The 144,179-nt window shown below is 43.6% G+C and overlaps 1 protein-coding gene, 2 long non-coding RNA genes and 2 pseudogenes across 3 annotated transcripts; 3 read left to right on the top strand and 2 right to left on the bottom strand.

Moving 5' to 3' along the window:
- Positions 1 to 24,882: 24,882 nt before the first annotated feature.
- Positions 24,883 to 36,329, top strand: GOLGA6L4 (golgin A6 family-like 4). Its single transcript, XM_025392619.1, is given in 19 exon segments — positions 24,883 to 24,960; positions 26,622 to 26,741; positions 28,570 to 28,650; positions 29,510 to 29,548; positions 29,813 to 29,863; positions 29,964 to 30,045; positions 30,142 to 30,248; positions 31,181 to 31,255; positions 31,362 to 31,469; positions 31,663 to 31,747; positions 32,146 to 32,332; positions 32,375 to 32,696; positions 32,973 to 33,041; positions 34,336 to 34,411; positions 34,840 to 34,931; positions 35,495 to 35,597; positions 35,679 to 35,782; positions 35,875 to 36,028; positions 36,115 to 36,329. Coding segments are annotated over 19 exon segments (2,148 nt in total).
- Positions 36,330 to 37,382: 1,053 nt separating this feature from the next.
- On the top strand, positions 37,383 to 38,739 carry LOC112629098. Its single transcript, XR_003120531.1, has 2 exons — positions 37,383 to 37,848; positions 38,322 to 38,739. It is a non-coding gene; the product is annotated as an uncharacterized LOC112629098 (long non-coding RNA).
- A 12,464-nt stretch (positions 38,740 to 51,203) lies between these two features.
- Positions 51,204 to 79,019, bottom strand: LOC112629126 (annotated as a pseudogene).
- Positions 79,020 to 82,778: 3,759 nt separating this feature from the next.
- On the bottom strand, positions 82,779 to 105,934 carry LOC112629078 (annotated as a pseudogene).
- Positions 105,935 to 105,997: 63 nt separating this feature from the next.
- Positions 105,998 to 117,603, top strand: LOC112629459. Its single transcript, XR_003120599.1, has 4 exons — positions 105,998 to 106,109; positions 106,918 to 107,027; positions 107,570 to 107,637; positions 117,546 to 117,603. It is a non-coding gene; the product is annotated as an uncharacterized LOC112629459 (long non-coding RNA).
- Positions 117,604 to 144,179: the final 26,576 nt, after the last annotated feature.

Raw genomic sequence — 144,179 nt, 5'->3', positions numbered from 1 at the left:
ATAGAAACTGTTGTGGTTGTCAACTGGATTGTCTTCCTAAAGTATGAATCCGGTATATATTGATTGAAGTTGTTAATGGCTACTTCTTTACGGATTCATATGGGGGAACGAATGAAGCACACAGGCCTACAACAAAAAACAAAACACGAAACAAACAGGAAGGTATCTTTTTTTTTCTTAATCGTTAAATTATATGTCCATATACCCAACTTAAGAAATAGAAACTTTGGCTGGGTGTTGTGGCTCACACCTGTAATCCTAACACTTTGGGAGGCCGAGGCGGGCAGATCACTTGAGGTCAGGAATTTGAGATCAGCCTGGCCAAGATGGCAAAACCCCATCTCTACCAAAATACAAAAACTTAGGCAGATGTAGTGGCATGTACCAGTAATCCCAGCTTCTCGGGAGGCTGAGGCAGGAGAATCTCTTGAACTCAGGAGGCAGAGGTTGCAGTGAGCCGAGATCACGCCACTGTGCTCCAGCCTGGGTGACAAAGATAAACTCCATCTAAAAAAAAAAAAAGAAAAAAAGAAAGAAAAAGAAAAGCTAAGTATGGACTTAATTTCTCTGAGGTTTAAAGCTGCAAAGGTTGCTCTTCATGAAGTAGGTGGGATCTCAGGTGGGCAGTGAAATGTGAGTGGAGTTTGGTCAGCTGGTGGAGGTTGAAGGAAAATTATTTACGTAGGTGAACAGGAAACACAATCAGGTATCTAGGAAAGAGAATGAGAGATTCAGAGTATACGAGCCCAGTTTGAGCTATAACACAAGGAGGGTAGGATTCATGTAGAAGAGTTGTAGGAAATAGTGCTGATGTAATAATCTTGTACTCAAACAGTTCTGTGAATTGGTGACAGATTTTATTTCTAGTAAGTAAACTATTACTCCGGATATTCATCTTTCTATGTAAGTGGTTGAGAAACAGGGGAGTAACAGTAGAGAAACTGTTTTAGAATAAATCTGGTGACAGCGGAAGAGAATATAAGACACACTGTGCTCACAGAGCCTAGAAGAGTGTGACAGTAGTTGAGGGCCACGCCGTCATCTTAGAGTGAAGTGAGGAGAACCTACATTGGTTTGGTAGTCCTGGGAGTGGAAGGAGGAATGAAATGTGAAAGCTCATTGGAGGCAGAATCAAAATGGCTTGGTCTTCATAGTCAACTATTAAGTGAGGAGGAGGAATTATTGGCTGACTTAGGAAGAAGTAAATAATGTGAAATGCCAATAAAACACAAAACTTGCCATTTTAATCAGGGTAAAACTTAAGCATTGTGTGATTCTAGATAGACTATTGAGCAGTTTTCTTCCATTTATTTTATATCCCATATCTTTGAGCTATAATCCTATGTCTTTTTTTTTTTTCTTTTTTCTTAGATTGAGTCTCGCTCTGTCGCCCAGGCTGGAGTGCAGTGGCCAGATCTCAGCTCACTGCAAGCTCACCTCCCGGGTTTACACCATCCTCCTGCCTCAGCCTCCCGAGTAGCTGGGACTACAGGCGCCCGCCACCTCGCCTGGCTAGGTTTTTTTTTTGTATTTTTTAGTAGAGACAGGGTTTCACCGTGTTAGCCAGGATGGTCTCGATCTCCTGACCTCATGATCCGCCCGTCTCAGCCTCCCAAAGTGCTGGGGTTACAGGCTTGAGCCACCGCGCCTGGCCTAATCCTATTTCTTTATTTCATAGCCAAACATTTTCTAAATGAACAGCTCTATTGTGATACAGTTTTCATATGATAAGCCTCACCCTTCAAAGTGTACAGTTCAGTAGTTTTTAGTATATTCAGAGTTATGCAGCCATTAGCACTACCTAATTTCAGAAACTTTTCATCTCCCCAAAAAGAAACCCTGTACCCATTAGCAGTCACTCCCTATACCCATATCCCCCACCATTGATCCTGGCAACCTGTGATCTAATTTCTATCTCTGTAGATTTGCCTATCCTGGACATTTCATACAAATAGAGTCATACAAAATGTGGCATTTTGTGACTGACTTTTCTTTACAGTGATTAAAAATCAAATGCCTGAAGAGGCTAAGCTTACCATAGTGTTTGCTGTACAACTTTGACAACTGAGCTTTTTTAAACTTGAAAATATTACTGTGTCTGTATATGTGGCATATTATACTTAGATGACCCTTACTTTGATTATTAAATTTTTTTTCCCTAGTATTCTTGAACTGTCTCAATATTTAGCAGGAACCCTTTGGAGACAAAGAGCAGTAAGAATTTGGAACACATATTGACAAAATGAACGTAATTTAATACAGTAGTAGAGTCAACCACTTTTAGGTGTTGATGCTGCTGATAGTGTATATTAAGGAAAAGTTTACTTATCTTAGTTTTTGTAGAAGTACTAGAACTACTTCTGTCTTGTGTTTAGATTTCAACAAACATTTGCATAGGTATTATGTGGTTGTACAAATGTACTTTCTTTTGACCTGAAAATGCAAAAACTTCCTTTCTTCCCACTTTCTGAGACTCTGCAACTTTAAAGGAAGAGTGGGGTTCTTTAAAGGAAAGGTGGTGATGGTTGGATAATGGGTAACAATGTCTACCGTATGCTTTCTTTTCTCAAAACAAGTTCCCGTCTACCATCAGCATTTCCAAAATTTGAAGATCAAGTGTGGTATTAACTCATTAACTAATGACTAGACTTTGAGCAGTTGTGGAACCAGAATCTCAGTGAGTGCCTGGATGTTCCAATTCTGTTAAATCAATGAGCGCACATTATATACAATACTCTCTTAGCCCAGTGGCAGATTTAAGGAGTGAGAGATAGATTTCTGTGTTTCAGAAATCAAATATACAAAGAATAAACATTTTTAATCCCGTGATTCTTTGCTCGAGTTTAATTTTTTGGAGTGTTTTTCTTTCAGATTTTCTTTCCTGTCCATTAAACTTTCACTTTGAAAGCTCCCAGGGTTTGGGCAAAGCAAATGGGAAAGACACTTGCTTGGATTCTCCAGGGTAATGGAGTTAAAGAGGACTTCTTTCCCTCATTTTGTTATTGAATAATGTCATGATAACAATTATTAAGGTGAATGGTCTACAGTAGAAGTTTTTAGATGCCTTTTCTGCAAAATAATTTGGGTTAGTCAGTGCAAGGATGACTTTGGTTATCTGGAATGGAAGATGTGCAGGCTACAGGGTCTTGGCAAGTCTTCTGGGGGGAAATAACAGTATTTGGAAGGGTAGGAAGCAGAAGGAATCTCAGGCAAGGGAAAGGTGTGGGCAGAGACCTGGAGGATAGAACAGTTCGTGGTGGACTTAGTGTCCACATAGACCTAATCAGTGGTCTTAGCTTTCGTGTTTTCAAAATTACCACAGTTTTTGTTCTAAAACTATCATTCCCTTGATTTTATTTTAGGCATGCTATTTGTGTATTTTGAAATTTAAAATAACATTAAAGGAGAATTGAAATTGTTTTGTTTGAGAAAGAGTTAAAAGGTTAAAACATATTGATCTAAATAATTTTCTAATGGGAGATTTGGTACATCCCTAGAAGTTGTCTTTGGTTCAGAGAACAGTCTTCAGACCTAGAAAGGACTTGAGAAGTCCCAGAGAGGAACTTCATGGTCTGAACCGTTTGATTCTCACAACAGAATGCATAAAAACAATTTGAACCATGAAACCATGCAGATGTTCATATTTTGGATAGGGTAAGGTCAGTGCCATTGTCAGAGGAAAAACTCTTGGCCATCACAGGATGGGAGAGAAAGTTTCCGTTGTAAAGAATACTCAAATGCCATTTAAGGAAATGGGTTCTTCTGCCCTTATTCTTTGGAATATTTAGGGCCAAGTTCTTAGTTTTTGACATCATCAAAATTTCAAAGTATTCTGTTCTAAGCCATTTCAAACAATTGACTAGAATTTCAGAGCAATTACATGAGAGTGATAACATGAGAATTTTTAAATTAGCCATAGTCCTATATCCCTAACAAGTATGTTCATGCCTGCATGTTCTCTTCTGATCTTTACTGTGTGCATACTTTCTTAGTAATGGCAGTAGAACTTGTTTAAGCAGGAATAATTCTCGAGATAATTTTGTATGTTTCCTTTTTTCTTTTTAAGTTATGTATTGGGTGGAGGAGCATTATATATGGAACTTCTCACAAAACAGGTGATTATTTTCTTATAATACTCAATTTTCACCCTCAATAGAGTGTTTTGATTATGTAAGTTAGATCATAAGTAGAAGGTTCTCTTAAAGACATTTTAGTGTTTTTGTTTGTTTGTTTGTTTGTTTTGTAGCTCCTACTTTCAAGAATGAAAAAGGTAAACCAGTAAAATGACATCGTACTTGGTGCTGAATCTATGCTTGGATAGGCATTAAGAGTGACCTTTATTTAAGGTTCTAATTTGTTCATGTTGAGCACTTAGAACATTGGTTTATTGTTTTTTGTGAGATTCTGGAAATGTTCCAATTTTACTTTTTCTCCTTGACTCCAGACTTTTTAACACTGATCTGCTGCTGTTAAGTTATATGCCATTTTATTAGGGCTTCTCAAGTGGGAATCAGGAATGCTGCTGTGTTCTAGAGATGTTTTGTTCTTCCTGTAGGGCTGAAGCAGTGCCTACTCCATAGAATCAGTCATCATGCAAATAAATGCCACCTGAGTTAAAGGCAAAGCCAGTGTGCAGCTTGGAGCAAAGAAGTTACTTTTATTAAGAATTTTATATAAATTATAAGATATATTTTATATTACTTTGTGAACCTTCTTCCTGCCTTAATTCTTTTTGAGGTAATTCATTTCATTTTCATTTGGCTTGTTTTCTTTTTGTTACAAAGATGATCTATAGAAAATATAGAAGTATAAGAAAATTAAAGATACTAACTGATAATCGCTTAATGATATAGTATCTGATTGTTTCGTCTTTATTATATTTACTGTAGACAAACATGTCTACAGTAGTTAATTTATTATTGGTATGTATATTCTAGTAAAAGTTATATGTACTTTGAAGTTTTACAAAATTGAGTTCATGTTATAGAATTAATTCATGATGAACTTTTATGTGCTAGGCACTAGTCTTTTTATTTATTTATTTTTACTTCTTTTCCCCCTCTGTGCCTATGCTTACCAAGTCTTTTTATTTTTTACTTTTTATTAACTATTTCAATCCTCTTAATAACTTAAAAATAGGGTATTATTAGTATCAGCATTTTATGGATGAGGCAACTGAAGGTAGGTAACTTGTCCAAGGTCACAGGTGGCAGATCAAGGATTGGAGCCAGACAGCCTGACTGCCCTAGGCCCAACCAAGAGGAGCTGAGAGCAAGCCATGGGGCAGAAGGATGTTGGTCAGGCTGGTTTTCTGTTCAGTTAACATGAAACGCAGGCTGTAACATTAATTCTAGGACATTACTGAGAAAGCTTTCCAAAGCCAGAGGTGTTTTTTTTTGTTTTTTGTTTTGTTTTGTTTTGTTTTTACCATGACCAAGACTTTTTAGCAAAAGTTTGATTTTGTTTAAAGGCAACATGGTGCTCTAAGAAGCTTCCATTCACACTCTTATGGAGGGATGGTAGTTGAGCTAAATAGTGAAATGCTGTAGCACACAGCCTTTAGGGCAGCTTCTGACCTATTTCTATGGTCAGGAAAGACACCTATCTTTCCCTGCTGCCCACAGCCTCCAGCTATTCACCTTCAGAATTTCCTAGTCTGTGATCACATTCCAATGAGAGATCTGCTTTGTTTTTTCCAGGGTAGCAGGAAGTGGGTCACCACCTGTACTAAAACAGTCTAGTCTTCTGTGTATAAATGAGTAAGGTTGGGGAGCCAAATTTGAGAACCTTGTGTAATCCTGAGATTCTCCAGGAGAATCCAAGAGCATGTCAGGATTATGCATGGTGGTAAAGTGGTCTCATGTTAGTTGTATCCACAGCTCTCGTCAGAAGCAGACACAGATATTTTTTGCAGGAAGGCATCTCTAACTTAAGCCTGTAGGATTCCCAAAGATTAAAAGCAGGCAATTATGAATTCAGTCAAATCATAGTATTGAAGTAGTCAACCCAATGTATTTGAGAATTGTCAGAAACAATGAATAATATGTTTCCCAAAGACTGTAGGTTTGGAATTATCAGATACAGAACACAGACTTCAAATATTAGAATTGTGAGAAAATAGTTACATGTGAAATCTAATATAAAAAAAAGATGAAGTCATAAAATTGAGCAAGCAGTAAGACCACCAAAAACGATGAGGGGTACCTGAAAAGGAAATGGATGAAATAGAACTTACAGAAATAAAATATATAGCTGGGTATGGTGACTCATACCTTTAATCCCAGCACTCTTTGTGAGGCTGAGGTGGGAGGACGGTATTAGCCCAGGAGTTGGAGATGAGCCTGGGAAACGTGGTGAGAACCCATTTCTACAAAAAAATACCCCACCACCACCAAAAAAAAAAAAAAAATAGCTGGGTATGGGGCACATGCCTATAGTCCCAGCTAGCCAGGAGGCTGAGGTGGGAGGATAGACCAAGCCCAGAAAGCCAAGGCTGCAAGTTTGTGCCACTGCAGTCCAGCCTGGGTGACAGAGTGAGACTCTGTTTCAGAATACAATGAAATGAAGAAATAAAAAATGTGATTGTTGAAATAAGACACTCAGTGGATGGATTAGACATCAGAAGAAAGAATTAATTGGTTAGACAATTATCTCCCAAAAGTAAGTCAGTATGTTACACAGAGAGGCATGAGGATAGATGATAGGGCAGAAGTTGGTGGGTTGAGAGGGGAGGGAAATCAGAATGAGGTCTAGAATATGTCTTAGTGGAATCCCAGGAGGAGATACTAAAATTATATTGGAAAGTGAGAGAAATAGAAGTTCTAAAGGTGATAGAAGGAAGTCCACATCAATCAGTCACAACAAATGTAAATGGACTAAAGTTACCAGTTAGACAGATGGAACTAATAAAACAATATCCAACTGTTTTAATCGGTCATATTTAAAATATGAGGATATGAGAAGATTGAAAGTTTTTATAAAGGAGAGAGAGTGATAAAGATATGCCAGTATACATTAACCAAAAACAAGTGATGGAGCTTTGGTATCAAACAAAATAGGATTTTGGAACAGAAAGCATTAGTAAGAACTTGATGCTAAATGACTGTTAATTAGGAGGACGTGGCAAGTTTCATATTTTATGTACCTGTCAAAGTAGCCTCAAAATACAGAGGAAAAACTGATAAAACCAGAGGGAGAAATTGACAAGTCTGCCATCGTATTTGGAGATTTCAGCATACCCTGCTTACCATAAGTAAGTTACACAGAATGCCTATATGTATATTTGAATAACCAGTGAACGGATGTGGTATAATGGACAAATACTGACCTTTGTACACAATAATTAGATTTTTCTATATTCTTCTCAAGCACATGTGGACTATGGGAGAAAGATTAATTATATATTAATCCATAAAGCAAGTCAGAAGATTTAAAAACAATTGGTACGATTCACGCCATGTAATTTATAATTTAAATATAAAGCAATTAAGATTAGAAGGCAATAATGAAGAGATTAACAACAAGCTCCATTAATTTGGAAAGTAACCACCCTCGTAATGCATGGTTTTAAAAAATCCAATGAAATTTTAGAATGCTTAGAATTGAACCATAGTTAAAATACAAAACTTCTGTCTATTCCTGTCTCTCGCCCTCTCCCTCCCTCTTCCTATCTGGAGCATTCAAGAAGCTAATCTTTTTCAGTGAAGGACACCCCAAATACTGAAAAATAGAAAAAGAACAGATGTCATTCTCTGATCTTAGTTAAATCTATAAGTTAGTAACAAAACCAGAAAACACATGTTGACTTGTGGAATTTTAAAATTTATGCAAACAGCCCTTAGGTCAAACAGGGATATGAAATTAAAACTGCAGAATATCTAGGGAATAGCAATAATGCAATCATTACTGATTAGAGACTGGAGGAGAACTCAGAAGAATGTTCATTGCCTTAAAATCCTTATGTCATGAAGAAAAGAATGAAAATGAATTAAGCCTCTAACTCATTCTTAGAAAGGACAGTCAACCTGAAGGAAAGCAGAATGGGGAAATTATTAAAGATATACAAGTAGAAAGCAGTGAGTTCAAAGAATAGAAAGGGCTAAATCCCCAGTACAGTAAATCCTCTGCAGAAACATTTCTTTAAACTGGGCTTTGAGTACCTTGCTACTGATAATTGAGAAGGGGAAAGGCCAACATTCTTATTTTCTCCTCGTGTTTTGGGTGGTGAGCAGTATGGTTTGGAAGTGACTGCTTTACAATCATTTGGGAGCTTCAGGGTATATGTACTTTCCATATACAGTTTGTTTCTGAATCTTTTATTTTTATCCTTTTTGTGAAAATATGGACTGATTAAAGAACACTTTTTCATTAATGTTAAGAAAAGCATGTTACTACACGTTTTATATCTTAGGTTTTTAACAACATTATGGCAGGGCTTTACTATTTTAAAGAGCTCTTAGAAGTTGAAAAAGACTACCCTGTAAAAAATGGCAGAAGTGGCTAGGCATGGTGGCTCACGCCTATAATCCCAGCACTTTGGGAGGCCGAGTTGGGTGGATCACCTGAGGTCAGGAGTTTGAGATCAGCCTAGGCAACATGGTGAAACTCCATCTCTACTAAAAATATAAAAAATTAGCTGGGTGTTGTAGGGGCCTTTGAAAACAGTATGCTGAGAATAGATAGGGCTCAAGGACAGTATTTCCAACTGAACTTTTAATGAACTTCCGTAGGCGCCAAGAAGGCGGGTAAATAAGAAAGAATATAGAAACAAGGTACTGAGTAGAAGGTCACATGTGGGAAAAGAAAGTTTGTTTTGCATTGCATTCTTTCTGCTGACGTGAGGTTTATGGAGTATAAATAAAGTGAGGCGGAGGCTCTGAGGGCGGCCGCCATGTTCTCTGTGTGTCTTTGTCTTTGTGTGTGTTCTTTCATTCTCCACCACCCCCGGTGCGGCCCCCAACAAGTGGCGCAGCGAGCAGGGTCAGCACGGGTGAGTAGGGGAGAACAAGAAGGGGAACCCCCTAGGAGCGGGTAAGGCTCAGATATTGTTAAGGGGAACCTTCTTAAGCTTTCATTATGGGAATTCCATCTCTCTGGTCTCAGAATATTTATGGCTGTTTCAAGGACTGTTGCTGTCTATGGGAGTAGAAGTGAAAGAAAAAGACTTTGAAGCGATTGTTTGCCCATGTTGAATAACATTGTTACTGGTTTCAGTATCAGACTAAAGTGCAGCTGAATCGGAAAAAATGGTTACAGGTAGTAAAAGCTTTGCTTAGAGCTCTCCAGTTAGGGGATATTATGCCTCTAAAATTGTGGACCTTGTGTAACTCTATCACTCAGACATTAGAGTTACTTGAGACTGATTCGGAGTGTGGTAATGTAGCCACAGGAGGAAAGGTATCTGAGGATTTGGAAAAATAAAATAAAATAAAATAAATCTGAAATGGAGCCCATTTGTGCCAGGGTAGCAAAAGGGGGAGAAGAGAAAAAGCCAGCTCTTCCTTCTTCTAAGGGAAATTCTGACATGCAGTGTATTATGGAAATGCTTCAACAAATATTACAGATACATTCTTCTAATTCACCTTTGTGAGCTTTCCCTGCTTCTTTTCCTTCTGCCCTGTTAAAAGACGATTTTCCAGTGCCTCCAACCCCCCGGCTTCCTTATCTCTACCTTTGTTTGGCAACGTTTTCTCAGTACCCACCATTGGGGGAGGGAGAAAAGGAAAAGATTAAAAAAAAAAAAAAAAAAAAAAATTTAAGGAGCTGGATCTGTTTCCAATTGTTTGTGCTTCTTTTGCTCCTAATGCTTAGTTTTCAAATGGTGGCAATAATGTCCAATTTAATGCCTTACAAATTAAATGTTTAAAAGAAATAAAAGCTGCCATTTCTAACTATGAACCCCTATCCTTGGTCTTCTTGATATTTTTTAATCAGAAAATTTGATAATTTTTATAGACTGGAAGATTTTGGGGAAGGCTTTTCTTGATCGTTCTCAGTGGTTACAATTGCACAGCTGGTAAATAAACAAGGCACATGTACAGACTAGAAAAAATGTTATGTGTAATCCCCCAGGAGCCACTGAGGAACAACTCACAGGCACGGGCCAATATGCTACTCTTAGTGCTCAGGCTGGTCTAGATGATGTTGCCCTTACTCAAATCAAGACTTTGTTTTTAAGGGCCTAAAATAAGGTAGAGATAACAGGAAAATCTTCCCTTTCCTCTGTGAAGATTTTACTGGGCACAAATAAACAATATTCAGATTTTGTAGCCCGTCTTCAGGATACTGTCTTGAAAATTGGGGGTACTGACCTTGCTTCAAAAATTTTGTTACAAACGTTGTCTTTTAAAAATGCTTATGCTGACTGTCAAAAATTGTTAAAATCGTTAAAGGCCAATGGGGCCAATTTAGATAAATATATTAAAACTTGTGTTAGTGTTGGAGGGGCTATTTATAATACTCAATTATTTGCTGGAGCTTTGTCTAAAGCCTTAAAAGGAAATAACAAACAAGGTGTTTGCTTTCAGTGTGGTAAACCTAGACATTTCAAAAAAAAATGTCATAAAAATTGAACACTTTTATCCCTCAAGGCAGAAAGCTGCCTTCAGAGGTGTACAAATGTTGTGGTAAAAGTCGACATTGGACAAATAAATGTCATTTCAAAACTGATAAAAGTGAAAATTTACTGTCTCCTCTCTTGGAAAATGGAAGCTGGGGCCCACAGGCTTGGGGCCCCAACAATTTATGTCACCAGGTCTGAAAGTGTAGTTGGTTTATCAGTCTTTACAAATGAGAAATATAAGAAAGAAAAAAAATGCACAAACTAACTAGGTTTCTTGTAATAAATCACTAAACTAGTCAAAGGACCAAAAAATCCAAGATCAGCATGACTCTGAAAGATGTAAGATTATGGTTCTACACTTGTTACATTAAAAAGCTAAAATTAATAGACGTAATATTAACAATAATAACAGTAATAATAGCCATAGTATACTGAGTACTTACTATGTGTCTACTACTGTGAAAAAATCTTCACTTACATTTAGTTCTTCCAACATCCCTTTAAGACTGACAAATTTTATAATTATTACCATTTTGTAGACAGGAAAACAGAGTTATAACAGTTTTATAAATGTATCCAAGGTCATATAACTATTATATTTTAAAAATATGACTTTCTGTCCCCAGAGCTTACATACTTAACCCTTTCCTCTAGACTGCTCTATAAAATACAAAAATGGTAGTCACCCTCCTTGGTATAATCAGAGGAAAAAAAAATCAATAACTAAGTAAAAGTTATATCTCAGCACCAGATCCAATCCCAATTTCAAGTATCCATTTAGCCTTGGATAGCATCACTGTGTTTTAAAAACCAAAATCCGTTGAGTATTTTGTGGTCCACCATTTTTTACAAAGCAGATACTCTATTAAATAGTAAGCTACGAACTAAATTTCTGTACCTGTAATCACCTTATTTGTTTACAAATATTTGTTATTGACTAAATCTACATACAATACCCAGTAAACAATGGCCTACAACATCAAGAAATAAATTCAAGTCCTCCTTAAGGATCCCACACCTTACCCCAGTTTCTCACCTTTATGTGGCAACTAAGCAGAGCGCTGCTGCTGACTTAGTTATTACTCAGCCTTATACTTTGTCTCCTAATAGAGAAGTATATAAATTAGCTATTAGAGAGTGTGGCCCTTTGCCAAAAGGACATGATGTTACTAATAAAATTCTTATTATGGTTCAAGTCTCACAATTTATATGCCTAGAGGCAGGGAAACGTCTTCTCAATAAAGAGGGTTTGGTAACACAAAAAAAACTGATTTTTAGAAAACTTTAGTTTCTAATCAAAAGCCTTATGTTCATTACACATTAATAAAATAGTTTTTAAAGGGTTAATTGATACAGTGGTAAATATGTCTATTATTTGTTTAAATTAGAGGTCTATACAATTAAAAAAAAAAAAAGACAAGTTTCAGTTATACTCACTGGCTTGGGTACTGCTTCTGTGGTTTATCAAAATGTAGAACCTTTAACCTGTGTCGGTCCTAAAGGTTAACAAGGTCAAGTGTTTTTTTTTATTTTTATATTGTTCCTATCAATATTAATTTTTAGAAACAAGATCTTTCACAACAATTTGCTGCTTTTTTAAACATTCCTCATATTTCCTCAGCTGCCAAAAATATGATGTTCAAAATGGGCTACAATCCTTTAAACTCATAGCCACCACTCCTATTTATGTAAAACAGTAACCATTATTTAAAAAAATACTTAGAACTCTAAAAGAGTAAGTCAAAAAACAAATGGCCAAAAAAAATATAAAGCCACGTATTTCTACATGAAATTCCCGTCTTTGTCTTGTCTTAAAACTATAAATATTTACATTAAACCTAAAAAAAGTTTACAGCCTGGTCTTCCTAATCCTGCCCTTATCCCACAAAGTTAAAAATTAATGGTCATAGATCTCAAAAATTGTTTTTTCTCTATTCAGTTACAACATCTTTTTTCTATTCTAAAAAAAGACAGTCACTTGGATAGCTCACGTCATTTAACTCCTTTGACTTTACAGGAACTCCAACTTGTGGAAAAACAACTTCAAAAGGCTCATTTACATTATATCCTTCCCAATGTTCCCCTTTCCCTTTGTTTATTTCATACTTTACATTCTCCTACAGGAATGATTCATCGGACCAATCGGCCGCTAAAATGGATCTTTTTGTCCAATAAAACATCTAAACGCTTGGCTACTTATATCGATCGTTTAGCTAAACTAATCATCAAAAGACGGCATCACTGTCGACAACTTTGGGGAGGAGATCCTTCCTTAATTATCTCTCAATTCACTCATAGTCAGATCATTTATCTTCTTACAACTTCTGATTCTTAGCAAGAAGCTTCATCAATCTTGAGTTACAGTCTATCCTTATCCCTCGGTACAACAGGGAAAATTGTTTGCTATTCTCATGGTCTTACTTAATTTCCCTACTACTGGTTGTAATATTATTAGTGATTCTCAATATGCCGTTTATGTTACTTCTTATATTTCTCAGGCCACTTTACCTCTTTGTACTACTTCTTCTCTTCAAAAACTCTTTTCCTTGTTATTTTCTACTTTGAGCCAACGTCGAGCTCCTTTGTTCATCACTCATCTTCGTTCTCATTCTCAACTGCCTGGACCATTAGTTCATAAAAATACTCAGATTGATTCACTTCTAATTGGCCACTTACAGGCTACAGAACAAGAACATGCTCTACATCACACTAATAGTTCTGGCCTTCAACGACAGTTTCATTTAACTCGTAAATAAGCTTGTTCTCTTATTTGAGCTTGTCCTTTCTGTACTCCTTTGAGCATTCCATCCTTCCATCCTGGAGTTAACCCAAAAAGTACTCAAGTTAATCAAATTTGGCAAATGGATGTTATACATATTCCTTCTTTTGGACGATTAAAGTATGTTCATCATACCATTGATACTTTTTCTCATTTTCAATGGGCCACTCCGTTGCCATCTAAAAAAGCTGATTCTGTTATTACACATCTCTTAGCTTGTTTTGCCATTATGGGCATTCCTTTTATACTTAAAACTGATAATGCCCCTGCCTATGTCTCTCATAAATTACAAGTTTTCTTACAGCAATACAATATTCAACATGTCACCGGGATCCCGGGCAACAGTCAAGGTCAAGCCATCATTGAGCGCACAAATTTAACTTTAAAAACTCAACTATTAAAACAAAAAGGGGGAAATGAGCCCCCCCAAAAAACCAGATTTTTTTGAAGGTTAACCTTTCTACCTTAATTTTTTTTATTTTGAAGGTTCTTTTTACCTTAATTATTTTTTGAATCAATGGAGACAATTGCAAGACTCCGCTGTCGTAACCCATCTTTCCTCACCTCCCTTGGTGATAGTCCCCGCTAACAATTTAAAGATTTGGTATCCTAATGAAGAAGGTAAGTATGTTCAAGGGCAAGTTCTAAAACAGGAACGGGGCTATGCTCTTGTCCTTACAGGGAGCGGACCTAAGTGGTTTCCTACAAGATGATTGAAACCCTGTTGAAAAAAAAACTGGATTCAACATGCATTTCTTCCTTTGTTGGATGTGCCTCGGCGGGGGACTTATTTCCCTTAGTGAGGCTTTGTATGAATATTGCACTTATATTCCCTTTCCACCCTTGTATCAGGGAGTCGCCTGGGGAGAGGCGGAAATTAAGGTTTTCACCAATGACACTACTTAAATGCCGTCCCCCTATATAGACAAGGACAATATAGAACGAGAAACGGAAATTATAAACAACACATACCAATTTGGAGTGGAAGAACTTCCAATATGCATGGGAAATAGTTCTCATTGTCTCCGAAAATCGTATGAAGCCTGGGTTGTTCGCTATAATCATAGTTATGTGGCTGCTAATACTGTTATTATAATCATACTGTATATAGTAATGAAACTATTCCTAGTTCTTTACCTTTTTGTCCTATTCCAGAGGTTTCTCCTAATATTGAGGTGCTGGAGTGGCAACTATGTCGGGGAAATAAAACCCAGATTTTATTAGAATACAATGGGATACAAATAACTGATTGAAGTGTGCATGGTGATTTTCAAATAAAATTTAGTCACATATCTTTGAAATGGCACCGGGTAAATAAAAGTATTGCTGCTAACAATAATGAAACCTTGGTATGGTGTGAAGGAGGCCTAAGTACAGCGTCATCTTTGGAAGTTGTTAGCTGCAGGCGATGCCATCAGCACTTTTGTGGGGAATATGTCTCTTAATCTTTCTAACCCAACTAATTCCTTTCATATTCAGTTATATCGGAATACCTCTCAATATATTATTGCTTGTGTCCGTGAGCCCTACCTATTATTAGCAGGGAATTTGATATGGGATAATAATACGGGAATTGTTAATTGTACAAATACGTGTACATTTTTGTCTTGCCTCAATCATTCTTGGTGGCACAACTTTACTGGGGATATTTATATCCTCAGGGCTCATAAGAAAATTTGGCTACCTGTTAATCTTACACGACCGTGGGGGGTATCATCTCTTGAAACTTATATTTGGACTTCTCTTCAGCGAACCCGCCGTGCCCTTGGACTTATAATTGCCTCGGTGATGAGTCTTGTTGCCATTGCCTCCACTGCGGCTGTAGCAGGGCTTGCTCTTCATCAAAGCATACAAAATGCTGAATTTGTGCAGCAATGGCATGAACAATCTCACCGGTTATGGCTTCAACAACGAAACATTGATTCTCAACTTGCTGAAAGATTGGACAACATGGAGCAAGCGTTGACATGGCTTGGAGATCAGCTCACTGTACTCAGTACTCGGGTAACATTACAATGTGATTGGAATTCCACTCAATTTTGTGTAACGCCTGTGCCTTTTAACATCTCTCAAAATTGGACTGTAATCCAAAAATTATTAATTGGCCATAAAAATATTAGTTTGGACATTCAAGAGCTCACTCAGAACATTTCCGAAGCATTTCGACAACAATTACATGTGCTGTCTGGAACTGTAACCTTGCAGGAGCTGGGGCAACGTCTTGCTGCCTTTAACCCATGGACTCAGATAAAAACATGGATTTCTACAATCTCTGGAAGTATATTGCTTTGGGCACTTGGTTTGGGTCTACTTCTTTTGGTGATTCGATGCTCCCTCCATCGCCACCAAAAACAAAAGAAAACACAGGAACAAATATGGGCTACCTTTTTAGGATTGAGGCAAAACAAAATTAAAAGGGGGGAAATGCAGGGGCCTTTGAAAACAGTATGCTGAGAATAGATAGGGCTCAAGGACAGTATCTCCAACTGAACTTTTAATGAACTCCCGTAGGCGCCAAGAAGGCGGGTAAATAAGAAAGAATATAGAAACAAGGTACTGAGTAGAAGGTCACATGTGGGAAAAGAAAGTTTGTTTTGCATTGCATTCTTTCTGCTGACGTGAGGTTTATGGAGTATAAATAAAGTGAGGCGGAGGCTCTGAGGGCGGCCGCCATGTTCTCTGTGTGTCTGTCTTTGTGTGTGTTCTTTCATTCTCCACCACCCCCGGTACGGCCACCAACAGGGTGTGGTGGCAGACGCCTGTAATCCCAGCTGCTGGGGAGACTGAGGCATGAGAATTGCTTGAACCTGGGAGGCAGAGGTCGCAGTGAGCCAAGATCATGCCATCCCACTCCAGCCTGGGCGACAGAGTGAGGCTCTGTCTCAAAATAAATAAATAAATAAATAAACAAACAAACAAAACCCTCAATGAGCTTGATAAACAAACGGAAAATGAAACTTACTTGTAATTAGAAGTTAACCAGGAGCTTTCAAAAACTTATTAGTTGACAACAAAGTCAAGAAAAAGGGAAAATCATGCACGTGATCCATAATAGTAAAATATATCAAAACCAAGGTAAAATTAGAAATAGAGGCATTTTCTAAATTAAATTCAAGGCTGCCAGATTAGAAGGACAATATCAATATAATACAACCTCTTTTCCATTAATGTTTAAAACTTGTCCTCTATTGACCTATAAATTTGCCCCACTGATGAAATGGAATCTGAAAGTCAGGATACAGATACTGTGGGAAGAAAGATAAAATTGAACTTAATTATAGTAACAGTGTAGTCCCTGGACCAGGCCCAAGGAAACAAAACAGAAGCATACTCAACTAGGATTAACAATTCATTTAGCAAGGGGTGGAAGGCCTATTGTAATCAAGTGGTTTTCAGTCACTGGAGTACATGGAATCACCTAGAAGCTTTTCCACACCCATACTTTTCAGGTATTCTGATTTGTTAGGCCTGATCCAAGGCCCAATTCTTATATTTCTACTTGTTAATTTGCTATAGGTAATTCTGACATATGCAAAGACTAAATACTAAGAACAATTCCTTGAACATGGTGACAACCTCTACCTGGAATAGTCCAAATCCTAATAACCCTGATTCCTACACCAACAATTCCCAGACTGGTGTACTACAAAGTCTTGTGAGTGCTCTTTAAAAAAAAAATAAAATCATGGCCATATAAATTCATTGTTCTGAGAAGTCTTATTGAATTTACCAAGCATTTCCCAAATGTATTAATTTGTTACCTCTGTATTTATGACATTTTTAACCTAGTAACTATTAACAACCCCAAACTTATGGAAACAATGCCCCAAGGATGTTTGTGATGTTGCTATTATTCTAGTGGAAATGTACAGAACAGTCATAACATGTACTCCATTTATTTATTTATTTATTTATTTGAGACAGAGTCTTGTTCTACCACCCAGGCTGGAGTGCGGTGGCACAATCTCAGCTCACTGCAGCCTCCAACTTCCAGGTTCAGGCAATTCTCCTGTCTCAGCCTCCTGAGTAGCTGGGACTACAGGTATATGCCACCACGCCCGGCTCATTTTTTGTGTTTTTACTGGAAACAAAGTTTTACCATGTTGGCCAGGCTGGTCTCAAACTCTTGACCTCAAATGATCCAGCCACCTCGGCCCCCTCAAAGTGCTGGGATTACAGGCATGAGCCATCATGCCCGGCCTTCCATAAGGCACTTAAAGACACTTCCAAAGGCACAATCAACAGATTTGCCAAAGGTCAGTGGCAGGATCTCTAGACTCAGACCCGCCTTCAAATTCCAACTCCCCACAACCCAAAGCCAATCAATTGTCCTACCAGAATAACATCAAATAGCAATTAGCACGTGGTCCTCAACTTCTCCAGATCAGCTCCTAAAAGATATCTACTGTTAACAGGGGAAATATTGCGAACTGAAGTCTTTAACAGATAACATTAATCAAAAACATTCTCATGGGTAAATGATTATATATAAAATATGTTTCTCACCAACAAAAGCCTCTATAAATTTCAGACTGATCTGATGACAATTTAACTTATTTTTTAAATGCATAATTATGTCAAATAAATGCCATTACAAAGGCCTGAATACAATCTCTGAGTCTGAGGTCCTCCCCGCTTTCTCCTCCATTTCACATTTGATTATACATATATTTGAGAGAACGTCACTCATTATTTGTTTTAGGAGTATTACTGGATATCTGATATTTTGGATATTATTGAAAGTAATTGATTAGAAGTCAATGGTACTGTTTATACTAAAAGAGTAGGATCCTCATCAGTAGATAGAGGCATATAAGTATAGTCCATACTACATCTATGAAGTGTCAGTATCAGGCAGCGGCTTTAAAGCCAAAGTGGTGGTTGGATGTAAAGTGGAATTTTAATTGGCGAAGGAGGCAGATAGAAGATATTGGTTCAATAATAACATGAAGTCCATGAAATCCTGTGGCCATAAAGAATGTTGAGCCATAGAGTCCATCAGAGATAGTAAAGGGGGTCTGGAAATGTTCAGAGACTTGTAGAAGAGTAAAATAAATACTTAAGGTAGTTGTGGTGGATAGTGCTTGAAATATTTGCTTTTGACTATCTTCTGTCAGGCTGTCTACAACCTTGAAAGTTTCTTGAGGACGAGAATCAAGTCTACAGCTTGATTTTACAGCTTCTAGCATGCCTCTATGTACCCAACAGGTCCTCAATAAATAATTTGTTACCCTACTTCATCATAAACTATAGGACATACTTAGCTGTACAGGACGATGTGATTTTATCACACCCAACCTATGAGTGGAGAATAACAGCACTGAATCTGTTTAAAAACAACACTCCCTATTCCCTTTTCACGTTCATAGTATATTTGTTTGGTTTCTAGTAATGTTGGTTCTATCCATATGTTTTTAGATAATAGTACAAACTGTGTTGTGCCTAAGTAAAATTATACCAAGAATTTTATAGAGGAAAAGCTAATGCACTGTTCTTAGTTTTGATTAAGATTTTAGATGTTTGAAAATATAAACTCAGATATTGGACAGTGAAGGGTTTTATTTTGGAGGCTGGAGGAGATTGAAGTGTTGGGGTAAGACTGATAGGCTCCTTTGGCTACTTGTGCATGGGGGTGGGGAGAATATGCAAGTTTACCAAATCTTGTAAATTTTCACAGAGTTTAGTTTTGTGACTGTACAATAACTGGAATTGTTTTTCCTAGGTCTCAGTGGAGAAATGTAAGCTTTGAGTTTAGCATCCTGTTTACTGTGTTTTGGCCAGGGTTTTGCAAGATTTTGTGGAGAAAATTATATTGCTTTCCTTATCCTGTTTGTAACATATATGTATATCAATATGCTTCCTTGTGTTTTACTATGGTAAAATTGCATCTTACATATACAGAAATAAGACTTTTAGAGTGAATTTAAAGAAATCTTTACTCTGAGGTGGCAGCCTTTTCTAATGGACTGTATGTTTAAGCCTTGTTAATACATCACACTAGAGCCCAGCATGGTGGCATGTGCCTGTAATTCCAGTCACTTAGAAGGCTGAGGCCGGAGGATTTCATGAACCTAGGAGTTTCAGACCAGCCTGAGCTGTGTAATGAGACCCCATCTCAGTCAATCAACCAATCATTTACACTAAAAAGATCAAGATGTTTCTTGCTCTTTTAGAATGTCTTTCCCAGACATTTGTTAGAATGTCTTTCCCAGACATTTGTTAGAATGTCTGGGTATCTAAAACATTGAAAAGGGTTTATGACAGAGTTACAACAGTTCAAGGTGCTGAAATCAGACTCTTCTCAAGAAGCTCATGAGCAGTCAAGGGAGATGGATGGGTGAGCAATGTGACATGTGACAAGTGAGGTAATAGAGATATGACTAAGATGCTATCTAAACAAGAAGAAAGGAATTATTCGTAATATGTGGAGGGAGTGCTAGGGAAAGATTTCTCAAATGAAGCTGGCCGGGCCTGATGGCTCACTCTTGTAATACTGGCACTTTGGGAGGTGGAAGTGGGAGGACCCAGGAGGATCTAGAATCTGTCGACCTGCCTGTCTCTATATTTGAAAAAAATCAATAAATAAAATGCTTAAATGAAGTGATATTTGAGCACTCTAGAGCACCATATAAATATAGGACAGACCAAAAGAATGTATCCTGCTCGATTTGAATTAACATTTTTTGAAATTTTATACTTCAAAAATAGTACATATTCACTGTTGTGAAATTAGAAAGAATTGATACACAAGGAGGGCGGTCTACAAAATACTCCATAGATCCACCATACTGAGACAATGCTTAATGCTTTGATGGATCTATTATATACTTTCTATGCATATGCATGTATTATATACATACATGTACATAGTTAAATAGAAATGTTTCTCCTTGGTGTTCTGTTTATCCATTTATTGTTATGAAGTAAATCCCCAAAGAGTACATTTGCTTTGCCCAAGGGAGTCTTTTGCTACATACTGCTGTATATAGTGAAAACTAAAAAAGGGGCTAACTTTTCAGCCTTGTGACCTTACAGTGATTCAAACAGAGGCTTCATCAAAGGCAGATTCAGAAATGAACTTGGTGTGTGTGGGTGGTTATGCTTGGCATTGTTGTTTGTAATAGTATGATAGGGATGACTTCAGTGTCCACCAACAGAGAACTGGTTAAGTAAACTGTGGTATATCCAAACGATGAATACTGTGCAGTTGTAAAGAAGAATGAGAAAGACCTATGTACTCATGTGGAAGAACTCGGATATATTGTGTGTGTGTGTTTTTTTAAAGGAACAAGGAATGGTATAGTATGTATTGTATGCCACTTTTTATGTTGAGGGAGAAGAGTAGAATAAAGACATGTATGTATTTGCAAGGATAAATTCTGAAATGATATATAAGAAACCAATGAAAAGTTTTTGGCTATGGAAGGAGAGTAAGACTGTGAATGGGATTTTGCCACATACTTTTATAAATAGCTGCATGTAAAAATTTTCTGAACTATGTATTTGTACATATGACCTTTTTAAAAATAAACGAATGAAGGAATGAAGTAGGATTATGAGAAAGAGATAAGAAAAAAGGATCTAAGGGGCTGCCCATGTTTTTAGTACCCAGTAAATATTAATACATAACAATAGCAGCAAAAATTTGAAGAGTAGCCCCAGGAGGGTAGGGAGTCAGCCTTTCCTTTGTCTTTTCCTCAATTTCATATATTTAAAAAAGTACTCTGAGAACAATAAAACAATTTGAAACAAAAATGTCTCCAGATCTCTTAAAGTAAAGGAGGATGGGGCAGCTTTATGTAGTGCACTTCCCAACAACGGGCTGATTTACCTCAAGAGGCAGGGATTCCAGCCTACATGGGATACAAACAGGAAAAAAAATAAGAAAAAGAAAAGAGATTTAAATATAAATAAATGAAAATAACACTTCTCCCTGATTATAAAGGAAATCATATTATTTTCATGATAATTTGGATGACAAATATTAAGAAAAATCTTTAATTTGCCACTCAAAGCATTCTGGTTTGTTGCTTTACATACTTTTTTATGCATATAAACCTTTTAAAAAGCAGAATCGTAATATATAGTCTTTTGTCACTTACTACATTTTGGGCATATTTCTGTGGCAGTAAATATATCCTGGCATCATCATTTTTAATAGCTGGATGTATATTGTTAATCATTGCGACTCCAGAGGTGAATTTTCTTCTATACACGTTTTAATGGACTCGAGCAAGCATTTTTGGACTAAATTCATAGAAGTAGAATTTCTGGAGGAAAATAATTTTTAGGGTTTTTAATAGAAATTTTCCAATTATCCTCCAGGAAAAGTGACTCAGGTTATACTCCCACCAACAAGGACAGAGCTCCAGGTTCCCCTTTCCATTTGTCATCTTTGTTGCCTTTATACAGAAAATCTCATTGTTTTCATCACATTTCTTTGATTTCTAGTGCTTTTGAATCTTTTCTATATGCCTATTGGCCATTTTTATTCTTGAGAGAAGTGCCTGTTTCTCCCTTGCCAATTGTCTGTTGAAAATCACTTGGTTTTTTTTTTTTCTGAGTAATTTTAAAAATTTCTTTACAGACTGAGGATACAAACCTTTTATCTGTCATTGAGGTTACAAAAACTTTCTCCCAGTAAGTAGTTTGTCATTTCACTTTTTTCTTCCTCCTTGCCTTGCCTTGCCTTTCCCTCCCTCCCTTCCTTCCTTCCATCTTTCTTTCTCTCTCTTTCTTTCTTTTGTTCTTTCGTTTTTTCTTTCTTTCATTCTTTATTTTGTTTCTCTTTTCTTTTCTTTCTCTCTTTTCTTTCTTTTCCTTCTTTTCTTCCCTCCCTCCCTCCTTTCCTTCCTTCCTTCCTGCTTTCCTTCCTTCCTTCCTTCTTCCTTTCCTTTCTTTTCCTTTCCTTTCCTTTCACTAGCCAAGCTCCAGAGTCACATTTCACTTAATTTTTATCTGCCAAATTTGAAAACATTTTAACTTAGTGATTTTAGTGTAAACAGGAGCAGGAGAGAATGTATTTAAGTCTCGCTCTGCCACCCAGGCTGGAGTGCGGTGCCATAATCATAGCTACTGCAGCCTCGAACTCCTGGGCTCAAGCAATTTTCCCACCTCAGCCTGCCAAGTAGCTAGGACTACAGGTGTGTGCCACCACGCCCAGCTAATTTTTAAAATTTTTTGTGGAGATGTGAATTCGCTATGCTGCCCAGGCTAGTCTTGAACTCCTGACTTCAAGTAATTCTCCCACCTTGGCTTGCCAAAGTGCTGGGATTACAGCTATGAACTACTGCTCCTGGCCGAGGGTTTAGTTTTGTTTGCTAGTGGTGTTCTTGGTATCTTTTCATATCTGAGGCTTTGGTGCTAGTGTTGAAGTATTTCACTCACCATCTGAGGTTTACAGGACTTTTGTTTTAAAATTGAACAGATGGAACTGTTTAGTTCTGCATCTTCGCAGGTACACAAAATGTGCCTACTGGGAATCTGCTTCATATCCAAATAAATAATACAGAAATAATACACCAAAACTTTGCCTGGCTTTGAAAGAATGGTGTATTCTGGTTTAATTCTATGAACTTGGTGAAAAAATTTTCAAAACTTAAACTTCCTGTTGAATGCAATTTGAAAATATTGCCAGTGATTCCACTTTTCTTCTCTAGTAAGTTTGGACATTCTGATCTACTTGGTGTTTTATTATAGAACTGCTAGTGTGCCTGAGACTTACATTGTGAAGACACTTTTTAAAAACTTGAGATGTAAGAGGCTGTAAATGGTTTTGTATGAGATCAGGTTGGATGAGAACTGATAATTGTAAATATACATTTTAGACTTAATCTCTGCTTGCCACTTGTTTTCTTACTGAACTCATAAAAATAAAACACACTGGATGGAGTGTGGGAGTAGGAAGGAGATTTATGGGTTTTAATTGCATGTCATTGTTTCATATCAAGACAGAACATATGGTATCCCTGGCTTTGGATCTACAGAAGGAAACACATTTTTCTACCTGCTGTATGCCAGAGGTTCTTGAACACCTGGAGGGATTACTGCAGACAGATTGCTGAGCCCTACGCCAGAGTTTCTGATTCACCAGGTCCAGGGTGGGACCTGAGAATTTGTACTTTTAAGGTCTCAGGTGCTACTGGTGCTGCTAGTCCAGAGACTACATTACTGAGAACCACTCTTGTCTATTAACTGTAAATCATAGAACTCTAGAAAAAAGCTTAGTTTGGTGTGGGATGAGAAGCACACGGGTTATGGAGAAAATCATGAAAGATTCAACCCTTGATCCCAGCCTATTATGGAATTCAGGTAACAAGCAATACACAGTGACATAACACAGTTCTTAGTTTTCATGGTTGCAAGTCACAGCCAAGTATCAAGTGAGAAATTCAGTTTCATTTGCAAGGCTTAGAGAGGCCAGGTGAGTCTAGAAAAATGGGCCTTGTGTTCATTTTAAATTGGTAAAGAGCTTTAAGTGCTCATTAAGTTGAAAGCTTTCTGTTCTTACTTATTTTGTATTTTATTTTATTTTATTTTATTTTATTTCTTTTGAGATGGAGTCTTGCTCTGTCGCCCAGGCTGGAGTGCAGTGGCGTGAGCTTGGCTCACTGCAAACTCCATCTTCTGGGTTCAAGTGATTCTCCTGCCTCAACCTCCCAAAAAGCTGGAATTACAGGCACCCACTACCACACCTGGCTAATTTTTGTATTTTTAGTAGAAGTGGGGTTTCTTCATGTTGGCTAGGCTGGTCTTGAACTCCTGACCTGAGACAATCCACCCACCTCGGCCTCCCAAAGTGATGGGATTACAGGTGTGAGCCACTGCACTGGGCCCAAAAGCTTTGTGTTTTTAAAGATATTAGACATGTTTCTTATTTTTAAAAAAATCTTAATAATGTAGGAGAATAAGAGAAACGTTTTTCCAAAAAAGAGAAATCATTGTGATTATTTTATCTTATTGGAATGTTGGATATTATAGTCTGCTTCATTAATCATCAAGCATGCTATGGATTTTCCATTTTTATAGGGTCGGTATCTCAGTTAAGGTAATACTGGTAATTGTTGTATTCCATTTGAAGATGAAAAATATAGGCCAAAATCATAGACCTTGCATAGAAGCTGGATAATGAAGACAGCTCTGGAAGAACACATAGATACACACACACAGACACACATGTATAAAGTGTACCCACATATATTTTTTAAAGTTTATTTTTTACAGTTTTAAAGTTTTTAAAGCAAAAGCCAGCGCGTCCCCTCTCCCAGAGTGGGTGGCCCTGTCCCTCTCTCCGAGTGGGTGGGGACAGTGGTTGCATGGGCAGCTTTAGCATTGTGATGCCACAGGTCCCTCTGGACACACTGCTGCTTGACCATGCCTCCTTTCCCTCTCATCTTTCTCACTGACCAATGGGCTTGGAACATTAAGGCCACGCCCCTATTCTGCATTCTCCTGGGGCCCTGGTTACACCTCTCTGGCTCAGTCGCATAGCTGCCAGGTAGGTAACTGGAGGCATTCAGCAGTGCTCACTGGGATTTTGCTGATGTGGCCCCAATCCCCTCCCCACCCTGCGATGTCAGAAAAAACACGACAGGACAAATTGGCTGCAGCCAAGAAAAAGGTAAAGCGCACCAGGTCATGGCCCCCAACCCAACCACAGATCCCCTCCGACAACAAGACCGTTGCCAGAGTCCATACCACTCCTGAGGCACACCAGACTGTGCCCCCCAACCCCTGCGCCTCTGGGCTCCCCCAACCAAAGTGTTGTCAGTCAGCCCCACACCTTCAGCAAGCAGCCCAGTCCCTGCCCTTGCCAATCACCCCAGCATGACTTTGGGTGGGTGACTCCTGGGGCTTCCTGCTCCATACTCAGCCCTAACCTCCTGCCGCCCCAAGCCCGACCTCCCTGGGCTCTTTGGGCTTGTGTCTCCCAAGACCTGGGTCCCCCAGCCCAAGGCCCCACTCTTCACCAGTCGTCCCTGGGTGACTTTGGGCTGGTGACTTCCGGGGCTCCCTACTGCAGACTCTGCCCTCCCCTCCTGCTGCCCCAAGCTTGACCTCCCTGGGCTTCTTGGGCTGGTGTCTCCAAGGACCTGGGTCCCAACCCTGTGTTTTCCTCCCCCATCCTGGAGTAGCAACTCGGGCATCGCACTGATGTGGTCCCCTCCCCTGGGAGGAGTGGAATCTAGTGATGTCACAGTCCCCCTAGGAACTGTCATTACTGCTGCAAGACTGGCCTTTGATCTTATGCCCCAGTCCCTAAGTATTCTCACCCCATTTCTGGTTCCTCTGGTCGCAGCACAGATTTCCAGCTGGAAGGAGAATGGGGATTATGGGACCTAGGAGCAGTAGGTTTCAGGCTGCCTTACTCCCTTAATGTAGACATTGACAGTGGGAAAAGCCTACACTTCCCCCATGAACTCAAAATGTTGACAGTATCTCAGGGCGGCAATGGGAGAACGGGTTTGGTTTGGTTTTCTCCCAGGCTTCTACTTTCCAGAGAGACTTTAACATTTTTTTCTGAGGTCTCCACAGTTCTGGGACCAAACTGCCCTTCAGTCAGTGGTCTCTGAAGTGAGATTTGCTCATCTTCTGTAGAACAGATCTTGGGAAACTGAACTTGACAGCTTGAATCTTCCTCATATCATCTCAACTTGGGGTACTTTGAGTGCCACAGGATAAATGTGGGAGATCTTTCTGAAGCATCTGTTTCCCTCAATTCTCTTAAGAGAGAAAAATCATTAATGTACTTAGAGATGACAGTCACATAGGTTTCTAAGAGAGTACACCAGACTTCTCTCTGAAATGAGACTTGGATTATCCTCTTTCTGATAAATTCCTGGATTTAACAGAGAAGCTGCCTTCTGCCATGAGGACACATTGATATAAAAGTTTGAGAGGTACTGGTGCACTTCTTCAACTACCAGACATGTGAGGATGTATGACTCTAAACCACACAGAGTGCGGTTCCTGCCTACTTAATGTTTACTTTTCTACCTCTGCCTCTGGTTTTGGTCCCTGGCAGATGCTGATTCATGGCAAAACCCCAGAGCTTGGAGTCAGAAGACAAATGAGTTTAAGTTCCATTATTGTCCCCTCCCCTTTTTTGAAGCCATAATATCCATTCCTCTCAGTCACTAAGTGATTGTGACAACACCTTGTACAGTTGTAGGTGGCATTAAATCAGATGGTGTATAAGAGTATTTTGCAAAAACTGTAAAGGAGGATGTGCCTGTAGGGGCTGGTGGTTCTCATGAGTATTACTGCTCTTCTTTCCCACAGCTGAAAGAGTATCAGCAGAGGAACAGCCCTGGTGTTCCGGCAGGAGCGAAGACAAAGAAGAAAAAAACTGGAAGTAGCCCTGAGACAGCCACTTCTGGTGGTTGCCACTCACCTGAGGATGTGAGTCTTGGCTGACCAGGCTCCTGGGGACAGGAGTCCCAAGGGGCAGTAAAGGATAATTGTTGAGATTGCTGGGTACTGGTAGAGAATTCTGGGTTTGAATCCTGCCTCTCCGTCTGCTAGGCATCTGATTTATGGCAAATTGCTTGAGCTCTTTGAGCCTGTCTTTTCACATCTGTAAAATAGGGGTAGTAGTGTTTGACTTCCATTTGTGAAGTTTAAATGAGATTCCTTATTATTGTTGTTTTTATGTTAATCCTTAGTACATGGCCTGCTGTAAACAGCCAGTATACTCAGGAAATGGTCATTGCTGTTTGATTTTCCTCATCCCCAGTCTCAAGGGGAAGTTGGGCCAATGAGTACAGCCACTTGCCATCAGGCTGTCCCTTTAGGGTCACAGAAGGGGGCCCAGTGTGTGGTGAGGACAGCCCCAGGCACTAGAAATAATAGAAGATCTAACTTGCCACCAACTTGCTTGGTGACGACAGAAAAATCACTTCTTCCTGTGGGCCTCAGTTTCCTCCTCTGTAAGATGATATTGGAGATCAGTGTCTTTCAAACTTGTTTTTTAGCTACAGCCCCCTTAGTTCAAGTGAACCCTTACTCAGAAGTCTGTTTTTTTTTAATGGATGTGGAGGTCTGGAGCTCTACCAGATTCATCGCCCATGTCCTGGGCCTGAGGGAGGGGGTCCAGTAAACGTATTAAGAGCTGCATTGATCAGGTGACTCCACTCTGTGACTGCATCGCTCAGGGGACTTTTCCATCTATTTGTTCCTGCCCCTTGCAAGGCAGCAGGTGGCCATTTGGAAAAATGGCACAGGCCATGGTTTTAATCTCCTCTGCTCTTCAGCAGAGGAACCCACATCTTCCTCCTACCCTGACTTTCTTGTTTCTCTCTAAGCCACGTCTGTCTTTCTCCACTTGCCCTTGTTTTTCCCTTGTCACCTCCTGTAGATTCAGGACATTCTGAATGTGCTAGTGTCCAACCTTAACCATTCCAATGGGGGTAGCGCTCCCCTATTGAACAAGTGGAAGATGAGGCAGTGCCAGGACCCCTCTCTGGCTTGCTGTCTCCAGCTGTGCATGCCCCTGAGGCTTCTCTGGTTTGGGGGGACACTTTACCTCTGGCTTATTTTATGTTGCTGCCATTAACCTTCAGCCTGTTTATGGGAATAACGTACAGAGCAGGTATGTGGGATTTGGGGCTGTTTTTCTTTGTTTTTTGTTTTTTGTTTTTTGTTTTTTTTGAGACAGAGTCTCACTCTGTTACCCAGACTGGAGTACAGTGGTGTGATCTCAGCTCACTACAACCTCTGCCTCCCAGGTTCAATGATTCTCTTGCCTTAGCCTTCTGAGTAGCTGGGATTACAGGCAACTACCACCACACCTGGCTAATCTTTGTATTTTTAATAGAGACAGAGCTTCACCATGTTGGCCAGGCTGGTCTTGAACTCCTGACCTCAAATGATCCACCTGCCTCAGCTTCCCAAAGTGCTGGGATTAAATGTGTGAGCCACCGTGCTTGGCCCCTTGCTGTTTTTTACTTTCTTGATATCCATAACTGTTTCCCATGTCAGTTTCTGTTTTTCTTTTGAATTTGTCATTATTACTCCTGCATCATCTGTTACCCTGAAGGATCTGGAGGTAAGAGGCCCTGGGCCGAGGTGCGGTGACCCTGCAGGCCAGCCCTCCAACCTCCTCTCACAGCAGAGGCTGGGGGCCCCTCTACCAGCTGAGACAACCCCCACACACCCCAGCCCTAATGATTGTTCTCTCCACCTCTCCCTGCAGTCCTCCTCCAACTCATCCTCTCTATATGCACCTCAGAGCCAGTACCAAGAACTAGCGGTAGCCCTGGACTCAAACTCTACGACAATCAATCACCTTAATGAAAACATAGAATCATTGGTAAGAGTCCAGTGGGGTCCCCTGATTCCATGCTGCCAATCCTAGTCTTTAGTTTACCCATGGGGCCCTGAAGAAAGGGGTTGGGGGCCCCTGGTATCAAGGGCAAATGGGAAGCTGGAGCACCCAGGCCTCACCTGGAGGGACTCCAGAGCAAGGAGCATGTAGCATGGCTCTTCTGTCGCTGCCCTCTTTGCCGACTGTCTGTTCTCCAGACACCTCTGCTCCAGTCCTTGCCACACACACCCTAGGGTTGTCACCTCTCAGGGAAGCACTAGCCTGACTGGTTGTCAGGGGCCCCGTATTTCTGCCCTGACTCAGTCCTGAATTTGCTCTTTGAGTCTGGACAAGTCACCTCTCCTCCTTGGGCTCGTGTTTCTGGAGGAGGTAGAGCATCAAAGGCCTCTGTTAGCTCTGAGAGTCTGAGATTTAAAGGCCCCTAGAATGGAAACCTCATGGCCAAGGGCTCCTGTCTGTCCTTTTCCATCCTATATTTGCCATGGAGAACCGTACCTGGCCCGTATGTGCTCAGTAAGTGTTTGTTGAATGAACGCACCTTTCTAAATAACAAGCTGGCAGAAGGGTGGGCTTTTCTCAGACTCCGTCTCTGGAGATTTATGTTACTATCCCTTCGAGAGAATCCAGATTCAGACTTTGAGTTCTGCAGCTGTGGGCAAAAACCAACAGAGATCCAAATCATCTGTCCTTGAGAGCTTGAGGACAGTTGACCAGTTCCTGTTGCCATTGGGTCTGAGAACGTTGCCTTTAAAATCCATTCCTGGCCCCTGCCTATCGCTTCCTGGTCTGGGGAATAGAGTTGAGGGGGCCACCCTCAGTCACCTGAATTTGACTCTCCCCACAGAAACAACAGAAGAAACAAGTGGAACATCAGCTGGAAGAAGTAACATGATTTCTTTGTTTGCTCACAACATGGCTGCTGGGTTTGAGGGGCACTCAGATGTAGAGGCTCCCGTCTCATCTCACCCACTCCCAGCCTGGGGAAGAAGGCTCACCCCTCAGATTCCATCCCATCCCCATAGGGTCCCTGATAACTTAGTCCCATGAGTGGACCTGTCCTGGGGCATTGGTGGCATTCTGGGGGCATGTCTCTTGCTGTGCCGTCTCTGCTTCCCATGGTAAGAGCTCTGTCTTCCTCTTCCTATAGGAGAAGAAAGCAAACAATGAAATACACAAAGCGCAAATGGAGCAGTTAGAGGTGAGTGGAGGGTGGGGAGTTTTCTCCTGTCCTTCGGAGAATGTTTCTTTCCTTCTCTTTCAGCACTTTCTTGACTTTTCTCCCAAATGTTCAATTCCAGACAATCAACATCCTCATGTTGGAAAAGGCAGACTTGAAGACCACCCTTTACCATACTAAACGTGCCGCCAGACACTTTGAAGGTAGGAATCTGGGCACCCGGTCATCCTTCAACCTGGCACTTTGACAGGTCTTTAGGAGGAGTCCTTTGGGCCCCATCTCAACTTCTGTCATTACAGAAGAGTCCAAGGATCTGGCCAGCCGCCTGCAATACTCCTTGCAGCATACTCAAGAATTGGAGTGGGCTCTCTCTGCTGTGCCTACACAGCAGCAGGAAGAGGACAGGGTGAGTCCAACCAGCTGTCCCGTCCTCTGGCAGCCTGGCTTGCCAGATGGAGGAGTGAGCCTAAAGCTCCCTTCTGCAGGATGCAGTGTCCTGCCCAGAAGGCAGCAGGATCATTTCAAGCTGCTTTTGTGTTTGGTTGTTAGAGGCAGCCTGGGGCTGAGTCAGCTGCTGTGGGTGTGTTGGGGGCACTGTGGGCAGTGAGCACTGGACACAGAGCTCAGAGACCAAGTGCCTGCCCTGCCCTTACCTGGCTGTGGCCTTGGCCAAGTCTTAGGTGGGGTATTGGATACTTGTACTGTGAAGGTACGGAAGAGTACCTTTAGTATGTTACCATTTCCATAGAGAGAGGAAAGTGTTCGTGTATGTGTGTGTGTGTACATACTATGATAATGTACATAAAACATGTCTGTAAGTGTTTATAAAAAACTCAGGAGAGAGTAACAAGGTGCCTGGGACGACACTTCCCTTCTGTACCTTCTGAGTTTTGGACTATGCGAATGTATCATCCTTTCAAAAAGCAAACAAAAGATTAATTTCCCCTTTCCTATCTGTGCCCCCACCCCCAGCAAGAAAAATGGGCTTAGAGAATCGGACAGACCTGGGTGTTCAAATCCCAGCTCTGTCTAAGTGATCTTAGGCAAGAACTTAACTTCGAATACTCCATGCTTTTCATCTACACAATAGATGTTTTCCTAGTAACCGTCTCATATGGTGGTAGTGAGGATTAAATGGGATTGTTAGCATGGTACCTGGTGAACTCCGTAAAGTTTCAAACAGTGGTAGTAACAACAGTAACAACAATGGCAATATTATCTGATCTCTCTGGGCCTCTGTTAGCCAGCTGTAAATTCGATCTTTCTCTGTCCCTTCTAACTTTACTGAGTTCTTTTAAAAACCAGGCCATGGACTTGGAAATGCCTTGATCTTTACAGTCCTCGAGCCACAGTGAAGCAGTCCTCCAGCAGCAGTTACAGCAGTCCACAAAGGAGCGGGCACTGCTGACACAGGTGAGGCTTTGCAGAGGAGGGATGTGGAAGGATGATGATCCCCACTGGCCAGGAGCAGGTAAGGACCAGTGACAGCCATTCCTAACTTCTGTGCCCATCCTTGCAGGTGACAGAGTCACTTAAACAAGTCCAGCTAGAGAGAGATGAATATGCTCAACGTATAACAGGAGAGAGGGCCCGGTGGCAGGAGAGGATGTGGAAAATGTCGGTGGAGGTGAGACCTGACCCTTCAGCCCCCACCTTAGATAGGTCACTGGATCTTTCTGGGCATCTGTAAAATGGGACTAGTACAGCCAGACGTGGTCATGGGTCTGGGCTTTGTGGAGGTGGGGGCAGAGAGGGAGATGGTAGCTTGTCCAGCCACCAGCCCCTCTCTCCAGGGCCCTTCCCCTCTGTGCTTTGGGCAGGCTTGCACATTGAAGGAGGAGAAGCGTGACATACATCGGATACAGGAGCTGGAGAGGAGCTTGTCCGAACTCAAACCCCAGATGGGTAAAATGGGGCTGGTGTGACGTGGGAGCAGGACCAGCATCAGAGGACTGTGGGGGTGGCTTAGAATGCCCCAGGGAGGTGGGTGGATGGAAGGGCTTTGAGGCAGAGGGAAAGAGGTCTGTGCCAGGAGACTGCAAGTTTTGTCATCTCCATAAGCCTCAGGGTCCCCATCAGCAAAGAGGGAGGAGTGCCCATTGTCAGCCACCCACAGTGCTCTCTATCTGAAAGTGGCTTGGAAATTGGCTACCATCAGGTGCAAGGAATCATTAGCAGTGAGGCCAAGTTTGGGAAGCCTGAGAGGAGCTGTGCATCAAGAGGAGGGTTTTATTTTTTCTTTTTGGGTAGGGGGGCGGTGGTTGGGGAATCCAGAGGCTCTTATTGTCTGTTTCCTTTCTCAGCTGAGCCCCTGTCCCCAGCACCCCCAGCAGGGACTTCTGAGGTGAAGCAGCTACAAGATGAGGCCAGGCACCTGAGGAAGGAGGTGGAAAGTTTGGAGGGAAAGCTGCAATCCCAGGTGGAAAACAATCAGGCCTTGAGTCTCCTGAGCAAGGAACAAAAGGAGAGCTTTCGGGATCAGGAGGAGAGGCTCTGAGAGCAGGAGGAGAGGAGGGTGCGGGAGCAGGAGAGGGTGCGGGAGCAGGAGGAGCAGAGGCTGCAGGAGCAGGAGAGACTGTGTGCGCAAAAGGAGAGGCTTCAGAAGCAGCAGGAGAGGCTGCGGGAGCAGGGTGAGAGGCTGCGAAAGCAGGAGGAGAGGTTACGAAAGGAGGAGGAGAGGCTGCGAAAGGAGGAGGAGAGGCTGTGAAAGCAGGAGGAGAGGCTGTGGGATCAGGAGGAGAGGCTGTGGGATCAGGAGGAGAGGCTACGAAAGCAGGAGGAGAGGCTTGCGCTCTCCCAGAACCACACGCTCGACAAGCAGCTGGCCGAGCCACATTGCAGCTTCGAGGATCTGGTGGGTTGCCCTACCTGTGGAGCCTGCCCTCATCCCTAACCCTCCAGGCCTTTGTTTCCCCACCTGTAAAATGGGGCAGTGTAGCCCTTACATGACATGGTACTTCTAAAGGCACCTGTGAGCCAGAGCTCATCAGGCCCTGCTCTGATGGCTGTTGGGGAGAGGGGATGATTTTTCTAACCTGCCTCCACCCTTCCCGGTGACATGGGAGGCAGACACCAAGTTCTGGGGTCTCCAGCTGTAGTGGGTGGCCAATGATTGCTTCTCTCTGTCCAGAACAACGAGAACAAGAGCGCACTGCAGTTGGAGCAGCAAGTAAAGGAACTGCAGGAGAAGCTGGGCGAGGTGAAGGAGACGGTAACCTCTGCCCCATCCAAGAAGGGCTGGGAGGTGGGCACCAGCCTCTGGGGAGGGGAGGTGCCAGGCCAAAGGCAGCTCCAACTGGGGGGTAGGTGACCCCAGCACCCTCCGGGGCAGCCCTATGACTGTTTCTTGCTTCCTGCCCTCTGACTTTTAGAGGTAGGTAGCCCTGGGTTCCTCCCAGCTCTGGACATCATCATCCCAGCTAGAGGCATGGATTCCCCCAATCACAGAGGAAGAGACAGTGGTATGAGAGGCTCCTTGTGCCAGGCAAGGTGGCTCATGCGTGTAATCCCAGAACTTTGGGAGGTCAGGAGTTTGAGACCAGCCTGGCCAACAGGGCAAAACCTCATCTCTACTAAAATTACAACAACAACAAAAAATTAGCCAGGCATGATGGCACATGCCTGTCATCCCAGCTACTCAGGAGGCTGAGGCATGAGAATCTTTTGAGCCCGGGAGGTGGAGGTTGCAGTGAGCTGGCATTGCACCACTGCACTCCAGCCTGGGCCACGCATGGCACTCTCTCAAAACAAAACAAAAAAGCCTCCTTGGATTCAAACTGGATTCCAGCCTCCATTCCACTGGTCACCATTCAACTACTTTTCATCTCTAAGTCTCTGTTTCTTTAACTTCAAAAGGAAGTTAGCATTTTCCTTACGGAGGTGCTGAGGATTAAATGAGAGAATACATGGAAACATTAGGCATGTAGCACACTTAGCAGATGGTGGTTGGCTCCCTCTGCTTTTCCACCAGTCTGTGGCCTACAGTTTAAATGGTGGGAAGAAGGAGATGAGATTTGATGCTGGGGGAAGAGGCATGGGGTTCTTGGCAAGGGAGGCAGTCTCTTAGGCCTGGAGCAAGGGGCCAGGGGCCTGGGCAGGTGACAGAGCCCCACAGTTCCCTTGCTACCCTATTAATGGGCCCAGAATCTGGAAGCCAGCCACCACGTGCCCTCATGCCCAGGGTCTTCCTGCAGGTGGAGCTGAAGAGCCAAGAGTCTCAGAGTCTGCAGCAGAAGTGAGACTAGTACCTGCAGCAGTACCCGGCCAGCTATCAGCAGCTGACCTCTGAGAAGGAGGTGCTGCACAGGCAGTTACTGCTGCAGACCCAGCTCATGGACCGGCTGCAGCAGTAGGAAGCTCGGGGCAAAACGGGGGCTGAGATGGCCTACCAAAAGTTGCAGGAGGCCCAGGGGAGGGAGTTGCAGAGGACGGAGCCCTGAGGGGGATGACCTGGCAACCTCTGTGCCTTCTCAGTCTGTTTTCTGTCCCCTTAGGAGTGCCTAGAAGCTGCCAGCCAGCAGAACCAACAGCTAGAGACCCAGCTGAGCATCATGGCTCTCCCTGGAGAAGGTACAGGAGACCACTCAGAGGAAGAGGAGAAAGCTCCAGGAGGAAGGGACTGTTAGCAGCATAGGATTGAGGAGTTGGAAGAGACCTTTAGAATAGCTGGTCGTTATGCCAATCAGGTGTTTGCACTAAGTTTGTCATCAATATGGTAACCTTCTGGGAGCAGGGGGCCACCAGGTTGCCTAAGGACGAGTGAACTGGCCCAGGTCAGAAAGGGACCAGGTCAGAACTCCTGCACCAACCGGTAGTGGGACTGTGCCTGGGCAATATAGCAAGATCTTGGTTCTTAAAAGGGAAAATTAAGAACAGCAGCTTATTCCCCTCTGGGGAGAGGCTGGTCAGGGTTACGCAGTGAGGGTGGGGACAGACGTGGGCCCACAGTACTTCCCTTGTTGGGTTGTCTGAGGATCCCTCTGGCCACCTCACCACAGGAGATGGAGGAGGACATCTGGACAGTGAGGAGGAGGAGGCGCCTTGGCCCATGCCAAGTATCCCACAGGACCTGGAGAACCGGGAGGCCATGGTGAGCCTGACTTTCCCTGCCTCCCCTTTGCCACCTTCCTCTCTGGTCCCTTCCAGACTCCCTTATGCTCTTGGTTTCCCTGCCTTCTGATTTCTCTGGGACCCTCACCCTTTCTGGGAGTCAGTGGTCAGACACCATTTCACCTGTGACCAACAGGCACACTCTCTGAGGCCCCAAGGGAAGGGGCTGCACTTCACCTCCCTGCCCCATTTGTTGTGTGTATGCCCCTGTAAGAATACTCACCTCTTGCCTTCAAGTGGCATTCTTCAACTCCACTGGAGCCAGTGCCCAGGAGGAGCAGGCACGGCCATGTGGGCAGCGGAAGGTGCAAAGGCTGTGCTGCCCACACATGGTTTACCTGGTGGCCTCGGCTTGGAAGGAGCCAGAGGCAGAGGCCCCAGCCCCAAGGAGTGGGGGTGAGTTTGTGTGTGGGGAGAGCTACTGGGCCCTGAGGGAGGCCATGGAGAAGGTGAAGGTGAGTGAGTCCTGGCATGGGCCAAAAAATGTGGAGGCGGGACAGGACAGGTCACTCTCGAGATGTGACCCCATTATTTTGGCTCCAGAGCGGCTTTATGGACCTCCCGAAGGAGAAGGCGGACGGGAAGGAGCAGGTGGAAAAACTAGAGCTTGGATTCATCCAGCTCTCTGAAGCAACAGACGGCATGAGTGAGCTGGAGACCAGGGAACGGCAAGGGGAGCTGCAGGGCCACTGGAGGGCCCCAGCCTCTGACCCCTGTCCTCTTGCAGGAGAGTATGTCACAGTATATGAGAGCCAAGGGGCAGTGCCAAACACGTGGCACCAGGATATGGAGGATGTCATTAGGCTGGCCCAGAACGAGGAGGAGATGAAAGTAGGGAGTGCAACACCTCTACGGGGGTGGGGTTGGGCGTGGGTGGTGCTGGTGCCGCCTCCAGCTCCAGTGTGGCAGCTGAGCATGTTCAGGTGAATATGCTGGAACTGCCGAAGCTGGTGTTGCCGCTTATGGGCGACCACGAGGGGCATGGCAAATTCTTCGCCACTCCCCAGAACCCTGCTGATGAGCCCGCTCCAGGGGCTCCAGCCCCCGAGGAACTTGGGGCTGCTGGCAAGCAGGGTGGTGAGTAGAGCCCTCAGGTGGGGTGGGCAGGCAGGAGCAGGGGAGGCTGGCACTGCACTGAGATCCCTGCCTCCCTCTCTCTGAAGATTTTTATGAGGTGAGCCTGGACAACAGCGTGGAGCCCGCACCAGGAGAGGCCAGGAATGGTTCTCCCCATGACAACCCCACTGCAGAGCAGATCGTGCACCTGCTTCCTGTAATGCAGGACACCCAGGAGCACCCAGGCTTGGCCACCAAACCCTGCATGCCATTCTTTTACCGGGCATCCGAGAACAGGGAGATAAACATCATCATCATCTAAGCGCTGGTCAAGAAACTGAAAAACAACAACAACAAAAAGTTATGGCGTTAATCTCGTACACAATTCATTTACTTCATCTGAATGTTAGAGCCACTCCTGTTCATTTGTGTTTCTAATTTACAGTTTAAATTTATTTGTAGAAAATTAGGGAGAGTGGATCTTTCCCTGATGTTCACTCTCGCATCCTTTAGCATTTTTGTTTTTTAATTTGATAATTGTAAGTCATTAGCTCGCATATCGAGTTTGCCCTTACCTGGTGGGAGTTCAAGCACACAAAGACCCACTATTTGCGCAAAATTATTCTTGCTGGTTTGGAATAGGCTGCCATGGTTTTTAAAATGTTTTTGCAGCATGTATGTTCATTACAGAATTCAGATAAAATTTGCTTATGTTCTGATATTATGTTTGATCGAATCCTAATCACAGCGAGCTCTTCATTAGCTCAATATATGGTTTGCCCTCAAGTGCACACTGTTTATTACTTTGTAATATGCCACTGTGAGTAGTGACGTTTACAGTTGTTTAAAGGCTGAGAACTGGAAACAGCCTTTCCTCTATTTTCTGTGTATTGGGGATGGGTGTAATAACATTTGGGGGAGCTTTTTAAATCTCACAGAAGAGGAAAGTGGCCTGCTTTGGCAGGTGCGTGCAGGATACAGTGTGTTTCCTTCGTTCTGGTGCCAAGAATGAGCACGGTACTATGGTAGTTCCCTTAGGATTTGTATGTGCTCTGGGCTCATGAAGATATTGCATCATGAGCTGTGGCCGTTGTACTCTTTCTCAATGACCTAAAAAGGGATTATTTCTGAGGAAGGAAAGGCTCCCATCATTGACTGTGGATAGGGAAAACCTTTTCTAGCTTAGCGCAAATATATACAATACATTTTAAAATCAGAGTCCACGTTACCTATTTCAATCACATGACTACAGGTCCCATCACACAAAAGGGCACTGGTTGGCATTCTTCTTTATGTAATTAGTAAAGATCATAAGAAATCCTTTCAGAGTTTAAATGTCCCTGGAACAGGCATACAGGCTTTAGTCAAGAATGAATTCTAGTGAAGGAAAGCTGTGTGACACCTGGCATTCCTCTATGTTCATGGAGCTTTTTTGAGGCTAGAAGATTGATTTTACCATCTAGACCTCTCTGGCTAATACCTTTTCTTCAACCACATAGGTTACTCTCACATAGGAATTTACTTCTTTTCCTTGAATGGAAAACACTTAAAAAATAACAACCATTATTATAAACCAATATATGTGAGAGTACTTTGTTGAAACAAAAAGAAGTTTTAGTAGACAGTATTCTACTACATTTGAAAATCAAGGAGATGTTTATGCAACTTAAAATGTGTACAAACTGCAGTGCAATCTACTGTTTGTGAATGTCAGAGTATTTTAAGGAAAAGTGTCTATACAATTACAGAGTTATATTTCCTCACAAAGTTCTTTATGAAGAGTGAAATATGTTCTTATACCTCTCAGTTTCAGTTAGAGGCGTATTTTGTGTCATACTTATGTTCATGTGCCTGTACATGATGAATGAATTATTTCAGTCATACATTGCCTAAATAATAACTTTATGATGCTTGGGAAAGAACAGCTAAAACTTCATGAAGTTCTAATGTCTCTGTTCCAAAATACGTCACATTATTAGAATGTAGGGATACATTATTAGAATGTATGCGCACTCCCTGGGGTGGGCATTTCTAGTTACTAGACCATCTCCATTTTTAGCACTTGGCATCCTCATGATACTTTTATAAATATGACATTAATAGGAGAGCAATAATACAATTTTACTGTTGGAATAACAGATTTGCCTGCATTCACTGAAAGAGTGCAAATACTGGGTGCTTGTGACTTCAACTGACTCTTCCAAATTGTATGAATTTATCAGTTTATTAGATAAGTCCAGTTTCAGAATGATAAAGAAAAACTGTTAGACCAAATAATGTGGTTAATTAACAGTGGTACAATTTCTCGCCCGAGGGTTTAAAATAGACTTGAGGTCCTGTTCTTATCTTCTATTTTGTGAACTTGCCGCTTTTGCATTATTTGAGTTCACTTGAAAGACAGTTACTTTAAGTCCATTTTAAACCCTCAGGCTAGAAATCGTACCACTGTTAATTAGCCACATTATTTGGTCTAACAGTTTTTCTTTATCATTCTGAAACTGGGTTTACCTAATACATTGATAAATTATTTTTAAGGAATTTTTATAGTTCCAGTCACTTCACTTTTACCCTGACACATATAAATGACTAGGAATGACCTTCAGATCACATTTAGCATCTGTAACCAATCTGACAATAATGTGTTCATCAGGGACCTATGGATTAAATCACATACTGGCATATTTAAGCTGAATATCAGCCTGGAAAATAAATGTACTATATTAACTGAAATACCACTCTTTGTGTAGGTATTTTGTCATATGTTTAAGACAAAGCTAAAAAGAATGGAAATCATATCACAATAACTTAAGTCTTTCTTCAAAGTGCATGCAGTCTTTTGCAATACCTCATTCAGCAAGTATTTGTTCTCTTCTTCATTCAGTATAAGGCAGCTTTCAATTTGCTTAGAAGGCAACATTAGAAGGTTAGAGTTCATCAGAAATACATAATTTTAAAATGTGAGTTCAACTGAATAAATTTTAATTTCTGTAGGAAGTAAAGAATCAAAATACCTGTTAAAAGATTGCAATATATGATAATTATTTTTAAAGTATCTGGCTAAACCTGATAGATTTTCTGGAAATGAATAAAATCAGTTCTAAAACCAAAGCTGATTTTTAGAAAATGTGAAAATATAAATCAGCCCTATCCATAATAGTTTCTCCAAAACTTTATCTTACAGAGTTACTTTAAAATAATATAACTATTCAAAAATGTAACTGCTATGTTAATGTTTTGAAATAAGTTAAAACATTTTAAAATATGAATACTGTAGTTTAAAACAAAGAAACTGGGGGAAGGAAAAGTAGAGAAATAAAGTCCAAAGCTTTATTTGCCAAGTTTTCTTAGAATGACTTTTACCAATTTATGAATTCTTATTAACAGAATGTATAATGGAAATACTGAAAGACTTTTGTCTAAAGTGGCATTATTGACTGCTATCATGATATACTGTAATGTAATAAATTATGAAATTGTTGCAAAGTGTTGTTTTTGCCTTAAAATTTTGTGTGTCTTGAAAACTATAGCATTAAAGGTATTGAGACTGTGCAAATGCTGAGCACACTTGGCATGAGATCATCGGTTTTTATTTTATTTTATTTTATTTTATTTTATTTTTTTAAATTTATTTATTATTATTATACTTAAAGTTGTAGGGTACATGTGCATAACGTGCAGGTTTGTTACATATGTATACTTGTGCCTTGTTGGTGTGCTGCACCCATCAACTCGTCATTTACATCAGGTATAACTCCCAATGCAATCCCTCCCCCCGCCCCCCTCCCCATGATAGGCCCCGGTGTGTGATGTTCCCCTTCCCGAGTCCAAGTGATCTCATTGTTCAGTTCCCACCTATGAGTGAGAACATGCGGTGTTTGGTTTTCTGTTCTTGTGATAGTTTGCTAAGAATGATGGTTTCCAGCTGCATCCATGTCCCTACAAAGGACACAAACTCATCCTTTTTTATGGCTGCATAGTATTCCATGGTGTATATGTGCCACATTTTCTTAATCCAATCTGTCACTGATGGACATTTGGGTTGATTCCAAGTCTTTGCTATTGTGAATAGTGCTGCAATAAACATACGTGTGCATGTGTCTTTATAGCACCATAATTTATAATCCTTTGGGTATATACCCAGTAATGGGATGGCTGGGTCATATGGTACATCTAGTTCTAGATCCTTGAGGAATCGCCATACTGTTTTCCATAATGGTTGAACTAGTTTACAATCCCACCAACAGTGTAAAAGTGTTCCTATTTCTCCACATCCTCTCCAGCACCTGTTGTTTCCTGACTTTTGAATGATCGCCATTCTAACTGGTGTGAGATGGTATCTCATTGTGGTTTTGATTTGCATTTCTCTGATGGCCAGTGATGATGAGCATTTTTTCATGTATTTGTTGGCTGTATGAATGTCTTCTTTTGAGAAATGTCTATTCATATCCTTTGCCCACTTTTTGATGGGGTTGTTTGTTTTTTTCTTGTAAATTTGTTGGAGTTCTTTGTAGGTTCTGGATATTAGCCCTTTGTCAGATGAGTAGATTGCAAAAATTTTCTCCCATTCTGTAGGTTGCCTGTTCACTCTGATGGTAGTTTCTTTTGCTGTGCAGAAGCTCTTTAGTTTAATGAGATCCCATTTGTCAATTTTGGCTTTTGCTGCCGTTGCTTTTGGTGTTTTAGACATGAAGTCTTTGCCCATGCCTATGTCCTGAATGGTACTACCTAGATTTTCCTCTAGGATTTTTATGGTATTAGGTCTAACATTTAAGTCTCTAATCCATCTTGAATTAATTTTCGTATAAGGAGTAAGGAAAGGATCCAGTTTCAGCTTTCTACTTATGGCTAGCCAATTTTCCCAGCACCATTTATTAAATAGGGAATCCTTTCCCCATTACTTGTTTCTCTCAGGTTTGTCAAAGATCAGATGGCTGTAGATGTGTGGTATTATTTCTGAGGACTCTGTTCTGTTCCATTGGTCTATATCTCTGTTTTGGTACCAGTACCATGCTGTTTTGGTTACTGTAGCCTTGTAGTATAGTTTGAAGTCAGGTAGCGTGATGCCTCCAGCTTTGTTCTTTTGACTTAGGATTGTCTTGGAGATGCGGGCTCTTTTTTGGTTCCATATGAACTTTAAAGCAGTTTTTTCCAATTCTGTGAAGAAACTCATTGGTAGCTTGATGGGGATGGCATTGAATCTATAAATTACCTTGGGCAGTATGGCCATTTTCACGATATTGATTCTTCCTATCCATGAGCATGGTATGTTCTTCCATTTGTTTGTGTCCTCTTTTATTTCACTGAGCAGTGGTTTGTAGTTCTCCTTGAAGAGGTCCTTTACATCCCTTGTAAGTTGGATTCCTAGGTATTTGATTCTCTTTGAAGCAATTGTGAATGGAAGTTCATTCATGATTTGGCTCTCTGTTTGTCTGTTACTAGTGTATAAGAATGCTTGTGATTTTTGCACATTAATTTTGTATCCTGAGACTTTGCTGAAGTTGCTTATCAGCTTAAGGAGATTTTGGGCTGAGACAATGGGGTTTTCTAAATATACAATCATGTCATCTGCAAACAGGGACAATTTGACTTCTTCTTTTCCTAACTGAATACCCTTGATTTCTTTCTCTTGCCTGATTGCCCTAGCCAGAACTTCCAACACTATGTTGAATAGGAGTGGTGAGAGAGGGCATCCCTGTCTTGTGCCAGTTTTCAAAGGGAATTTTTCCAGTTTTTGCCCATTCAGTATGATATTGGCTGTGGGTTTGTCATAAATAGCTCTTATTATTTTGAGGTACGTTCCATCAATACCGAATTTATTGAGCGTTTTTAGCATGAAGGGCTGTTGAATTTTGTCAAAAGCCTTTTCTGCATCTATTGAAATAATCATGTGGTTCTTGTCTTTGGTTCTGTTTATATGCTGGATTATGTTTATTGATTTGCGAATGTTGAACCAGCCTTGCATCCCAGGGATGAAGCCCACTTGATCATGGTGGATAAGCTTTTTGATGTGTTGCTGAATCCGGTTTGCCAGTATTTTATTGAGGATTTTTGCATCGATGTTCATCAGGGATATTGGTCTAAAATTCTCTTTTTTTGTTGTATCTCTGCCAGGCTTTGGTATCAGGATGATGTTGGCCTCATAAAATGAGTTAGGGAGGATTCCCTCTTTTTCTATTGATTGGAATAGTTTCAGAAGGAATGGTACCAACTCCTCCTTGTACCTCTGGTAGAATTCAGCTGTGAATCCATCTGGTCCTGGACTTTTTTTGGTTGGTAGGCTATTAATTGTTGCCTCAATTTCAGAGCCTGCTATTGGTCTATTCAGGGATTCAACTTCTTCCTGGTTTAGTCTTGGAAGAGTGTAAGTGTCCAGGAAATTATCCATTTCTTCTAGATTTTCCAGTTTATTTGCATAGAGGTGTTTATAGTATTCTCTGATGGTAGTTTGTATTTCTGTGGGGTCGGTGGTGATATCCCCTTTATCATTTTTAATTGCGTCGATTTGATTCTTCTCTCTTTTCTTCTTTATTAGTCTTGCTAGTGGTCTGTCAATTTTGTTGATCTTTTCAAAAAACCAACTCCTGGATTCATTGATTTTTTGGAGGGTTTTTTGTGTCTCTATCTCCTTCAGTTCTGCTCTGATCTTAGTTATTTCTAGCCTTCTGCTAGCTTTCGAATGTGTTTGCTCTTGCTTCTCTAGTTCTTTTAATTGCGATGTTAGAGTGTCAATTTTAGATCTTTCCTGCTTTCTCTTGTGGGCATTTAGTGCTATAAATTTCCCTCTACACACTGCTTTAAATGTGTCCCAGAGATTCTGGTATGTTGTATCTTTGTTCTCATTGGTTTCAAAGAACATCTTTATTTCTGCCTTCATTTCGTTATGTACCCAGTAGTCATTCAGGAGCAGGTTGTTCAGTTTCCATGTAGTTGAGCGGTTTTGATTGAGTTTCTTAGTCCTGAGTTCTAGTTTGATTGCACTGTGGTCTGAGAGACAGTTTGTTATAATTTCTGTTCTTGTACATTTGCTGAGGAGTGCTTTACTTCCAATTACGTGGTCAATTTTGGAATAAGTACGATGTGGTGCTGAGAAGAATGTATATTCTGTTGATTTGGGGTGGAGAGTTCTATAGATGTCTATTAGGTCTGCTTGCTGCAGAGATGAGTTCAATTCCTGGATATCCTTGTTAACTTTCTGTCTCGTTGATCTGTCTAATGTTGACAATGGAGTGTTGAAGTCTCCCATTATTATTGTATGGGAGTCTAAGTCTCTTTGTAAGTCTCTAAGGACTTGCTTTATGAATCTGGGTGCTCCTGTATTGGGTGCATATATATTTAGGATAGTTAGCTCTTCCTGTTGAATTGATCCCTTTACCATTATGTAATGGCCTTCTTTGTCTCTTTTGATCTTTGATGGTTTAAAGTCTGTTTTATCAGAGACTAGGATTGCAACCCCCGCTTTTTTTTGTTCTCCATTTGCTTGGTAAATCTTCCTCCATCCCTTTATTTTGAGCCTATGTATGTCTCTGCGTGTGAGATGGGTCTCCTGAATACAGCAGACTGATGGGTCTTGACTCTTTATCCAGTTTGCCAGTCTGTGTCTCTTAATTGGAGCATTTAGTCCATTTACATTTAAGGTTAAGATTGTTATGTGTGAACTTGATCCTGCCATTATGATATTAACTGGTTATTTTGCTCATTAGTTGATGCAGTTTCTTCCTAGCCTCGATGGTCTTTACATTTTGGCATGTTTTTGAGATGGCTGGTACCGGTTGTTCCTTTCCATGTTGAGTGCTTCCTTCAGGGTCTCTTGTAAGGCAGGCCTAGTGGTGACAAAATCTCTAAGCATTTGCTTATCTGTAAAGGATTTTATTTCTCCTTCACTTATGAAACTTAGTTTGGCTGGATATGAAATTCTGGGTTTAAAATTCTTTTCTTTAAGAATGTTGAATATTGGCCCCCACTCTCTTCTGGCTTGGAGAGTTTCTGCCGAGAGATCTGCTGTGAGTCTGATGGGCTTCCCTTTGTGGGTAACCCGACCTTTCTCTCTGGCTGCCCTTAAGATTTTTTCCTTCATTTCAACTTTGGTGAATCTGGCAATTATGTGTCTTGGAGTTGCTCTTCTCGAGGAGTATCTTTGTGGCGTTCTCTGTATTTCCTGGATTTGAATGTTGGCCTGCCCTACTAGGTTGGGGAAGTTCTCCTGGATGATATCCTGAAGAGTGTTTTCCAACTTGGTTCCATTTTCCCCCTCACTTTCAGGCACCCCAATCAGACGTAGATTTGGTCTTTTTACATAATCCCATACTTCTTGCAGGCTTTGTTCATTTCTTTTTCTTCTTTTTTCTTTTGGTTTCTCTTCTCGCTTCATTTCATTCATTTGATCCTCAATGGCTGATACTCTTTCTTCCAGTTGATCGAGTCGGTTACTGAAGCTTGTGCATTTGTCACGTATTTCTCGTGTCATGGTTTTCATCTCTTTCATTTCGTTTATGACCTTCTCTGCATTAATTAGTCTAGCCGTCAATTCTTCCACTTTTTTTTCAAGATTTTTAGTTTCTTTGCGCTGGGTACGTAATTCCTCCTTTAGCTCTGAGAAATTTGATGGACTGAAGCCTTCTTCTCTCATCTCGTCAAAGTCATTCTCCGTCCAGCTTTGATCCGTTGCTGGCGATGAGCTGCGCTCCTTTGCCGGGGGAGATGCGCTCTTGTTTTTTGAATTTCCAGCTTTTCTGCCCTGCTTTTTCCCCATCTTTGTGGTTTTATCTGCCTCTGGTCTTTGATGATGGTGATGTACTGATGGGGTTTTGGTGTAGGTGTCCTTCCTGTTTGATAGTTTTCCTTCTAACAGTCAGGACCCTCAGCTGTAGGTCTGTTGGAGATTGCTTGAGGTCCACTCCAGACCCTGTTTGCCTGGGTAACAGCAGCAGAGGCTGCAGAAGATAGAATATTTCTGAACAGCAAGTGTACCTGTCTGATTCTTGCTTTGGAAGCTTCCTCTCAGGGGTGTACTCCACCCTGTGAGGTGTGGGGTGTCAGACTGCCCCTAGTGGGGGATGTCTCCCAGTTAGGCTACTCAGGGGTCAGGGACCCGCTTGAGCAGGGAGTCTGTCCCTTCTCAGATCTCAACCTCCGTGTTGGGAGATCCACTGCTCTCTTCAAAGCTGTCAGACAGAGTCGTTTGCGTCTGCAGAGGTGTCTGCTGCTTTGTTATTGTTTTCTGTGCCCTGCCCCCAGAGGTGGAGTCTACAGAGACAGGCAGGTTTCCTTGAGCTGCTGTGAGCTCCACCCAGTTCGAGCTTCCCAGCAGCTTTGTTTACCTACTTAAGCCTCAGCAATGGCGGGCGCCCCTCCCCCAGCCTCGCTGCTGCCTTGCCGGTAGATCACAGACTGCTGTGCTAGCAATGAGGGAGGCTCCGTGGGTGTGGGACCCTCCCGGCCAGGTGTGGGATATGATCTCCTGGTGTGCCTGTTTGCTCAAAGCGCAGTAATGGGGTGGGAGTTACCCGATTCTCCAGGTGTTGTGTGTCTCAGTTCCCCTGGCTAGGAAAAGGGATTCCCTTCCCCCTTGCGCTTCTCAGGTGAGGCAATGCCTCGCCCTGCTTCAGCTCTCGCTGGTCGGGCTGCAGCAGCTGACCAGTACCGATCGTCCGGCACTCCCCAGTGAGATGAACCCAGTACCTCAGTTGAAAATGCCGAAATCACCGGTCTTCTGTGTCGCTGGCGCTGGGAGTTGAAGACTGGAGCTGCTCCTATTCGGCCATCTTGCTCCGCCCCCTGGTTTTTATTTTTACAAAATTGTAACTATGCAAGTGTATTTATTAAAAGAACACAAACTGAAAAGAAGTTATGGGAATTAAAAAAAACTGTGCGGTAAAAAGTTATGAGATAAAAAATGCTGTGGAGAAGTTGTGGCAAAAAAAAGTAGAAAAAAGTTGTATGAAAATTTTTTTTTTAAAGTTATAAAAAACAAGTTATGGAATTTCAAAAAACATCATGGGATAAAAATAAAAATAAATAAAAGCAGGCCCCTATCAGCATAAGCCTGGAGAAGTGGGTCTGGAGTCTTCACCCCCACCATGTACCAACCAACCCTTCCCAGTTACCCCTTTAACATTAGGGTAGCAAGACAAGACCCCTGTCTAATGGAGGGAGACAAACAGACCCTTTCCCACGCTGACCAGGGCTGAGTCCTTACATTTCTGGATGGTGATGTTTGTTATTTAGGAGCCAGAGGCTGGTGGAGCTGGTTTGTTTGGAGGTGGTCTGATGGCCTCTCTACTCTCACCAAAGGAACTTTTCCCTCAGGGGGGCTCCCATCTTATTCACAGAGGCAGCTGAGGCAGGACAGTGGGGCTAACTGTGGACCAGGCGAGGGCACAGGCTGCTGGGGTGGCCCCCCTTCCCCAGTGTACATACAGTATCTGTGTAACATTTTGTATATTCCTGGGGTAGGGCCACCCCCTGTATCATGGAGGTTGGAGCTGGCATATGAGGAGAAGGTTCTAAGCATTTGTGGCTGGCAAACTTATTTATTGCTAGCATAGTACAGAGGAAGGAGGCAGGGATGGGGTTGTGGGTGATGCGACTCCTGTTTTCTTTGCTTTTCATTTTGGAATAAATGGATTTGGCCATACTGCTCAGCCTGGTGTGTTCCCATTTCCCTCACTGGGTCCTGCAGTTTGTCCCACTGAACGAGGAGCCCCAGAGTGTCTGAGCATGTCCAGCTGGGCTGTTGGGGACCTTCCAGGCCTGTTACCTGTATGCTGCCTGGTGACACCTGGTGGATTTCACGGGGACTGCCATGGTGCCTATGGGGCACAGTCCAGCCCTGACAGCCAACAGGCTCAGAAGCCTGATCTAGCCGTAGCCGGGAAGACAGATTCCAGCACCCAAGGCCACTGACTTCCATCCACCCCAGGCATCTTCCTTTCTGTCCCCTTGCCTCCCTCTCCTGTCTGCACCTGGTAGCCTGTTGTGTCTGTCCCTGCAGAGTGCTGGCTACCCTGCAGGCTCCTCCAGGCTGGGTTCATGGCCATGCCTGCTAATGGCCAGAGTCAGCTTCACAGGATAAGAGTCAGCTAAGCTCCAGGGGCTTTCCAGGAAGTGTCCCTTGGAAAGGCTGTGGCCTTTTCACTGCTTCCAACAGCATCCTAGAAATGGCTTGGCCTTTTCCCTCCCCTGAGCTGCACAGAGAACACAGCCAGCACAGGCCACATTCCCTGTCATCCAGAAACAGGTTTGATTCTCAGCTGACGGACAGCAGGACTGGTAGAGACTGTCAGGCCACACGGCTGCCTGCACAGCACCCCCATGCTTGGTGGAGGGTGGGAGGGATGGCGGGGGCTGGCTGTCCACAGGCTGGGCATGACAGGGAGGCTCACTGGAGGTGACGCACTTTGGAGGGGCGATGTCGGGGGATAGCTTTCTCTTTGGCCACAAGACTTCAAAAGGACAGCACGGGGACTGATTCCTAGTGCTAGAAGCAAGGTGATCGGCCACGTGTGTGTGTGTGTATATATGTATATTACTATTTATAGCTATTTATAGAACAGGGCAGGGGCATACCACAGAGGGGGCACAAGTTTTCAGCAACGGTCACACCTGGAAGTGTCAGCTCACCACTACAACAGACTAAGTCACAGATGAAGGCTTTGGGAGTGGGGATCCACTGTCAAGTCACAGGACACCCGCACAGGCAGGCTTGGAAAGGGAGGCCTCCGAGAAGAGAGGATCTGTTTAGAGGTCAAAGTGGGGCCTGGGGCTTTTAGGACGGGATGGACTTGCCTGACCCGTTCAGCGGGCAGTTGGAAAGAAAGCAGAGAGAAAACGGATTAAAGAAAAGCCAGAGCTGGTGAGGCAAGCGCAAAGCAGTGGTATGCTGCAGCAGCTGTGGGAGGGCTGGAGAGGGAAGGGCGCAGGTTGCGGGTGTGGCAAGGTTCCTGGAACACAGGGACTGGAAGGGAAAGGGGAGGAAGATAGAGGGAGAAGCTGAAGCTTCTTAGGCAGTGCCTGGGGGCTGTGGCAGCCATCTCCACCTCACACACGCTGGCCTCTCCCAAGGCACCCAGGCAGTGCACCCATAGTTCAGACCAATGCTCAGCCCTCTTGGGTTTCTCCCTTCTCTGGTCACCCTGTCTTCCAACCCACGGCTCTGGGCCACCTCTTGCTTGGGGAGCCCCACCCAACAGCCACCAGGCTTGTTAGAGAAGGAGTGCTGCTTGGACCAAAATGGTGAAGCTATAAGGGAAGGATGACTGGAGTGAGCGCCAGAGGCCCCTCTGTGTGGTCTGAAAGCCCAGGGTCCTCTGAGGGGACACTGGGGAAGGCAGGGAGGGCAGGCAGCCAGATGCCACTGGCCATAGACTTATAAGTCTAAGAGGGGAGCCTCGACTGGTTGGTGGAGGGGCTGCAGGTTGCATAGATGAGGCTGGGCCCTTCCTGCTGGGAAAAGCAGAAGAGGGAGAGTCCATGGCAGGAAAGGCAGGTGAGTTCACTAGGTGGAGCTCAGCTGGGCCAGCAGGCACTGTGGTCTCCTTGGCCGAATAGCACAGGCGACCTCTAGGAGCAACAGACCAAGGGGTGTGAGCCCACTGGCCAGTGGTAATGCTTCAGTGGGAGCCAGGGACCCTGCCTTTGGTCACACGCTAGCAGCTATGATGGTACCTGGGAGAGAGGGAAGGGGGCTGTGTGTCCTTACCTGGCCTGTGGAGTGTGTTGTGGGATGACCGTGTGCATGGGACTCTCACCTAGATCGCCACTGGAGTGCAGACAGATAGAGAAGGTGGGACCCTGACAATCACCCTTGCTCTGCAGTGGATTCGGCTTTCGGCACTCCCAGGGAGGCTGGGAGCTGGATACCCTTCCCTGGCAGCTTGACTTAGACTGCACAACAAGTATGGCATGCCCAGGATGATGTTCTTAGGCTCAGTGTGTGGGTCAGGAGCAAGTCAACAGGCCCTGCTCCCCACCCCTTGGAAGGGACTGCCACCCTCCTGACTTAGTTCTGACTAAGGCCTGGGAAGCCATGACTCAGAGCATGGGTCCCCCGAGTCTCTTTGGGCCAGCCGGGCTGCTGCAGACAGATAGGAAGCACGTCTGACGCTCCTCCAACCTCAGGCAGCACAGCGGGGCTGGGACTCATGCTAGCTTGCCGAGCGACTTGCTTTCCTGAGTGAACTCTGGCAGGCTGCCCTCTCTATGCAAAGTCACAGCTGCGGCCTGCTTGGGGCCCTCTCCCTCTTCCACCTGCTTAGGGTGGCCTGGAACTTGGAGGTGGGCAGTCAGAGCCTAGGAATTGACTGTGTCATCAAGGCATGTGCCCTTGGGCCAGTTACTTCCTCTCAGAGCCTTGGGCTCCTCCTCTGAGGATGGGGTGTGTTGGTGTGAAATGAGGTGAGCATGTTGAGTTGGGGAGCAGCAGGAGACGCACCAGCAGGCAGCCACCCTGGCCATGCTCCCTCCCTCCCAAGTCCTGGGACAGATGCTCATTGCCAAGGGGTTCAGCCTCTGATATTGTTTCTTGGTCTCAGTCCCTAAGGAGTAATTTATTTTTCTTTTCTTTTCTCTCTCTCTCTCTTTTTTTTTTTTTAGATGCAGTCTCCCTCTGTCGCCCAGGCTGGAGTGCAAAGGTGCAATCTCAGCTTACTGCAACCTCCGCCCCCGGATTCAAGCGATTCTCCTTCCTCAGCCTCCCAAGTAGCTGGGATTACAGGTGCCCACCACCGCACCTGGCTAATTTTTGTATTTTTAGTAGAGATGGGGTTTCGCCCCATTGGCCAGGCTGGTTTGAAACTCCTGACCTCAGGTGATCTGCCTGCCTCAGGCTCCCAAAGCCCTGGGATTACAGGCGTGAGCCACCGTACCCAGCCAGGAGTGATTTTCAGTGGTGTCCACTCCGTCCTCAGCATACACCCAGCCCTGAGTGGCTGTGGCTGCCACATGCAGGCTCCAGGGCCACACTCCTCTTTTGTCCAGGGATGTCATATGCTGGAGAATAGAATGTGAGAGGTGACCCCTGTAGGCTGCAGGGCGACCTCTCTGAACCTTAGTGTCCCCACCTGGAGAAGGGGTGTAACACCTTCCAAGGGGAGGGCTGAGGAGGAAATTGTCAACGGCTGAGTCCAAGGCTCACAGACAGACAGTAGGGTCAGCTCCAGGGCTGGGCCTGGGCCTGGGAGGACAGTGTCTGCCCCTTCCCCAGCCTCCTGCCCCTGGCCAGGACAGGATCCTTTTGAAAGCACCTTCATGCCCCTCTGTTCCCTACTGTGGGCACCACTGTCTGGCTCCATGGGACTAGATTTTATGGAAGGGGAAGGGGCTGTGGGTAGGCAGGTGCCTGGTGTTGAACCGTCAATCAGCATGGTAGGAACCTGTTGCTGGGGCTGGTGGTGGGAAAGGGGCCAACCTGAGGCAGTGGCAATTAGCCCGGCCCTATCTCTGGGCACAGAGCTGAAGGGACATGTGGGGACACAGTAGGGCACAGCTGGCCAGCCTGCTTTTCCCCTCTCTGCCCGCTTTTTGCAGAAGATTCAACAGATAGAATAGACAGGGCCAAGAAGGTGCCCGTGGGGGCCCCAGTCCCCAGTACTCCAGGGGGCAGTCCCTGCAAGTGACGAGGTGGGCCCAATCCCTGTGTAACAGGTCTCTGAGGACCACAGAGTGGGGCCCCAGGGGAGGCTGGGAGCCTGAGCTGGAGGCAGGTAGCAAGAAAGGGCCAAGCTGTGCCCCTGCCCAGAAGACCTTCCTGCCCCCAGAACCCCACCCTCTGCAGACAGGCCTCTTTGGGCAGCAGCCACCCAGCTTCCGAGGACCAGACACCATGCTGTCATGGACTCGATTGCTGCTCTGCCCCCTGCAGATCTGCCCCAGAGGAGCCGGTGAAAAGCCACGCCTACCGAGGTGCTGCTGCAGTGGAGTTTTGGGCAGAGGGGTTGGGGGAAGAGTTTCTGACTTTTAAGATTTGCCAAATCCAGGATGAAGTCACACTGTGATAGATGTTCAGTTATGTAAAATAATAATAAAGGTTACACAAACTGTTAGAATAAAAAAATACTTTTTTTTTGAGGGGGAGGAGGTTCCCCAGCCTGCCGCTGGGTAGGGAGAGGGTTAGCACCATTAGGGCGCAGGGGGCGAGAGCTTCTCCACAGCCCGTTGTGGGCACTGAGGTCTGTCAGTTGGTCTGTGCATCCTGGCAATGTCAGCGGTGGGTGGTGACCCACTGATGGCCTCAGGAGGGGGCACCATGGCTGGGCAGAGAGCATGAGCAGCAGCACTGGTGTGGATGGTGGGCAGCTGGCAGCCGTCCAGTAGGTGCAGCGTCTCGCAGAACCCGAAAGACGGGGTCCCGCTCACAGTCTGGAGTCAGGGGACAGAGGGGCATCAGAACCAGTGGTTTACAGTACCCAGAACCTGGCTCCCCACCCCAACCTCCTTAAGGAGGCTCCAGCAGCTCCCCACGAAGCAGAGATCCCCGGTTTTTGGAGCAGCTCCCAAAGCAGAGTTGCAGGTCTCCAACTGTTGCTATCTCTCTCCCACCTACTCATGGCCAACCCCATGACACGAGAATGGGCACTGCTGGGCTGAGGTTTCTGGAGGAAAGGTCCTGAGACCCCACCCTGACCCCTTCACATGCCCGTGAAAGGGTCTGCCCAGGGCGATGCCCTGCCATCCCATCTCCATCCTTGCTCATCCCTGGTGTTCCCCAACAGATCCTGGCACAGAACTGTGGTCCTGGGGCCTCCTGCCAGCCTGCAGCGGCCTCTGGCCCCAACTCCCCCCACCGCCCCCTGCCCCAGTGCATCTGTCCTGCCAGGCCTCCGTGACTACCTCCAGCCACAGGGACTGTACTCAGCCTTGGGTTCTGGGTTACAGGGTCCCATCTCCCAGACCAGCCTCCCACTTCTCAGATGGGCCACAAAGCCTAGAAAGAGTGGGCCTTACAGGCTGTCAGTGGAAACCAGGGACTGAGCCCAGGCCCACTGGGGAGGGAGGCCAGTTCCAGGCTGTGCTCATCAGGGCTGAGGCTTGGCTGGGCCCTCCTGCCCCAGGTTATCAGAGCTATTCTGGGAAGTGGCTTGTTTCCAGCCTCCTGGCCTTGCTCCTGATGCCACTGCCACTGCTGACAGCCCCCAACTGCTGCCCGGGCCCTGCTTACTCCAGCAGACCTCCCTGGGGAGGAGGAGCAGGAGGGCAACAGACATCCCCCAGGCCCAGCAGAGGGCACGAGGCAGCAGGCAGGCTCCTCCACCAAAGCTCCAGGCAGAGCTCCAAAGCACACATCTGCAGACTTGCATCTTGGTCGCCCAGGGTGACTTCAGACAAGCTGCTTCACCTCTCGGGCTTGGCTCCCTCCTCTGTCAACCCCACCTCCACAGCAAACGGATGTGGCCATGCTGTGTCACTGCAGCGACCACACACTCTGGAGTTTCCCGGCTTTCCACATGTCCTGCCAACTGTCCCACAGACCAGCAGGACATCCTGGGAATTCCAGGTCTCAAAGTCCAAGACACCTTCCCAGCCGCCCCTCCACTGTTCACTGGTGGCAGAAAACTCCTCACTTAGGACAGCTTCTAGTTCAGCCACCTAACCAGCCCCCATAGCCCACTCCCTGCAGCCCACTCACACCCACCCCTGGGAGACCTTGCAAGCCCAGAGCCTCCTGGGCCATCCGTCCTTGGTTCTAGGCCCCCAGGGGCCTCAGTTCCTGTTCTCTGCCCCATCTGGTCCTCACCCCCAGGGATCATAACCACCCCACCACACTGGCCCTGAAGGTGAGAGACATGGTGCCAGCACCCAGCTTAGGAGACATACAGGAGTGCTCTGAGATGCTGGCTGGGTGCATGCTGAGGGCAGGCAGGACAGGGTGGGTGTGCTGCCTGAGATAATGGAGTTTGAGGCAGGAAGGCCACCCTTGCCAGAGGCAGGGTAGCGAGGCATGGCAGGGGCCACTCTGAGCCCGAATGAGGGCTGCCCAGGAGCCAGCACAGGTAGAGAAGTCTGTATTGGACAAGGGGAGAAGGCAGACCAGGGAGATTGCAGGGGGCCCCGAATGCCAGCTTGAGTGCCCTGGCTGAGGCCTCTGTCCTAGGGGCAGAGAGTAGATAGTCAATAGCACAGGGGCTGCAGCTCCTCACACCACAGCTTCTGGATTCCTTAGATTGTCAGCGTCGGTCCCAGGCCCTCTCCCTGACCTTGCAATTGGGGATGACAGTGACTTTGGGGGAGGGGAAAAAGCCGCCTTCCCTGAGTATCACCTGGATGCCCACATAGTGCTGGGCCCTTCATGCCCAGACCTCATTTATGCAAGGATGGGGCTTGGTGGCCCCTTTCTTCAGCACATGAAGGCCCTGAGAGGGAAATGGAGCCCAAAGCCACTCAGCTGGTGAGGGGAGCCTAGGTGAGACTCCAGGGCCACCCTGTTTCCTGCCATCAGCACTGCTGAGAGCGGCTGGGACTCAGGAAGGAAGTGTGTGAGTGTGTGTGTGTGTGTGTGTGTGTGGGTGCGTGTATGTGTGGGGGGGTAGGCGGGGGGGTGGGGTATCCAGGACCACCTCTAGCTCAGGCCCTTCCACCAGGACCCAGCTGGCCAGGAAACCCCCCACCACTTGGATTATCAGGACCCTGGAAGGGAGGCCCTTCCTGCGGTTCCATTGCTCACTCTAGGCAGTCCTCTGGCCGGGGAATGGACAGGCCAGGGCTGGGGACAGGGACTCACCCAGGCCCAGTTTTCACACAGTCTCAGGGACATCCCTGGTCTCACTATGGGAAAACAGAGACCCAGAGGGGAAAGAGCTTACCCAGGTTCACACAGCGAGTCAGGTGCCAGGGCCACTCCCTCTACTCCCCCGAGGTCAGACAGCTGCCTGCGGGATGTTGTGTGACTGGGACTCCCCTTGACTGACTCCCAGCACAGCCCAGCCTCCGGCATGGCATCCTGTGGCATCAGGATTTTCAGTGGCCACGTGGCTCCTGAGCCCAGACTACAGATGGAGCCAGCCGGTGCTGTGGATGCAATGGTTTGACGACCCCATTTCCCCATCGCCCTCCCGGCCCCACCTCACTTCAGCAGAGATCCTGGGGTCAGGGGACTCACGGTGAGGCTCGACAGGCTCACAATCCTCGGTGCCACACGGCTGGGAGCTCTCAGGCCAGGCCTCGTGGCCACACTGGTCGCTGTCTTCCTCAGGCAGCCCCGTCTGGGTGTTGACACACTTGATCAGGCACCGCTGGACACCACTGCCACAGGGGGCTGAGCACTGGGGAGAGTGGGGGAGGAATGAGTCTCTCCAGGGCCAGCCCTAGCAGTGGGGACAGTGACACCTCCTCTGGGAAGCCGTCCCTACGCCCTGTGCCTGCCAGGCCTGCCCTTGCTCCCAGCCGCCCCCTCAGTGCCTCCTGGAGGACCTGGTCCCACCCCTAGAGCCCACTTGGTGCTGGAACCCCACTCTCACTTGTGGGATCGGCTCCTGCAGAGGGGAGGGGCATGAGAACAGTGGGACAGCCCTCAGGGCTCCTGGGCAGTGAGCCCCTCACATGGGACACACCTGAGAGGCCTGGGCAGGGGCCCCAGGATGGAGCCCTGACACAGCAGTGGGCAGAGACGTGGGCAAGACAACGCTGTGCCTGAGGGACAGAGGACCTGCAGCAGCCCATGGGCAGGAGGGGAGGAGACAGGTTTCACAGCCAGGGCCCAGCCCACCAGGCTTCATTGTTATCAGTCCTAAACGTGCGCTGTCTGTGCCAGTGTTGTGCTGTGCCTGGTCCTGTGCCTCATTACGATCCTTCATTTAATCCTCCCGACCCTTGTCTCCTAAGCTGTTCCAATTTTACAGATGAGAAAACAGTGACCCAGAGTCACTGGGCAGTCTGTTCAGGCAAAGCAACCTGCCCAGAGTCACTCAGCAGCCAGTGGGACAAAGACTCAAATGCTGGCCCAGCTGACTCCAGGACCCAGTTCAGGGCCCAAATCTGAGACGCCTGAACACCTGAGTTCCAAACAGGCCTGGCAGAAGGTGTCTTGCCCATCTGAGGCCCCTCTTCCACCCCCTTCTGCCGCTGGCCTTTGCTGGACTCCCTTATAACCCCAAGCTCGTCATTCCCACCTCAGACTTCACACCTGCTATCCCCTTGATCCTTGTCCTTGGCATCACTGACTCCTCCCTCGGGTCTCAACCCCAGACCCCTCCTTGTAAGGCCTTCCCTGACATTACAGCACAAGTGCCCTTTCCTTGTCTGTTTCTCCCTGGCAGGTGTGAGCACCAGTGGGCGGGGCCTCGTCCAGTCACTGCTGCATGCGCAGGGGCCACAGAGAGCCTGGCTCACAGCACACACTCAAAAGATCCTTCACCCAACCCAGGACCGACCAGGTGCCACCACGCACTTGCTCCCCATCCCTCCACGCAGCCCGGCTCACCCGGCCCCAGGGCCCCACCACCGACTTCGTGCAGGGTTGGGTATTTCAGGGCCCTGTGGTATTGGGTCTCAGTTGCCTCCTTGCAGAGGCCTGGCTCCGGGCAGGTCACCAGACGCTGCTGCTCACCACCGCCACAGGCCTCAGGGCACTGGGTGGGCAGGGAAGGAGTCAGGGACAGCCAGGGTCTGAGGGCATCCCCTCCCCCCAACTGAACCCCCAGGCCTCACCTCCCTCCAGGAAAAGGTGTACCAGCTGAGGCAGGGCTGGGCCCCGCAGGGCCTGTGCGCAGGTGGCTTCGCAGGCCCGGGCTGACAATGGAAGGGCCGCAGCAGCTGGAGGTCCCGTGTGTCCACACACTGCACGTCCCGCACTGAGGAACCTCTGCCGCAGCTGCGGGAGCACTGGGGACCGAGAGATGTGTGGGGACACATCCCCAGGTGTAGGCCCACAGGCGTGACCCCATGAGGCATGTGGCAGGAAAGACATCAGGCCCACGCCCCAGCCCTGGGCAAGTCCCTGAAAAGCCCCAGCAAGAGGCCAAGGCTGGCAGGACCCAGGCAAAAGGTGGCATGGCCAGGGGCTGCCAGGGGCTGGGACAGACAGAGAAAGGGAGGAACAAAGGCAAGCTGGTGAAAGACAAGTCCAGATGGGGTCAAAAATACAGAGGAAAGGAGACAGGCCAAGCCAGACACAGATGAGAAGATTCCCAAGAGATTCGGAATCCGGTGCAATCTGGTGCACAGACGTGCAGCCTGGAGCCCTCCCCTGTCCTGCTGCTTTTGGAACACAGGCCGTGGGGAACCAGGGCTCCACGCCATGCCCTGGGAATGCCTGTCCTGGCTCCATCCTCACGCACCTTACTCCAGTTGCCTGAGTGCCAGGTGGCACAGGGCCGCAGGTGGCAGTGACAGGCAGGCTGGGGCTGGCCAGCGGGGGCACAGTCCTCATTCGGGCCAGAGCTACAGCGCACCGACCTCCAGACGGCACCCAGGCCACAGGTGGTGGAGCACTGCGGGTCACAGACCCGTGAAAGCCAGGCAGATCCCATCCCCGCCAGGCTTCCACAGTCAGGAAACTACCCACCTAGGCTAGTGAGACCTCAGTAAGACAGGGCACTCTTCTGGGCCGCAGTTTCCTTATTTGCAAAATAGGCTCCTCCACCCATCTCCCAGGAAGACCATGAGAATGAAAAGTCAAATTCCCCCAGCAACCAACTGTCCCTGCTCACATGGGACAAAGGGCCTGTGTTCCAGTGTCATTGGTGCAGAGGTGGGGGAGGTGGCCCTGAGGGCACCCCTGACCAGCTGTCCTGACCAGCCTCGTTGCTTCCCAGAGGCACAAGGGAAGGAAGGCTGGGTCCTGGGACAAGCAGCCAAATCGCTGGCTATTGATGTGCAAAACAAGCCCTGAGGGCCTCAGCCTGCCCCTTCCCACCCCCAAATTAGGGATCTGAACAGAAGCTTGCTTCTCCTGCAGTGACCATCTGGGGACCCAGGGAGGGGGCCCTGGCCAGCTTCTTTCATGCAGCTCAGATGCCTGCAGGTCACTGTCAAAGGAGGGTGGAGCCACTGAGGGCAGAGCCAGGTGGCAGTGGGCTGAGCCCAGCCTGGAGGAGCCAGGAAGAGCCTCAGGGAAGCTGCTGCCTGCTGGGCAGGACTGGGCCTGGCAGCCATGCGGGGACCCTCCCCATTCACAGCTGTCTGAGCCAGTTGCATCCTGGGGTGAGCTGTGCTGCCAGAGCGTGCCTGCCCCTGCCTTCCCTGAGGCCCCCTGTGCTGCCCAGAAGTGGGCCCCGAGGTCCCCTCATTCCCCTAATCCTGGGAACTCCTGCCCCAAGAGAGGCAAGACAGATGGCACCTGTGTCCCACTCTGCTCATTTTCAGATGAGGAAACAGTCACCAAGGTCCCGCGCAAACTCCCAGCCCACCCAGCCCACACCACTTGCCTGGCTCCAGTTTCCTGCTTGCCAGCTAGCGTTCCTGACAGCCAACGGGTCCGCGGGGGAGACGACTTCAGCCAGGCTGGGAGCCAGCGGCTGGGTCTCAGGGTTTCTGTGGCTGTTGGCGGGGCTGTCCCAAGCGGGCGTGGACAGTAGCCTAGAGCTCAGGGGCACCTCAGGGCTGAGGGACTCAGGCTGGCCCTTGGATCCTGGGTTCAGGGCAGGCTCAGGCGTGTGCCCGAGGCCAGTCAGGGTTGTGGGAAGGAAGGTCCCCCACACTGCCACAGTCTGCAGGTCCCATGATCCTGGTCCTGGGGTTGGGAAGGTGGGAGTCCTCGGCTCCAGGGGGCCGTCCCTGCCCTTCATCTCTGGCAGAGGGGCTATGGGGGAGGGAGGGGGAGGAGCCACCCCAACAGTGGGCCACAGTTCACTCTCCACAGGCCCCAGGCCACCCTCCAGAGCTGGCTCCCAGGCCACAGTCCCTCCTGTCCACAGCTCTGTCACGTCAAGACTAGGAGAAGAGTGGGTGCTGCCGACCAGGAACAAAGGGGGCAGTGTGGGGCTGGGTCTTGGAGGCAGGTGGGGTGCTCTGCGGCCCTCAGGTTCCTCATCATCCTTGAAAACCTCGTTGGTCCTGTCCCTCCATGGAGGAGGCAGCTGGCTCGGGCTGTCCTTGCTAACTGGGAAGTCATTTTGGCTCTCAGGGGCGGCAGGCATCTGCAGGCCATCAATGGAAACCCTGGGCCAGGGCAGGCTGGGGAGCCCAAGGTCTGGGGCCCCTATGGGACCTTCTTCCTCAGGCAGGAAATTGATCAAAGGGTTCCCAGGGGTCTGCTCTGAGGGTGGTGGTGGGGAGCAGCTGGCCTGGCTGGGCCAAGGGCTAGGGGACCAAGATCCCGGTGCCCCCTCCTCCTTGGCTGCAGGAGGCTCTGTGGTAAGCACGGGGCTACAGATGGAAGGCACAGCAGGATGGCTGTGTGGTCAGGGAGTCCGATCCCCTGTCCACTCCAGGTCTAGATCGGGCTCCTCAAAGGGCCCATAGGACAGATCCTTGTGGAAGTTGATGAAATTGTAGTCATAGTAGAAGTCATCCACAAACACGGGCCCTGGCAGGTCCAGCTCTAGGGCCTCCTCCTCAATGGTGTTGCCCATGGTGGTTGGCTTGAGTGATGAGGTAGGTGAAGGGCCTGGGGCCAGGTGGTGCAGGATGAAGTTAGCCTCATTGAAGAGCTCATGGCTGGAGGAGCCACTGCTTGAGCCTTCAAGGCCCAGTGTGTCCGGGGGCCACCGAAAGGGTGGCAGAGAGCAGGTGACTTCGCTGGCTGGCTGCTGGGCCTCGACAAAGGGACACCGGGACACCGGTGTCATTGGTGCAGAGGACATTTTGGTTCTGAGTGCCCTCCCCACATGTCACTGAGCACTGCAGGGGAAGCCAGGGTGAGGGGCTTAGGCTGGGAGGCAGGGTGCCAGGGGACGCTGGAGCATGGCTGGGTAACCTGTCGACTGCCCTATGTCAGGGTGGCAGAGACCCCAGCCAGCCCTGCCCAGCTCAAGGCCATGGCTGTGGACATGCTTGCCAGGGGCTTCCTGATCCCTGAGGCTTTAGAGTCAGGGGCTGGACCCTGGAATGCCCAGGCTCCCTCCTACCCACGAGGGCTCCAGGAAGGCTGTCTGCCTACCTGTAGCCAAAGACCAAGGGTGGAGCCGGAGGCGGGCCCCCTCCTATCCCACACTCACCTGAGACCAGTTCCCCACAGCCCAGGTGGCCGGACAGGGCACATGGCAGTTTCAATGACTTTCAGTAGGGGGCCAGGGAAGGTGTTCACAGGCGGGTGGCTCCAGGGCGCTCTGCTCATCCAGCCCCACAGTGCAGATGCAGAGCCCGGCCTGGCCGGAGAGGTCCCCAGGACCACAGGAGCTGGAGCACAGCTGCCACTCACCTGCCCACCACCTGGTGAGGGCACATGGGTGGCATCGACGTGGCATCAGATGAGTGGCATCAGCAGGCTCACCAGCAGGGAGGGCCAGGCTGGGCTTCCAGGCCCTCAGGGCTTGGGCAGAGCTGGGACTGAGGCCAGTGGATGATTCTCCAGAGCTCTAAGCCCAGTTAAGTGTCCTGCCCTCAAAGCTTGGTGACATGGCACAGCCCCTCCGCTCCTGCCACCCTCCCCTCAGGGAAACTGAGTGTGACCTGAGGCCTACTTCAAATCCAGGGACCCAAAGAGGAGGACCACAGGTGTCCAGGCTGGCCCAGGCTGGGGTGAGGGGTGACTGGGGTCTGGGGCTTCAGCTTTGGGAAGAGAATGAAAGCCCGGCTCCCTCTGCTCCTCCCCGGGGCCTCTGGGGACCCAGATGTAGGGGCCTGTGGCAGACCAGGACACCTGGGGGTGGGAAGTTGGCGGGACAGTGGGGGCGGGCTCACCTGGCAGGGCAGGGCTGCTCGCTGCACTTCCTCTGGCAGTCATCGGGCCAGCCCTGGGGGGCAGAGTGCTCTCCGTCCACGGGCCCTGCCTGCCACTCTAAGCAGTACACACTCTGCCTCTACACACCTAGGGGCCATGGGACTCAGCCTGGGACTGGCACCCAGGTGCCCACCACCCAAGACCCAAAGACACCCTTTCTGCCAGACCCTCCCAGCGCCTCACTGCCCATGTCAGGATGAAGGCAGACCTCCACTGTCGCTTCTTCTTGTCCTCCTGGTTCTTACTCACACCCTCTCCTATGTAGCCTCCCCTCTGACTGCCCCTGGACGGGTGGCAGAGTGTGGAGGTTTCGTGGGTTGGGTGCCCAGACCCTCTGCTTCCTAACTGAGATGCCTGGACAGCTCATTTGGCCTCTCTGAACCTCAGCGTCCTCCTCTGGGAAGTGGGAGCAACAATCCTGCCTCCTCCAAGCCCTGGAGGGAGGACTGCGTGTGTTCTTGCATGTGCAGGCTCGGCCTGTGCCCCGCACATCCTAAGAGCTCGATCCATGCCAGCTGCTGCTAGCATGCAAACCCAGTCATGGTGTCAAGGCCATCCCACCATCCACACCCTTCCCAATGGCTCAGAGAATATCTGGAAAAGAAATTGGGCAACAAGGGGCAGCCCCTGCTCTCCACCCCTGTACCAACCTTGGCACTGCTCCTGTCCTTCACACCGTCTGCCACTGCCCATCCTGGGGCCTTTGCACGGCCATGCTCCTCACCTTGGACACTCACTCCCATACTGCCTATTGAGGCCCAGCCGCAGGACCCTGTCTGCAGGTGGCTCTGCCTTCTCAGCTCCATCCCCACCCTGTGGTCCAGAGTAAGTTGTCCCTCCCCTGAGCTGCCAGTCCCACACCTGTCCCCCTCTTTCCTCACCAACAGATTCTGATTTTGTTCAAGGAGCAATGAGACCAGCTGAAAACACACCCCACTGCCGCTCCCTTGCAACTATGGGGGTTTGGGACACAGTCCTGGCTGGGGAGAAAAAGGCACGAGTCCCTCACTGGGAGTCAGCCCTTTCCCCTCTCTTTCTTCCTACCCGGTACAGGGTAAGAGCCCTGGAAGGGAGGACAGCATCTGTGACAAGCAGGAGTGAGGGGAGGCTGCTGTAGCAAGGATGGTGTGACTGAGGGCCAATCAGCTCCAGGTCCTGCCACCTTGGACTGTGCACCTGGGACTTCCTGCCTGAGACAAAGAACCCCTGTCTGTTCCAGTCACCATGGGGCACTTGCCTCTGCAGACACTCCTAAGTGGTCCCCCTGCGAAGCAGCCAATTTGCTGAAAGACAATTCCCAAATGTCTAATCCTGCAAATGTATGTGCTGTTTTTCACGTTTGTCCAATTAAAGACCTGCTGTGTGACTGTGGGCAAGTCTTCGGCCACCCTCTGGGCCTCGGTTTCCTCCTGTATAAAGTGGGGTTGGGGCTGCCTCTGCAGAGGGCTGTTGAGAAGCTGGGACAAGCTTCAGGCATGACTGGCACTGACTGGAGGGACTGCTCCAAGTCTCTAGCCCATGACACCAGCATCCTAACGAGCCCTTGCGTCCTCGGCCTCCCTCCTGGTGGCAGTACCCCAGCCCGGATCTAAAGGAAGCTTCCAGGGCCTCAGCCAGCTGAGAGGTCTGACCGAGCACAGCTCTTGAAACCCTCTGCATCTAGGCCAGGGTCACTGGCCCCCACCCAGCTCAGACCTGGAGGTCAGGAGGCAGGGAGGGCCACAGGCCAGTCTTGGATAAGCACAGGGCCCTGGGTGGGGCTGGTTGTGAACCCCATGCCTGCCACGGGTGGCCTCCTGAAGTGAAGATTAGCCAGGTAGTGCCTCAGGTCTACGGTACCACTGACCTCTGCGTCTCAGCAGATCTTCACACCACCCCGCTTAGATGGGGAAACAGAGGCCCAGAGAGGTGAAATCACTCACCTCAGGCCATCCCTTCAGTGCTGGCCCATCCTCCCAGCTGCCCCCGGTCTCATCTCAGACCTTTGTTGTGCCTCTGAGGCCACCAAGCCCCTCCCGCTGAGTGCCCCCTACAGACGAGCTGCAAGACTGAGGGCCTGGCCTGCAAAAACTGCATTTGCCCTTGACTACAACTTTACTGGATGGGCACTGCTGTTATATAGATGTGGAAACAGAGGCCCAGAGAAGGGGTGAAGAGGGGATTCGAACTCAGAGCCATCTAAGGTGCAGGGCTCTTCCCCACTGCCCTCTCCTGCCTCCTTCCAGCCAGCAGCTGCTTTGCCATGTGGCCTCTGATGAGTCTCTCCAGTCTCTGGACCTCAGTGTCCCCCTCTCTGGAAAGGGGTCAGCAGTGGGGACCCTGTCAGCCCCCAGAACACTGCTTGAAAGTGACTCAAGGTGGCCTGGACACTCGGACTGACCATTATGAGGACACTTCTAAGAGCCAGAGGCTGGGACAGAGCCAAGCTCCTGCAATCGGCTGACTGCTTGGGTCCCTCTGTCCCATTGCCCAGGGCACCCTGGGCCCCACACTCACGTAGGCTGCGTGCACTGCTGCTCGGCACTCTGTATGCCCAGGCCACAGCTCCGGGAGCAGATGGACCAGGCGCTCCAGCCGGACCAGCCACCATCCACCGCCTCGGGCCGGAAGCCCACAGGTACGCACTCCCCATTGAGACACCACTACTGTGACAGATGGAGGTAGAGCCACCCCAGCCCCCAGCTTATCAGTCATCCTCACCCTAGTGAGAACAAGGTGGGTGGGAAGGCTGAGAAAGGCACAGAGGGGAAGGATGGAAGGTGAGAGAGACCCCCTCACAATCATCACAATCATCTGTGACCCAGGCCACAGGGAGGAGCTGAGCAGGGAGTAAAACAGCCCACGTGCTGACTCAGCTGAAGACACCCTGGGGAATCATGGAATCAAGCCCTGGCCCCAGTGCCTCTGCTTTGCAGATGGGGCCTTGGGAGGCAGAGAGTGCGGGGCTCTGCTAGAAGCACAAGCAAGACTGTGAGCCGGGGCTGACCCCAGGGCCTGGTTACAGCAGGTCTGGCGTCTCACACACCCACCGCCGGGACTGGGGACATCCCCTACCTTATTCTCCCCACACCGGGTGCTGTCCACGGCTGCATTCAGCTTGGAGTGACAGGTGGTCCCCACAGAGCACCAGATTGTGTGGCAGACATTCTGCGAGGAGGAGGGCATGGGCCATACCCTCACCCCCCCCCCAGTGCCACCACCCACCCTGCCCCCTCCCTGTCCCCAAGGGTCCCCTGGGCACCCCTCCACATGGCAGGGGCCCACAGACCCCCAGAGGTCCCTTCTTGTGTGCCTGCTCCCACCTTCCTCCCCGGACCATGTGGTGGTGTGGGGCGCCCAGGGCTGTGCTCCTCAGAGCCGTAGCCAGCTGTCCCCACCTCTCCGGGCCCAGCCCCTCCTCTGGAAACACTCCTGTTAGAAGATCACTTCAGGCAATCTTCTCCAGGATAAATAGACCCTCCCCACTGGGGTTCCTTTTCCCTCTTATGAGCCAGCTCCAGAGAGGCTAAGGGACTTGCCGGAAGTGTCACAGTTGGTCCATGGTTGACCCAGAATTCAGAGCTGGGTATGTGGCCGCCCATCCCTGTCCTCTCCCACAGGCCACCTGATGTCTCACAGTATCACTCGGGGGCGCAGCCCAGGCCAGGCGAGGTTACTCCCAGGCTGGCATCCACAGGCTGGTGAGAGCTGTCCCCTGAGCCCTCCTGCCATGTCCCCACACCCCCACACCCACATCAGCCCCACTCACATCCATGTCCTCGCAGAAGGCAGAGTAGGCCCTGTACTGGAGGCGGCACTGGTGGCTCACATCATAGAGGACGCCAGGCAGCACTGAGGGGAAGTCGATGATGTCCTTGGCAGGAGGGTCGTCTAGGCACAGGCCCTACCCACGGCTAGAGATGGGACGGGAGGATGGAGGGGGCGCAGCCTGTGAGACCCATCGGAGAAGCCTCTGTGGGGCTGGGAGAGGAGAAGTGGGAGGGGGCACAGAGCCCTACAACTGTAGGAAACTCCAGCCTCCCCGCTTGGTTCAGCTGATCCTCCAACCACAGCCAGCAGCACAGGCCCTCCCGGCTTCTCTCATCTCACCTCCTGGGCACTCCAGCTGGCTAAACAACCCCAACCCCAAATCCCAGCCCTCTGCACACGCTGCCAGGGCCCTTTCCTCAGAAGGCCTCCTGGACCGCCAAGCCCTCATGTGGCCCTGCTCTCTGACCCTGCAGCCTTCGTCCCTGAGCCCAGACCCCGGAGCCAGGCCCGACAAGGATCCAGAGAACATCACTTCACAGTTGACACAACAGAGCCTCCGACGGCCCCACGCAGGCAGAGACCTCGGGTCGTCTGTGGAAGGGCGAGGTCTGGAAAGCAGCCCCTCCCCTGGGAGAGAGCCCAGGGCAGCCATGCCTGTCCCCCGAGTTGTTCAAGGGTCAGCTATACTCTTTTTTTTTTTTTTTTTTTTTTTTGAGACGGAGTCTCACTGTGTCTCCCAGGCTGGAGTGCAGTGGCGCGATCTCGGCTCACTGCAAGCTCCGCCCCCCGGGTTCACGCCATTCTCCCGCCTCAGCCTCCCGAGTAGCTGGGACTACAGGCGCCCGCTACCGCGCCCGGCTAGGTTTTTGTATTTTTAGTAGAGACGGGGTTTCACCATGTTAGCCAGGATAGTCTCGATCTCCTGACCTTGTGATCCACCCGCCTCGGCCTCCCAAAGTGCTGGGATTACAGGCTTGAGCCACCGCGCCCGGCCCAGCTATACTCTTATATTTGCATTTAAAACTGGCACTGCACAAAAAAAAGATGAATGATACAATTTACGCCAATAATTTAAATTTAAAACTTTTTCTTACTTAGAACAACATTAAATAGCAAATTAAAAAACAAAAGAAAACAACAAAACCCACCAGAACAGTCTGGGCATGGTGACTCATGCCTGTAATTCCAGCACTCTGGGAGGTCGAGGTGGGTGGATCACTTGAGGTCAGGAGTTCAAGACCAGTCTGGCCAACATGGCAAAACCCTGTCTCTACTAAAAATATAAAAATTAGCCAGGCACTGTGGCACACACCTGTAGTTCCACCCACTCAGGAGGCTGAGGCAGGAGAATTGCTTGAACCCAGGAGGCAGAGGTTGCAGTGAGCCCAGATTGTGCCATTGCACTCCAGCCTGGGAGACAGAGTGAGATTCTGTCTCAACAAACAAACAAACAACAACAACAACAAGAACACCAGAACAAATGAAGAGAACATGAAAAAATGGAGAAAGCTTCGTATTTCAGTTCCCTTAGTGGCCCCTTCTTCCTGCCTCTCACTGGATCTTGTGTCCGGCCCTCGCCTCCTCCAGCCTCATTTCCTATGCAGCCTTGGCTCCCATAGCCTTGCTCAGGGTTCTGGCGTTCCCTGAAATCTTTCCCACTCCTTCACGGCTGCAGGCCTTTCTCAGGCTTCCTCTACCAGGAACGCCATTCTTATCCCTTCTGCACATGTGTGAATTCTCGCTCCTCCTCCAAGTTCAAGCTCAAGTGTCCCTTCCAGGAGGACATTTGGGACGCCAGCACCACATCTTTGCCAGGTGCCCCTCTGCTTCCCTCTACCCCGGCTCTGCAGTATGACTGTCTGCCTCTCCCCCATTAGACCTTGACCTCACAGATCAAGACCTTGTCCCTCTGCTTCCCTCTACCCCTCCAATGTGACTGTCTGCAGCTCTCCCAGTAGACCTTGACCTCATGGATCAAGGCATAGGGGCCCGGTGCTAGAGGACTACCTCAAGGTATACTGGCGGCTGCAGTGGGACCAGGTGGGGGGAGCGGCGTCGTACAGGAGCTGTGGAGACATGATGAAAGGCCGTTTCCCAATGGGTTCACAGTCATTGCCGCTTCCGTCATGCTGAATGCCAAAACTGTGTGAGAGCACAGGCCCCAGGGGCGGGCGAGCTGGCGGGAGGCCACCCAATGGCCGCAGCCTTGAGAAAGTCACATTCCCTCTCTGAGTTTCCTTAATGTAAAATGAGGGTATGACAGCTAGGATCCAGGGGCTCCTGCTCTGGCCTGAAATGAGGGCCAGGGACCCACAGCAGCCCTACCCCTGCCTGGGGGCTGGCCAGCAATGGCAAACCAGGTGGCACAGATGGGGGCCCGTGATGGCCCCTGCAAGCTCACTAGCCTCAAGAACAGTCTGACAGAGGTTCCCACTCACAGGTCCTTGTCCCAAGGCTGTGCACTTGAGTTAAGGGATCTGAGCTGCTGTGTCACAGAAAGGTCTCCAGAGACCATCCTTGGGAAGGACACGAGAAAAATTATTTCCTGAGCATCTACTATGTGCCAGGGGCCATGCTAAGCACTTTCAGAAAAACAATCTCACTCAGTTCTCATTATTACTCCCAGGGAGGCTCAGAGAGTCTGAGGAACTAGTGAGCGTAACACAGCCAGGAAATTGCAGTACTGCGGCAGGTTGTTCTTTCTGCAGTCATAAGCAGCTTTAAGGTCCTGCAGGCACAGCCATCACCCAGGAAACCCGGATATCTGAATGGATGACCCCAGCAGCTTTGACCACAGAACCCTCTGGGAGCCTGCCTTTGAAAGCTTGCTGGACAATCTAAGATGCTGCCATATTCGCCAGCTCAACAGCCCAAGCACAGGTTGCTGGAGGCCTGTGAAGGCAGGAGCCTCAGGCAGCGGTGTCAGATGGAGGGAGCCTTGGACGTCACTGAATCCAAACCCCTCAATCTATGGGAAGCACACAGAGGCCTAGAGAGGGCAGGCACTGGCCCAGGCCACAGAGCAAACAGGAACAGGGACAGGGATCGAGAGTAAAAAATATAGCACTGAGGGAAATGGGGAGGCACAGCCAAAGACCTACGATGACTTTCTGGCCCATCACAACTCCCCTTTAAATAAGACTCTCTCCAGGCCAGTCCCAGAGATGCCCAGGCAGACCTCTCTCCTGCTTTACAGGGAAGCAGCCTGGTTGTGGGGAGGGGACAGTGCAGGGACAGCACATGGCCACAGTCGGGGCTCCTTCTCCAGAGAGCTTCCTTTCCCCTGTACTTTGTGACCCACAGGCTGGATACCTGGTGCCCCCAGGCTGGGAGGGTGAAGCTCAGCTCTCCGTGTAGCAATGGGGGCAGGCATGGTACCTGTGCCCGAGCTCGTGGGCTACAGTGAAGCCCAGTGGCAGGCTTGTGTCCTCGTTGATGCTGCAGCTGCAGTGCGGCAGGCATATGCCCACCACGTGGGACAGGCCCAGGGTCTCACAGGGCAGGTTCATGGCTGCACACAGGTCCTTCCTGCATAGGCAGAGAAGCAGCCTTCAGGTTAACCTGGCCCAGTGCTAGGCCCACCTGAGCGAAGGCCAGGGAAGGGTCCCCCCGAACTGATTCCAAGTGGAAAGGATGTCCCTCCCACCGTTCTGTGGCATGAGGCCAGCACAGTGGCCACGTGGGAAGCAGGTGCTCTCATTCACACACAATCCACTGGGCATCTCTTTGGCCCTTGGGAGCACAGACCCGCACAGAACAATTTTGGTTACTATCCAGCAGGGGTGCTGACAGAAGCTGCCAGAGTCCAGCAGAGGGAAAATAACTGCCTCTGGACAGATCAGCAGTTGCCAGAGGTTAGGGGAGGAGAGAAGAAGGTGGCTGTGACTATAAACTGGTAGTACAAGACATCCTTCTGATGAGACAGATCTGTATCTAGACTGTGGGGGTGGGTAGGTGAACCCACAGTGATGAAACTGCACAGAACTGAATACACACACATTCACACAAAGGGCAGTACGTGTGGAACTAATGATATCTGAGGAAGTCTGTGGATGGTATCAGTGTCAGTTTCCTGGTTGGGATACTGTGCTCTAGTCATGCAAGATGTTACCACTGGGGGAGATGGATGAAGGCTATACATGCCCTCTCTCTATTATTTCTAACAACAGCATGAAGATCCACAATTATTTCAAAATAAAATGACGTCCCCGAGTGCAGACAGAATCCAGCCTTGGGCCAAAGGTGCGCAAACTCTCCTCAAAATGGGGCTCCCTGAGAGCACGGCCCCCTCCTCCACCAGGGCTTCTCCCGCAGGGCTGTGAAGCACCTCCCTGAGATGTAGGCTCCCACCCTCCTGCGGCTGGTGGTACCTGCTGAGCAGGATGGCGGTGTCATGGTAAAGGGGGTGGGCGTCCCTCTTTATGTTGATGCTTTTCTGCCACTTGCAGAAGCTCTTCAGGGTGTTGTCTGCATGGTGTGTGGTCTTTAGGTTCTCCTGGGAGCAGAGAGAATGACTGCTCATGCCTCCCCTGAGTTCCAAGAAGGTCAGGCCTCATTGTCCTCCGTACAAAGGCAGGAGACAGAGGCCCAGCAGGGCAGTGGGAGGCCCACAGGCACCAGTCCAGCTTCTGGCCTGACCACCCCTCCTGTAGGAACCTCCTGCAGGGGACCTGGGACCTGAGAGAGGGTCCTTCAGGAACCAGGGGTTGGCAGGGGACATGGTCCAGGCCAAGGAGGCCTTCACTATGCCCTTCCATACAGAGCAGCACAGGTCATGGTGCAGGAGGGCTCTGGCAGCCAAAGCCATTGCTGGGCACCATGGGACCACATGACCACTCACCTCTTCATTTTCCAGAAGGACCAGGCGCACAGTGGTGATGTGGATGTGGTTCCCAATGCTGGGGTCATGAAACAGGCCAGCCACCTGCCCAAGAGATGAGGGGGTCAGGCTGTCACCAGAATGAAGGATACAAGGAGCCAATGCCCACCCAACCCACCCTCCCACCCAGGGCAACGCACACCCATGCTCACACACAGGGACGCTCACACGGGTGCACACAGGCTGCACAGTGGACAGGTGATGCACGTACACCAATGCATGAGTGTCCCCATACCTCACACACACTACCCCAACCCGGCAGCCCCAGGACCTGAAGAGGACAAGAGACCTCCGAAGCCCCTTCCTAGACCACAAATCTTTCCTAGACCACAGACAGGTAAGCTCGGTATCAGTCCCCAGCAAAGTGACTCCAGAGGACCAGAAGTGGTGAGGGTCTGCTCGGCCTGCCTGAGGACTGACCCACGCTGTATTCTGAGTCAGGGCTAGGGACAGCTTAGTACTACCACAAAGGCCTTCCCTCAGCATGTATAACCTCACTGTCTCCCAGGAGCTATGGGGGGAATACAGGCATTGAGAGATGTTTGAGGGAGGCAGGGTCTTAATTGGCTGATCAACTCAACCAAGCAGCATTGGTTAATGGCCCAAGGTCAGTGTAGGGTGTTTCAACTGGATAAATGATACCCAGGGAAGCCCAGCCCTGTTCTGCTGCAGGCCTGGAGAGCATGCCAAGGTGTGCAGTGTTTGTGAAGGTAAGATCTGGAGGTACAGGTAACCACAGGCTCCCGGTGAGCTGAAAGTGTGACAAGAGCCCCTCGAAAAGGGCTTGTGACCTCTGAGAGCAAGAACAGAATTGGGGGTGAAAATGGGGTGAAACTGGCTGGGCACGGTGGCTCACACCTGTAATCCTGGCACTTTGGGAGGTCAAGATGGGCAGATAACGAGGTCAGGAGTTTGAAACCAGCCTGGCCAACATGCAGAAACCCCATCTCTACTAAAAATACAAAAAAATTAGCCGAGTGTGGTGGCATGCGCCTATAGTCCCAGCTACTCAGGAGGCTGCGGCAGGAAAATCAGTTGAACCAGGAGGCAGAGGTTGCAGTGAGCCGAGATCGCGCCACTGAACCCAGGTAACAGAGAGAGACTTCATCTGAAAGAAAGAAAGAAAGAAAGAAAGAAAGAAAGAAAGAAAGAAAGAAAGAAAGAAAGAAAGAAAGAGAGAGAGAGAAAGAAAGAAAACGGGGTGAAAAGGGACCTGTCTTGCTATCCTTGGGACAAACCCACCCAAGTTCTAGGACTCAGGTCTGAATCTAGCATGGGGAGAATGATGATAAATTGGAGTCTGTAGGTGGCGTTGGTAAAGAAAGGTGTGGCTATCCTGAAGGTGGCTGTGGGTCAGATAGTGCAGCAGCCAAAAAAATAGCTGCAGCCAATCTTGATTGAGCCTAACATGTACAGTCCCTGTGCTTGGACTTAGCACGCATTATGTCATTTAATCTTGTTACTTCTAAGGTAGGCACAATTATCCTCGTTTTACAAATGAAGTAACTGAAGCTCAAAGAGAGGGTGAAACTGGGCTCGGAATTCAGGTTTTGCTATTTCAAAGCCCCTGCTTACTTCCTAAATTTGGGGAATGCTGCCTGCCTATTCTGTTGGGAATTCTCAATGCATATTTATTTTGAAGGCTCTGAGAAGTCCTGTAGTAAAGAAGTCTGTTTTACCTTTTTTTTTTTTTAATGAGACAGGGTCTCACTTTGTCACCCATATGGAGTGCAGTTGCATGATCTCGGCTCACTGCAGCCTCGACCTCCTGGGCTCAAGCAGTCCTCCCACCTTAGTCCCTCAAGTAGCTGGGATGACAGGTGCGCACCACCATGCCTGGCCCGTTTTACTTGTTTTAATCCTGTGTGGCCAAACTTATTCAACAGCAGAATCTTTTTTCATAGTACGCTACTGGCATTCTTTGGAACACATTCCCTGAAATATTCCTTGGGAAATGCTATGATGAGACAGAGTCCCCAAGTGCAGGATCATGCTCTTCCACATCCATCACTTTATCCCAGGTAGAGCGATGGCTCTCGACAAGTCAGTCTTAAATAAACATCTGATCCCGAGGGAACATCTGTTCCCCATCCTTCTGGCCCACCCTGACCCAGGGCACATGTCTCCAGGGTCTCTCCTCAGCAAGTTCTCTGGGGCATTAGGAACCACACAGGGATCAGAGGCCAGGGACCTGAATTCCCCTCCTGGCTCTGCCCCAGACCTGTGCTGTGTGGCTCTGCCTGGTCACTTACCTTCTTTGATCTTGAGATTCCCTGACTAAAAATAGGAATAAGTTGATCTGCCTCGCAGGGGGACCTCAAAGGGCAAATGAAATGGTGGATATAAACACAGTAAAGTACTGTGTCCATGGGAGGGGAACTCCTAGGCCTGACAAAACTGGCTACTGGGCCCCTATCTCCCCGTGTCACTTCTTCCCACCCTGGGGGTTAGTACATCCCAACACAGGCTGACCCCACCCTCTAAACCCCAGCCAGGGGAGGCTGGCCAAGACCCAGCCCAGCTGGCCCTACTGGGCCTGCTCCCCGACCCAGGCTGCACCAGATCAGAAGAGGAAGCACATCTAAGAAGCTGGGGAAACTGAGGCCAAGAAGCATACCTCTGTGGATATGTGCTCCAGCAAATGCAGTACCAGAGCTGTGGGCAGGTTGAGATTGGCATGCCAGCCAAGCATTCCCCAAACCCTAGCAACCCTTAGCAGGCAGCTACTCACCTGGACTGGCCAGCACTGCTGCTGCTCTGCAGAGGAGGTACTGGGTACCACACTCCAGGTCCCAGTAATAGAGGTTAGTTATTCTAGGGTGGGAGCAGGGTGGTAGGGGGGAGGGAGGTTCCTGGCTAGTGGCCCTGTTGGAGCTGGGCATGGCTCACCTGGCCTGGGCACTGGGGGAAGAATGGCTGGCAGAGTCAGGTGCCATAGGCTGTGGGGCGGAGGGAGCAGAGGCAGGTTGAGTCCCAAGGTGGGAGAGGTAGGTGAGATGGAGCGAGGGAGGTCAGTCTAGGGGATTGACTGGGGCAGGCCTGAAAAGCAGAGGACACAGTCTTGTGGCACAATTAAGGGCACAGGCTATGGTGATGTATCCGTCGGTCTATCTGTGTCCTCTGGTCTAAGGGGCACTGGGCATGGGGATGTTAAGAGGGGCTTCTAGAAAGGCCCCTTCATGTCCCCAGGCCCAGCACCCACCCGAGAACTGGGAGCAGAAGAGCATACCTTGCATCCCACAGGTGCTTGGAGCACTGGAATCACCCCACTGTGCCAGCCTCTCCGGGGCCTGATGCTTGTACACCACATGGGCTGGGCGTGGCTGGGCCGGGCCGGGCCGGGGCAGCGTCCAGGGGCTCAATGAAGTAGTCCTCATTGGAGAGCTAGAACACACCTTCCTGGGGAAGAAGCACCAGGGTCACACAGGGAGGACTGGCCCTCAGCTGCTCTTCCTGCACGTCCCAGAGGCCCATCCTGCCCAGCTGAGCCCCCACTGCCCACACCACCTGTGACTGCCCACAGACACTCTGCACTTTCCTCCCGCTGGGCCTTTGCACACTCTGTAGCCTGCACCTGGAAAGCCCTTCTCTGCCATTTCACATACAGCCAAACCTTCAAAGCAGAGCTCAGAAGGCTCCAAATCTGACAAAATGCTGTCTTCCAGAGTCCTAGACAGCCATCCTGAGTGGGGAGGCTTGTGCCCAGGCCTCCAGGCTATTCTCCATTTCCTCTGCATGCCAGCCATTTCCAGCACTGTGCTCCCTCCCACATGGCCAGGGCTTCTGACCTTCCCTCTATCTCCCTAAGGGAACAAATCACTCCAAAGCATCTACACCCACACCCGAGCACAGGAGATGCCCATGGCCACCAGGACATCCTGTTCTCTGGGCCCAGGGCCGCCCAGAGAAGGGAAGCTGGCAGGAGTGTCTTGGGCATGTCCGCCAGCATTCAGAATCCACAGAGGGGAGGGGCCCTGGGAAGCATCTTTGATGCCCACTACCTCCTGAGGAAGCTCAGGGCTCCAACAGGGAAGAAGGTCTTACGTGCCTCGGACTTCCCCTTGTAGGTACCAATTCTGCTACTTGGGTCACACAGGACCAGGGAGTCTGGAGGGAGGGCTGGAGAGTGCATCAGCTCTTCGGTCTGGAGACCTGGGTATGAATGTGGAGTGCCCCCCTTCCACCCACCAGTCACTGAATGACTAGGTGACCCCGGGCAAGTTCCCCTCTGAGCCTGTTTCCTCATCTGTGAAATGAGAATGATGCCCTGTGTGCACAGGTACTGCTTAGGTTCAACAACATCAACTGTACATTAAGGGACAGGCACAGGCTCCATAAATGAGAATACTGTGCAGGGCAGATGGGCCTTCAAAGGTCCAGATGTTGTGCAGCTTGTATTTGGGCTGCCCTGTCATTAGGCCCTGTGCAGCCACAGCCCACGGTTTTTGCCTGAGCAATCTAAGCTGAGGGCCTCCTGGGAACAGTGGACGCTGAGAGTGTGCACACATCCCCTACTCCTCCCAAACCCCCACCCTCCAGAGCTGGGAGAGTGGGGCTGGTCACCTGAACACAAACAGAAAGGGGCCCTGCTCCGCCTGGAGTGGAAGCTGCTCTAATCAGCCCCAGTCAGGGAGCCATTAGGGCTGCAGGCAGTAGCCAGCACCACCCTTCAGCCAGACCAAGCCAGGAAGCTGAGGCCTGCTTTTCCCGGAACGCTGATCCGGGCAGAGGGGCTGAAAGCGGTTCCTCACCACACCCTGCAGAATGGCTACAGGGTGAGGGGTGGCTTTCCTGGAGAAGAGCAGCCTAAAGGGACCTGTGAAGGAACAGTCACAACTGATGCCCCAGGGAAGAGAAGCCAACTGCTTTTTCAGTTACTTAGTCCAGTCAAACAGAGGTTCTCAAAGTGGGATCTCTGGACCTGCATCTTCAACATTACCTGAGATGGTTTCAGAAATCCAAGTGTTTGGGTGCCACCCCAGACCTACCCTGCAAACATTCTGTTTAAACAGGGCCTGCAGGTGATTTGAGCTCATAGTAAACTTATCTTTTCTTTTCTCTTTCTTTCATCTTTTTTTTTTTTTTTTTGAGTGTCTGGGGTCTCGCTGTGTCTCCAACTGAGCGCCATCATCACACCCTACATCCTACATCCTTGAACTCCTGGGCTCAAGTGATCCTTTGGCCTCAGCCTTCCAAATAAGTGGGACTACAGGTGCACCACCACCCGGCTTTCACATTAAACTTTGAGAACTGCTATCCTAGAGATCAACGAGGCATGCATTGTCGCTCCCATTTTACAGGCGTGAATACCGAGGCTGGCAGAGGAAAAGTGCACTGGGCAAAGCCACCAGACAAGTGCGTGGCCAGGCTGGAGCCAATCTCCACATCCCACCACCCCAGACTGCCCCGAGTATACATGTCCCAGTGCACTCAACAGGCTGTTGCAGCCGCTGGTGGCCGCCAGGCCACCCTCGAGCTCGGGGTCCTGCACCTCCCCAAGCAGATGGCAGGCGGGGGTGTGGGCCCAGATGTGCCCGCGACCCAGGCCGCCAAGCCTCAGTGTCTCACTCACAAAGCCGGGCGCCAGCAGGTGTTGATTGGAGGTCAGGTTGAAGCGCAGCTCGCAGCCGCAGTATTGCAGCTGGTAGAAGGAGGGCGCGTCTGGGCGCACAGACACATTCCCGCTTGCGCAGCGTGCGGGGCCACAGCTCACAGGACAGGAAGGACCCCCAGGGGTCCACGCGAACCTGGTGCACGATGTCCAGTGCCTCCCTGGCCTTGGTTGCACGTCCTGCAGGGAGAGAACCACAAACGCCTAGGCCCAGGACAGACCCGGGTCCTTGCTGGTGACCGGGGACCAGAGTGGAGCGGCCAAGAGGGGGCTGCTGGAGTCAGAGTATCCGGATTCAAATCCTCGCTGTGCTGTCTACTAACTCTGCTTTTCATCTTTCCGTGCCTCAGTTTCTCCATCTGGATCGTTGCAGTAACTTCTTTTGTTGTTGTTTGTGTTTTGGGATTTTTGTTTGCTTGTTTTGAGACAGTCTCGTTCTGTCGCCCAGGCTAGAGTGCGTGGCACGATCTCGGCTCACTGCAAACTCCACCTCCTGGGTTCGAGGGATTCTCCTGCCTCAGCCACACCCAGCTAATTTTTGTATTTTTAGTGGACACAGGATTTCACCACGGTGGGATGAAGTTGTTTATAGATGTCAGTTATATCCAGTTTATTAATGGCGTTGTTGAGTTCTGTTAAGTCCTTGCTGATGTTCTGCCTGCTGAATCTGTCCATTTCTGATAGAGACGTGTTGAAGTCTCCTGCTATGACAGTGGATTCATCTATGTTTGCTACACTTCTATCAGTTTTTACCTCAGGGTGTTTGATTCTCTGTTGTTAGCACATACACGTTAATGATTGTTTTGTCTTCTTTGAGATTGGATCCCCCTTGTCATTCTGTAATGCTTTGACAGAATCTTTATCCTTGCTAAATTTCCTTGCTTTGAAGCTGCTCTGTCTGAAATTCACATAGCTAGTCCTGCTTTCTTTTGATTAGTGTTAGCATGGTATATTTTTCTTCTATTTATTTACGTTTAATTTATATATTTCTTTATATTTAAAGTGAGTTTCTTGCAGGCATCATATAGTGCACAGTTAGGTATTGTTTTTGGTTGACTGACAATTTCTGTCTTTTAACTGATGATTGACCATTGACATTCAAAGTGATTATTATATCAATATAGTAAGATTAATATCTACCATATTTGTTACTGTGTTCTATTTGTTGTTCTTGCTTTTGTTTCCATTTTTGACTTCTACTCTGTTTCCATCTTTTGTGGCTTTAATTGAGCATTTCATGATTCCATTTTCTTTCCCTTCTTAGCATATCAGTCAGTTATATTTCTTTTTGTATTGTTTTCCTTAGGGTTTGCAATATACATTTACAACTAGTTTAAGTTCACTTTTAAATAACACTCTACTGCTTCACAAGTAGAGTGAGTACCTTATAATAACAAAATTGTCCTAATTCCTCCCTCCTGTCCCTTGTATCATTATTATCATTCATTTCACTCGCATACAAACATACACAATAATTTATATACTAAAGATATATACATAATCAAATATATTATTGCAAATTGTTATATTGAACAAATGATCTGTTTGATCTATTGATCAGTTTGATCTGAATTGATCTATTAGATAAATTAAGAATAAGAAAAATAAAAGTTTTCATTTTGTCTTAACTTATTCTTATTCCAGTGCTCTTCCTTTCTTGATATACATCCAAGTTACTGACCTGTATCATTTTCCTTCTTCCCAAGGAAATTTTCTTTAACATTTCTTTCAAGGCAAGTTTACTGGCAACTAATTCCCTCAATTTTTGCTTGAGAAAGTCTTTATTTCTCCTTCACTTATGAAGAGTAATTTCACAGAATATAGAATTCTAGGTTGGTGGTGCTTTTCCTTCCCCTCTCTCAACACTTTAAATATTTCACTCCATTTTCCTCTTGCTTACACGATTTCCGAGGAGAAGTTGGGTATAATTACTATCTTGACTTCTCCATAGGTAAGGTGGTTTTATTCCCCTCTGGGTTCCTTCAGAATTTTCTCTTCATCTTTTGATTTTTTTTTTTCTATAGTTTGTCACTTAGGTGGCTAGATGCAGTTTTTCTCTGGGTATTTATCCTGCTTGATGTTTTCTGAGCTTCGTGGATCTGTGATTTGGTGTCTCATATTGAGAGAAATTCTCGGCCATTATCGTTTTAAATATTTCTCCTGTTTCTTTCTCTTCTGCTTCTGGAATTCCCATCACATCTATGTTACATCATTTGCAGTTGTCTCACAGTTCTTGCATACTCTGTATTTTTTTTTCAGTCTTTTTCCCCTTTTCAGTTTTGGTAATTTCCATGAGATATTCTCAGGCTCAGAGATTTCTTTCCTCAGCAAAATGCAGTTTACTAATAAATCTGTCAAAGGCATTCTTCATTTTTGTTACAGTGTTTTTAATCTATAGCATTTCCTTTTGGTTCTTTCTTACCATTTCTATCTCTGATTAAACTGCCCATATATAGAGAGCATATATACTAACCTGTGAATGCTGACACACACATCTATTTTTTTGTGTATCTATGAATTCATACTGAAACCCTGGACACTATTTCAGCACCATAGGATTCATTATAATCCACATCTTTTTAAAAATTATTTTTATTTTATTTTTTATATTTTTATTATTTTATTTTAAGTTCTGGCGTACATGTGCAGAATGTGCAGGTTTGTTACACAGGTAAACGTGTGCCATGGTGGTTTGCTGCACCTATCGACTCATCACCTAATTATTAAGCCCAGCATGCATTAGCTGTTTTCCCTGATGTTCTCTCCCACCACCTTCCCCTGACAGGCCCCAGCAAGTGTTGTTCCCCTCCCTGCGTCCATGTGTTTTCATCTTTCAGCTCCCACTTATGAGTGAGAACATGTAGTATTTGATGTTCCTGCATTAGTTTGCTGAGGATAATGGCTTCCAGCTCCATCCATGTGACTGCAAAGAACATGATCTCATTCCTTTTTATGGCTGTGTAGTATTCCATGGTATATGTGTATGACATTTTCTTTATCCAGTCTATCATTGATGGGTATTTGGGTTGATTCCATATCTTTGCTATTGTGAATAGTGCTATCTGCATCTTTTTCTTATTTGTAACATTTCTCTGATAGAAGCCTGGCTCTCATTATTTACACCATATTTTCACAGTTCAACCCTATTATACCCATAGTTTAGAATTGGTAACACATAACTCTGTCAGAGAAAAATTTACAAACTAGAGTACAGTGTTTACATACAATCATTTTTGTCTTTAGCTTTATAGTAGCCAATCTGAACGGTTGTCCAAAGTTACTTAGGTAATCTCCTTTCTTCACAATCCCACATCCTGGGTGACAGTTTTTATAATTTATATACTGTGAAATTAACTTGGTGGATTCTAATGGTTTTGACAAATGCAGAGTTGTGTATCAACCACCAATTTCTTAGTTCCTCTCCATCCCAAATTCTTTTGTCCTGCTTCTTTGTAGTCAATTGCTCCCACCCCCACCCCCAGCAATCATTTACTATTTTCTGTCCCTATAGTTGTGCGTTTTCCAGAAATTTATATGAATGGAATCATATAACATGTAGTCTTTTGGATCTGGCTTTTCTCACTTATAAAAATACATTTAAGTTTTATGCATGCTGTTGGGTGAATCAACAAATGTCGAAACAACAAAATGTTGTTTGTTCCTTGAACTGGCTTTATATATGGTAGATGTTCACTCATTTACCGGTTGAAAGACATCTGGCTTGTTTCCAGTTTGGGATGATTATAGATAAAGTTCTATAAACATTCATATACACATTTTTGCATAAACCTACATTTTCGCTTCTCTTTGATGAACACCTAGAGGTGAGTTTGCTGGGTCATATGATACATGCGTGTTTATAAGAAACTGTCAAACTGATTTCCAAAGTAGCCGTACCATTTTGCATTCTAATGAACAATGTGTGAGTGGTCCAGTTGTCCCAGACCCTTGCTAGTACGTGGTATTATCAGGTTTGTGTGTGTGGTGGTGATTTTTTAAAGCCTTTTTAGTAGGTATGTAGTGGTATCTTAGTTCAGCTTTTAATTTGAACTTCCATAATAACTATTGACGTTAAGCATCTTTTCATGTGCTTCTTCGCCATCTTTTCTGGGTTGAATTGTGTCTATGAATAGAATCTTATTGGAAAATGGAGTCCTTGCAAAAGATCAAGTTAAGTTGAGGTTATCTGGATGGTCCTTAATACAATGTGACCAATGTCGTTATAAAGAGGGGAAATTTGAAAACAGATGCATGCACACAGGGAGGATGCTGTGTGAAGATAAAGGCAGAGCCCCACAACCAGCCCTGCCACCACCTTGATCTTGGGACCTGTGGTCTCTGGAACTGAGAGATAATACATTTCTATTGTTTAAGCCACTCTGTTTGTGTACTTTTCATAGTAGTCTTAGCAAATTAATACATTATCTGTATATCTTTTTTGGTGAAGTGTCTGTTTAGAACTTTTACCTATGTTTTTGTGGTTTGGTTTGGTTTTCCTATTGCTTGCTTACTGTCTGTAAGCAACTCCTAGCCACATTTCCTTCTTAGTCATTATAGTTCCATGATGGCTATAATAAAAGAAGTCTTGGCCAGGTGTGGTAGCTCGTGCCTATAATCCCAGCATGTTTGGAGGCCAAGGCAGGTGGATTGCTTGAGGCCAGGAGCTCTAGACCAGCCTGGCCAACATGGCAAAACTCCATCTCTACTAACAGTACGAAAATTAGCCAAGCGTGGTGGCATGCACCTGTAGTCCCAGCTACTTGGGGGGCTGAGGCAGGAGAATCGCTTGAACCCAAGAGGCAGAGGTTGCAGTGAACTGAGATCACACCACTGCACTGCAGCCTGGCCGACACAGCAAGACTCCATCACAAACAAACAAACAAACAAAAAAAATAAATAAAGAAAAGAAAAAGAAGTCTTAACACAGATATTGATGGGATGGGAAAGTACCCTTGGTCATCCTAGAGAGCATCTATCAAACTGTGTGCTGTGTTTATGAGAAGGCTGGGGAGGGATAGTATGGATGAAAGCCCTGTGTCTGTGATACAGGATGAAAATCTGCAGTTGCATGCAAAAGAGCATTGAATAATAAAGGAAAGAAAGCAAAAGCCTTAACAAAATGAAGGAGTTCTGATGTTTTACTGTACACTGCAACCCTTTCAAAAGCATGTTATCAGCATGTTTTTAAACAGCCTTTTTGAAGTTACTAACTCATGATTGCAAGGTTCACTTTCCTCGACTCCTGAGCTTCCAGAGGTCTCCCCTCCACTTCCTGAGTATCATGAGGATCCTCTCACACAGCAATTCTCAGAAAAGGCCTTATAGTTTTGTATAAAATCAAGCCTGCAAACGTGAGATATTCAGAAGCTGGGATGTGGGTTTTCCAGCCTCTGAGTGAACATTTCCCTCCTTCCTTGAAGGGCTTTTAAGAAAACTTTCAAAATAGACTTTATTTTATTTTATTTATTTATTTTTTTTGAGATGGAGTCTCGCTGTGTTGCCCAGGCTGGAGTGCAGTGGCGCGATCTTGGCTCACTGCAAGCTCAGCCTCCCGGTATCACACCATTCTTCCTCAGCCTCCTGAGTAGCTGGGACTACAGGCACCTGCCACCATGCCCGGCTAATTTTTTTGTGTTTTTAGTAGATATGGGGTTTCACCATGTTGGCCAGGATGGTCTTGATCTGCTGACCTTGTGATCCACCCGCCTCAGCCTCCTAAAGTGCTGGTATTACAGGCATGAACCACCACGCCTGGCCTAGACTTTATATTTTTAGAGCAGTTTTAGATTCACAGCAAAACACAGTGGAAAACACAGAGTTCCCGTATGCCCCTCCCCCCACACATGCACAGCCTTCCCCCCATCAACACCCCCAGCGAGAGTGGTACGTTTGTTACAGTAGAGGAACTTACATGGACACATTATCACTCAAAGTCCATAGTTTACATTAGGGTTCACTCCTTCTATTGTCTGTACAGTTTTTATTTCTGTACAGCCTTTATTTCTAATATGTCTGTGGTCTTATTTTACACAACAAGTTTTTCCAGAGAGATAGGGTGGAAATGGGATGGGGCTAGGGTAGAAATCTACCAACTTTTCTCTCTGCATTTTCCTCCTTCCTTCATTAGATTTATCCAAGTTTGGCATAGTGGAAATTCCTTCTAGAATCCGGCCGTTTGCTAAGTAATATTAGTAGTTTCCAGCCCTGCTAAAATGTTTTTTTTGTGTGAGCTCTCACATAGCATTTCAAGAAGACCTAAGAGGAGAATGAATCAGGGATTGCTAGCTGTCCACCAACATAGCTTGGAAGTTCCTTTAACTCTTTCACAGAGATAGAGAGTCCCTCTGTACCTATTTTTATGCTGTTCCCATCTTCTCGTTTTTCTTGGCAATTTCCTACTTATCTTCCAAGACTCAGCTCACCTGTCTATCCTCTCCATAGGAAGACTTTCCTGAACTCCTAGGCTGAATGTCTTACATTGTTCTCTGTTTCAATCTCTATTTTCACACCTGTTTACTGAGTGCTAGATTATGGGGAAACACCATTATTCATCTTCAATCCTTATCCCATGGCAAATTGCCTCTGGAAACTCTAGTAGATGTCTTATTAAGGGTGACCTTTGTCCTGGGAGGAGACCACCCCTATTAAATTACAGAGGGATTTGAATATCCAGCATTGGAATATGGGACGGGATGACAGAGTGCTGTAGTGTTCCCTTATTTTTAATTCTGATTATACATTATTGTTTTGTATGTAAAAAGTGAGAACATCTACTTATGTATAGGTTAACCTGGACAGGACTTTATTAAAATGCTCTCTTTAAAAAAAATTAGGTACAGAAATGACTTCTTGAAAATCCATTGATTTTATTAATGTTGCATAGAAATATAAAGTTTCACACACCATACTTTTACTAACAAATGTAAATAAGAACAAATTACTTTTGAACAATTAAAATAACCAAATATTGATGATTTTCAATAAAGTATATTTTGAAATAATTTTGAAGCCATGAAAGACTAAAATTCACTTTATGCTAAAATAAATCATATTCTCTCATAATGTAATTATTTATTTTTTTTAAAAAAGGAACCACCCAATAAGAGTTTAATTCATTAGGAAATTTTCAGCATTTCTAAATGCAATAGAGTGTTTCTACTATACTTTCTGGCATCATTCCTTTCCTTAGCACTTATCTTCACACTGGAAGAGGTGAACCAGGTGATTATGCCCCCTGCGGGGGCTGGTTCTGCCTCTGAACAGTGACTTGGCATGGCAATTAGGTTCAAAATTACCTACATTTACCCTAAAGATTTCTTCAGAGCTGTCAGTCTTTCTGAAACTTCCTAAAACTACCCTAGCAAATACTTTTTCCTTTCTGCAAATACTGTTACTCAAACCACTGTATTTACCCCATTCTGAGCTTTCCATTCTCTGTTAACAATTTCTCAGGTGCTCATGAAGTTTTAAAGGACAAGACTCCTTCAGAAGCACATACTACTCAGAAGCTCAAAGCAAATTAGGTTAGTTTACAATCCTTGCTACAGGCCAGTAAATGAGGATTGAGTAAGTAATTTTCCTCATTTGAAAAGGAGAAAACAAGTACAAAAAGAGATTGATTTTTTTTTTTTAACAATCCTCTACACTTATACTTGTACTTTAAGGACTAAAATGTACCATATAGTCTGATGCTCAAAACAAACTCTTTTTGAGAACAGACATCATTTTACAAATAAAGACACCGAGGCTCAGAGATATGAGTCATTGTCTAAGGTAATACAAGTAGAAATCTATATTATTAGAACTTGAACTCAGGCTGGGTATAGTGGCTCATGCCTGTAATCCCAGTGCTTTGGGAAGCCAAGGCGGGATTCAAGAGTAGCCTGGCCAATATATTGAACAGCCTGGCCAATATAGCAAGAACCTGTCTCTACAAAGTATATTTTAAAAAAAATAGTCAGATGTGGTGGCACACCCTTGTAGTCCCAGCTACTTGGGAGGCTGAGGTAGGAGGATGACTTGAGCTCAGGAGGCTGAGGCTGCAGTAAGCAGTGATCACGTCACTGGACTCCAGCATAGGTGACAGTGAGACCCTGTCTCTAAAAATAATGATAATTAGTTAGAACTTGAACTCAAGTCCTTTGATTCCCAGCACACAGAGCCTTTCCTTGCCACACCACAGTGCCTCTTGCTAACCTGAACATGGTGAGGAACAGTGCAGCAGTCTGTATACCACCAACCAAAACTTGACTCGGTAGATGCTATGTAGATGCACGGAAGTCTGAGTAAAATGAATCCTATTATCTTGGAAGAGGAATTCATGTATCATTTTCAATGTTGTTCTAGATAATCCTGATGTGCTTGATAAATAACAACTGGTATGTGAATAACCATAAAATTGCCATAATTATAAACAGAATTACAAATGATAATAGACTGGGGACAAGCTACTAAGCAATATGTTAAATATTAAAAGAGTTCACATGGGAATGTATATTATTGAACCTTCTGAAATGCATATTAAAGAACGATCTTGATTAAAGTATCAATACAAAATGGTTTTAAGATTCTGAGTTTTTATAATACATTTTTCAATTTTCTTGTTTAAAAATATAAAAAATGATTTATTATATCATAATTTTTTTCACTCCAAAAATGGAGTCTTCTCTTGGAAAAACAATTACTTGCTAGTAGCTTCCTTTTAAGCATATTTTGGTTATTAGAAGGCCTTCACTGTGGGAGAAATCTTGTGAAAGAATTTATGACCTTGGGAATTGGCATTTTCAAAAATGTAACCTGGAGGAGACGAGTAACTTGTTGGGCAAATTTCCTGTTTTTTGGTGTGTACTCTACAGAGTACATGGTCACATCATCAAATGGAACAGAACTCTTAAAAGCAATATTTAAAGATTTGCAACTCTCTGTTGGAATCAATTTGTGTGGCCCATAGTGAGATCTGAAAGTGCTCAAACCATCAAATTTTCCAGATGGGTTGGGAATCTGCTGCTTCTTAATAAGTCCTTGATGACAATTTTCCCATGCTGGAAAATCTTCCTTCATGGTGCTTTTTCCTTCGAAAGGAAAATTGTTACTTCTTCTAATGAGAAACTGGCCTGATGGGAACTACATGGTTGGCCTGATATGGAACATAGTCAAGATGGCTTGTGCTGTTTAATAGATGTTACCTGTAGGAGGCACATACTCTGGTACTTTCTTGACCTCAGATGGTGGGATTTCCCATGGTTGAAAACATTCACGGAATTCAGTGCTTCCTTGAAACCGAGCATTCTGGGTCACTCTGGTGTGTACAGGTCTGCAGATTTTTGCAGTTTCACCAATAAGACCCTGAAAGTCATACCGGTGAGCTGTGAGATCCTCAAAGCATTGGTCAGTTGGTTTGCAAACTTCTTTTGGCCTTTCAAACTTGAGTTCAAGCTGATGAGGTATATAATCAAGGCAATGACTTGTAATGCCATTAAAAGGGGCTGTAGAAGTTTGACCACAGAGGAGGGTTTAAAGATTTGCCTAGGCTTTATCTCCTGAGGAACAAAGTCATCCTGAAATGTAGTTGAATTTCCAAATTTCACAGTAGGGGGTTGATAAGTTTGTTCTGGCTTATAAAGTTCACTTTTATGAAGGTCATAAGCTCTATAATCATCTTGAAAATTAAAACAAAGTAAAAACATTTTTAAACGCTGAAGAAAACAACCATCTTCTAAAAATCATAACTGATTTCTCTCATTGCCAAACATCTTTCCATTTCCTTTGGAAATCTAAACAATAGTATCAGAATACAGTTTCTCTGATTCCTTTCAGATTTGTTCTTTTTTCTTCATTTTCACCTTCCTCTACCCATCTCCTCACTTTAATAGATATAATTTTCCACTTTCAAATTCATCTGATTACATAACAAAGGAAAAGCATATCTGAGCCTGATTGTGGATAGTTCTTGAAAGCCAAAAGGACTGTGTTGTAGGTGAGGACAGAGTTTAGGAGATTATGGTTGTACTCCTAGGAAGTGGTTGGGATTTTAAGTACAACTCACAAAATGCTAAGGTATGTCTAAAATCCAGGGCTTGAAATAAAATCAAGTGCCCTCATGTGTAGACAAAAGTAATACAGATATTACTCCTTGCTTTGGAGAGACTCATCAAAGGAGAGAAAATTTTAATTCTGGTATACTCTAGGAAGCTACAGAAAGAACTCCTTGAGCAAAGATACAGGGTAACTTGTATCTTTGCTCAAGGAGATCTCCCAGAAAGATCTCTGGCTTCAACTTTCCCTCATGAAAAGGACTTTAAGGCATTCCCAAAAGATAGAGGGCCATCAAAGGTGTTTGAAATTGTAGAATTTGAAGTGACCATCAGAGCAAAGATCTGGAGTTTGGAAGTTAAATAACCTTAAGCCTACTTCCTGCAGTTTACCTAGACTGTGGAGCATTTTGGGTCACTCTGGTGTCTACAGGGTGATGACTTGTAATACCATTACAAGTTGGTAATGGTACACTTCACTAAAACTGAAATGTTTATATTTCAACTAAGGATTATTTGTGTTTTCTATTTCTAGATGAGGAAGATAATCAGCTAGGAAATACCAGAAAATTGACTTCACCGGCCGGGCACGGTGGCTCATGCCTGTAATCCCAGCACTTTGGGAGGCCGAGGTGGGTGGATCATAAGGTCAGGAGTTCTAGATCAGTCTGGCCAACACGGTGAAACCCCATCTCTACTAAAAATACAAAAATTAGCCGGGCGTGGTGGCAGGCTCCTGTAATCCCAGCTACTTAGGAGGCTGAGGCAGGAGAATCGCTTGAACCCGGGAGGTGGAGGTTGCAGTGAGCCAAGATCATGCCACGGCAATCCAGCCTGGGCGACAGAGCAAGAATCCGCCTCAAAAAAAAAAAAAAAAAAAATTGACTTCACCTCAAAATATGTATTTCTAAATACCAAAAATTAATTTATAAATGACAGAAATTTATTATACAAGATAACATACTAAAATCAGAACTAAAGTCTAAGCAGTATTTACAGGAAAGGTCAAACCTTGAAAACTTATTATGTGGATATCTTCTTCAAAGAGATAAAATGTTTATCCATTTCTGCCAAAATGGCCAACTTTTGGACTAAATGATCAAGTTACTGATGTTTGGATGAGAGAGGGCACCTGACTCAAGAATAGGCGACCTTTAGGCCAGCAGAGACCTTGAAGACAAACTGACAGAAAAGATGAGCTAGATCAAGCATTCTTATTCTTGTAAACCTAAAATTGAAAATAATGAGTGAGATAGAAATGAGAGAATTGAAAAGGATGCCAGGAGGTAGTGCTGAAGAGCCATGGAAAGCTGAAGTTACATTCAAAACAGACCTGTAAAGAAACAGAAAAGATAACTAGGCAGAGGCGGCCAGTTAGTAAAGTGGCAATCAGAGCAGATGAGCGAAGTGAAGGTGCTGTGAGAGAAATCATGTAGCTCACTGCGGAGATGAAGGGAAAAGCTCTTCCTTGAAGCTCCCTGGCACCTGATAGTTTTCCATTTTCAGGTCACCTGAAGCTTTACCAGAGTCTTTTTTTTTCTTGAGGTACCATGAGGGAATCTCTCTTCTTTGCAAAGTAAAGTATAAAAGTATAACACCATTTTTCACTAGCTAAAAGAAATCACAGATGTTATTAAAGATCTACAGTTCCACACAATCATATAGGGAGAATTCTTGCTACCACAAAAGAGAAAAAAGATTTTCATTATAAGAGAGTAAACAGAAGACAATATTTTCCCTCACCAAACCAGCTTTGGTTTTCAAAATGGAAGCAAGAATTTGGACACTGAGAGATGGATGTAATAGTGTACAATAGTATGAATGTCAGTTCTAGCTAATTGCAGAAAATTGATTTTCTCCCCATAAATATGCCTATGCTTATATGCCTGGAATACTTATTATCTGTTCTGGAATATTTATTGATAACATTCTAGCAATACCTTTAAAACACCATAATCTTTATCATGTGTTTTTAATGTTTCATGATACTTAAGGAAAAAACAAACATTTAGTAATTTGCTGTTTAATTTCCAAATATTTGGGGATTTTTCTACATTTTTTTTGTATTATTGATGTCTAATTTAATTCTGTTATGATCAAAAACACACATTGCATGATTTCAATTCTTTTATATTTGTTAAGGTTTGTTTTATGACTCCAAATATAGTTTATCTGGATGAAGCTTTCATGTGCATTTGAAAAGAATGTGTATTCTGTTACTGTTGGCAGAAGTGCTTTACAAATGTCAATTTGGACAAATTGTTGATAGTGTTGTTCAGGTCTTTATATTCTTACTTATTACCTGTCTATGTTCTACAGACTACTTAAAGAGAGTGTTGAAGTCTCCAACTACAAATGCATATTTTTACATTTCTTATGTTAGTACTATAAGTGTTTGCTGCTTTGTATATTTGAAGCTTAGAATCTTGTGTTTGGGAAGTGGAAGGTGGGTGTGTGGTGGTTTCTCTGTTGTCTCAGTCCAGCTTCAGTCTTAGGCAGTCCCTGTGCCCCTGGGTCTCAGAAGCACGGCTCTCTCAGTGCACCTGCCCCTTCACTTAATGTAGTAGGTCTCTAATTGTTGGTCCCAAGACAGTTTCCTGTTCTTTCTTCATTTTCAAGGTTCAGTTTTATTTTGCTCCTTGCTGTTGTTTTTCTTTATCTTTCATCAAGTTGCAATACATCTTCACCTATTCATTGGGGCTGTCACAGTGATGCCTCTCCTGCAGTGGATATTTATCCATTTTTGTTCTGTAGGTTAGAGGCATCCAAATGGAGCTTCCTGCTTTTTTTTTTTTTTTTCTTTGTAACAACCATTCTTCTCTCCATACCTGCACTATGAAGAAAACTTTCTGTGGTCTCCAGCCTTTCTCCCAATCTTTCTGATGATCACACAGTGAACATCCATAGGGAACAGTCTATGAGTCGTTTTGAACTGCCCCTTTAGTGTCTGAAGTTCTCAGAGCTTCTATGCTCTCACAGTAGCTCACACTCAAGTCTTTAGCAATTAAATATGTAAATTAATTATTTTTATACACTTGTGTAACAGCTAGTCTTCATTCCATGCCCAGCTTTGGGTGAAACAGTGCTTGCCTCCTGTCTCAACTGGGTGGAAGTTGTTTTTCGTTAAATGTCAGGCTAATTGGTTAACCTGTGATCTCAGCTTTCTAAAGGATTCATACACATTTATGATTTCATAAATTAGCTGGCTTTTTCTTATTCTTATGTTGGGAATATACTCTTTCTGGCATTCTGCATCCTACACAGAATCTGAAAATTCTGGATTTCTTTAAGGCGAGGTTTAAAATTACACCTTGAATTCTACAAATTCAATTTCCTTTACAGATATAGGGCTATTTTGACTTTTTATTTCTTCTTGAGTTACTTTTGTTAAATTGTATTTTTCAAAAAATTTATCCATTTTATGTAAGTTGTAAATTATTGGCATTTTAAAAAAATAATATCTTTTAACGTGTGAAAAATCAATCTTTGAGTTTTAATCACAATATTTTGTTCATTTACACTTAATGTAATGATCTAGCTGGGCTTAAGTTGACTGTATTGCTATTTGCTTTTGATTTTTCCCTCCTTTGTTCCCATAACCCTTATTTCCCGCCTTCTTTTGTATTAATAAATGGCATTTGTATTATTCCACTTTACTATTAGAATTTTTTCTATATTTTAAAAATAAAAAATGAACGTTTGACTTATTATGAGATTTTTCTGGCTCAAACGTAAATGGATATTTTTGCCACTTCTAGCATAGAAGAACCTGTAAGCAATTTAATTCTATTTAAATCCGCTTGCCTTTTGTACTACTGTTCTAACATACTTTACTTTTATATTTGTGTAAAAACATAATATAGTAATTTTAAGTTGTCAATATTATTTTATATTTACCCACATATTTACCCTGTGTGCTTCATCCATTCCTGCATTTCATGCTTCTCTCTGGAATAAGTTTCCTTTTAACTGAAGAATGTCCTTTAATACTTTCTGTAGTAGGTATCTCAGCTTTTTCTTTTTTTGTCTGAAAACATTTTTACTTGGCTTTAACTTTTCAAGGCTATTTTTACTAGATATACCATTCTCAGGTTTGCTGGCTTTAAAATTCTAGATCCTTCTCGCACCTTTAGCACTTTTAAAGTGTCATATCATTGTCATTTAACTTCCATAGTTTGTGTTGAAAAGTCACGTATCATTCTGTTTAAAAGTCAGATATAACTTTTTCTTTTTGTAGATAATGAATAGTTTTTCACTTGCTACTTTTAAGAATTTATATTTACTTCATTTTCAGAAGTTTGACAATAGTTGTCTAGGATGGTTTCCTATGTGTTTATTTTGGAGTTTGCTGAGCTTCTTGAATCTGTGGGCTGATTCTTTCAATTTTGGAAAAGTCTTGACCATTATCTCTTCAAATATCTCCTGATTCTTCATAGGCCTCATAACATTTTACTATGTGCTGAATGTTGTGTATAAGAGAATCATAAAAACTAAAATCAATGTTATTTTCAACAGGAGACAGTTCACTCTTTCCTATGTTAGAATATGGGGGAGATCACCTCATTCTTACCAGAATCCGAGCTAGATCAGTGCTCAATGGCACCTTTAGTTAGACATAGTCTTACTCTAGTTTCAAATGTCTCAAGAACAAGACTCGAGGTGTGTTTGTAGTAAGGCCCTCATTCTAGTGGAGCTTCGTCTCCTAAGCATTTACTCCCAAACAAGACTGTGGGATATTCCTCTGGAATTTTTCTGGCCCAGTCTCCCAGCACACCATGCCCCCTCCCCTACAAACACTCAGTGAATGTCTCACATTGAAAACCAGCCATGTATCTGGGGCTCTTCTAGATTTCAATTAGTCCTATCAGCCCAAATTCGAGTGTTCCACTGCTTTCTTTTTCCTCTACTAGAGTTTATCTGCTTATGCCAAGCTCAATCCTCAGCATAGGCCTAGGACTTGACAAGTGTTCCCAGAGAAGTAAATGGCTGGCCATATCAACTCACTGAGGAAGGGCTCCTAGCTCTCTGAAATTTTTGTATTTTGCTTCTACAGCTGTCTGATGTCCTTCCAAGAAGATTTTTAAAAATCTATACTTATGTCAGGTCCTCTCAGCCTGGCACTCAAGGTTCTTCCCAAACTGATCTCAATCTACTTTCATGGAATTACACCCCAATCTCTCATCCCTGAAAATTTCTGGTCCTCACTATGTCTACTGAATAACTGTTTTATTTTTCTGATTCTATGCTTTTTTACTCATTTCGTACCAGTTTTCAGAATATCCCTCCTCTTTCTACATATCAATACCGACTAGTGTCTGATGCATTCCCAGGCTGGCCTGAAGTGATAACTTACCAAGTATCAATTCTTGAAGCACTGTTTGCTCCACTATTTTTGTAGTAAATAATGTCTTCCCCTGAGGATATCTCATTTTGGTGTCTAGTATGGCAATTTCATTTTTCATGCTATTGCTTTTTAAATTCTCAATTATAAAGTTTCTTTTTATATAGTCATTTTTATTTTTAAATAAACACTGTATATATTTAAAATGTACTTGGTCTTTAACATGTATACACACACAGTAAAATGATTACTAAAGTGAGAAACATATTCATCTCCTCACAGTAACCTGTGTGTGTGCATGTGTGTGCATCTGTGCATGTGTGTGTGTGGGTGGTGTGAGCACCTGAAATCTATTCTCAGCAAATTTCCAGTATACAGTACAGTATTATTAATTATAGTCATGATGCTGTACATTAGATCTCTAGATTTACTCATCCTATACAACTTCAACTTTATACCTCTTGCCCAATATATCCCCATTTCCCCCACTTCCCTGCCTCTGGTAACCATCATTCTATCTTCTGCTTCTATGTATTCAACTCTTTTAGATTTATACATTATTATGCATATTATTACATAATATATAATAGATGTGTACTATATATATGTTCATACAAATATTTACACATCACATTTATTCATTCATTGATTGATGCACATTTAGGTTGTTTCTTATCTAGATTATTGTGAATAATGCTGCAGTAAATAAAAGTGAAGATATTTCTTCAAGATACTGATTTCATTTCCTTTGGGTATACACCAGAGAAGTTGCTGGATCACATAAAAACTCCATGTTTAATTTTTTGAGAAAACTTCATATTGTTTTTCATATAGCTATACCAATTTACATTCAAACCAATAGAATACAAGGATTGCTTTTTCTGCACATCCTCACCAACACTTGCTATCTTTTATCTTCTCTATAACAGACATCCTAACAGGTGTGAGATGATATCTCATTGCGGTTTTGATTTGCATTTATCTAGTGATTGGTTGAGTATCTTTTCATATATCTATTGGCCATTTGTATGTCTTCTTTGGAAAAATGTTTATTCAGGTACTTTGGTCAATTTTTAATCCCCCCCTTTTTGTTTTTGCTATTGTCTACGTTCCTTATTTTTTAAAATATTAACCCCTTATGTGATACATGGTTTGCTTATATTTTCTGCCAATTCATATGTTCCAATTTTTTTTTGTTGATTGTTTCCTTGCTGTACAGACACTTTTTAGTTTGGATGAACTCATTTGTCTATTTTTACTTTTGTTACCTGTGTTTTGGGAGTCATATCCAAAAAAAAAACCACTGGCAAGGTCAAAGTCAAGGTCATTTCCCATGATTTCTTCTAGGAATTTTATGGTTTCAGGTCTTATGTTTAAGACTTCAATTCACTTTGAATTGATTTTTGTTTATGGAATAAGGCTCCAATTTCATTCCTTCACATGTGGATACTCAGTTTTCCCCATACCATTTATTTCATTTATTTGAATTTCAGATTCAGGGATTATATGTGAAGGTATATCACTTGGGTATATTACGTGATGCTGAGGTTTAGGCTTCTAATGATTCCATCATCCAATTAGTGAACACAGTACCCAACAGGTAGTTGTTCAACCTTTGCATGCCCCCTCACTCTCTCCTTTTGGAATTTCCAGTGTTTATTGTTTCCATCTTTGTGTCCATGTATACCTAATGTTTAGCTCCCACTTATAAGTGTGAACATTCAGTATTTGGTTTTCTGTTTCTGTGTTAAATTGCTTAGAATAATGACCTCCAGTTGTATCCTTGTTCTTGAAATAACATGGTTTTATTTACTGTGGCTGCACAGTATTCCATTGTGTATATACACTGCATTTTCTTTATATGATTCACCATTGATGGGCACCTATGTTGATTCCATGTCTTTGCTATTGTGAAAAGTGCTATAATGAACATACAAGTGCAGACAGAATGATTTATTTTTCGTTGGTTATACACCCAGTAATGAGATTGCTTGATTGAATGGTAATTCTACTTTTAGTTCTTTGAGTAATCTCCAAACTTCTTTCCAAAGGGGCTGGACTAATTTGTATTCCCACCAACAGTATATAAGTGTTCCGTTTTCTTTGGACCCTCACCAGCATCATTTTTTTTTTTTTTTTTTTTTTTACTTTTTAAATAATTGCCATTCTGACTGGTATGAGATGGTATCTCATTGTGGTTTTCATCTACATCTCTCTGATGATAAGTGATGTTGAAAATATTTTCATGTGTTTGTTGGTTACTTGTATGTTTTCTTTCAAGAACTGTCTTCTCATGTCCTTTGCCCACCTTTTAATGTTATCTTTTCTTGATTTATTTAACTTAGTTATAGATTCTGGATATTAGTCCTTTGTTGGATGCACAGTTTGTGAATATTTTCTATTATGTAACTTGTTTGTAACTTTGTTGATAGTTTTTCTTCCTGTGCAGAAACTCTCTAATTTAAGACCCATGTGTCAATTTTTATTGCATTTGCTTTTGAGTACTTAAAATATAAATTCTTTGCCTAAGGCAATGTCTAGAAGAGTATTTCCTAGGTTTTCTTTTAGGATTTTTATAGTTTGGGGTCTTACATTTAAGCCTTTACTCCATCTTGAGTTAATTTTGGTATACAGTGAGAGGTAGGAGTCCAGTTTCATCCTTCTGCATATGGTTAGCCAGTTTTTCCAGCATCATTTATGGAATAGGGAGTCCTTTCCCCATTGTTTGTTTTTGCCAATTTTGTTGACGATCAGGTGGTTGTAGGTGTCTGGCTTAATTTCAGGAGTCTCCATTCTGTTCCATTGGGCTATGTGTCTATTTTTGTACCAGTACCATGCTGTTTTGGTTAGTGTAGCTTTATAGTACAGTTTGAATTTGGGAGATGTAATGCCTCTGGCTTTATTCTTTTTGTTTAGGATTGCCTTGGCTATTCAGGCTCTTTTTGGGTTCCATACAAATTTTAGAATAGTTTTTCTCTAATTCTGCAAAAAAAAAAAAAAAAAAAAAAAAAGAAATTATATTGGTAATTTGTAGATTGTTTTGTGTAATATGACATTTTAAAGATGTTGAATCTTCCTATCCATGATCATAGAATGCTTTTCCATTTGTATAGTTTATGATTTCCTTCTTCTTACAGAGATCATTCACCTCCTTTGTTAGATGTATGCCCAGGTACTGTGAGTGTGTGTGGCTATTGTAAATGGGATTATGTTCTTGATTTGATTCCCAGCTTGAAGATTACTGTTGTATAGAAATGCTACTGATTTTTGTGCATTGATTTTTTTATCCTGAGACTTTGCTGAATTCATTTATTAGGTCTAAGAGTCTTTTGGTAGAAATTTTAGGGTTTCCCAGGTATAAATTACATTGTCAGTGAAGAGACATAATTTCCAACACTAGCATTTCCAACAGTATGTTAAATATGAGTGATAATAGTGGACATCCTTGTCTTGTTCCAGTTCTCGAAGGGAATGCTTCCAGTTTTTTGTCCATTCAGTATGATGTTGGCTGTGGGTCTGTCATAGATGGCTCTTATTATTTTGAGGTATGTTCCTTTAATGCCTAGTTTTTTTTGAGAGTTTTTATCATGAAAGGATGTTGGATTTTATCAAATGCTTTTTCTGCATCTACTGAGATGATCATATGATTTTTGCTTTTAATTCTGTTTATGTGGTGAATCACATTTATTGATTTGCAATGTGGGACAATCCTTGCATCCCAGGAATAAAACCCACTTGACTGTGGTGAATTAACTTTTTGATGTGCTGCTGGATTTGGTGTGCTAGTATTTTCTGAGGATTTTTGCATCTGTGTTCAGGTACAATGGTCTGTAGTTTTCTTTTTTGTGTTTCTGTCAAATATTGGTATCAGGATCATACTAGCTTCATAGAGTGAGCCAGGAAGTAGTCCCTCATCCTCAATTTTTTGGAGTACTTTCAGTAGGGTTGGTACCAGCTGTTCTTTCTACGTCTGGTAGAATTCAGCTGTGAACCCATTTGGTCCAGGGTTTTTTTTTTTTTTTTTTTTTTTTTTTTTTTTTTTTACTGATTCAATTTCCTTACTCATTATTGATCTGTTCAGGATTTGTTTCTTCCTGGTTCAATCTTGGGAATTTGTGTTTCCAGGAATTTATCCATTTTCTCTAGACTTTCTAATTTGTATACACAGAGATGTTCATAATATTCTCTGAGCATCTTTTGTATTTCTGTGGGATCAATTGTGATGTCACTTTTTAATTTTTGATTGCGCTTATTTGGATGTCTTTTTTTGTTAATCTAGCTAGTGGTTTATCCATCTTGTTTATCTTTTTAAAAATGAACTTTTTGCTTCACTGATCCTTTGAATGGTTTTGGGGGTCTCCATTTCATTCAGTTCTGCTCTGATTGTAATTATTTCTTCTGTTAGCTTTGGGTTTGGTTTGTTATTATGCCGCTAGTACTTTTAGTTGCAAGGTTAGGTTGTTAATTTAAGCTATTTCTATGTTTTTGATATAGGCATTTAGCACTATAAACTTTCCTCTTAACCCTGCTTTTGCCACATTCCAGAAGTTTTGGTATGTTGTGACTCTATTTTCATTTATTTCAAATACTTTTCTTTTTTTGTTTTTGAGACAGAGTAATGCACTGTTGCCCAGGCTGGAGTGCAGTGGTGCGTTCTTGGTGCACTGCAATTCCACCTCCCAGGTTCAAGAGATTCTCCTGCCTCAGACTCCTGAGTAGCTGGGATTACAGGCACCTACCATTACGCCCAGCTAATTTTTTGTATTTTTAGTAGAGATGGGGTTTCACCATGTTGGCCAGGCTGGTCTCGAACTGCTGACTCTGTGATTCACCCACCTTGGCCTCCCAAAGGAGGACAGTGAGAGTATCTTCCCACCATGACTTCTCTTCAGCTGCATAATTGTTCTTAAATAGGTTATCTACAAAACCTGCAGTACAATCATACAGAGTATGGAAGTAGAACCTTGGCTCTTAGTGTTTTTGTTGTCTCATGCCTGAAAACCTGAAATACAAAACATCACCTTTGCTGACTAAGAAAGTTCAGTAGTGAGAATGCCAGAGGAACTCAAAATTCGTTATCCTTGAACTATAACCATAGGAGTGGAAGTATCGGAATCTACAGGAAACTCAGGTCATGGAAAGCTAGTAGTGTTGGTATAAGTGTGTGCGTGTGTTGTGTGTACATGTTCCCAGCATCAGGGGACAACAGTATTACTGGTATATTTCTTATGGATCTTGTAGAAAAAAAGAAAATCTTAACATGATTGTATAAGAGACCAAATATTGTGGCTCATGTCTGTAATCCCAGCACTTTGGGGGGCCGAGGCAGGCGAATCGCAAGGTGAGGAGTTCAAGACCAGCATGACCAACATGGTGAAACTCTGTCTCTACTAAAAATATAAAAATTAGCTGGGCATGGTGGCTCGTGCCTGTAATCCTAGCTACTCAGGAAGCTGAGGCAGGAGAATTGCTTGAACCCAGGAGGCAGACGTTGCAGTGAGTTGAGATCGTGCTACTACACTCTAGCCTGGGTGACAGAGCAAGATTCCATCTCAAAAAACAAACAAATGAAAAAAGACCAAATTCATCTTCATCAATTATTCTTTATGTCAAATTTTACACAGTACATTTTCTCCTGTGCATATCAATCTATATCAGCAATTGCTCTATGCTACATTTAATTATACTTCTTCAGCATTCACATAGTCTTCACAATTTGTTCTTTGTGTAGTATGTTATGTGCTCAAAGATTTAAAAAACAGAAAAAACATTTTCTTGACCTCCCTAATGGGTAGGCTTATAGATGAAAGTATACTGATATCCTGCACTTTAGTTACTTGTTGAACAGGTAGGCATGAAATTTAAAGAAAAAGTATGCATTTAACTATTACCTAAATCAAGTATGAATCATTACTTTGATTATTGATGGTATCACTCTTACAAAAGTGTTTTATATTAGGACATATCCATTCAGCTATTTTACATAACCAATGGAAATAATGTAATCCTATATATGTAATTACATTATTAATAAAAAGATATAAAAATAATACCTACTATCATAAATCAAAATCAAAATAAGCCTAAAATAGCCTATTTTTAGGCCAGGTGCAGTGGTCACACCTGTAATCCCAGCACTTTGGGAGGCTGAGGTGGGTGGATCACTTGAAGTCAGGAGTTCCAGACCAGCCTGGCCAACATGGTGAAACCCTATCTCTACTAAAAGTACAAAAATTAGCCAGGTGTGGTGGCAGATGCCTGTAATCCCAGCTACTCAGGAGGCTGAGGCAGGAGAATTGCTTGAACCCAGGAGAAAGAGGTTGCAGTAAGCCAAGACTGCACCACTGTACTCCAGCCTGGGAAACAGAGTAAGCCTCCATTTTGAAAAAAAAAAAAAAAAAAAAAAAAAGCCTATTTTAAAAAAACAAAGACCCCACTCCTCAAAAGTACTGGAGTATTTTAAAATCAGGTTTTTGGACCAGGCACAGTGGCTCACGCCTGTGATCCCAGCACTTTGGGAGGTCAAGGTGGGTGGATCACTTGAGGTCAGGAGTTCGTGACTAGCCTGGCCAACATGGTGAAACACCATCTCTACTAAAAATACAAAAAATTAGCTGGGTGTGGTGGTGTGCACCTGTAATCCCAGCTACTTGGGAGGCTAAGGTGGGATAATTGCTTTAACCCAGGAGGTGGAGGTTGCAGGGGGCCAAGATCGTGCCATTGCATGCTAGCCTGGGCGACAGAAAAAGACTCTGTCTCAAGAAAACCCAAAAACCACCACAACAAACAAACAGGTTTCTGGAAAGAAAAACATACATGGCTCAACTCATACTCCTCTAAGTCAGTTGCCTGCAAAGGGAAAGTATTCTCACTCTTCCACCATGTCAGAATTCTTAGAGGAGCAGGACCCCATTTGGCACTGTCTATCATGGGGTAGATAAGCCTATCTAATTCTGAGGCTCAATATCAGGAATCACCTGCTTACAGATGAAAGCTTCATTCTCTATTTTGTCCTTTATCAGTGTAAAAGTAACATTGTGCTTCTCCATCTGGTAACTCTTTTGCTTTATAGGTTGGTTCAGGAGTTGAATGGAGAAAAGCATTGCTATTTATTTGACCTCAAAGATCCCAATACTCTCGGAAGCATTTCAACTTTTTCTAGGATGGGAAGAAAAGAACAATGCCAACTAAAGGTGACATGAAGTGACAAATGTGACATAATGCTTGTTTAATGGCATCCTTTGTTTTTCATGTTTTGAGACAGCGAAAACTAATAAAGTAGATGACTTTGGATGGGAATGTGGGTCTTTTACCTCTCAATCAGACAAATGGTCTATTTTCTTTTGTTACTATACAATACTATTTTGCCAAAGAGAGAAATGTTCTTCCCTGAGCCATGGAGGCTAAGTTTGGCAGCACACCAAAATTATAATTTGATATTAGATGTTAAAGCTGGAAGTGAATTTTAGTTTTTGGCTCCTTCATTTATGAAATGGCAAGTTACCTTTATAAGTCGGGACAGTGTCCAACTTTCCTTTTTTAACTTGTTGTCTCTCCAAAGGCCGGACTATTGCCACAGGCTGCACTTTGTACGAATTAAAATCCCGTTTGTAGGTAATACCAAGATCAATCTTCCCTTGTTTTGGTTTATATTCTTCTGGCACATGGCGAGGCTGTTTAAATATTTCATAAGGACGATAATCCAACCTGAAATATATAAATTTGAAACATAGCCTCGCAAGTTCTTTTATTTCTAATTATTTCAATGAAGTATGGAAAATGTCAAGGCTTTTTTTTTTTACTTGGAAAGTCTGAGAAGATATTAAAAATGGTAATAGTTGATAAACTACTTGAAAGAAGTAAATGAATTTTCATAACGTCCTATCCAGAGACTAAGTATCTTGAGAAAAGTAAATATATCAAAAATTCTAGTTTTGAAAACATCATTACAATAGATCTCAGTTAATTGGATCTTCAGTAAACACTATCCTCAAGTAATTGATTTTTTTTCTAACCTGGAAGGAAATTTCAGGTAAAATTTACTAAACCTGAAAAGTTTAAAAAATATATTCCCCGAGTCCACTTTGTCAAAGTCCTTATTCATCCTACTTAAAGTCTCCAGCAAACTATTTTGGCATACTTTCTTCTTTTTGAATTTATGCTGTTTTCTCGCTTATTGTTAAATGATTAGTAACTCTGGTCTTTAGACATAAATCACATTCAGATTATAGATGTGAATGTTCCTCATCTTTGGATCTCCCAGAATTCCTTGTCATGGATGGATGCCAGCTGGTAATGCAGCCAACCTGGGCACTATATAACATTATGTGACAGAGGTAGTACTGCAGACACTGAGGTAAAAACTGAGGAATGGAGAAGAACACAAACTTAAACTGATCAGACTGCCTACGTCCAAATCCTGGCTCTGTCATTTACTAGCTGCAGGACCTTGGATAACTTCATTAACCTGTTTATGCCCCAGTTTCTTTATATATAATATGGGACAATAATATCTTCTATCTCACAGAGTTGTTTTTAAGGATATACACACACACTTTTAAGACTGCTTGGTACATAGTAAGATCAATATGGCAGCCACTACTGTTACTACCCCAAGACTTCATGGATTGCTTTTTTCTTCTGGACTCTATTGGCACATCACTCATTTTGTGATTAAACTATCTTGTATTAACCAATATTTGTTGCATATGTCTGTAAGTTCTCCAAAGAACCCAAACCCCTCACTGAATTCTTCTATTCACAACATAACTTCTTAGACTAATTAACTGTTTTCTCACCCACTCCAATCCATTTCAATCTGGTTTCCAGGACTGCCACTTCCCTAATACAGCTCTAAGGTTCACTATGTCTTCCATGTGATTAAATTCATCGAACATTTTTAATCCTCATCTTACTTGACCTCTCTAGCAGTAATTGACATTATTGTCCACACTGTCTGTTTCTAGGAAACTTGCTCTTCCTGATTTCCTGATTATTTCTTGCCAGTCTCCTATGCAACTTCATCTACCTTTACTCGGTCATTAAATACATGTTAGCATTCCTCAAGACTTAGACCTACCTACACATACTTCTTTTCATCCACTGTTCACTCCTGAGGATAACTCTTCTACTCCCACAGCTTCGATTACTACCTAGATTGAAAAAACTCTCAAATTTACATCTCAGCTTAGACCTCTTCTCTGAGCTCCATACCAGCATCTATGATGGTCTCTTGGATATTCAGTGGCAACTCAAAACTTAATATGTCCCAAATCAACTCATTATTTCCCCTTAATAAATGTGGTCCTTTTTGCTTGTTCTCTATTTAAGTGAATGCTATCACCATCGCTTCAGATGCATAGTCAGAAATCTAGGACTCACCCTTCATACGTCAATTCTCTTCCCTATCTAGTCCGTCATCAACTACCGTCAATTTTGCCTCATAAATCTCCCTCAAATCTAACCACTTTTCTCCACATCTGCCACTACCGTAATATGTAAAGTTTTTGCAACAGCTCATTTGAATCACTTTAATAACTTTCAAAACTCATTTACCCACATCCACTCTAGTTCTCCCTCCAATCTTTTCTCCATATGGAACCTGAGTAATTCTTTCCCATGTAAATCTGATCAGGTCATTCTTGCCCTTATCTCCCTAGCCTCTTCCTTAACTTCCTTCCTCCCCAACTTCACCCTCTACCAAAAAAACAAAGCAGAAAAACCTTCATGGCTTCTTATTACTGTAAAGACATAGATGACACTGAACATGGCTTAAAGGCTCTGCCTGGCCTCCTTCACTAGCCTCAGCTCTCACCATGCTTCCTCTTGCTTTCTCTGCTCCAGCTGGCCCTCTTTGATACTTTTCTCCTTTCCCTGCTCCTTCCTGCTACATGCTACTCTCTCTCTCTCTGCTTGGAATGCATTTCCTTCCGCCTCTTAATCCAGCTAATTTAACATCCTTCAGGTTTTGACTTATTTTTCTTATTTCCCTGATAAAGTCAAACTCTTGTTCTGGATGTCAAGGTACCTGTGCCTATCCTTCATAGATCTTATCACTGTTGCAATTTTAGACTTATTTTGAGTAATGTTTTTGATTGCCATCTCTAATAGGTTGCAACATCTGTCAGCACAGAGATCATGACTGCTTTTGGTCACCACTATATCCCAGGTGTCTAGTATAGTGCTTGATGCTTAATAAATGCTTAATAATCTTTTATTTAATGAATGAAGAGTAGTAGAAATCACATAGCTCTGCCTCCCAAGACATGTCAGTTGTTCTTTGCTCTTCCCAAATACTAACTAGAGGGGAACAGGCTAAAATGCAGTCAGGAAGTGAGAGAATCAGGAAGGGAAAAGCAAAGCAAAAGCTTAGAACTCTCAGTTTCTCTGGTTAGACTAGTTAAGTGTTAGAAAGTATACCTCCAAACCCAAAGCTGCTTTCTATGTAGTAGTAGAGGGTGAATGCAGTCTTATTCATCTGATATATCCTGAAACATCTGATGTGTCTAGAATCCTACTCCTTCAGGGCAGGCTTCCTGCCAACTCTGGCAGTCATTTAAGTGAGCTACAACAGGACTGCTATAAGGGATCCAAAATCTTGTACAAGTTCAGACACCTCTTTACACAGTCACTTCCTGTACTATACAAAGGTACAGAATGCTTCTTTGTTTGTACAGATAAATCCACTTTCTACTGCACAGTCACCACAGTCAACATGAGGGAGTCAAGCAAGAGTTTCAAGCTCCTAGATTATGACTCTTAGAAATACTGCTAGTTTCCCAGTGAAAATAGAAAGAAAAGATCCAATGTCATACTAAGTGAAGAGATGACAATTTAAGAAATGAATATTTTAGTTTTATTGGTATATTTGGACCTTTCGGACATTTCTTGCTTTTTCTTTTTCTTCCAATTATTAAGGCTTATTTGAGTAAGTCAACTGGGGAAATTCAGAATTAAAAAGCAATTGCCTTTTAAAAGAAAGATATGGCAGGTTAAATTTTCTCAATTTCTACATTTAGAACTGGTTAAAAGCAAAATCTTTGTTCAATAAACACAAATATTGTAAAATTTATTTCAAATCTCTAATATGAACCATTAAGGCATTAAGAAAGAAATATTAATAAAGTGAAGAAAAAAGAACAACCATTCCCATTTAATCAGTCTCAACCAGTTACTGAATTTTCTCATCTCACTTATTATAATCCATAATTATCTTAGTTATTTATCTGATATTTTCATATTTGGACTTTCCCACAACACGATAAACAACAGTAAAGCAAAGATTGTCTCTGTTTTATGTTCCATGTCATCCTCAGTGAGCAGTCCAGTTCCTGACCTACTGCATTGAATCAGTGGCAACAGAGTCACTAGCAATGCTGGTTAAAAATGCAGTTTCCTGAGACCCACTCTATTATCTACTGGCTCTTTTAGATGGAGACCTGGAATCTGCAATTGTAACACTTCTAGATGGCACTACTGCATACCAAAATCTGAGGACTTAAGTAAAATCTTCCATCTGTGGAAGAGCCATACACCTACACAAGTAACTAGAGTCACCAAACTATTATTACTGCAAGGAATGCCTGAAATGTTAAAAATAGACATATTAGACTAAAAGTTTGAAAGTTTAAACTGTAATAATAAAAATAAATAAATAATAAAAAAAGAAAGTTTGTATCTTTGCTATATAAGAATGAGCTGCATCTGAAATGAAAATGGCTAACACCAAAATCTAAAGCTGTTACAGAGCATTTTTAAAACTCTAAATTATAGAAATATGATGTACAAGTCACTAGGAAGCAGGAACTTCAACTTGTGAAAGGAAGATAAATCTTGGGGCCCCAAAATCACTAAGCTAAGGGGAAAAGTGAAGCTGGGGACTGCTTAGGGCAAACCTGTCTCCCATTCTCTTCAAATCCCTCTGCTCACTGAGATAAATGCATATCTGACTGCTTCCTTTGGAGAAGCTCATCAGAAACTCAAAAGAATGCAACCATTTATTTCTTATCTACCTATGACCTGCAAGCTCACTCCCAGCTTCGAGTTGTCCTGCCTTTCCCGAACAAACCAATACTCATCTTACATATATGTTGATTGATGTGTGTCTCCCTAAAACGTATAAAACCAAACTGTGCTCTGACCACCTTGGGCACCTATTATTGGGACCTCCTGAGGCTGTGTCACCAGCACGCACCCTCAACCTTGGCAAAATGAACTTTCTAAATTAACTGAGACCTATCTCAGATATTTGGGGTTCATAAACTTATTGACATTTTTATACTTAACACCAAGATTGTACCTTGAATATAGTATAATACAATTACAAGATTGTACCTTGAAATATACTCATTATTATATTTATATTAAATAAAATAATGAGTAAATATAATATGTAATCCACCTAACTGACAAAAATACAGACAGATCAAAAAAGGTCAGTCCAAATGAAAAGTATAGGCTTAAGAAGATTTGTGTTCATCACTCACTGAACAAATATTGGGTACCTACTATGTGCTAGTAGGCATTGTTACCAGTTTTCTAAAAATAGAATGCTGAGATAACAAAAGACTTAGTTCCTGCTTTCATGAAACACTGAAACCAATCTAATGATAAATAACAGGAAGGTGCTTTGGGAGCTTACATAGAAGAATTTTACCTAATCTGAAAACTGGATGAAGTGTCAGAGAAGGCTTATTCAAGTGATAATTTAGTTGAGATCTACAGATTGAATGAGCATTAGCTAAGAGAGGGAAGGAAAATTGCAGGTAGGGAAAATAGTATCTTGGAAGACTCTGAGATAAGGGAAACCTGGCACTTTCAAGGAAATGAAAAATGGCCCATGGGATGGAGCATAAAAGTGAAAAGGGCACTACAGTGAAAATGAATTAGAGAATTAAGTAGTGAGCAAACCATGCCTCTACATGGTTTTGATAAGGATTCTAGTTTGTGTTAAACACAATGGGAAAGTTTAAGAGTATTTTAAGCAAAAAAGTGATAGGGTTTGGTTTGCATTTTAAAATCATTTGGGCAGGCTGACGTATTGAAAACAGATCAAACTGCAAAAACTAGAGTAGATTCAGATATTATTATAAAGTGACTGCATTCTTCTAGGTCAAGCTTGTCCAACCTGCAGCCTATGGGCTGCATGCGGCCCAGGATGGCTTTGAATGAGGTCCAACACAAATTCATAAACTTTGTTAAAACATTATGAGATTTTCTTGTGATTTTTTTTTTTTTTTTTAGTTCATCAGCTATGGTTGGTGTTATTGTATTTTACGTGCGGCCCAAGACAATTCTGCCAATGTGGCCCAGTGAAGCCAAAAGATAAGACACCCTGGTCTAGGTGGTGGTAACAGTGGAAAGTAGATAAATACGAGATATTTTAGGAAGTTAAAAAAAAAATAGAACTTTTTATATCCCTTTTTTCTTCTCACACTTTGTCAACCTAACTTAATTCGTATTTTTGTTTTTTTTTTTTTCAAGTTGTGATTTAACTAGTCGGTTGCCTATCAAATTGGTTCAACTTAAATCAACTAAACAGTAATTTAAATAGCTAGAAAACTTTATTGACACCAGAAGAGTTGGGAGAAAAATAAGTAAAGCAAATAGTTACTAAATATTTACTTAAATGTAGTTATTCCTTCCATTTTACCATGGCATGCTCGCATTTCTTGCTTGGGTTTAAGACTCTGAGCTGGAAGAACATTGTCATACGTAGGATATTTTTCCAAATGTTCAGTTGTAGGGCAAAACACCCCAGAATTTTCATAAATCCTTGTGATTCCATGTGGACAATGATGTCGCCTGTGCAAAAAATCAATGGAAAGATTAACCTCAAAAAACATTTTGTGTTGTAATTGCATTTTAATCAGAGACCTCCAATAAACTCACAGTTTCTAAATTCTAGGGCTTTACTGAAAAACCAAAAACTGGGCTGGGTGCAGTGGCTCACGCCTGTAATCCCAGCACTTTGGGAGGCTGAGGTGGGCAGATCACAAAGTCAGGAGATCGAGATCATCCTAACTAACAGGGTGAAACCCTGTCTCTACTAAAAGTACAAAAAAAATTAGCCGGGCTTGGCGGGTGCCTCTAGTCCCAGCTACTCGGGAGGCTGAGGCAGGGGAATGTAGTGAACCTGGGAAGCGGAGCTTGCAGTGAGCCAAGATCACGCCATTGCACTGCAGCCTGGGCGACCCAGCAAGACTCTGTCTCAAAACAAAAACAAAAACAAAAAAACCCCAAAAACTGTTTCCTCTGTAATGGTGTTTACAAAAACAATCTATAAATAATGGTCTATCCCTATGTGGTGGAAGCACAGCAATTAAGTGTCTCATAACAATTTAGTGTCTTGTTACACTATAGAAGCTGAAAAGCTAATAGGGAATTTCCCAGGCTCTTGCAGAAGTTTCCACATACAAATTAGGTTTCACCTGCTACATGTATTCACATGACACTTTGACTCAGAACAGAGCTACATAAGGAGAGAGTCAAGGCATAACATTTATTTTGCTTGCATGAATGTAATAGAGGCAACAAGAGATTGGAGTTAGAAGTTGTTAGGTGGCATCTTGATTTGCGAGCTGGTTTCCTAACTTGGCAGCTTCTTGACCATGGAAGAGACGAGTGATTCTGGAGTCTACAGCTCTGTTGCAATTTTCGATTATGGCAGAGGCAGTGGCCTCTTGTCAGTCCTGTTCTGTGGTAAAATTTTTGGAAGTTTTTCCTGGAAGCTTATTTTGAAAATGATTTCTTAAGTTCTTCCAAATGAACTATATATATATATATATATATATACTCCTTAATAAATTCCTTTTTGCCTAAACTAACAAAAGTAGGTTATGTTATCCATAACTAAGAACCTTGACCAATATATCATATAAGCTAATAGTATACAGTTATTTAAGAGAATGAGGGTGACCTTTACATGGTCACTGGAAGATGGTGAGATTGTAAATAGTAAAAAACTGGATTGTAGAATAGTATGCTCAGAATATTCTCTTTTTTGTTTAAAAAAAATAAAATCGATGCAGGCCAGGCGCAGTGGCTCATGCCTGTAATCCCAGCACTTTGGAAGGCCGAGGTGGGTGGATCAGGAGGTCAGGAGAGCTACTAAAAATACAAAAATTAACTGGGTGTGGTGGCATGAGCCTGTAATCCCAGCTACTCGAGAGGCTGAGGCAGAAGAATTGCTTGAACCCGGGAAGCGGAGATTGCAGTGAGCTGAGATTACGCCACTGCACTGCAGCCTGGCGACGGAGTGAGACTCTGTCTCAAAAAAAAAAAAAAAAAAATCAATGCACATGTAAAACAAGTCTTAAAGAACATTTGTTATCTGTGGAAGATAGAATTATGAAGGTGTTTTATAATATAGATATTTTACAATATTATGGATTTTTATGACACCTCTTGTGTATTTATTGCATTATCAAAAAATAAAAATAAAACCCTTAAAAAACAAAACAACCACAACCAAAAACAAAGAAAAAGTAAAATCACACCATTCCAAGGGTAGCCCTCAACATAATGAAGACCAAATTTCCTAACAGCTGAATGAGAAAGGAACTTGCGTTGAATGTAAATTAGGAAAAAAGTAAAAATTGTCTCCTGCACACCAGTCTGCAGATTCATACACCCAAAGTTAATTTGTTGATATTTTAATCTACTTCTAATTACGAACTGTGTTTATTATGAGACTATCAAAAAAACTGCTTTCCATCAACATGCAGGTGTTTTCTTTGAAGGGGATTACAAATACGAAGGGATTGACACGTTCATATTTACTTAGCAAATAATGATCTAATCCCTGGGTCAACAGTGAAGCTGAGGAAGGAGAAGACTGTTTCTAGGTGATGGAAGGTTGTTAGGCAGGACTCAGTTGGATTCTAGGTTTCAGGGTGGGGACTACTGTACTGCCTTTTCAGTCAGGCGAATCCCAAAGAACTGCTGCCTGGACGGGAATGGGAATATGGTCTGGCTGGGAGGACAGAAGGCAGATGAAAGAAAGTGTGATATGGGTTGCAGACTCAGGGCCTTGAGCACTGTTCTTTCTCATCTTTGTGGTGAGGGATGACGGGGTGGAAATGCATTCTCCCAGTCGGATCACATGCCACTACTCACCAGTCTTATATCCCGTCGCTGCTTCACATATATTATTTACTTTGCATCCTTGCTTGGGAGTCTCAGGGGCTACGAAGAAACGTTTTACCCCCAGGTAGCCGGCGGGTGCGGAGCTTATGAGATAAGTGGGGATGTCGCTGCGTCCTCGTCCCTTGATCTGCGGGGGACGGCCATTCTCAGGGTTCCCGAGGAGTCGGCTCCCAAGCCCCGGCCCGCCACTACACCAGCCATTTCTTACCCGCAGGTACAAATCTGACAAAGACACCAGCTCCTCATGCTCTTGGCTCCCATGCCTTCCTCCACCGCGCCTCAGCACTTGCGGCTTCTCCACTCCCACAGCGCCCGCCGTAGTCAAGGCAACAGAGGGACACCTGGTGACAGACTCGGCGCCGGCTTCCGGTGGCGCCAGAGGCGCGCGGGTGAAAGGTCGAGCGTCAGCCGGCCCCGCCCCCTGGCGCGCGGGCGTGCAGGACCCGCAGAGATCTCTGCGTTTCGGAAGCTCTTGGTGTGGCTGCGAGCCGAGCCGAGAGGAGAAGCTGGGCTCGTGGGGTTGCTGCCGCCGGTGAGTGCGGGCTCGCTCTGGGGACTGGCATCCTCCTCGGCCAGCCTCTGGGCGGTGCTTGGAGGACCCCGCTAGCTGCGGCTCTGAGGCGGGAACCGGGGCTGGGACCGAGCGCTGGCTGGGAGCTGTAGTCCCCGGAGTGTCGATTCCAGTCTGGGGCCGGGGCGGTGGCATGTCTCTGTGGACCAGCGATTCTCAGAGAACGAATCCGGGACCCTGCCGAAATGAAGGGCATGTAGTGTAGAGGTTTTTCCTTTTTATTTAGAGAGGAATGAAAGACCAGCAGTGCACCTGCTTGGATAATAAGCACGTGACCCAAAAGTTTGTTCGGGCTCCGTGGGCAGGAATAAAGCTGGGTATTCGACCTGGCGCAAGGACTAGCGAGAATGTCAGAATGAGGGACTTGGGGGAAGACTGAGGAGAGAAAGGGAGCATCTTCTCCAGCATCTTCTCTCCCTCCTGCATGCAACCCTTCCTGTACGTGGTCATTGGCCTGGAGAAGTTTACCCGAGTACTCCTCCACCGGCAGGGTTACTGGTGTCACTGTGCACCCAGCCGCCTCGAGCTGCGTGATTCATCGCAGCCTTAGGATCCGGAAGGATGAGCAAACTCCTTAAGTGTAATCGTGCCAGGATATTGACTTTAGTGCTCGAACGGGACTTAGGCCTAGGTGGTGTGTCTCATCAATAAACATTCACTGGGTTCTTAGTTTAAGGGGTTTGAGAAGCCTTGCCACCTCCTAGCGTTTATTATTTTTTTCTTTTGCCCCGACCTTTAGCCTCTGGGCTAATACTTACTTAATTTTTAGTCACAGGAAATAAGTAACCATGGTGCTCAACAGTTTGGATAAGATGATTCATCTCCAGAAAAACACTGCCAACATCAGGAATATTTGTGTTTTGGCTCACGTTGACCATGGTAAGAATCCTTTTTAAAAGTGCTTGTTTTGATAAATAAGGGAGGTGTGTCTCTGTATGTCTCAGTGGAGTGAAGCTGTGGGCAGCTGAGAGTGGTGTTTGCTAAGAAGCGAGTCTTTCCTTTAAAAGTTTTCTGTGATGTTAGGGAAGCCTGCCTTGCTATAAAGCGTTTGAAATGAACACAGTTACCTAGTGAGTAGCATTCTTCTTTGTAGTATGTCATGTTTTTTAAACCAGAACTTGAATTTTTTGTTTTTGAAATGGCTTTAAGTTGCTTGACAACTTTTCAGATGAGGGTGATTAGATCCACAGGGTTGGAGATAAGATTACAGCAATATAGAGTGCTAGCATCTGTGTCCTTCTAGATGATATTCTGTTCAAAAGTCTAATAAATCTCTTTTGTCTTTTGTCACCTAGCATAGGTAAATTGAAAATCTTTACTAAACCAGTTCTTCTGACCAGATTTTAAATCTATAAGTATGATCCATGACCCCTTTTAAGAAAGACATGGATTTGAATTGATGTCCCTATTTTATTTAACAGGAAAAACTACTCTGACTGACTGTCTTATATCTAGCAATGGAATCATCTGCAGCCGCCTAGCAGGCAAGGTATGTTCTAATTTTATAAATACTTGTCGCATTTCAGTATTAGCTGTCAACAATGTAATGAACCATTTCCTGTGTTCTTTAGCGATCCAAAAGGGTATAAAACATTGTTCTTGCATCTAAAAGCTGCCAATCCATTTTGCAAGATTAAATTGCTGACGAGAAAATAGTAACTTCTATATTGCTTTGTATTGCTTTATATTAATATTTTATAAGTGCAAAAGCGAGTTTTTGCAACAAGCAAATGATACACAATTTTGGAAGCTTTACCAGAGTCTTTTTTTCTTGAGTTACCATGAGGGAATCTCTCTTCTTTGCAAACTAAAGTATAAAAGTGAAACACTATTTTTCACTAACTAAAATGAATCACAGATGTTATTGAAGGATTATAGTTCCACACAATCATATAGGGAGAATTCTTGCTACCACACAAGAGAAAAAAAGATTTTCATTATAAGAGAGTAAACAGAAGCAAATCTCTCTCCCTCACCAAACCAGCCTTGGTTTTCAAAATGGAAGCAAGAATTTGGACACTGAGAGATGGATGTAATAGTGTACAATAGTATGAATATCAGTTCTAGCTAATTGCAGAAAATTGATTTTCTCGCTCTAAATATGCCTATGCTCATATGCCTGGAATATTTATTATCTGTTCTGAAATATTTATTGATAACATTCTAGCAATATCTTTAAAACATCATAATCTTTACCATCTGTTTTTAGTTTTTTATGATACTTAAGAAAAAAACAAACGAGAACAATCAATGCTGTCCACATTATCTGGCAGCTCCATTATTGCCGTTAGATGTTTCCTCAGCTTACTTTTTATGTCTAGCCACTAAAATCTATTTAGAAAGTTTATTCTCTTCTGAATAGGTTTAAGTCCAAGAAGTGCCTGCATGCACTTGCGCACTATTTGTATACATAGCGCCAACCCCATTTTAATATAGTGAGCTGTTCTAGGTTCTTCTTTGAGGACAAAAGTCTTGAGTTGCTTATGCTAGTTCTTTTTCCTGGTACTTGGGAATGCTCCCTGTGGTGTCTTGTGGTACCAACGAATTGGAAACTACTTTCAGAAAGTCAGGGGACATCATCCTGGGCCTCAGCTTTTTCAATCTACATATCACCACTCGACTCCCATGGTTTTAATACTACCTGTATGCTGGCGACTCCCAAACTTGAATCTCTACTTCAGACCTCCTTTCAAACACCAAACCACATATTTATCTGCCTACTAGACATCTTTATTTGGATGTCCCTCAGATAAATGAAAACCTAGCATGCCCCAATTGATTGTCTCACTCAGACTCACATTCCCCAGAAATAACATATCAACAAAGTTTCTATTATAAATTTGGCATCTCAGGCTAACATTCTGTTTAATTGACTTTCTCTCCCCCATTTCCGTCTCTCCTTTTCAAGTAGTTTTCAAATACTGTTGATATTACCTTCTAAATATTAATTTCTTCCTCCTTGAAGCAAACATGGAATGAATGGCAAACTGATAAAATTGTCAAAAATAAGAAAAAGAAAAAAGAAGAAGTCACAATGTAAAATAAACATCTATAAGGTCTGTAGTGCTATTCTCTTTCATTCTTGGTATTTGTAATTAGTGTCGTCTCTCTTTTGCTTTAACTTTATCTTTTAATAGAACCAATTTTTGGTTTCACTTTTTTCTCTATTGTTTTTCTGTTTTCAAATTTATTGATTCCTGCTGTTATCCTCATTTATTTCCTTTTACTTTGCTTTGGATTTAATTTGCTCTTATTTTTCTAGTTTTATACAATGAAGGTTTAGACTGATGATTTAAGACTTTCTTTTCTAATATGAACCTTAAATGCTATAAATTTTCCTCAAAGCATTACTTTAGATGCATCTTTCAGATTTTGATATATTTTCATTTTCATTAAATTCAAAATATGTTCTAATTTCTTTTGTTACTTTTGCTTAAAACCACTAGTTATTTAGGAATTTGCTGTTTAACTTCCAAATATTTGTGTATTTTCCACCTTTTTTTCTATTATTGATGTCTAATTTAATTCTGTTATAATCAAAAACACACATTGCATGATTTCAATTCTTTTATATTTGTTAAGGTTTGTTTTATGACTCTGAATATAGTTTATCTGGATGAAGGTTTCGTGTGCACTTGAAAAGAATGTGTATTCTGTTACTGTTGGCAGAAGTGCTTGACAAATGTCAGTTTGGACAACATCGTTGATAGTTTTGTTCAGGTTTTCATATCCTTATTCATTTCCCGTCTATGTTCTATAGATTACTTAAAAAGAATGTTGAAGTCTCTAACTACAAATGCGTATTTTTTATTTCTTATGTTAGTACTATAAGTTTTTGCTTTGTGTATTTGAAGCTTAGGATATTGTGTTTGGGAAGTGGAAGGTGAGTTTGTGGTGGTTTCTCTGTTGTCCTGGTCCAGTTTCAGTCTTAGGCAGGCCCTGTGCCCCTAGGTCTCAGAAGCAGGGCTCTCTCAGTGCACCTGCCCCTTCACTTGATGTAGTAGGTCTCTAATTGTTGGTCCCAAGACAGTTTCCTGTTCTTTCTTCATGTTCAAGGTTTAGTGTTATTTTGCTTCTTGTTGTTGTTTTTCCTTTCTGTTTCATCAAGTTGCAATACATCTTCACCTATTCACTAGGGTTGTCAGAGTGATGCCTCTCCTGCAGTGGATTAATGCTTTTGTTCTGTAGGTTAGAGGTATTCAAATGCAGCTTCCTGCTTTTTTTTTTCTTTTGCAACAACAACCATTCTTCTCTCCATGCCTGCACTATGAAGGAAACTTTCTGTGGTCTCCACCTTTCTCCCAATCTTTCTGATGGTCACACAGTGAACATCCGTAGGGAAGTGTCTATGAGTCGTTTTGGAATCCCTCTTTAGTGTCTGAAGTTCTCAGAGCTTCTGTACTCTCACAGTAGCTCATACTCATCTTTAGCAATTAGTTAAAGATATAATGAATTATTTTATACACTTGTGTAACAACTAGTCTCATTCCATGCCCTGCTTTGGGTGAAACAGTGCTTGCCTCCTCTCTCAACTGGGTGGAAGTTGTTTTTCCCTAAATGTCAGGCTAATTGGTTAACCTGTGATCTCAGCTTTCTAAAGGATTCATACACATTTATGATTTTGTAGATTATCTGGCTTTTTCTTATTGTTGTGTAGGGAACATAGTATTTCTGGCATTCTGCATCCTACATAGAATCTGAAAATTCTGGATTTCTTTATGGTGAGGTTTAAAATTACACCTTGAATTCTAGAAATTCAAATTCCTTTACAGATATAGGGCTATTTTGACTTTTTATTTCTTCTTGGGTTACTTTTGGTAAATTGTATTTTTCAAAAAAAGTTATCCATTTTAAGTAAGTTGTAAATTATTGGCATATTTTAAAAAATAATATATTTTCAATGTGTGAAAAATCAATCTTTGAGTTTTAATCACAATATTTTGTTCATTTACACTTAGTGTAATGATCTAGCTGGGCTTAAGTTGACTGTATTGCTATTTGCTTTTGATTTTTCCCTTCTTTGTTCCCATACCCCTTATTTCGCATTAATAAATGGCATTTGTATTATTCCACTTTACTATTAGAATTTTGACTTTCTATATTTTAAAAATAAAAATGAATTTTTGAACCTATTATGAGATTTTTCTGGCTCAAATTTAAATGGATATTTTTACCAATACTAGCATGGAAGAACTTAAACGGATATTTTTACCAATACTAGCATGGAAGAACCTGTAAGCAATTTAATTCTATTTAAATCCTCTTGCCTTTTGTACTACTGTTCTAACATATTTTACTTTTATACTTGTGTAAAAGCATAATATAGTAATTTTGACTTTATGTTGTCAATATTCTTTTATACTTACACACATATTTGCTCTTTCTATGTACTTCATCCCTTCCTGCATTTCATGCTTCTATCTGGAAGAAGTTTTCTTTTAACTGAAGAATTTCCTTTAATGCTTTTTTAGTAGGTATCTCAGCTTTTTCTTTTTTTATCTGAAAACGTTTTTACTTTGCTTTAATTTTTCAAGGCTATTTTTACTAGATACACAATTCTCAGATTTGCTGGCTTTAAAATTCTAGATCCTTCTCGCACCTTTAGCACTTTTAAAGTGTCATTTCATTATCATTTAACTTCCATAGTTTCTGCTTATGTCATGTATCATTCTGTTTAAAAGTCAGATATAACTTTTTCTTTTTGTAGATAATGTACAGTTTTTCACTTGCTACTTTTAAGACTTTATCTTTACTTGGTTTTCGGAAGTTTGACAATAGTTGTTTAGGGTGGTTTCCTATATGTTTATTTTGGAGTTTGCTGAGCTTCTTGAATCTGTGGGCTGATTCTTTCAATTTTGGAAAAGTCTTGACCATTATCTCTTCAAATATCTCCTGATTCTTCATAGGCCTCATAACATTTTACTATGTGCTGAATGTTGTGTATAAGAGAATCATAAAAACTAAAATCAGTGTTATTTTCAACAGGAGACAATTTGCTCTTTCCTATGTTTGAATACGGGGGAGAACACTTCATTCTTGCCAAAATCTGAGCTAGATCAGTGCTCAGTGGTACCTTTAGTTAGACATAGTCTTATTCTAGTTTCAAATGTCTCAAGAACAAGACTCGAGGTGTGTTTGTAGTAAGGCCCTCATTCTGGTGGAACTCTCTCCTAAGCATTTACTCCCAAATAAGACTGTGGGATATTCCTGTGGGATTTTTCTGGCCCAGTCTTCCAGCACACCATACCCTCTCCCCTTCAAACACTCAGTGAATGTCTTACATTGAAAAGCAGATATGTATCTGGGGCTCTTCTAGATTTCAGTTAGTCCTACCAGCCCACATCCAAGTGTTCCACTGCTTTCTCTTTCCCCTACTAGAGTTTCTCTGCTTATGCCAAGCTCAATCCTCAGCATAGGCCTAGACTTGACAAGTATTCCCAGAGAAGTAAATGGCTGGCCATATCAACTCACTGAGGAAGGGCTCCTAGCTCTCTGAAATTTTAGTGTTTTGCTTCTACAGCTGTCTGGTGCCCTTAAAAGAAGATTTTAAAAAATCTATACTTATGTCAAGCCCCTCAGTCTGGCAGTCAAGGGTCTTCCCAAACTGATCTCAATTTACCTTTATAGAATTACACCCCAATCTCTCATCCCTGAAAACTTCTGATCCTCACCATGTCTACTGAATAACTGTTTCATTTTTCTGGTTCTATGCTTTTTTTACTAATTTCATTCTAGTTTTTAGAATATCCCTGCTCTTTCTACATATCAATACTTACTAGTCTCTGATGCATTCCCAGCTTGGCCTGAAGTGATAACTTACCAAGTTTAAATTCTTGAAGCGCTGTTTGTTCCACTAATTTTCTTCTGAATAGTGTCTTCCCCTGATGATATCTCATATTTTTGTCTAGTATACCAATTTTGTTTTTCATGCTATTGCTTTTTAAATTCTCGATTATAAAGTTTCCTTTTATATAGTCAATTTTATTTAAAAATATTGTATATATTTAAAATGTACATGATTTTTAACATGTGTATACACGCACAGTAAAATGATTACTAAAGTGAAAAACATATCCATCTCCTCACAGTAACCTTTGTGTGTGTGTGCATGTGTGTGTGTGTGCATGTGTGTGTGTGTCTGTGTGTGGGGAGCACCTGAAATCTATTCTCAGGAAATTTCCAGTATACAGTACAGTATTATCAACTATAGTCATGATGCTGTACATTAGATCTCTAGAGTTATTCATCCTATACAAATTCAACTTTATAACTCTTGCCTGATATTTCCCCATTTCCCCCCACTTCTCTGCCCCGGTAACCATCATTCTATCCTCTGCTTCTATGTATTCAACTCTTTTAGATTTATACATAATTATGTATATTATTACATAATATATAATGGAATATATGCGTACTGTATATATATATATTCATACATATATTTACACATCACAATTTATCCATTCATTGATTGATGCACATTTAGGTTGTTTCTTATCTAGGTTATTGTGAATAATGCTGCAATAAATAAGAGTGGAAATATTTCTTCAAGATACTGATTTCATTTCCTTTGAGTATACACTAGAGAAGTTGCTGGATCACATGAAAGTTTGATGTTTAATTTTTTGAGAAAACTTCATGTTGTTTTCCATATGGCTATACCAATATACATTCAAACCAACAGGGTACAAGGATTCCTTTTTTTCTACATCCTCACCAACACTTGCTATCTTTTATCTTTCCTATAATAGATATCCTAACAGGTATGAGATGATATCTCATTGTGGTTTTGATTTGCATTTATCTGGTGATTGGTGATGTTGAGTATCTTTTCATATATCTATTGAACATTTGTATGTCTTCTTTGAAAAAATGTTTATTCAGGTGCTTTGGTCATTTTTAATGCACATTTTTTTTGCTATTAAGTTTCTTATTATTTTAAATATTAACCCCTTATGTGATACGTGGTGTGCTCATATTTTCTACCAATTCATAGGTTCCAATTTTTTGTTGATTGTTTCCTTGATGTACAGAAACTTTGTAGTTTGGTTGAACCCATTTGTCTATTTTTACTTTTGTTACCTGTGTTTTGGGAGTCATATCCATAAAACCACTGGCAAGGTCAAAGTCAAGGAAATTTCCCATGTTTTCTTCTAGGAATTTTATGGTTTCAGGTCTTGTGTTTAAGACTTCAGTTCACTTTGAATTGATTTTTATTTATGGAATAAGACTTCAATTTCGTTCCTTCATATGTGGATACTCAGTTTTCCCAATACCATTTATTTCATTTATTTGAATTTCAGATTCAGGGATTATATGTGAAGATTTGTTACTTCGGTATATTACGTGATGCTGAGGTTTAGGCTTCTAATGATTCCATCATCTGATTAGTGAACACAGTACCCAACAGGTAGTTGTTCAACCTTTGCATGTTCCCCTCCCTCTCTCCTTTTGGTATCTCCAGTGTTTATTGTTTCCATCTTTGTGTCTATGTATACCTAATGTTTAGCTCCCACTTACAAGTGTGAACATGCAGTATTTGGTTTTCTGTTTCTGTGTTAAATTGCTTAGAATAATGACCTCCAGTTGTATACTTGTTCTCAAAAATAACATAGTTTCGTTTTTTATGGCTGCATAGTATTCCATGGTATATATACACTGCATTTTCTTTATATGATTCACCATTGATGGGCACCTGTGTTGATTCCATGCCTTTGCTATTGTGAAAAGTGCTACAATGAATGTACAAGTGCAGACAGAAGGATTTATTTTCCTTTGGTTATATACTCAGTGATGGGATTGCTTGTTTGAATGGTAATTCTACTTTTAGTTCTTTAGTTTAGTTTAGTATAGGTTGCAGTCAGAAGATGTAATGCCTCTGGCTTTATTCTTTTGGTTTACGATTGCCTTGGCTATTCAGGCTCTTTTTGGGTTCCATATAAATTTTAGAATAGTTTTTCTCTAATTCTGCAAAAAAAAAAAAAAATGATATTGGTAATTTGTAGATTGCTTTGTGTAGTATGACATTTTAATGATATTGAATCTTCCTATCCATGATCATAGAATGCTTTTCCATTTGTGTAGTCTATGATTTCCTTCTCCTTGTAGAGATCTTTCACCTCCTTCGTTAGATGTATGCCCAGGTACTTTGAGTGTGTGTGGCTATTGTAAATGGGATTGTGTTCTTGATTTGATTCTCAGCTTGAAGATTATTGGTGTATAGAAATGCTACTGATTTTTGTGCATTTTTTTATCCCGAGACTTTGCTGAAGTCGTTTATTAGGTCTAGGAGTCTTTTAGCAGAATCTTTAGGGTTTCCCAGGTATAAATTACACTGTCAGTGAAGAGATGTAATTTGACTTCCTCTTTTCCTATTTGGATGCCTTTTCTTTCTCTTGCCTGATTGCTCTGGCTAGCACTTCCAATACTATGTTAAATATGAGTGATAAGAGTGGGCATCCTTGTCTTGTTCCAGTTCTCAAAGGGAATGCTTCCAGTTTTTTGTCCATTCAGTATGATATTGGCTGAGGATTTGTCATAGATGGCTCTTATTATTTTGAGGTGTGTTCCTTCAATATAGTAGTAGAAAAAATATTTAGGGCCAAAGTTGCGACATGAGCAAAGGCAGAATGTTGTGAAGATACATGACTTTTTCAGAGAATAACTGTATTATCAAGTGTGCCTCTCTAGACCAAAATTGAAAACTCACATGCTGTTGGCAAAACCCAACCTGCAGGTGGTTTTACCCTGCACATCATTAGACATTGTGGAATGCTTTAAAGCCTTGCTAAAAGGCTTTGTCGTATTTTTTCTTTAAAAATATATATATTGCGCGCTCTCTCTCTATATATAAATATATATATATATATATATATAGCTTTCCTCATTTTATTGATGACTTACTTGAACTAATATAAGAATCTTGGGCCAGGTGTGGTGGCTCACACCTGTAATCCCAGCACTTTGTGAGGCTGAGGCGGGTGGATCACCTGAGGTGGGGAGTTTGAGACTAGCCTGAGCAACATGGAGAAACCCTGTCTCTATAAAAAGTACAAAAATAGCCAGACGTGGTGATGCATGCCTGTAATCCCAGCTACTCGGGAGGCTGAGGCAGGAGAATCGCTTGAACCCAGGAGGTGGAGGTTGCGATGAGCCAAGATCACCCCATCGCACTCCAGCCTGGGCAACAAGAGCGAAACTCTGTCTTAAAAAAAAAAAGAATCTTACACAGCATATGAGCAGTTTTCTCACTGGTTAAGGGCATAAGCCTCCATTGGGAGACAGGCAAAAGTTTAAGCTCTGAAACTCTGTAGTTATGCGACCTTAAGTATGCTACCCATCCTCTCTAAAGTTTATTCTTCTTCTTCTCAATGAAGAAAATAATGCATATTTCATAAAATGTTTAAGGGATTAAATGTGTTAGTACATTTAAAGTCCTTGGCCAAGAGCATGGTATGTAGTAAGCATTCAAGAAATAGCTGCTCCCATAATGTAGGCTCCCGTTTCCCCTTCCCACCATTTTGTATATTATGTACTTTTAAAAGACTCTGAAAAACTGTAATAGCAAAGCACATAGCACAGTGTCTATTACATAGTAGGTTGTCAACTGTTGGTTTTCTGTGGTTTATGAAAGAGCAGATAAGGTGAATAATCCTGGAAAATTAGAAATATTTGGCCTAGGTCGGGCGGGGTGGCTCAAGCCTGTAATCCCAGCACTTTGGGAGGTCGAGGTGGGTGGATCATGAGGTCAGGAGATCGAGACCATCCTGGCTAACACGGTGAAACCTCATCTCTACTAAAAAATACAAAAAAACTAGCTGGGCATGGTGGCGGGCACCTGTAGTCCCAGCTACTCGGGAGGCTGAGGCAGGAGAATGGCGTGAACCTGTGAGGCAGAGCTTGCAGTGAGCTGAGATCGCGCCTCTGCACTCCAGCCTGGGCGACAGAGCAAGACTCTGCCTCAAAAAAAAAAAAAAAAAAGAAATATTTGGCCTAAATAACAGATGGCCTAAGAGATAAGATTATCTCTTTCTCAAAAACTTGAGTTAGGAATTCAGACAATAGTCAATAAAAGTTCTAGGAGGACAGTGTTTTCTAATAATGATATGTGAGCTGATCTGAAATGGACTGCCTCAGGAGGTGGGGAATTTCCTATCACTGGGTAGAGAACTAATTTATTACAGAGAGGATTCAAACACTAGATATAGGTTACAATTATCCTTTCAGCCTGATAATTCTGTCATTATAGCATTAGAACCCTGGGTGTTTTAACATCTCAGTTTCTCTGTTATAAAACACAATGTTGGTGTTAACCTGTAAATTCAGGTTAAAATTCTATGATTTTTTTTTCTTTTCATTGATTTTTTTCTTTATGGAATCCTCTTTGTTTACTTGAAGGTACAACTGTAACCACTATGATGAGGATGATGCAAAGGCAGCAACAGATGCACAGGAGGTAAGTATATGTATTACAGGATAATAGTTGACTAAGAATGCACACTGTATGTTCATATTCATTAGAGAATAATTTTTTCTTTGAGACAGTGTCTTGCTCTGTCACCTAGGTTGGAGTGTAGTGGCATGATCTCAGTTCACTGCAACCTCGGCCTCCTGGGTTCAAGTGATTCTCCTGCCTCAGCCTCCTGAGTAGCTGGGATTACAGGTGCATGCCACCACACTCCACTAATTTTTCTATTTTTAGTAGTCCGGCTGGTCTCGAACTCCTGACCTTGTGATCTGCTGGCCTCGGCCTCCCAAAGTATTGGGATTACAGGCATGAGCCACCACGCCCAGCCCAGGGAATAATTGAGTAGAAGTTCTCAATTCTGAAAGATTTGTGAAAGACATTCCAGTAAATATTGGATATCTATTTACATTTAGAAAGGGAATCTTATCCAAAATACTTATCAAGAACATTCTTATTTATAGTAAGCTTATTTTCTTTTCATTAATGTAGTCACATAGCACATTTTAGCTTTTGGTAGTCTTGCTTTCAAGATCCCTCCTACCCCAAGGAGAACAGTAGCGAACAGCATTTGTTAAATGGCTCGGTTGTTTTTTATAGGCAGTATCTTATTTAAATTTTTTTAAACATTTTTGTTCATCAAGAAGCTCTAATGATTATAGGTGAGCTGATTTGGAATGGAGTGTCTCAGGAGCTGAGAAATTCCCTATTGCTAGACAGGGAAATAACCCACTACTATAGAAGGGATCTGAACACTAGGTGTGGATTAGATTCTAAAGCACTTTTCATTCCTTTCAGTCTGGTGATTTTATCGTAATTGTAGAACCCTGGAATTTAAGAGTTCCTGCATTCACCCATTCCATATTGAAATTCCCAAGTTGTCCCAGAAATATTCTTTTCAAATGGTTTTCCTAGCTAGGATACAATCTAAAACATGGTTTGCATCTGTTTCTTATTGTTTTACTTGTTAACGTATCTTCAAAATGTATTTCTAATAAAAATATCATATATAGAAATGAATATATATGTAACCTAGTCTGTCGTATTGTTAGAAGTGAAAGTTTTGTCTCTCCCTTTTTAAAAAGACTGGGAAATTTGGCCCCACATGGTGGCTCACACCTGTAATCCCCACACTTTGGGAGTCCGAGGAGGCGGATCACCAGAGGTCAGGAGTTTGAGACCAGCCTGGCCAACATGGTGAAACCCTGTCTCTACTAAAAATACAAAAACTAACTAGGCATGGTGGCTTGCACTTGTAATCTCAGCTACTCAAGAGGCTGAGGCAAGAGAATCACTTGAACCCAGGAGGTGGAGGTTGCAGCGAGCCGAGATTTTGCCACTGTACTCCAGAGTGAGACTCCGTCTCTAAATAAATAAATAAATAAATAATAAAATGACTGGGAAATTACATTTTGTAACTATAAATGATGTTTCACAGATCTTCACAATGTTTGGGTCTATTTAAAGGAGAAAAAAAATCCCTACAAATTCCAATATTGGCTTAAATTATATTCATTATAATATTATTTAAATATGTATCTAAACAAAAACCAGCTGTAAACTCTTATGCTCTTGCACAACTCTACAACCAAACCAAGAGAGCCACAAAATCAGTGAAATGCAAGTAAATGTTAATTTGGTAGATACTATTGTTGGGGTTTTAAAAATGTGTTGTTACTGTACTGTTAAATGTCATGAGATAACTTGTTCCCCCACCAATTTTCTTTTCTTTCTTAAATGATGTCCCTTAAGTCATATCCCACTTTGTATATATTTCTATATTTCCAACATTAATTTTTATGATGCATTATTTGATTTGCCTAAAATGTATTATAGATATATGTTCTTATCACCTTTTTTTCCCTCCATTAACCTGATGTAGTTATCTAGCCAGATGTGCTGTTTATCAACAAAGAAAATATATATGGGTTATCCTTGACCTCACCGGGTCTTTATTTGGATGCCGGTAGAATCCCTTTCTGAGATCTATAGGGAGGGTGGGTTATGTGCATAGCTTTTGAGCCAGAGTCTAAGGTTTAGATTCTCGTCACTAAAATAGATTATTTTTCTATTTCACATCTGTTGGACTAAACTAGAATCTTCTATAACTGTGGGAGTACAAGGAAATATTTCCTATCACTCCATTGATTGATTGATTGATTAACTGATTGGAAGCCATGCCTCCCTGAAAGGATCACACCATTGCAAGCCTATCTGGCCTCCTCATCTTTCCCTACTCCCAAGCTCTGGCCTAGCATTTACTGGGAGTCATAGTCTGAAAAATTACTAGAAGTTTGATATATTTTCAAAAGATCCTCGATGGTGCCTTGACTGCCCTGCAAAAGATGTACCTGTGTTATAGAAAATTGTTGATTCATTATATTGTACCACAGTGCCGACAGCGGTGGATATTTGAATCTTCTTGTCCTCTAGACTAGGGTCAGCAAACTTTTTCTGTGAAGAATCAGATGGGATATATTTTTAGCTTTGCGTACTATATAATCTCTGTTGTGACTGCTCAACTCTACCTCTGCCCTTATAATGCTGAAGCAGTCATAGACTTAAATAAATAGGTGTAACTGTTCTGAGTAAATTTTATTTACTAGCTGGGAATGATGGCTCAAACCTGTAATCTTAGTGCTTTGGGAGGCCAAGGCCAAGGATCACTTGAGGCTGGGAGTTCAAGACCAGCCTGAGCAACATAGTGAGATCCCCCCATCTCTACCAAAAAAAAAAAAAAAAAAGGGTTTTAAATTAGCCATTTAAAATAGCTTAAAGTAGCTGAGACTATCAGCACATAAGCATGTTGGTATGTGCTTATAGTCTCAGCTACTTGGGAGCTGAGGTGGGAGGATTGCTTGAGCTCAGGAGTTCCAGGCTGCAGTGAGCCATGATCACACCACCACTCTTCAGCCTGGATGACAGAGACCCTATCTCAACAAAAACAACAAAGAAACAAAACAGTTTTATTTACAGACAGGTGGAATCTGGATTTTTCATGCAGGCCAGAGTTCGCATACCTCTGTTAAGCAGTCAAGTTTGTAGGCTTTTCCCCACTCCCCAAACTGTTTTCAGGTCACCGATTGCATTTCTCATTCCAGATTCTGACATTTGATTGGAGAATTTGTCTTGCTCAGGCTCGGTGGCTCACGCCTGCAATCCTAGCACTTTGGGATGCTGAGGCAAGAGGATTGAGTGCAGGAGTTTGAGATCAGATTGGGCAACAACTGAGACCCTGTCTCTACAAAAAAAAAAAAAATTTTTTTTAATCAGCCAGGCATGGTAGTGCATGCCGGCTGAGGTGAGAGGATCGCTTGAGTCTGGGAAGTTAAGACTTCAGTGAGCCGTGGTTGTGCCACTGCATTCTAATCCAAGCAACAGAGCAAGATCCTGTCTCAAAAAAAGAAAAAAAAAGTTTTATTAGCAGTGTTGGTATGGGTTTTCTTTTTTTTTTTTCATGTTGAATTTTAGTGAGAAGCAGTTTCAGGATTCTCAGATTAAATCAAGTTCCATAGCCTCATACATGTCAATACGGTAAGTGAGGGTTTTCATTTCATTTGGGGAATTTGACAGGCTTGAAAATATCAGTACTTTAGGGGAAGATAAAATGCCAAGCAGATTTTCCACATATTTTCAGATTGGCACAATTTTCCTGTTCATCAGCATTGTTTTGATACCTACCTGACTCTCTTGAAACAACATGGCTGTGGTTTTGTTTTGTTTTTTCCCTTGAGATGAAGGTCTCACTCTGTAACTCAGCCTGGAGAGCAGTGGCATGATCATAGCTCACTGTAGCCTTGAACTCCTGGACCCAAGTGGTTCTCCTGCCTCAACCTCCCCGTTAGCTGGAACTAGAGGCAACTTGAGGTGTGCACCACTGCGCCTAACTTGTGTTGGTTTTTTGAAGTGTTTCATTGTTGTATAATACTGGATCATGTGGTTAGCTAATTATGTAGCTCAGAATTAGTATTTCTAAGCAAGGGAACAACCATAGGGCCAAGTAGTACCTATTATGTAGGCTTTAAAACATGGGAGAGAAAGAGGAGGCAAGGATAAAGGAAAAGAAATAACGTATGTGTGTTAAGAACCCTTTGGATAGTGGTCGCATTTAGTAGCATTTATTAATAGTTTTCTGCAAATCAGGTACTAGAAATACTTTACCTTTTAAAAAGTCCATTCCCTCTAGAGATTTGTGGTATAATGGTAGAGGCCTTATATGAATAATTTTTACAATGTAATGAAACAAAACAAACCTAAACTAGATACATTGTTTCTTTGATAACAATATACTTTATGTATCTCTAAAGACAGACTCTTTTTACATAACTGTAATACCATTACAGTTGACTCTTGAACAATGCAGAGGTTAGGACACTAACCCACCCTACCCCCACAATGGAAAATCCACATACTACTTTTGATTTTCCCAAAACTTACCTGTTTTTATAGCCTCTTGTTGACCAGAAGCCTTACCAATATCATAAATAGTCAAACATATTTTGTAGGTTACATGTTTTATTATACTGTGTGGTTTTTTTGTTTTGTTTTGTTTTTTGTTTGACATGGAGCTTCGTTCTTGTTGCTCAGGCTGGAGTGCAGTGGCACGGTCTCAGCTCACTGCAATCTCTACCTCCCAGGTTCAAGCGATTCTCTTACCTCAGCCTCCCAAGTAGCTGGGATTACAGGCATGTGCCACCACGCCTGGCTAATTTGTTTGTGTTTTTAGTAGAGACGGGATTTCACCACGTTGGCCAGACTGGTCTCTAACTCCTGATCTCAGGTAATCCACCCACCTCAGCCTCCCAAAGTGCTGGGATTACAGGCATGAGCCACCATGGCTGGCCTATACTGTGTTCTTAACAATGAAGTACGCTAGGAAATATTTTTAAAAATTGTGAAGAAGAGAAAATGTGCTTACTTTTCATTAAGTAGAAGTGGATCAGCTGGTTCCCGTGGCTCACACCTGTAATCCCAGCACTTTGGGAGGCCAAGGCAGGCAGATCGCTTGAGGTCGGGAGTTCGAGACCAGCCTGGCCAACATGGCGAAACCCCCATCTCTACTAAAAATGCAAAAATTACCCGGGTGTGGTAGGAGGCGCCTGTAATCCCAGGTACTTGGGAAGCTGAGGTAGAAGGATCGCTTGAACACGGGAGGCAAAAGTTGCAGTGAGCTGAGATCATGCCATTGCACTCTAGCCCGGGTGACAGAGTAATACTCCATCTCAAAAAAAAAGTGGATAATCATAAAGGTCTTCATGTTGAGTAGGCTGAGGAGGAAAATACAGGCAAGCTTGGTTTTGCTGTCTCGGGTGGCAGAGGTAGAGGAGATAGAACGGGATTCAGGAGATGCAGGCACACTCGGTGTGACTTTACAGAAAAACCTGATAATCTGTTTTGCGTTTTCGTTTCTCTAAAAATGTTTCTGTATAGTAGCAATCCTCCTTCCATTTGCTTTAGTTTCAGTGCTGGTATAATAGAAGGGTCCATTTATAAAAGAAGTCCAAAGCAGTCTTAAGTAATCAGAACCCTTCCGCCAGATTGTCTAATGTCAATTCATTTTCTGGCACTGCTTTTTTAGCATCTTCTTCCTCATCATCTGGCACTAGTTTGGAAGCAGCTCATCTCCATCAATTGGTCTTTTAATTCCTCTGGTGTGGTGTCTGTTAGCTAACCCTTCACCTCCCACCTTTTTTTTTTGCCATCTCCACAATCTCTTTCATGATTTCCTTGATGGGCTCTGTTATAGATCCTGTGAAGTCATGTGCTACATCTGGACACAGTTTTCTCTACCAAGAGTTTCTTGTTTCAGGCTTGATGATACCATGATTTTTTCTATAACAACAATGACGTCTTCAGTGGTGCACTCCTTCCAGACTTCCATGATGTTCTGTCGGGGTTCTCTTCGATAGCATTGACAGTCCTTTCCAGAGGCTTGATCTTTACATTTGTTTACATTTCTCTCAACTGTGAATGGTACCATATACATTCTGTAAGAGTTTGTGTGCATAAGTTTTGACAACTCTGTACTCTTTATTAATAGATTTATGTATATTTTATGGTAGTAAATGATAACATAGACTACATATGTTTTATGCATTCATGACAACTCTTTTTCTTAATGTTGGTTTGTCTGCAAGTGTTTTCAAATTGTTGCAAACCTCCAAAAAAATTTCAATGTATTTATTGAAAAAAATCCACATGTTAAGTGGACTCACAGTTTAATCAAGCACTTAGAGTTCACAAGTTTCTCACTTGATAATCTTGTATTTTTTATTTCAAGTGTGGTATAGTAGTAAGAATATTGATATTTATCAGCCATAGTTTTCCCTTTTGTAAAATGGGAATACTAATAGACACTGTAATTTGTTGAGTGCTTTTTGCCAGATGCCTTACTTTTGTCTGTATCTTCCAAAGCAGCCCTAAAGCAAAATGGGCGTTGTTACCCTATTTTATGAGGAAAGACACTCATACACTACTAACTTACTCAAAAGTTACACATTGAGTGTCTAACAGGGCCATGCTTGTCTGATTCCATATGTTCATTCTATTATGCTCTTGTCTGTTACATAGGAATATTGTGAGGATCAAAGAACATGTGAAAACAAAGCCTAGTTACAATAATAAGCACACCAGTGCTAACTTGGGCAAAAGATAAGGATACAGAGCTGTCTAAGAGACTCCCAAAGGCAGGATGAGATTGGACTGGGAACTAGAAAACCATTTTGGACCCCTAAAGTGGTATTGTCTGCCATCTGTACATCATTCTCTTACAGCTCTTACTGCTGCTTTTCCTGTCAGTTACCCCATAGCTCCAGGTATTACATGTTAACATGTTAACTGTTCCAGATCCATGTAGAGAGAACCAATCAGATTCATGGGGCATGATCATCAATACAAACATGGGTGTTGAGAGCTTACTCAATCAGGAAGGAGATCTTGGAGATCAGAGTTAGCTGGCTTCACATCATGGAAATTGTCGGACAAAACTGAAATGCCCTGAAATTTTAATTTTTAAAATATATGTAATGAATTGGTATATGATAGATAATTGTGGCTATTTAGTCTTTACCAAATGCTTTGTTTCCATCTTGTTCATTTTTATTTTTTATTTTTTTAAGAGACAATCTTGCTATTTTGCCCAGGCTGAACTTGAACTCCTGGGCTCAACCCTTCTGCCTCAGCCTCCTGAGTAGCTGGGATCATAGGCATGTGCCACTGCTCCTGGCTCTTCCATCTCAATCTTAGGATGTAGTTACTATTTTCATTTTATAAATAAGAAAATAGAAGCTCAAAGAAGATGGGTAGTTTCCCCGAGGTCATCCTGTTAGTAAGTGGCAGAATAAAGTTACAAACCTAGGTTTTATTGGTCACCACCCACAGTGCCGGGCACTGGCGGTACAGCAGTGAACAAAAGGTCTGTTGGTTTGTCTGAAGCTCTCAACCTTGATTCTGCATAGACTCAGGGGAATTCCCAAGGTCACTCAACCAGTTAAGATCAGAGCCAGCTCTTCTGTTTGACCAGTATATTATTTTCACCACGCTGTATCTGCTTCTCAGTCACCAAAAGCACCTGCTAAAATGATATATATAGACTGATTAGGGGACTTCCAACCTAAGATTGCCCTGGAAACTTAATTCTTATCTTGGCTCATCTCTTCAAAACAGATGCCTCTTTTGTTGGTGACCTCAGATACACTGTTCAGAAGTACTCAAAGTATTCATTCTTTTGCCTCACATTTGAGAGCCACCCTAGCATTTTAATGAGTTCAGCAAGCCAGCCCTGCATTTCTAAACCCTTTCCAGAAGTCCAACCTTACTTACTTTGATTGACGACATTGGCTTTTCAAAAAATTACTATTTTTTTAGAGGTGGGGGTCTCACTATGTTACCCATTTGGAGTATAATGGCTATTCACAGGCACAATTAGGGTGCACTACTGCTGTGAACTCCAGGACTCAAACCATCTTCCTGCCACAGCCTCCTGAGTACCTGGGACTATAGGTGCAAGCCACCATGCCCAGTTGACATTAGCTTTATATACTTAATATTTCCTCAGTAACCGTTTATGTCTTATTTGGCACCTGCGAAACCCTCTTCACTGATTACACCAGTTTAAAGGTGTAATTTACTCCAAGTCACCTGCCTTTATCCATGGAGTATTCAAGTTTCTTTCAGAATGAGAATTTGGAGGGTGATTATAGAAATATAAAACCAGGCAGGGCATGGTGGCTCATGCCTTGTAATTGCAGCACTTTGGGAGGCCAAGGCGGGTGGATCATAAGGTCAGGAGTTTGAGACCAGCCTGGCCAACACAATGAAACCCCATCTCTATTAAAAATACAAAAATTAGCCAGGCATAGTGGCGCATGCTTGTAATCCCAGCTACTCAGGAGGCTGAGGCAGGAGAATCTCTTGAACCCGGGAGGTGGAAGTTGCAGTGAGCCGAGATCACGCCACCGCCCTTCAGCCTGAGAGACAGAGTGAGACTGTCAAAAAAGAAAAGGAGGAGAAGGAGAAGGAGAAGGAGGAAGGAGGAAAGAGGAAAGAAGAAAGAGAAAGAGGAAGAGGAAAGAAGAAAGAAGAAGAAATACAAAACCAACTATCTATAGTAGACAGTTTATTCCCCAGAAAGCTTTTTAGGCTGAAAATGTTTCTATAGATTTCAGAGTTCCTTCTGATAGCTAAAATTTGTTTCTGTATAACAACAGAGTAGTGCCCTTTAAGCCAGTTCAGTGCACATTAAATGGCTGTACTTAGAATTATGAATCTGAGGCTTGTGCAGTGAGGCTGTAGCTCTCTGGAGTCAGTTGGCCAAGTGGGATTCCTGAGGACTGAGCAAACACACGCACAGCAGGATTTTGTCCTAAGTTTTCTTAGGCATCTTATCCAAAAACACCATTACTTGAATTTCCCAGCTTCGTTTTACAGAGAGACTTCCTTGCTATGTGTACTCCCACCTCTGTACGTCACATCATTTTCTCAGAGGAAGTACAGTGTAAAATAATAACCAGCATTTGTAGGGCACTTCTTGTGGGCCTTCTTGGGCAAATAGACATTCTCATGGAATGATCTAAAATTGTTAAATTCTTGCACTTGCTCTGAAGTCATTTATAATCTAATTGCTGGTCTTCCTGGTATGAACAAAGTTGTTTGCTTGTTAATAAATTCCTACCATATACCCAGAGTTGTAGTTTTTTTTCTATTTAGCTAGGGAAAACACTAAAGAGTTTTCTAATAAGGAAGAATGATCTGAGTGTCTACCTGCTTTGGAAAAGATGTCTGCTGTGGATAGGAAATGATTTTGTATCCAAAAATCCTAGTACTAATTTGGAGTGTTGTAAAGATCAGGGCAGTAAATGCTAGAGAATGGGATTAATGAAAGGTGATAGTGTTCTGCATGCCTTTGAATAATTAATTTTTACTACATTTTGACTAGCCTGCAACAAAGTAGGTTAAGTGCTGTACTTTTACGGAAGTCCGTGTACAAGTCTGTGCCTTACAATGCTCAAGTGGTTGCTCACTAACCAATGGAAATAAATGACTGTTGTTTCCACAAAATTGCTTCACAGATTCTAAATGCTGTCTCTGGGACACTGGATTCTGTGCCCTTCAAGATAAATTCCATAATCAAGGGCCTGGCCCTGAATAGATTGGAGCCCAAAAATCTCACTGAAGCAAACAGATAACAGGCCAGTGAAGAATCGGAGACAAACACTCCTGGAATAGGAATCCACTACTCACCTTTATTTTAAATTGATATATAGAAATTACTATTATTAAAAAACGCACACATTTTAAGTGTTAAGTTTGATGTTTTGACAATTGTATACGTCTGTGTAATAACTACCAATAGAAGATCTAAAACATTAAAATTCACCCAGAAAGTTCTCAAGTTCATTTAAATCACCCCTGAGCACCTCCGTACTCCAGTGATCACTTCCTAATTTTTATCACTAAAGATTTGCTTTACCTGCTTTTGGATTATATATAAATGGCATCATATTATAATGTACTCTTTTGCATCTGGCTTCTTTCACTGATAATGCTTTAAAGACATCCATATTGTATGTTTCAGGATTACTCTTTATTGCTGAGTAGTATTTCATTCTGTAAATATACCACAATTTGTTTATTCATTTTCCTAGTGAAGCACTTTTAGGTTGTTTCCAGTTTGGGGCAGTTATGAATAAGGATGCTATCGATGTTCTTACACAGACTTTTGTTTTTGTTTTTTTGTGGATATATGTTCTCATCTCTCTTGGATAAATAACAGTAGAAAATTACTGGGTCATACGGTAAGTGCATGTTTATTAGAAACTGCCCTCTTCAAGGACTTCATGTCTAAAACACCAAAAGCAACAGCAACAAAAGCCAAAATTGACAAATGGGATCTCATTAAACTAAAGAGCTTCTGCACAGCAAAAGAAACTACCATCAGAGTGAACAGGCAACCTACAGAATGGGAGAAAATTCTTGCAATCTACTCATCTGACAAAGGGCTAATATCCAGAACCTACAAAGAACTCAAACAAATTTACAAGAAAAAAACAAACAACCCCATCAAAAAGTGGGCAAAGGATATGAACAGACATTTCTCAAAAGAAGACATTCATACAGCCAACAGACACATGAAAAAATGCTCATCATCACTGGCCATCAGAGAAATGCAAATCAAAACCACAATGAGATACCATCTCACACCAGTTAGAATGGCAATCATTCAAAAGTCAGGAAACAACAGGTGCTGGAGAGGATGTGGAGAAATAGGAACACTTTTACACTGTTGGTGGGATTGTAAACTAGTTCAACCATTATGGAAAACAGTATGGTGATTCCTCAAGGATCTAGAACTAGAAGTACCATATGACCCAGCCATCCCATTAGTGGGTATATACCCAAAGGATTATAAATCATGCTGCTATAAAGACACATGCACACGTATGTTTATTGCAGCACTATTCACAATAGCAAAGACTTGGAATCAACCCAAATGTCCACCAATGACAGATTGGATTAAGAAAATGTGGCACATATACATCATGGAATACTATGCAGCCATAAAAAAGGATGAGTTTGTGTCCTTTGTAGGGATATGGATGCAGCTGGAAACCATCATTCTCAGCAAACTATCACAAGAACAGAAAACCAAACACCGCATGTTCTCACTCATAGGTGGGAACTGAACAATGAAATCACTTGGACTCGGGATGGGGAACATCACACACTGGGGCCTATCATGGGGAGGGGGAGTGGGGAGGGATTGCATTGGGAGTTATACCTGATGTAAATGACGAGTTGATGGGTGCTGACGAGTTGATGAGTGCAGCACGCCAACATGGTACAGGTATACATATGTAACAAACCTGCACGTTATGCACATGTACCCTAGAACTTAAAGTATAATAATAATTAAAAAAAAAAAAAAAAGAAACTGCCCTCTTGTTCTCCAAAGTGGTTTCATCATTTTGTACTCCCATCAGTGATGTATGAGAGTTGCAGTTGCTTTACATGTCTGTCAACATTTACATTGTCAGTGTTTTTTATATTAGCCATTTTAGCACATATGAAATAATTGATTTTAATTTACATTTCCCTGATGATTAATGATGTTGAGCACTTTTTCATATGCTTATTTTTCACTTGTATATCTTTCATGGAGTGTCTTTCATGTCTTTTCTGATTTTAAAGTTGGGAGTCTTTTTATTGTAGGTATTCTTTGTATTCTGGGTATAAATCCTTTGATGGATAGATATGCTATGATTTTTTTTAAAGACTCTGTGTATTCACTTATTGGGATCTTTTTATGAACAAATTTTTTTGATAAAATCGACTTTATCAGTTTTTTATTTTATGGGTTTATGACCTCTAAGTCACAAAGAACATATTTTCTTCTAGAAGTTTTATGGTTTAGGATTTTATATTTAGGTCTATGATCCGTCTCAAATCAATTTTTGTGAACAGAATGAGGTTTAGTTTTTTTCAACATGGATATACAGTTGTTTCTAGTAAGTCTTTAAACTAGTAAATCCTTCCCTTTTGTTCTTTTTCAAGATTGCTTTGGTTATTCTCGATTCTTTGTCATAGAAGTTTTATAATTAGCTCATCTTGTTTTTGAAACTTAGCTGTGCTGGGTGAGCTGTGTTCATGACACTGCATTCCAGCTTGTGTGACAGCAAGACCCTGTCTAACAAAAAACAAAAACAAAAAACAAAAAACAAACTGCTAGAATCTTGATATGGGGTTTTGTTGAGTCTATACGTCCATTTAGAATGAAAATTTTAATAGTATTGAGTCAGCTAATCCATGAACACATTATGTCTTGTCATTTATTTAGGTATTAATTTTTTTCTCAGCAATGTTTTGTAGCTTCCCTTGCATAAGACTTGCATATCTTACATTGGACTTTTTCTTAAGCATTTGATTTTTTAAATATTTTAAATTGTCTTTCTTTCTTTTTTTTTTTTTTTTTGAGACGGAGTTTTACCTTTGTTGGGTAGGCTGGAAAGCAGTGGCATGATCTTGGTTCACTGCAACCTCTGCCTCCCAGGTTCAAGCGATTCTTCTGCCTCAGCCTCTTGAGTAGCTGGGATTACAGGAATGCACCACCATGCCCGGCAAATTTTTGTAGTTTTAGTAGAGACAGGGCTTCATCATGTTGGTCAGGCTGGTCTCGATCTCCTGACCTCGTGATCCGCCCATCTTGGCCTCCCAAAGTGCTGGGATTACAGGCATCAGCCACTGTGCCCAGCTAATTTTCATTTTTAAGTTGTTTGTTGCTAGCATCTAGAAATACAATTGATTTTTTGTTTGTTTAGAGTTGAGTCTTGCTGTGTTGCCCAGGTTGGTCTCAAACTCCTGAGCTCAAGGGATCCTCCTGCCTCAGCCACCCAAGTAGCTGGGACTTTAGGCATGTGCCAGTGTGCCTGGCTGATTTTTGTATGCTAATCTTCAATCATGCCAACTTGATAAATTCATTTATTCTAGAAATAGTTCTTGCATATTCCATACAGTTTTATATTAAATACATACACAACAGTCTAGTCTGCAAATAATGTTTTTACTTCTTTTTCTGATTTTCTGATTTTCTGACTATTCTTCTTTTTTTTTTTTTTGCCTTTCTGCACTGGCTACAATATCTAGTGCAACATTTAACGTGTGGTGAGCACAGACACCTTTCCTTGTTCTCTCAATCTTAGGGATAAAGGTCTTAATGTTTCATCACTAAGTATAATGTTAATTGTAAGTTTTTCATAGACCAGCCCAAAGAAGTTCCTTTCTATTCCTAGTTTGTTGAGTTTTTATTAGGCAGGGTTTTTAAATTTTGTGAGTTGCATTTTTAGCTTCTAATAAGATTATTACGTATTTCTCTTTTTTATTTTGTTAAGTTGATATATTATAGGGGTTGGAAAACAAGTGGGGCCCATGGGCCAGATCCAGCCCATGGACAGTTTTGCTGTTGTTGTTTTAGAGACAGTCTTACTCTGTTGCTCAGGCTGCCAGGCTGGAGTGCAATGACTCGATCATAGCTCACTGCAGCCTTGAGCTCCTGGACTCAAGCGACCCTCCCGCCTCAGCCTCCTGAGTAGCTGTGTCTTCAGGTGCATGTCACCACACCAGGCAAATGTAAGAAATTTTTTGTGGGTCGTGCTGTGTTGCCCATGATGGTGTCAAACTCCTGGCCTCAAGCACTCCTCCTGCCTTGGCCTCCCAAAGTGCTGGTATTAGAGGTGTGAGCCAGCACACTCGGCTCCCATGGACTGTTTTTGTTTTTGTTTTCAGACAGGGTCTCTGTCACCCAGGCTGGAGTGTGGTGGCATGAACGTGGCTCACTGCAGCCTCAACTTTCTCGGCTCCAGCGATCATCCTGCCTCAGCCTCCTGAGTAGCTGCAACCACAAGTGTACGCCACTATACCTGGCTAATTTTTCTTTTTCTTTTTTGCAGACATGGAGCCTTGATATGTTGCCCAGATTGATCTGGAACTCCTAGGCTCAAGTGATCCTTCTGCCTTGCCCTCCGAAAGTGTTGGCATTACAGGCATGAGACACAGTGGCCAGCCTATTGCAGTGGTTTTTTTCTTTTCTGTTTTTTTGTTTCTGTTTTTGTTTTTTTTGAGACTGACTCTTGCTCTGTCGCCCAGGGTGGAGTGCAATGGTGTGATCTGCAACCTCCACCTCCCAGGTTTAAGTGATTCTCCTGCCTCAGTCTCCCAAGTAGGTGGGATTATAGGCACATGTCACCAAGCCCAGCTAACTTTTATATTTTTAGTAGAAATAGGGTGTCACCATATTGGCCAGGCTGGTCTCGAACTCCTGACTTTAGGTGACCTGCCCGCCTTGGCCCCCCAAAGTGCTGGGATTACAGGTGTGAGCCACTGCACCTGGCCCTATTGCAGTTTTTAATATACATGAGTTCTCTCAGCTTTTGTCTATCAGAGAATGTCCCTACTTTTATTTTCGAGGGGTATTTTAGTTGGATAATAGGACTCTATGTTGACCTTTTATTTCTTCTTTCAGTATTTTAAAGAAGTTATTTTATTGTACTCAGGCCTCATTTGTTTCTGGTGAGAAGTCATTCATCATTTTAATTTTTATTTCCCTTTCCATAATGTGTGGTTGTTCTCAATGGCTACATCTGTGCATTATATTTACTTTTCAGCAGATTGACTAGGATATGTCTAGGGATGTTTTTCTTTTTATAGAGTTTACTGAACTTCTTGGATCTATGTTTGTGTCTTTCATTAATACTGGTTCTTTCTTGGCCATTATATGTTTACATTTTTCTCTCGTCTCATACTCTCTTGCTTCTCTTCTTTGGAGATTCTAGTTATATGTATATTAGATGATTTGATATAAACCTACAGATCTCAGATGATTTTTCCTCTGCCCTTTTTCCTTTTGGTTTTCAGTTTGGATACTTTCCATTTGACCATCTTTAAGATTTTTGATGCTTTCCAAGGTTAACCTGTTAAACTTGTTTATTGAATTCTCCATTAAAAAATTTTTATTTTTAGTTATTTATGGATACATAGTTGCACTGAATTATTCATTTCTAATATTTTTATTTCTAGCGTTTCATTATATTTGTATAGTTACAATTTTCTGCTGAAATTTCCTACTACTTCATGCATGTTTTCCACATTTTCCACTCTACTTTTCAGCATTTTAATCAGTTATTTTATTGGTTTTTTTCCTTTTTTTTTTTCTTTTAATCAGTTATTTTAAGGATCCAAACTGATAATTCAACATCTGGGTCTTTTCTAGTTCTGCTTCTATTGAGCCCTTCCTTTCCCTTACCATGAATCTTATTTTCTTGCTTTTGCATGTCTTGTATATTTGATTGGATGATGGATGTTTTATATTGGGGAAAAAAAGAGAAATTGAAGCAAATATTCTAAAACAAGGCATGCCCTTTGGTTTTTGTTTTGTTTTGTTAGGCCAATTTAATGGTGGCTCAATCTGATGTATATGAGTTCTAGATTGGGACTTCATTGCAGTTTTAGTTTAGTTTGATTCAGTTTGCATCTAGCTTCAAATATTTTGAATGAAGGTAGAATCAGAACTCTCATCTCACCAGGGCCTGAATTTTGGGCATTGGCAAGATTCCAGAGATCTGACTTTGCTTCATAGCTAAGCCACCAGCTTTTATCACTGTGGGAGATCTTTCCCTGCTTTACAACCTTGCTGCCAGGAGTTTTTTTTATCAGTGGGCTGGGGGACAGGAGGATATTTTTCTCAACTCTCATGTGTGCCCTGCCCTTTTGTAGAGGAATGCCCACAATGCCTAGGGGATGGGTTTCTCAGCATTTCTGACCCCACTTAGCCTCCAAGAGTGCCTGTGTTGGATTTCACAACAATCCTGCCTCTGCTTTCGTTTTTAAAGGGTATTTTGCCCTTGGGAGAAGTCAAGCTCTGTCAGCTTTCCTTCTATTATCTACACCTTTAGAGTACTACACCTTGCTGTACCTCATCATCTAAGGGGTAAGATTGGTTGAAAGCCTTCATCTGTGGATTTGGGTCCTCTAGGTTCTAATGTCAAACCAGCCCCCAAGTGGTTGTGAAAATTTTGTTAAATTTCAGCAAGTTTCTCTTTTCTCCCCCATAGTATTCATCTTCCTACCATAGTTCAACTAGGAATAACAAGAGCTAGGGGGTCTCTTCTCTCTTATGAAGGACTTGCCAATTTCTGGAGTTTGGATCATTTAGGTTTCTTTGGTTTTTGTTTTTGTTTTGAGACAGGTTCTCACTCTTACCCAGCCTGGAGTACAGCCTGTAGTGATCTCAGCTCACTACAGTCCCTCTGCCTCCCTGGCTTAATTGATCCTCCCACCTCAGCCTCCTGAGCAGCTGGGACTATAGGCGTGTACCACTACGCCCATCTAAATTTTGTATTTTTTGTCGAGACAGGGTTTTGCCATGTTGCCCAGGCTGATCTCAAACTTCTGAGCTCAAGAGATCTGCCTGCCTTGGTGCCCCAGTGTCCTGGGGTTACAAGCATAAACCACTGTACCCAACCTAGATTTCTTTGTGTCCTTAGCTTTCTGATGAGTTAAACATATCTTTTATTTTCTATTTAATCTGGCCTGTTGTTGTTGTTTGCTAGAGTGCAAGGTATATTCCCTTGTGACTTCATATCAGTAGTGAATTTAAGAAATAGGAGTTTATTTTTGTAATAAAAACATTTTTTTTAGGTCAGGTGCAGTGGCTCATGCCTGTAATCCCAGCACTTTGGGAGGCCAAGGCAGGTGGATCACCTGAGATCAGGAGTTTGAGACCAGCCTGGCCAACATAATGAAACCCTGACTCTACTAAAAATACGAAAATTAGCTGGGTGTGGTGGTGGTCGCCTGTAATCCCAGCTAGTTGGGAGGCTGAGTCAGGAGAATTGCTTGAACCTGGGAGGCAGAGGCTGCAGTGAGCCGAGATCATGCCACTGCATTCCAGCCTAGGTGACAGAGTGAGACTCCCTCTGAAAAAAATAGAAAAAAATATTTTTGAAACAGGTTTCACTGCCACACTGGCTGTGGAGTGCCATGACATGATCATAGTTCACTGCTGGCTTGACCTTCTGGACTCAAATGATCCTCCTGCCTCAGTCTCTTGAGTAGCTGGGACCACAGGCATGTGCCACCATGTCTGGCTAATTTTTGTATTTCTTTGTAGAGTTGGGGTCTGCCCTTTTCTCCCACTGCCATTTTCTCACTCAGATAGGGACACTGAGGTCTAGAGGAAAAGTCACCTGTCCAAGGTCACAAATCTAGGAGGGAACCCAGCTCCTATCATGCCACCAGGACACCTGTCTACTCAGTTTTAAATTTTTTGGAGATAGGATTTCGCTCTGTCAGCAGGCTGGAGTACAGTGGGTGAGATCACCGCTCACTGCAGCCTCAACCTCCTGGGCTCAAAGTGATCCTCCAACATTAGCCTGTTGAGTAGCTAGGACTACAGGCATGTGTCACCACCACGGCCAGCTATTTTTAAAGTTTTTTTGTAGAGACAGGTCTCACTATGTTGCCAACATGGTCTCAAACTCCTGGGCTCAAGTGATCCTTTTGCCTTGACCTCCCAACATGCTGGGATTACAGGCATGGGGCACTCCGCTCAGTCCCATGTTATATTTCTATGGGACAACTCTGGTCTGGACTGTGCCACTCTCCCTGGACCTGGTCCCATAGGGCTGGTCGGCAGCCACCCTACTTCAACATGGCCACCTGCATCCTCAGTGCCACAGGAGCCCCCTGCCCCCATGAAGCAGTGCATGCACATTGTTGATCATGAGATGCATGGTGGTCTTGGGCATGAGACCAACCATGTGGTCACATACAGTCTTGTTGACAATAGCCATGTAGAAGTCCACCAGGTTCTGGGTGGTCTCCATTTGTTGCACCAGCTGTGGGTCCATGGAATGCATGAAGCTGTCGGAGCCATTCTCCTTGGCCTTGTGGGCCTGCCGTAGAGAACACAAGGGCATCAGGATGGCCAGGCCATGCAGCCAGGCTCCACGAATTCCCAGGATCTCAGCCCCTCCAAAATATCTGGAACATTGAGGCGCAGAGAGAAGTGACTGTACTGAACACACACCCAGCTCCCTACACGCTCTAGAGCGTTTCAGGTCTCTGCATTTCAGGACCCCAGACTCCCCTGATCAAGCCTCATCTTAGTTCTCACTCTAGTACCCAGAATTTGCCTCCATTTCCCAATCCAGAAATTAGAAAAGAACATCTCCAGGTCCCTTGCTTGAAGTCCTGGCCAGAGCTGGTGCCAGGCTGCAGACACCTGGCAGGAGGCAAGAGAAGGGCATACTCACTTTCTCCTTCTCCCGGGAGGCCCACGCACCAACATTGCTAATGCCACTGCCACTAGGCAGCACAGCCAAAGTAGACGCACACAGGAGAAGGGGAAGGGTTGAGTGAATCTGGGACACTGCACCCTAACTTTAATGTGTTGTTGAATTCAATTTGCTCATATTTTGTGGAGGATTTTTGCATCAATATTCATCAGTGATATTGGCCTGTAGTTCTCTGTTTTGGACGCATCTTTGGTGTTGGTATTAGGGTAACACTAGCCTTGTAGAATGAGTTTGGAATAGTTGGGTAAGGTCTCTAGTTTTGGAATAGCTTGAGTACGGTTGGTATGAGTTCTTTAAATGTTTAGTAGAATTCAGCAGTGAAGCACCAGGTCCCAGGCTTTTCTTTGCTGGGAGACTTTTTATTACGACTTCGATCTCAGTATTTGTTATTGGTCTATTCAGGTTTTGGATTTCATCATGGTTCAATCTTGCTAGGCTAGATGTGTCTAGAAATGTATCCATTTTTAGTAGGTTTTCCTATTTCTTTGCATATAGTTGCTTATAATAGCCAGTACTGATCCTTTGAATTTTTGCAGTATCAGTTGTAATGTTTCCATTTTCATATTTGATTTTATTCACTTGGGTCTGGGTCTTCTGTCTTCTTTTCTTAGTCTTAGTTAGGCTAAAAGTTTCTCAATGTTGTTAATCCTGTACAAAAACCAACTTTTCAATTCATTGATACTTTGCTTTCTTCATTTCATTTATTTTGCTCTGATCTTTATTATTTTTTTTCTTCTACTAATTTTGGGTTTGGCTTGTTCTTGCTTTTCTATTTCTTTAAGGAGCATTGTTAGGTTTTTTATTTGATGCTTTTCTACTTTTTAAAAGTAGGTGTTTATAGCCATAAACTTCCCTCTTAGTCTTGCTTCTGTCATGTCCCATAGGTTTTGGCATGTTGTGTTTCCATTATCATTTGTTTTAAGAAATGTTTCAGTTTCCTTCTTAATTTCTTCATTGACCCCCCTGGTCATTCCAGAGCATATTATTTAATCTCCATGTGATTGTATAGTTTCCAACATTTCTCTTGTTACTAATTTCTAGTTTCATTCCATTGTGGTCAGAGAAGACATTTGATATTATTTTAATTTTTAAAAATTTTTAAAGACTTGTCGTTTGACCTAAGATATGGTCTATCCTTGAGAATGATCCACATGCTGAGGAAAAAAAAATGTGTATTCTGTAGCCCAAGGGAGAAGACACCTGCCCCCACTCTGCTGCAACACACAGCGCTCTGCTCAGGGATGGGGCAGTGATGTGCTGTTGTTATACAAGGGGTTCTGTCGGAGAGGGAACAGAAGTCTGTTCTGTAGTGTTTACCATTTTCCATGGTGCAAATATTCCATGGCTCATGTCAAGCTGCCACCATCTTCTCAGCCTGAGCTTGTTTGTACTCACCCTTGGGAAGGCTATCCAAGTATTGGAAAGAGGTGGGTGTGGTGATCTAAAGTGTATCTTTATTAGATACACTCCAAGCCCAGTTATGCTATGGTTCTTGCAGACTCATAGAGGAGCTACTTGGTGGTCTCAGATAAGATCTGGAAGAATTCTCTGGGCTACCAGGCAGTAGAAACTCTTATTCCCTACCTGTAATTTCTCTCCAAAAAAATTGTCTATGTGTCTGTCTGTCTGTCTCTCACTCTCTCTCTCTCTCTCTCTCTCTCTCTCTCTGCTGAGTCATTCGGAGCTGGGCCACTTGGGCTGACAGAGCATCCCTATGGCCACCACCACTGGGACTGCACTGGGTCAGACCTAAAGCCAGCAAAGCACTGGGTCTCACTCAAGGCCCACTGTCAACACTATGTGGCTATTGCCTATGTTCACTCAAGGTCCTGGGGCTCTACAGTCAGTAGGTGGCAAAGCCAGTCAGGCTTGTGTCTTTCCCTTCAGGGCAACCAGTTCCCTCAGGCCCTGGTGCATCCAGAGATGCTGTGTAGGAGCCAGGGACTGGAGGCAAAAAGCTTAGAAACTTACCTGGTGCTTTATTCTACGGCAGCTGAGCTGATGCTGAAACCATGAGACAAAGTCCTTCCCACTCTGCCTTTCCCTTTCCACAGGCAGAGGAGCCTCGCCCTGTGACCACCACCACAGGCCCACAGGGAGTGCTGCCAGGCTACTATTGATGTTTACTTAGGGCCCAAGGGCTCTTAAGTCACTTGTGGTGAATGCTTCCAGGCCTGGGACTCACCCTTCAGGGCAGTGGGCTCCCCTCCAGCCCAGGGCAGGTCAAGAAATTCCGTCTAAGAGACAAGGCCTAAAATCAGTGACCACAGGAGCCTATTTGGTGCTCTGCCCCACTGTGGACAGGCAGGTACTTAAGCTGCAAGACAGAGTCCCTTTTACCTTTCCCTCTCCTTTTCTCAAGCAGAAGAGGTCTCTCACCACAGCCACCAAAGCTGGGAATGTGCTGGGTCCCACCTGAAGCCAGCATGTCTCAGAGCCTTTTTCCAGGCCCATAGCAGACTACCTGGGTACCACCGTTGGCTGTGCAGGGTGGTGCAAGCATTTGGACTTGGGAAGAGGGAGGAAAAGAACACGCACAGGAAGGTCACAGTGTAAGCAACAGTATGGAGGTGGGAAAGGTCAGCTCATGGATAGAAAAAGTTGATCCAATTTGGCAGGGCCCACAGGGAGATATGGTGCGGTGGTGAGAGGTGGGCCACGTCAGAAAGAACCTTGAATGCCAGGCTGAGGTGGGAGGCATTTCCTGTCGTATAGAAGGTGCCATGAGGTGGTGGGGAGGGTAACATGATGAAAGGATATTTGGGAGGATGGATCTGGCATCGGTGATGGGTAGGGGTAAGGAGTGAACAAAGCCAGAGGCTTTGTTCAGGCTTAGCTGTTTAAAGGCAGTTTCTACACTGAATTTCAATGTGGATCCAAGCATGCATGGGGTAGATGATTTGGAAAAGCAAAACCATTCCCTTCCCATTACAACACAGTTTCCCAGCTGAGCTCATCACCAGAGTCCTACAATGCAGACAGTCAAACTACCCCAAACTCTGTCCCTAGAAGCTGTGACCCAGAGGGAGTCCTTGTCCAACTGTAGCCCGAGGACACTGCAGCCTGAGCAGGACTGCACCTGTTCCCTCCCAGGAGCCTCATCTCTGTCTGGCCAGGCTTTCGCTTCAAATGTCCTCAACTTTGGCTTCAAAATCTGTTGGGTCAGATTCATGGGAGCTCTGGCCTCCTTTGGGTTAGGGATTTTTAAATAGTGTTTTCAAGCAGGCAGTAGATCAACTCTGCTTGCTTACTTCTGTGTGCATCTACTGTTCCCTGGCCCCAGATCTTCTTTTTCCTTGGTTTATCCTCTCATTGTGTTGCAGCACATCTTCCAGTAGCTTCCTGAGACAGAGTGAATGGAAGCCAAGCTTTCTGACCTTCACATAGTTTAGAATGTTACTGTTCTACCCCAACTTCTGATTAATAGTTTGGCTGGATATAATGCTGTAATTTAAATGTAACTTCTCATCACACTGGGAAACATTGCTCTATTATTTTCTAGTTCCCAGTGTTGTTGGGAAGAAGTCGGTGCCATGTGGAGTCTTGGCTCTTTATATATGACCTGTCTTTTCTCTCTGGAAGATTTTAGGATTTTCTCTCTGTTCTTAGTTTTCTGAAATTTCCCAATTATGTGCCCTGTTGTAGATCCTCATTCACTGTGTTGGTCACTTGGTAGATTTTTTTGAACTAGAAAATCATGTCCTTCTATTACAGGAAGCCACCAGCAGGTTTGTGTGAGCTGAGTAATCACATTATTTTCTTCCAAGGACAAGAGGTATCAAGGCTCTGAGAACCTTACAAGTGGATGTGGGGAAAGGGTGCCTGAAGTGAATCCAACAAAACTGCTGCAGCACCCACTGAGCTCATGTCCTAGGGCCAGGCTCTGCCTGAGGGCAGTAGACATGGGTGAGACCCACTTCCTGCCCAGTCCCATGGTAGGGCTTAGGACACACATGGTCCAGGAGGCCCTCAGCCCCGGGCTACCTTTACATGCACCTGCCTGCATGTAGCAATCAGTGAGCCACAGGACAACTTAGGGGAAAGGGCAGCTCCAGAGAGCAGGATAGGAGGGAGGTAAATAATCACGGAGTGGGGAGTGGCCTTGTTGGGAAGGGGCAAAGGCAGGACCATATGTTTTGTGTGTGTGTGTGTGTGTGTGTGTGTGATGTGTATTTTGGAAAATGGAGAGAACAATTTGCCCCTTTTCTGGCCACTGCACCCCGTTTTTCATGAAGTTTTTCTTCCCATCATGTACTGAGTGTCTCTGTCTCCTCTAAATTCATATGTTGAAGCCCTAACCCTCTGCACGGCTGTATTTGGAGATGAGGCTTCTCAAGAAGTCATTAAGGTTAAATGAGGTCCTAAGGGTGGGGCCCTGATTCAGTAGCATTAGTGTCCTTATAAGACGAGACACTAGAGAGTGCAGTCACTCACTGTCTGCACAAATACAAAGAAGAGGTTGCGTGAGCACACAATATGGCAACCAGCTACGGGACAAGAAAAGAGGCCTCAGAATGTAACCTACCTTGCTGGCACTTAGGTCTTGGATTTCCCAGCCTCCAGAACTGTGAGAAATAAGTGTTTGTGGTTTAAGCCACCCAGTCTGTGTTATTTTGGCATGGCAACGTGAACTAATACATCTCCCCACCCTACTTCAACCACATGACACTAGAGGGGTTGGCAGTTTTAGTGTCCCAGCTACCCAGCCAACCCAGATCACACCAAGCAGAAACTTTCTTCTGGAGTTTTCTGAATAGGAACTAATGGAGGGGAGCACCATCCTTTGTTGGGGGCAAAGCCAGGAAGATGGAAGTCTCGTGCTACCAACAGCCTGACTCCAACCTTGTGGGGAAAGTTTCTCTGAGAGCACAAAACTCATCTGCAGACTGAGGTGGAGACAGAGACAAGGGAAAGAGCCTGCAAATCCTGACTGCACTGGTGACTCTGAGACCAGATATTCCTGAGGCCCAGCTGTTCCCTGCCCTGCACATGGCTAACTTACTGACCAATGAACTTCCCTTCTTGCCTAAGGCAACTCAAGTGAATTTTCTGTGACTCACCCCCAAAGAGCCCTGACTGCAATGGCAGGGCATGGCAGGGCTGGGCTGGCTGTGGTAGAGGACAGTGTGGGTGGAATCAGCTGTGACAGGCACACAGGAAGTGCAGTTATCGAGTGGACTCCATGAGATCTTCCTCCAGCCCCGACTGTGAGCAAAGCTAGGCTCATATGCTCAGTAGGTCAGAGTGAGCGATTTGGTCAGAGGTGCCATGCTCAGGACCATCTTTCTATGAGTCAGACTCTTCAGCATCAAAGGCTTTGCCATCAGAGATAGTTTTAGTCATATCTTGGGTTCACTTTATCAATTGCTGTTCCCCTATTTTCAGGATCTTTACACTAGGCTGCGCCACGTGGGTGTTAGGAAGCCATAGGCATCCTGGCCAGAAGCCCAGACCACAAAAAGGACTTCCGCCAGCCTGCCCCGGGTTCCAGAGGGCAGGATCAAGGGGTGGTGGGAGGATCCCAGCCTGGGCAGTCATGACATGTCCACCACTCTTGATCTGTCTTCTGGAACTTTTCACCTCTCCAGTTTGGGTCCTGGTGGGGCACACATGGTAAAGACAATGAACGTCCATGTCTCCGACTAGTTTTCCCATCAGAAGTGGTCGTTGCACCAATCACCCTCCTCCACTAAAACTGGACAGACCAAGGGCCACTTTCCTAATGGATGGGTCTTCTTGGTCCATCTCATGCTCCCAACAGAGTTCCCTCCCTACGATGGGAATGTGCCATGCCAGGAGAGCCCTCTTGACCCAGCCTCCAGCCAAAGCCAGTCCCCCTGCCAAGCAGGCCCTAAAGTTCCACTGGAGGGTGACAGGCCTCACCTGGAAACTTCTTGTTGAATATTGTCAGTTTCCCACACAAGTGCAGCTTGGCAGTTTAATTCAAATTAAAAACAGGAGACTGCTGCTTCAGTCTCGACTGCTTGAAAATTAGGCCGTGTAGAGCTTTTGTTTACTGGAAATTGTGGAGTCAGACATTGTGCAGATTGACCCAATAGCTACAGCAGGTACACACATAGGGCGCCAACCAAGGACAAGTGTGCACACGCACACATACAGACAGCAGAAAATCGAGAAATAAACTTTTAATTTTAGCTGTCATGGCAGTTTTGTGTCATTTCCCCAAAATATACAAATTTTATTTTATGATTTAGTCTATTTAGAATTACTTAAGGAAAAGGAGATGTGAGTGCAGTGGCTCATATCTATAATCCCAGAACTTTGGGAGGCTGAGGCAGGAGGATCACTTGAGCCTGGGAGTTTGAGACCAGTCTGGGTAACATGGTGAAATCCCATCCCTATACAAAAATATGAAAATTAGCCAGATGTGGTAGCATGTACCTGTGGTCCCAACTACCCAGGAGACTGAGGATCCCTTGGGCCAGGGAGGTGGAGGTTGCAGTGAGCTGAGATCACATCACTGCACTCCAGCCTGGGTGACAGAGTGAGATCCCATGTGAAAAACAAAGAAAGAGAAAGAGAAGAGAAAAGAAAAAGAAGAGAAAGGAAAAGAAATAAGAGAAGAGAAAAGAAAGGAGAAAAGAAAGGAGAGAAGAGAAAAGAGGGGAGGGGAGGGGAGGGGAAAGGAGCAGTGGGATCTTGATATCTGGTATGGGGAAACTTAAGTGGATACATCTGAGAACTTCGAACCTCCAGTTTCCACTCAATGCTCTGGGCTAAAAGAAGTAGCTCCCTTTCCTTGCTAAGAGAAGGGCAGCTGTCCCTTGCCTGGAGACTAGGCAAAGAGCCTCCAACAAGGCCTTACAGCAGGATGAAGTGTGTCATCATTGCTGCCCCACATTGACACCAGGCTATGGTCATTCCTCATCATGGCCCAAGGTCACAAGCACAGTCTGGTCTGGGAGAATGATTTTTTGCCAAAAATGTTGCAATAGCTTCCGAGTGTGTACTGGCAGAATCTGGGAGAGGAGGTGGAGGACTGGACATAAGGATGTTGGACCATGGGGAGACTAAAGGCTGTATACATGAGAATACACTGAAGTGGGAGCACTCTCAGGATTTAATGGCTTGGCAAGGACACCTGGGGCTCTAACATGCTGCTGCAGTGGCTCCTTGAAATGTGGATGGAACAGTTGCTGCAGGGAATTAGGTGGAGATTATGGAACTGCATTTGCAAAGCATCAAAGAAGCCGGAAAGTACAGGGAGGTAGGAATTTGGAATGGTTCGTTATATGCCAGCAGATTCGGAATCCACCACTTGACTACGTGCCCTTGGAAACCTCACAGGAACTCCCCTCTCTAGGCTAACAAGGAAGGCACTAGTGAGAAGGGCACCTGAATCTTTCAGAGACTCAGGGTACTATCCTTTGTAGGCCAGGATTGACAAGAGGAGATGCTGCCGTGAGACCAGGCTTTGTGGTGTCAGTGGGAATGGTGGAAGGCCAGAACAGCAGATGCCAGGTGGTGGCACTTCACCATCATCAACAATGTGGATGTAATTAACTTAATTGGTAGGAAGGCTAGAGTGATAACCAGGATGCGTTGACCTCCAGGGATCTGTTGTATTGGGTAAAAACTGATGGCATTCCTGGGGAGAGTTATATAGGCAGTTGACTAGGGTATTTTGTTGTTTGGAGATAGGATCTTACTCTGTAGGCCAGTTTGGAATGCAGTGGCACAATCATCTCTCTCTGCAGCCTCAACCTCCTGGGCTCAAGTGATCCTGCCACCTCAGCATCCCAAGTAGTTGGGATTACAGGCATGCACCACGATGCCTGGCTATTTTTTTTTTTTTTTAATTTTAGTGAAGATGCGGTCTTGCTATGTCGTCTAGACTGGTCTCAAACTTCTGAGCTCAAGAAATCCTCCTGCCTTGGCCTCCCAAATTGTTGGGATTACAGGTGTGAGCCCTAGGATATTTCCTGATTTGTATATTCAGGAAACAACAATAATAAGGTCTGGCACGCAGAAGGCTGCAACAAAAAGTTACAATTTCCTACCCAGTTTTCAGACTGAGACAATTGAGACCTATAGCTCATTGATTGTAGGGGAGGCTGGGTATTCTTGGAAAAAGATCCTGCAACATTACTACATGGTATTCATTAATTATTCTCCAAAGGGATGTGGGGTCATTGATGAAAGTAACTGTAGCTGATGAAAAGGGAATACCCAGACTGTTTGAGGGCCGTTTATATAGGA

Source organism: Theropithecus gelada, chromosome 7b, assembly GCF_003255815.1.
Source record: "Theropithecus gelada isolate Dixy chromosome 7b, Tgel_1.0, whole genome shotgun sequence".
NCBI lineage: Eukaryota > Metazoa > Chordata > Mammalia > Primates > Cercopithecidae > Theropithecus > Theropithecus gelada.
This window is presented reverse-complemented; position numbering and strand designations above follow the sequence as displayed.